The following is a 144179-nucleotide window of genomic DNA, read 5'->3' as shown; positions in this document are numbered from 1 at the left end:
CATCAAAGTCTGCACAGAGTTATCTTCAGGATCAGTGTTTGATAGCTTTTCTAATAATGTCAGTTCAACTCTGATCTTTTTTTTCACAAGGACTTGCTTTTTTCTTTATGCAAACATTGTCTCTCTATTGCTAGACTGGCAGCTTTTCCTCTCTTTAAAAAAGAGGAAATAGAATAGAATATTTCAGTTTAAAGGGACCTACAGTGATGATCTAGTCCCACTTCCTGATCAGTTCAAGGCTGACCAAAAGTTAAAGTATGGTAGTAAGGGCCTTGTCCAATTGTCTCTTAAACACTGACAGGCTTGGGCCATCCAGCACCTCTCTAGAAAGCCTGTTCCAGAGATTGTCTACTCTCTCAGTAAAGAAATGCTTCCTAATGTCCAGTTTAAATTATTCCCACACATCCTATAGATAGCAGGGACAAGAGATCCACTATGGGGAGAAGACAATAGCTTAGAACAAGAGAAGAAAAGCATTAGAAAGTGCAAGACGTACAGTAATCAACCATGGAGGAATAATATGATGTTTAGGTGTTTGGATCACATTCCTGCCCTCCTTTCCTGCCAAATGAAATTGAGGGAATAGAGCAGAGCTCCCCCAGCTGAACATTTTCACAGGTCCTGAGTCAGAGTTCATACTTAAAGAGAACAATACACAAAATAATTTCTATAGAAAAGCTGGAGAGTTAGTGTTAGCTTAATCTCATCATAAAGCAGGATGGATTGTTCAATATATTCTACAAAAGGGCCAAGAAAAAGAGGCCTTAGCCTAGTTTACCATTTAGTGAATATCTGAAGGAGCAAGTAAGAGGATCAGATCATTAGGGGAGGAATATGGACAGTTTCTATTGAACCACCCAAGGCTATTTAATTATTGATAATCTCCTTGATTACTTGTGAGAGAGGTCAAATCACTTTTGTAACATATGATTTTTTATGTCATTTTTCAGCTGGCAAGGTAAATGTTTATGGTTTTTTCCCTCTAGCTCCAGATGGGCCGTAGTTGTTAATGTCTGTTATGTTAATAGAGTATGCAATATTAAGGAATATAAGATATTTATAACAAGTTATAACAGAGCTATGACCCAAACAAATCAGATATAAAATTTTAATGAATTGGTCCCTCAGTCTATTAATTTAGTTGTAGGGTAGAAAGCTAGCAAATATATTTTCTCTCTCAGGAACTACAACTGGAGAAATATTAGCCTGGGTCAAACTCTTTTGTACACTACAACGGAAAAGAGCATGTTTGAAGGTGAGACAGAGTTTAAATTCAGGAAGACTTCTTAGCAACAACACTAATTAGAAACAAAAAGTAGAACTACTTTTTCCACAAGTTGTTTCTCTATGTCATACAACATTGAAAATACACATATATAAAACCCAAGATTTTAAAAACCTAGCAAAGATCCTTGTTGGATTTACCATTATTTGTAGTGCAGTAATGTTGTATGCACAATCAAAATTTTTCAGTTCATTCTGGAAACCAAAGAAAATCTTTTTGCATATGTGCATACATGCACATATAAACACACACTGGATTACTAATTCCGAGGAATATTGGGATACATTCTTCACAAATTCCTCCAGACTTTAAAAACTGCTTAGAAAGCATAGCATGTTTTTTCTAGAAAAATGCATTCAACTTTTGTAGAATTTTTCTACAGCATTTTTATAAAGGTCTTCTAGAAAATACCTAAAGAAATTAATAGTGATTAAAAAATATACAGATCATAATGTAAAGCCTTATCTATTTTCTGAATCAATAACTTCAGGGGAATTTTGTTTGAGGTTTTTTAAGAGTTGACTTGCAATCTTATGTCCAGGAATATGTAATAGTTACACACAAATTCAGTTAGCTAACAAATAGCAGTCCAACGACCTGGCTTGCAGTTACAGGTCTGTAACTGCAGATGTTTTATTTTGCTCCTTTCTCTCCATCTCCTTCACTTTTCTATTCAAATTTCCCATTTCATCTTTGCTTGACTCCATTGCCCTTGAGGATAATCTGTCCATACTTATCTATATACCCACTTAATTAATAACACTGCCATTGCATTATGACTCTCAGAGATGTTACACTGGAAAGTGTTGGAGATTATTTAATTACACAGCATTAACCATTCATTCCTGTGATAATTATATTCCTGTGCACCCCCATGCCCACATAAATAAACATAGATAATTTAATTGTTCTTTTCTCTGGCCCTTGATCACAAACATCAGTTTGCATAACTGAAAGGAGGCCTCCTTGAATCACACTGACCCTGATCTCTCCAGTTCATTTCAGCCACTGCAAGTGGTGTCATGACTGCATCACACCCAGGTCTGAGTGACTCATCTGCAGCAAGCTGGTGCTTCTGCCATCACAACAGCTTCAGGAACAGCTCTGCACGGCTGCCAGGGGACAACGTGTCTGGCACCCAGCTCTAAGGCCTCATGCAGACTCTACAGCAGTACAAAGTAAAAGCCATGCAAGCAAAAGCTTACACAGAGAGTTGTGGCTCAGTTTGCCTTGTTGATTTGGGTGCTTTTTCACAGAAACTATGTGCTTTGTGCAGGCAACACCGGCAGAATGTCACATCCAGACCAATATGGCTTTCACCTTTTCTTCATGATATTCTAGAAACACAGTACATTATATTTTACAGCCTAATATATTAGTTGTCCTTCGTGATTCTTGGCAGTCTCCAGGATTTTATTTTTTTTTAATGTTTCAATTGCCAAATAAACCATTAAAAGCTCCAATAAAAACGAATATTAATGTACTAATAATGCATACTCCTCTACACTACAGAATAACTTACTTTTACTACAGTTCTGCTTTGTGTAGGGTGCAATAAAAACAGCATCTCGGCATTTTATATTCACATTCTTTCAATTATTTTAATACCATTAATTAAGTTCTAAGTTTACAAGTTAAGTGTTGTTTACTTTTCTGCTTGCCAACATGCAAATACAGTATCGAATCAGAGAGTCAAGTTAAGTTGTCTTCTACCTCATGAACAACAGCCAACAGAAGCTGAATCTCTCAGCTCTTTACTTAATGTGATCTGTGGCAATCACAGAGCATTTCCCAGTTAGGCACACTATGCTAGAGACTTCTGTTTGGAGAAAACTAGAAAGGCAGGGGAAGACTCCTAACATCTACTTTTTTACTCAGTCAAAATTGTATTAAATAGATATACCATGCTTTACAAGATTCGGAAGCCTTGTAACTGCTTTCTGTGAAAGAATTGCTTATTGATATCTCTGTGCTCTGTCTCCCATTTCTCTTCAAGTACTTCCCCAAGCACACAAAGGATTGATCCCCAGTGGAATCAAGTTAAAATCATCTGAGAAATGCTTGGAAACAATCTCTCAGTCACTCAACATGGAGAATGTTATTTGGGGTAGGGGATAGATCTATTCTTGTTTGTACCTTATAATGACAATTTATGAAAATTTTTCACCATAATATTTGGGAAAATATGAGAACAAGGGGTATTTCCAGCAAACCATAAGTTAAGCTTGTTGTCTGGATACACTGCCTCTAACCAATACCTTGGTGGAAGTTTAATTCAGGATGCCAGGATCCAGACAGCTATGAAGAGATGAAAAGGGAAGGGAGAATCAGAAACTAAGGAAGATGGCAGGGCTCTGGTTCATGTTTTAAAAACTGCTACATAACAAAGAAGACACCTCTTTGCAGAAGCTTATGGCAGCAGCCACAACATAGAAGCATAACATGACCAGCAAGGAGTATATTCCCCTCTACTTAGCATGGTCCCTGTTCCGTGGCATACAGGACTAGGGTTGGAGCACTGTTGCAGTGGTTGAGTCTACCACAGGAGTGACCAAGGAGCAACTTGACTCCAAAAGAGTGGAGGTCCACTGGTGGGCAGGCTCAGAGGTCTAAGACCACCCCCTTTACCTCTTTTAAGTCTGTGTTCTAGATAGTTCTCCTTTCCTTGATACGCCACTGGTTCCTCGTTCCCTTGTTCCACCCTGTGCCTTCCCCACTGGTCACTGTCCTGTCACCCCACATCCTCTCCACCCCTTGGCTCCCAGATGATTGGTCTCTGATGTTCTGCCCTCCCCTGGTGCTGCCCCAGATAAAACCCCGGACCCCTCAGTGTTCTGTGTCCTTTGTCCCTGGATCCCTCTGAGCGGGGACCCCAATAAACCACTTGGAATTCCATACAAAGGACCCCTCCCTCCTCTTTGTCTCCGGCGGCGCTGCAGAAGCTGTCCAGCTGTGTGTGTGTGAGTGGTTGTGAGTATCCACCAACCCCAGTGTGTCTGAGTGTGTCCGAGTGTGCTTGCATGGCACCCCCCACGCTGCTCCGACAAGGGCTCTATCGGGATGGACGCGAGGCTCTTTCCACCCCCCTACTCACGCCGCGTCAGAGCACCACACTTACCACAGCTGTGCCACACAAAAAGGGAGTGGGAAGTCAAAAGTCACCCTTAAAATACTCAGGAAGAATGATGAAAATATGTTCCTCATGACAAAACTAGAGCACCTTGGCTCACATTGAAGCTAAATTGATAACATTACACACCCCATGTTACACATAGGAAATTTTAAAGTATCTTCTAAAATCAATTTCTCTCCAAAAAATACCATGGAATTCAAAACACTGTCTATATTTCATAAACAGTTTACTGCAAACGCAAATATTTTTTATCAGATTACACAGTTTACATTCTTTACCACTCTGAGGCAAGACATTTAGCAAGGAAAAAAATTAATTTTGTGAATGACGAAACAACAAAAACAACAACCAGTTACATTAAAAATCTCATTAAAAGTTTTATACTCTGATGAAGTAGCAGAAAGGGAAAACATCTGGATGACAATTTAATTTACCCACTGCTTTCTATCCATTAATCCCAGGGCCTTTGAAACCTACTACAAAGTTCATCCCCGGACAGTAAGTATTATAGCAGTCATTTTGCTGAGAGCTAAACTGAGATACAGAGATAATTTTTATGTCTCAAGTCTCTAAACAAACAAAGGAAAAAATATGTCAAGAAAAAAAAACAGAATGAAATCAACAGTTTCTGTCCTCTTAGCTAACCCACCACACTCCCTCAACTTTATCTGAACAAAACAAAAGGATATTTGAAATTGTCCTCATCAAGTTACAAAATGATACAAGTAGAGCTACTCCTGCCATACCTTGTTCTCTTCCGAGTCATACAAGTACTAGACCTGCCACCACCAAGTATATAAAGGCTGCACAATATGTACTGGTTTCAATGACCAGAAAAATCTTCCCACTCAGAAGATCCTTCCAAATTACAATAATGGGGTTTTTTTTAAGTACTACCAAAGAAAGCCAGTATACCTTCAGACCTACAACCACATCTGCATGACAGCACACACAAATACTTCTCGTATGTAAAAGCAACTACCCACATGCACAAAGGTAAGTCACACTACAAGATCTACATGAAGAAATAAATATTTTAGTTGTTATTATGTTAGTAAAACACTGAAGAACTTCAGGACTGTTTCTAATGTCTGAAGATTTATTTCTCAGGGAACACAAACAAAAATGGGCAACAGTTCTGTTTATATAAAATTTTCCATATATGCACACCAATACTTCCAACCTCTTTTTGATAAAATGCATCACATACCTAACAATTAAATGAAAAGTATCTAATAAAATTTTCCCACACTAGGCATGAAAACTTAGAAAAGCACATATGTACTCTTACAACCATTAACGGACCAAACACTAGTCACTGCTTCAGCAAGTGGAAAAAAAGGAAATTAAAGCACATGTACTAATCAGAAGATGGGAGCCAGAATGGGTGACCAGGAATGCCAAATCCTACAGCTGCTACTGCCTTTCCTTCACCATCCCAACCCAGGGATAAACCTGATCACTTGACCTGTAAACTTTCCCTCTCCATGACTGATGGGGTATGGAATACAAAGATAAAAATTTTAAAAAATTCTCTTTTTCTCCGCTCAGCACTGCCACTCACATAAGCATTACCTGCTAGACTTAGGTTTAATCCTAATTATGAACAAACAAACAGTCATAATCTCAAAAAGCAACTTTAATATATTAATGCCTATTAGCTCAACAGAGTCCATTCTCTTTTCTCAAAAAAAAAAGAAAATGAACTACGAATAAATAAGCCTAAAGTCTATGGGATTGCTCAACAGCTCTTTTTTCAAACTTCACAGGAGAAGAATGTAATGCTACAGAATATTTAGTTTTAAAAAGTTGTTTTGTGGAAAAATGGTAAATAAATTCTACATTTAATCAGCGGAGGAAAGGATTTAAAAGCTGTATGGCACCTGTTTCAAATAATCATCATTGCAGCAATACAACATATTTTTTATTTTACCTTGATAAAGTAATCCAAACCTTTATGAACTGCACACTGTTGAATTTTGGATAAAAGCATTACAGTTAGAACTTTTAGTTCAGATACATAGGAGATGGTGAGGCTCATTTTCAAATTTCCATGTTTCAGAAAGCTTTGTAGAATTAAATAGTGCTGGATAGAAATTCAGGCTGGAAGCAAGTCACAGAAATATGGCCTTGCTTATGTACAGTCTAGTACAGTGCATGTATACAGTGTGGCTTTTTGTATTTAGAGATCATCATTAAGTGTTTTATGAGCATGACAGACCTGTTAAAAAGCTGCTCTTTTTTCTTTAAGAAAAAGACACACATTTGCATTCTGAGCAGGTTGCTTTGCGCATTTTTTATACAGCTTTGCAGCCCACCATGAGGGTACTTCATGATTAAATACAAAGTGAAAGTTCTCATTTCTCTTGTTTACAGTGATGATGCCACATTTTAAAAAGCAGTTGACTTGGGCTTTACATCACTCTTTCATTAGGTCATCTTGCTCCTCTAGGTTATCTTAGCCATTCATCACCCTGAATTGCATGCTTTATTTAGACTATTTTATAGTCCTAAAGTCATCCGATTTTCTATCTTCTCATACTTGCCCAGCTTCCACCACAAAACATGGGAGGGTATTCTTTTAACTATTAAGGGGGCAGAAGGGGAGGGAAAACACAGGCTCAATTCTGGTTCTGTTTAAGTCTTTCACTTTTCTTAGCCTGCAAGGGAATCATCAAATATTTTAAGGTATTTGCTTCTTTACAAGTGGCTTGTATATGTATGTTAGAAAATTAACAAGTTAAGAATTATCTAAAGTGATAGATGTACTTCCATCTGAAACCTATTTCTGTGGCCTGTGTTAGCCGAGAAAGGGGTGGCCACTGGAGCCCTCCAAACCTCTCAACGGGGCAGCTGCCAGCAGAGTCACACTAGAGAGCCCAGCCTCACCTCTCAGGCAGCCACAGCCATGCCATCATCTTCCTCTCAGAACCTCCTAAATCAAACAAAACAAACCCTCTTGAAGCCCCTATCCATCTTAATAAACATTACTGAATGAAAAGCTGCTTCCAACAGCCCAGTCTGAGCCCTCTGAAAGCAGGTCATAAAATGATGCTACTGCCCACTGATGCCTTGCTCATCCCTTGCAGATGAGCTATTTGACACCTACCTGTTAACCTGCGTGACTTCACGTTCCTCCAAAGCTGGTTTTAGTTTTGAGATGCCCAGCCTTTTCCTCCTAAAGTCTGTCTTTACTAAAGGGGGGGTTTTATGTCTTTTGTGCCACAATTTATCTGTCTAAAGATAAAATATTTCAGGCAGCACCATGACTAACATTAAGAAAATACTGAGCATACACAGCCTGGATTCCAGTCAGGCTACCTTGCAAGAGACAGAACATGTTTGCAAAAATCAGCAATGTCTAACAGAAATAAAAATATCTTTTTCACCAGTGTTAATAAATGATGCATATTTCCTCTGTCAGCAAGCTGTATTTTCTCCTTTTAAACTTTTATAACATTCAAAAAGATATCTAAAACATAATTCAAGTTAGAATAAATGATGGGCCAAGGAAAGTAGTGACTCTAGGCAATATGGTGACTTGAAGCTCATCATGATGATGACTGCCTGAATGCAATATTTTAAAATTCAGGTGTTCTGTAACTGTTGAATATTTTTCACACTTTCAATGGCATACATTCTTAATATGTTTAGCAATTCTGTAGGAATCAGAAAAATATAATTGAAGGTTATGGGATAAGTTAATTTGCATCAAAGTTAACTACAGATTTCCATAGATTTTGCATTGCCAGGTTCTTTCCAACAACACTATTCCAAATTTTTGGTAACATTAGTGAAAACAAAACAACATACATAGGAGGGAATAAAGGATGGACCAGACTATCTCTTGCTGAGTTCATACAGCCTCTACAGATGCACTTACCAGCCATATAATGATCTTAATAGTGCCTACATTTGCTGAATTCTATTTCTCTTCCAAGGATATGCACTTTGAAATAAAAATATATTAAATGTGTTGCTTGAGTTTTCAGAGAGATATAATAGTTACATTAATACTGACCATATTTAGGGGAAAAAACACCAAAAAAGTTATTTTTATATGTTGCTCTTAAGGAAACTTGGAATCAAGATCAAAGGGCACTTTGATTTGTTTGAAAGTTGTAAATGATCCATTTCCAGATTTTATAAAGTTAGTGTGCAATCTGTGAGTACTTGTGCCATAATGGAGAAGGAAGGCTCTTCAGCTTTACATGTCAGTGCTGTAAACATGTAAATCTGGAAAATATTTTCCAAGCAGGCAACCATGTGTAAAATTTACAGAACCTGTCATGAAAGAACTGCAGCTGCAGAAGTGCAAACTTCTCACTGCATCTTGAAGAATCAAGATGGGGGGATGTGAGAGATTTTTTTTTCCACTGTGGAGGGTTCCAGCTGGATTGAGTTGTTGGTGCCATCAATTTTTAAAGCAACACTTCACCAAATAATGAAACACTGATTATCCAATCACAAACAACAGAACAGAGGAATCTCTTTAAAAACAAAATAGAAAAAAAATCTGAAGTTAATTACACCAGTATGTGAATGACTATGGGCTAATTTATGACCATTTTGCAACATGTCCAGATGTCACTGTGCTGAGACCACCAAAGTTACATTACATGAAAGCAAAACCAAAGAAAAAACGATTCAGAATTAAACAGCAATCCAGACATGCTATTGAAAAGCAAAAGTTATAAACCTGAGATTTGAACTACACAGAAATACTATATACTTATATTGTGTATGAGAACACATACAAATGAGTATGCATGAGAATATGTAGAATATTGTAGTGGGTTCAGTTTGTAAACCGGGCAGAAACACCAATTAAGTGTAGTGGTTTGGTTCAAAATATCCATTACTAACTCATTTTCCTTCTGTGAGATAAGAATTAGGAGAAAGCAAAGCAGGCACAAAACTTAATATAAAGAAGTTTATTAAAAGACCTAAAAGAAAGAAAAAAAAGTCAGACTAAACCTTCAGAACACTTCTCTTCCCCCCACCTTTCTCCCTTCTCCCACTGACAACGTAAAAAGACAACCCTTGAGATTTTTTCAGTCAGTTTACCACCTCTGTAACAATCGTTTTCAGTTCACTTAGGGAGAGGAGTCTCTTGCTCCTGCTATGGAGACACCACAAGAAACAGTTCTCTTATGGCTTCAATGTCACAGCGAGACAGCCACCAGGGATGGTTCTCTGCTCACATGTGGAAGTCCCTTCCCTCAACTTACAGCTTTCCCCACAGCTGCTTTTGAGGGTCCAATCTTGAGCTAATGGGGTACCATTTTAAGGATGAGCTGTTCATTAGCAAAGGTTCTCTTCACCTATCTCTGGGAACATCTTCATCTCTAGGAACAGAGGTCTTCTTCTTCCCTGGGAGCAAGGGTCTTCAACTTTCATCTCTCTCTGTTCAAGCTTCTCATCAAATCACAGCTACTTCAACATTTGCTTGTTTCAGCACAGGTACTTTTGCTCACCATTGCAGTTTGAATGTTCCACCCCCCATGCTTCATGAAATTACAACGGGTACTCTGATGTATCACAGTCCATCACCATAGCTTTACAACAGAATTTCGGCTTCTAGGCTTGAAGCATCTCCTCTTTCTCCTCTCTCGGGGTTTCAGCTCTTCCTTCTTCACTGACTTTGGTGTCTTTATGGTGTTTTCTTCACGTGCCTTCACCTTTCCTCTTTCTCTGACTCAGGAGCGGACTGATGTCTGCAGGCTTCATCTTTCTGGAGACTCTTACACCACTAAGAGAGTTAATATCAACCAGGCCTTGCAGCTGGAATTCGACTTTTGCTGTTGGTCACCTAATTTCTGCCGGGTGGCGGCCGGAGCTCATTTCGGTGCAGCATTTTATTTCAGCGGCGACACAGGGAGGGGCTGGCCGAGCCACGGGGCCGCCTGCACGGAGCAGGGCTGTGGATGGAACAGGGCTCCGAGGCTCCGGGGTGGCTGTGTCCCGGCCGGCCCGGCCCGCACTGAGGGGCTGCTCCGGGTGTCCAGCGAGCAGAAGCGGCTGAGATCTTCAGCCAAGCCGTGCTGTGGCCGACCCGGCCGGGCCGCACCGAGCAGGGCCCAGCCCGGCCCCGCTGGGCCGCGCCGCAGGCCCCAGTTGCCTGTCCAAAAGCCGGCAGCAAGAGAGCTTTCCTGGGCTTTGTTCGTTCTTAAATGTGGATCGCAGAGGCGTGTCAAGCTTCTTAAGTGGCTTTAAAAAGTTGCCAATATTCAAACCAGCCAGTTGATTGGTTCTATTGCGTCTAGAGGAAGCTGTAAGCACCTCTTTGCAAAGAATCACTTCTGTGGCTGATGGAGCCCTCTTTAACTAAAAACCCAAACTATGCTAAACCACGACAAATATATAACACACAAACCTACTCAACCTTTACAGGTCGTCTATGGAATCTTGGGTGGAATAAAACTTTGAGCACCTCTTAATCTAAGTGCTTTCATCATTGCAGAGAAATGGGAGAGTAAAGCCATGCGCCTCCCTTCCCAGCCATGGAGCCTCTGCCACCCCCAGCATGTTCGAGAGGACAACACCATCAGTTGCTCTGATTAGACACAAAGGAGAACAACTCTGGGAAGAGTGGAGAGGATTGATAAGCACACCCCACCCATTTTACTGCACACTAACTGCTCATCTTTTCCCATTCATTTTCTTTGAAGATGCCAGGAAATAGAGACCAATATGCAGCAAAAGCCTTTGTTGATGCTTATAGAATCATTGTACCATACTACCCAGCAAAGCTCAGTGCAGTAGGAAGAGTTATGAATTAAGAGTTAATTTCCAGTTGAGATAAGCTATCACCGCCACAACACTGTTTTACTTAAGTGAGAATGTACTTGAAAATACACTAAGCAGTCTTAAATAAAAATCACTATTAAACCACATACATAAAAAATACAATTGTCAAATTTAAATCCATGACCTCCCTATAACAATTCAGAAAAGGTTTGGTCTTTTGATTTAAGTTATCCCTTCATGCTGAAGCCAATTCTGGGAGATCATCTGTGCCAACCACCTTTTAAAATCTCCACAGAACTATGCAGTATTTGCTTTCTATTTATAGGTATATTAAAAACTTCTTAGAACATATTTAAAAATGACATGTATAAACTACCAGATGGCACAGAAAACAATGACAATTTGATGAATACAGAAATCAGTGCAACTATTTCTAACACCACCAGTATGTAATATTTGTGATATGCAATATTCTGGTATAATAATATACACTATTTCAAAATGAAATCTGCACTTAAATGCCAATATCCTCTCCTTCTGGCTTCTCACTTTATGACACTAACATAGGATCTCATTCACCAAGCCAATTGAAATTTTAATAAAAGAAAGCTGGAGTTTCTAATAAACTCCTGCAGCGAGCGGATAATACTAAACATCTTTAGCAGCATGGTGTTTTTTATTATTATTTTAGCTGTATATTAATATGCCAGTATTTGTAAACTCTCTAGTGTCACCAGATTTATTTCAAAAGGCTTCTCTGCTTTCTTCTTTTGTGAAAAGTGTATGTGACAATGAAATAATAATTTCAGTGAGTCTTTACTATACAGATGTATAAAATGAAGAAGAAAATACATCTTACCTTAGAAAGGACACTTTCAGTATTATTTATTTGCCATTTGGGAAGACAGTATATTGAATTTTCTTGTTGAGGGTAAAATTTTAACAGGAAGACTGGCAGAGTTCACTGTGTGAAGATTTATTAACGATTTGGGTACAGATAAACACACAGGCTTTGTCCTGCCTCAGTGCTGCATGCAGTCAGGTGCAATGTGCACAGAATTCTGTGTCCAAGCACTGGCCAGGAACCACAATTGCTCCCAGCCTGCAGCAGCCAGGTAGTTTGAGGAACAGTTGCTTTAAGCATTTTTTCAGATCTCATCAGCTTTACTTCCAGCCCTACAAATGCCTTCACCCACAGAGAGCACAGAAAAGCATCAGAACCCAGACCCGAGCTTTTGCTTTCCAGCCTGGCAACAAAGAGCTTTTTCCTATGGGATCCAGGCTACTGGTGTGCTCTGTCTTCTTTCCTGTCCCATAGGCTTCCAGGAGTTTAATGCCACTGACATTAGTGGTTGCAAGAGACCCACTAAAGCTTTTGAAATCGATCCCAAAATGGCTCTTTGTCCTCAGAGAATGCAGGGTAAGATATCTAGGAATCAAATTCTCTCCTCTTTTGAGCACAGAAGTCTGTCTTACAGTGCTTCATTCAAGCAGGTTGCCTCAAGCATTTGTGTGGCAAATCAATTAGCAGCACATTTAACAACATATACATAAAACCTTGTACTAATTTTCATAGATATTAAATTTAGCTTTCAGATGCTGAAAACACACATATGCAACTTTCTTATCTCATTTCAGGATAATAGCTGTGATTGTAAATGACAAAAAAAATTAGTTATTTGATTCCTAGACTGCCTGTACACTACCATTAATTCATTATCTCTTTCATTTTAGTAGTTATGTTCTCAAACTCTACAGTGCACAAACATTAATTTGAACAGTCACCTACCCTTAAAATGCCAAATTTTGTATTAATTTTGGCAACTTTAAAAAAAAATTGCATTCATTGGCTTGCAAATGAAATGTATTCATAGGAAAAAGTTCCTCCCATACGCTGAAGCAGCTCATCATTAACATTCAAGGAATGTGAACACAGGCTTCACAGAAAACCATTAAAATATAAGGCAGCTTTCAGCCTATTTTAAGAATTTCAGAGAAATTTTGCATTCTCTTTCCCATGATGCCATGGTGATGTCAGGCTGCATTTCAAATAAAATGACAATGAAATCATTTCAATTCCATGCAATGTGAAAAAAAAAAAAAAAAAAGTCAATTTTTCTCTTGGCAAACTGAAGTCTGAAGTAATTAAGCACTGCTGTGTGGGTGGCAGCTTCTTCTCTGAAGTCAGCCTGAGATAATTACCATGTTAAAGTCAAAACATCATGTGCTGTGCTGATAGATAGATGGATGGAGAGATTGGGCATCTATTAAATGATCCATTTTGTTATGCTCCCTGGGAAATGTGCCATTGATGCCAATTAAAAATATATATTCCAAGTGAGTATTTCTAAGTGACAAAACTCTATTCAGTAAATTGAATTTATTATTTACTGATCATGAAGTACCTAAAGACAAATCTGGACAGATAAAACCTCAGAGGAGAATTACCTACTTTATGAAGTCTACAAGCCCCTCATTACCTGATTGCAGCAGTCACAAAATGTGCTCTATAATACCACTTTCAACATAAAATCCCTAAATAAGGTGGAAATACAACAGATAAAACAAAAATCATCTAAGATTTCTAAATTCACATATATTCTATTGTATTAAAAAAGGCCTCTTTCAATATTAATAACAAACACTCTCTCAGCATATATTTATAATTAAATGTCTTCAAGTCTACATTTTTGGTGTCAGAAAAGTAAATGGACCAAAACTAAGGCATACCAGCAATGATTAATCGGTGCTATTTGTTGAGATGCCTCCCAGCAAGGCTTAGCATGATAAAAACACCAAAAGAATTCCATATGTAACTAGTTTTACACATGTATTACCAACACTGTCTTTAGTGCCTACTCCTGTCACTCCAACAGTGAAATGTTTCCAGTATTAGGATGTGAAGGAAATGCTCCCACTAAAATTTACAGGGGGCAGTTTTTAATGCATTGGACTTGAATTTCATTTGCAGTGACTTCAGAGCACATCCACCTGCACCAGTACTGATTTAGGGGCTATCAGAACACGTCTGTGTCATGCTTTAATAACAAAGGGCTAAAGACAAGGGTTTGCTACCAGAAGCATTACCAAAAGGATGGCTTTCCATTCTATCTACTCTGCAGTTTATGTTTGATCTCATTTAAATGCTTTGAATAAGATTTAGTCTTCACTGTTGCTATGATAAAGGTCACAGAATTGATACTGTGTCTTTTTTAAATTAAGGCTAAGAATTTCTGAGACTCAGAAGAAGGCTTTTTTTGTATTGACCAAACGTAAATGAATGTCATATGAAAAAAAACATGTGCCCGGATAGTAAAATGCTAATAAGTTTTCTCAGCAAGAAATCAAAACAATCAATATTTTATCTTTAATATTAGATTTAGATCTTGCTCTGAAGCACCTTGCTCAAGGTACTCATTCCAGAGAGGCCAGCATTTGAGTAAGCCCAGTATTTGTGTTACTGTTGACAGAAAACTCTGACAGACAATCTTAAGACCTTCCTGTTTAACAGATTTAAGCTAAAATCCTAGGCTGAGTGAAGCTTTAAAATTATCCTGAGAAAAGTTTAAGACTCTGTAAGGGCTCAGTCTCAGAGCAACTATAATCCAAATATATGATTTGCAACTGCAGAATTTATTCAGGGTTTGCATTGCATTTTCAACAGACAATTTTCAATACCAGCATAATTCTATTTTTAACGTGGGTATAAAACATGTAGCTTTCATCATACTAACATGTACATATCTTTGCTAGCTCTTATGAGATATTAAGCAAAATGGCATAGAGCTATGAGAATTAAAAAGAATCTACATGTTAAAAAAAAAAAGCGAAAAACGGTTCTGTAAAATAGTGTAAGGGGGGAACACCACGCCCAGCCTTATCAGACTTATCAAAATTTCTCTCTTATTCTCCGTACACAAAGCAGTCTTGACATCAGACCTCTGGAAAATAATCCTGTAACATACTATAAATGCAAGCACAGACATTATTCAGTTCTTTTCAAAGGAATGCTACCTCATCTCTAATCTCTAAAAGCTTGAACCCCAGTTTCACATCCCCTCTATCTGTCTCTCCCAACGGGGGCTACACAGGGACAGGGACGCTGGGAGACCAGGGAGTGCACAGACCACTCTGCAGCTCAGGTGTGCAGAACAGACCAGGAAGAAGCCAGGTTTGCAAAGCCTTCCCGGAGCAGTGTACAGTGAAGACAGAACTAGATAGTTGTAACTCAGAGAACTGCTTGCTCTCTTGAACAGGCTCATTTTCTTTTTCTTTATTTTTCTAATAAGCACAGCTATTCATCAGTTACTTGAGGTGCTATATTTGTATATAGTTTTAGAACAAATGTAATGTATATTTGCTAAATCCTCAGCATACCTTTGTTCCTACAGCATTCTGCCAGGGAAATGTCTTTTCTTAAATACAGCAACATTTTCAATTTATAGAGAAAGATACCAAGGCTCAAAGAAATAGGATAATTTGTCAACCACCGCAAAAGAAAAGTCAGTACGTGAAGCAGGCAGACAGCAGAAGTGTCCTAAATACCAATCTCCATGACCTCTTCCAACCTTAGGTCATGGTCCCTTCCCTTGTTTATCCACCTGACACCCCTCAACAGTCACACCAGCTAAGGGAACACCTCAGAGGATCCAAAGCTCTCTTTGTGAGTGTTGCAGAGCACGCAGACATGTAACTTCCTCAGCTGCCACAGGCACAATTTTACTTTATTCTGTCTTACAGTGCAACACCCTTTTGCAGAGGACATCTTCACAAAGCAGAGCATTCTCAAAAAACCCAGGGATTAATTTCAACCATGAGAGTGGAACTTCAGGACAAGTAACAGGTTACCAGGTACTCACTTGCCTCTAGCACATTATTAACCATTTCAATGTTGAACAACAGATGAGAAAAGTGAGGCAACAGATGTTACCTGTCTGGGCTGAAGACTGAGAAATTCTCCTGCAAACTTAAGTGGAAGACCAAGAGCATAATGTGCACAGCAAGAAAAATTGAGAACTTCAGCTGAATGTACTTTTACAATAACCAACACTGTGCATTAGTAGTTCTATTTATAATAGCAACACTACAGGTGCTCATGAGAGTGTTACTTTGTTATGTTACTTGCAATTATGTTTTGTTGTAACCCATAAATCTGTCAAAACAAAGAAAGCAATTAGGAGTTTCCACATGAACAGGCCAGGCTGCTCCTTCCCACACAAATGGCGCAAGTAAACACCTTAACCCATGTGCCTGGTGGGGATTAGGCACCGAAACCACCTCCTGCCTACTGCTGCCAAGTTTTGTGCTGCTCCATGTGTAACATTTTTATGCCAATTATCAAATGAATTGATTTGCAGTTACAAATAATCTGCATATTAACTAGCAACTTTAGTTTACAGACTAAGCAATAAGAGATGTACAAAAAAATTATTAAAAAAAACAGAAGGAAGGAACATATGCATATTACAGAAAATCTAAGGACAAGAGGTAGCTGGGAGGAAAATGTCTTGAGGGGAAGCTGAGGTACAGTCAAAGGTCTGTCCCCATCACCATCCCTCTCGTGGACAAAGCCCCTGTTTGTCCTTGGTGTCAGCAGCTGGTTCTTCTGCACTTGCAACTTTCGGGGGAGCAGCAAGAGGAAGAGCAGCGAGAAGTGGCCATATGGCTCCCAGCACATCAAGCATCAGTGAGCTCCCGATGGCAAGCAGCAGGGATGGCAAAGTGGCCAGCTCGTGGGTTCTCTGCCACAGAGACAAAATGCAATTTTCTGGAAGCCCAGCTGCAGGAACAGAAAAGTGATTATTTTGTTATTGACCAAAAAAAATACATGAAAACGAGTATAAATTTTAAAAACCTGGCAGCCTGGAAGGGGGGAAGGCAAGGGGCTTGAAAGCAGCAAGAGGCCAGGTACAGAGGAATAAACAGAAAAATGTTGTTTTGCATCCATTTTCCAGGTATTTTTGAAAATTGCAGTTATCAGATGGAAATACACAGCCAGTTAGAATGGGTAGTTTCATCCAAGTTTAGAAAGGTCCATATCAGTTCAGACAGCCAAATTTTTCATTTTAAAGTATTTTCATAGTTAAAAATAACTGGACTACATACAATTCTATTTCTTAGAATTAGCAGTTTAAAAATCTCAATTAAAAAAGCATTTCATTTTGATGACTATAATTTAGCTTTTCCCTTGCCATGAATAAGTGCTCAGAAATGTTTAGAAGTACTGTATCTTTTGTATAGTACAAGGCACAATGTTTATATTCTTGAAGACAGAGTGACATCTAAAGGGATTCTGAAATACTCAAATCTTGCACACAGAATCCAAACTGACAAAGTCAAGGGCATGTCATATTTCTGAAAACTGATGAGTTTTCAGGTTTGCTGTGGTTGATTGTCCCAAGTAACCATGAAAAGAGGATCAAATTCCAATTTTAATGACATGCCTCAGGGTGCCCTCAGGACAACTGCCATTTTTATCTTAGATTCTGCAGGTCCTCAGTGAACAAAAGAGGGAAATCAGCTTTGAATGGATTCCTTGCACTGTTGTCAAAAGTAATCCAACTGTTCCAAATATCTATATCCTAAAATATTTTCTTACAGTTCTTACTAACCTGAAGTATTAAGAGAGCAGAATATGTAAATGGCATTTTTAGCTTCCAATTCTCCAAGCAGATCTCATGTTCCCTAACCAATAGGTATTATAACTGGAGTCTTTCATAACTGGAACCCTCTCTCCAATACACACACATAAACAAAGAAAAATTAAAATACAGTATCTGTGTCTAGTTTTGGGAGCCAGGGTGGTATTTGCATGCATACAAATACTTCTACCACATGTTAGAAACATTCTTTAAATTATATCATTCCACATATATTCTGGAACATAAAAACCAATTTAGGATTAAAAAAATCAACATCAGTTTATAATATCAAAGACAACAGTGCAGCAGAAATGTACAGCCTACATGTGGTAATGATGAGTTAGGTACCTTTACAATGGGCCTTTATTTCATTCTCCCGTTTAAGTATCTTCCTGAACTCACTAACAGGGAAAAAAAAAATCCTACATTTAAACATATTTTCCCCTCTTGAGCTGAAATCGTAGCAAACTCTTGTGAATTTCTTTCTAGGAACTTGCCCCGATGATCACTTTAAATGTGGCTCAGCCCCAAAGTGCTGGCAAGCTGAGTTAACGTTTTCTGACTAAAAAGAATTTACCTCAGCTTTGAAGACACGTATTTACTAAAGGAGAAAAAAACACAAGTATTTCATCGGCAAAAATAAATGGTCATAGCAAACTTATGCTAAGACAACAGCATGAAAAGCAGCTCTGGAAACCTGTTCAAAACAATTTACTGTGCATCAGTTGTAGGAAAGAGGGGTCTTCTGCCTTAATCATACAATTACATAATTGTTTTAGTTTTCTGTTTTGTTGTTTGGGGTTTTTAAAATAAACTCAGTTATACTAAACTTTACTACAATTACAGAATTCCCTTTTCAAGTCAAAAGTTGGCAAGGCTAATGTAAAACAAAAAGTGGGACCTGGGGCACTCAGACAATACATAATGACAGATCCTTTCAGCAAGTCTTAATCAAGGAGATTAAAGCAACATGTAACTCTAGATGCATGTTAATAAAACAAGTGTTGAAAAATAATAAATGGAACATACAGAAAGATACCTATCTCTGTGCTTCAAATTAGTCTTTGTGAACACTGTCTTTTTTCTTCCTCACCCAGCACTTTCAAACATATTGTAACTGTCTTAATTTTTTGATGATTTTCAAAAGAAGAGTTCACATAAAGAAGAACATTTGAGTTTTTATTTGAAATAATTCTTTAATCCAGTACTTTTTTTTCTTTCTTTCTTTTTTTTTTTTTTCTTTTTTTTGGTAGGATATTTGAAATGGCCTGTGGCTTGTGCTGGTTTTGGGCCCCATTCAGATCCTGACCAACTTCCCAGGGTGATCCAGGTTCTCGCCCCATCTGCTACAATACTGATAAGAATTCCCAGACAGACAGACATAGCTGTAAAGCCTTGAAGAGAGAACAGAATTAGAATGGTCTTTATTAGACCATGGTCTATAGCTGCAAAGAAATTCATTTGCACTGTATCTACAATGCAGTTTGAACTTTTCCTTCGTTTGGCAAAGCACATCAAGTCTGATTTAACAATTCTCTTTGTGGCTTTGCTTTCTGTCTACAGCTTCATATATTTACAAAAGGATAGATGCATGAAGACTTCTGATAGAGTATAAAAAATAACTATCACTATACATGCTTGTATACAATTGAGAACCATCACCTTATGATGAAAACAGTATTAATAGAAAGAATAAGTTATAAACATCTCTCTGCATATTAAAGTCATGACAGTGTCAGCTGCTAGCATTTTATAACTCATGGTAATTTCTTGCACTAAGGAGAAATACAAACCTCATTTTGCATTAAGAAAGCAAGCATTTAGCCCTCCAACTAATATTGTGAGAGTAAAAGTTGGTATCCACAAAGCTGAATGAGAACTGTTATGCACCTACTGCACAATTCACCTGTTGTCAAAAGTGATATTACATTTCATTCCTGAAGTATTCCCAGTTAATAATATTCACAAGCAAAACAAAGTAGTTCAGTTTGGTCAGCAGCAGCAAACTGGAGCCTTGATAGAGAACTGGACTGCACTGGGAGAGGCCTTCTCCAGACCACCTCCTTTGAACAACTCAACGTGGAATCAGAAGAAGAAAGCAAGGAACGGAAAGCAGAACAACCCAGATTTGCTCCAGCTCAGTGGCAGGGAAGGGGTTCCTGGCTCCCCTGTGGGTTACACAGCTTCTTCCTGAGTCCACAAAAGCTAACACAGGGCTCATCTTATGGAGGAAAAGAAGCAGCCCTGCGGGCAATGCAAAATGCAAACCTATACAGACTGAGAATATTTTTTCCAATCCAGAACTTCAGTTCTGAAGGTTTGTATCTTAACCTTTTCGATAGTTCTTTCTCTATTAAAATTTAAAGGAATTAAGTTGCTATGGAGTAGATCAACTAGGGTTCCAGTTTTGATTTTTATGAGGATGTCTGCAAAGAAGTATCCACCACTAATTCCTTGCAATTACTGAATTCTGAAATGTAAAAACTTAGCCATGGAATTTTTTTATCAAACATTCTTTAACCAGATGTGGGGTTTGTTCATTTAATATATTATATATGCATATATTTATCAATGCTTTTGAAAAGGGTAAAGAGCCTAAGAAAATAATATATTCAGTTCACAGTAGAATGAGTCCCAGATGCAAAATCTCCAATATTCAGCTATTGTTGCTATAGCTTGTGAATGTATCAGTTTCAGAAGAAGAAAAAAAAGAACAAGTTCAAATAACAAAAAAATTGATCAGACAACAAAGGAACATGGAAAATGAGACAACAGCAAAACTTAATTAGGTAAATATACCTGAGAACATCTCTTGTGTGCATGGAAGCAGAAACAAACGTCACTTTTTCATGACTGTCCAATTATCTCCTCTGAGCATTCTGCTGCCACAATATCCCCTCCCCAATTTTTCTAGATAAATATTCACATTATAAATTACCTAGAGACAGGAGGAGCTACTCAGTTCCTCCCAGCTACACATCCCTGAGTCAGGATATGCAGAGAGAGTGGGCAACAAGGACAGGCATGCAAAATCATACTTAGAAATATTTGAAGAAATGAGACAGAAACAGACACTCTTGTTCAATCTCTCTCTATTTCTGCTTGATACGTGTTGTGTTGCTGGAGCATAAAGAGAGAAAAAGCAGAGACAAAGGGTACTCACACATTCAGTCCATGCTCCAAACAGCCACAGTACTCGTTCCCTTAGCACGCTCCTGCCCTGTCCTTTGGAAGGGCCACCCCTTCACTCAGAGCCAGGAGCAGGACACATAAGGACAATTCTCAGCTCTTTGCAGAGCCACAGATCCTCTTCCTAAATATCCAAGACATTTTTATCTCTCATCTTGGTGCATAATTAAATAAACATCTATCAGGAAGGACTGCGAGAAATCCATAACAGAACACCATATCACAAATGATAAATTATGGTCATCTTGGAAGGTTTCCAAGCCAGAAACATCCCAGTCAGAAAAAGAACTTCTCTAACACAGGTGAGAAAGGTGCCATGTTTCCCCCAACCCTGTGTGGAGCTCAGTTCAGTTAGTCATCCCACATCAGACACCAATGTAAATTTAAAATCAAGCTACACTCCAACAATTAATTTAAAAATAATGGGTTAAAAGGGTATAATAGAAAAATTAAAATTTACTAGTATCACTTTCTTGGAATTATATTAAATTTGAAGTAGAAGATAGATGCTTCTAACTTCTCAATTAAATAAAAGAAGTAGTGAATAAGTGATGACAGTAATTTACATAAGACCTTTTTTTTCCAGAATTTCATGCTGCTCTTTTTATAGCAGACTCAGTAACTCCTATGCTCACAGATCAAGAGAAAAGTTAACCAAAACCAGTTATTCAAATATTCCTAATCCTAAAGCTTGTTTTAAATTACATATGTATTTCAGTTCACATGCTCACTCATTGAAAACTGAGATCTCAACACATTATTCTGACATTTCATCCAATCCAAGAAAATGACATGAACACATCTCTTTAGGAATACCTCAATATAGGAAATACACTGGAAAGGACCTCCTAGATTATTCAGTGATTGCTGTAACACCATACAGATACATACATATACCACCAATGGCACATGATGGAAAGAACCTTTTCATTTCCAGTTTAATTGCAGGCCATTCATATCTGCTGGTATTTCAACACTGCCTTTCAAGTTCCATAACTTCTTTCTTTTGTCATAAAATTTGCTCTCCACTATCCTTAGCACTCCAGAAGAATTCTCTCACCCATCCTACACTGAATTTAGCATTCTTGAATAGGGCTGATCAACAATGTACAATAGTTTAATACTTATCTTTCCTACTGGAAATGCAACAATGCAATATCTGATGACTACTATGACCACAGTTATTGTTTACAATGTCAATATCCCCCAGCTACCCCTGCAACTGATTCACATATCTGTAGTTTTCTTTTCCTTTTTTTTCCTTTTTCTATTATCTCTTTATTTTGAAGCCCTTCAATATTAAAGCAAACAATCTGATGTCAAAAGAAGAGCATTTTATATCAGAATACTGAACTCTAGGCCAGGGCTCCTTTTCTTCTGTGAAGACAGGGTGGAGAGGTAAGGGAGGAAATCAATTACCAAATGAAAGAGGGTTTTAACGGGGGGGGGGGGGGGGGGGGAGGGGGCGGGAGGTGGAACACAAAACAAAACATTGTATAAGAAACTTTGGCACTACCTTAAAGAGGTTAGCTAAAAAATCTTTTGGAATCTCAGGTTTTCCAATGCACAGGTTTCACTATATATATTGAAGTGCTAGAATAACTGGGTTGCTTTGTCAATGTTTTTTTTCAGATGACAACTCAGATCTTCAGAAGTATGGTATCCTTCAGCCCAAATTCCTCATATTAACAACCTGCAAGTAAATAGAGCCTTTCTGTATTAATAAAGGGTACTTCTATTCACTGCCCACACCTACTTGCATGCATCATAACAGCAGTTTTTGTCTCTTCTGAAAAATATATCAATAGGAAAACTCCAAAGCTCACTCCCCATCCTCCAATCTCTTTCAAAGTGTAAGAATTGAGAAAACTACTTTATGTAAAACATCTGGAGTATTCAGTCTTGCTAAGAAAAACAAAACATAGATAAAAGTTCATCTGACATAAAAAATAAGGATGATCAAGACAAAGGTGCTTTGTGAACAGCAAGCCTCAGTGGCCCTCTGAATGGAGAATGGTCCTTGCCGAGGTTAGAAGGCATCTTTTTTCACTGTAGGTGATCCAGGATTAATCTCAAGCAAAGTAGTAATGATTACAAATTACAGACCAATTTCTATCTTGCCTGCTGTGACAAAGATTACTGAAAAATTGGTTCACTCACCAATGATGAGCTGTCCAACATTGTGCACACTAAAATTACACAGAAACACCATCCAGATTTTTGGCCCCTGATGGAATTCAAATGGCCCTAGAAACATGACCAGCAGTTTCTTCTGCACACAGATCAACAGTCACATTTCTGGCCCTGTGGTTATGAATTCACAAGCCTTGAGGATTTTTTTCTTTTTAGTTCTACTTTTTCCTCTACTTTTACCAGTACACTGTAGCAATGAAACTGGTTAGTTAATGTGCTCAAATTGTGGGACTAGTTCCTCCAAAGTGGAACCTCCAAATGGTGCCTCCATTTGCTTTTCCACAATGTTCAGGTGGGTCTGGGAGAAACAAAACAAAGAATGTTTCAATTCATGTTTAAATTCATTTCAGAGTGTAACTAATGGCAACTAGATATTCATAGAACCCCAAAATGGAACCATATTTTTTTCTGAAGGATATATCACTGCATTGAAAGAGATGAATAATATCTCCTCCAAGGAGAGGACAAGGTACTGAAAGGTTGCAAGGACGCTTTAATGGAATGTATGATAAGTTTAACAAGAAAAACACACAAAACACACCTCCTGAGGAACAGGTCTTCCTAGCCTGAAACAAGGTTCTGTCTCCTACAATGCTCCAATCTCTATTCTAACTGGTTTATATATTGTTACCCTTGAATGCTTGAAAGGTGTCTTACAAGCTCAAGGGCTTTTTGAGTCACAGAAAAATAAGCAAATTGTCCCACAGAAAAGAGTAAGAGAAGCCTCTCAGTCAGCTGGAGAGGAGGGAAGGCAGATGGTACAAACCAGAACAACTATTGAACACAACTCATAACCCTAGCACCAGCTGAATTTGGAAATGACATATTATAAAAAGCAGATCTTGACACAAATACTGAGGTAGCAGGTCAATGAGAGCTGAAACGTGAATTAGTAGTGGGATGGGGCAGCAGACTGGGGGTGAACACATCTTTGCCAAAAACAGCGTCTTCCAATTGTTAATTTTAAAGCATTTGAAGAAGAGCAATAAAGCATTATCCTCTCCAGTTTATGAATAAGGAAACTGAAGAAGGGTAAGGCAGATTACTCAATGTCACACAATAAGATTTAAAGAGGGCAGAAGCAGACTTCAGGTCTCTTGATCACAAAATCTCTCCATTTCATTTAATGAACTTGCGTCCCAGATGCAGAGAGATATTAAAGTGCCTTAGGGCAAATCCAGATTTTCACAACTAAGCAGAATGTGAATCAAAATGGATAAGGAATTGCATCCTAAGTAAAACTCTTACTTAGGATATAAAAATGCAAAAATGTTCTTTAAAACATCAAACAGTTTGGAAAAAAACCTCTTGCTTAACAAAGGAGAGGCATTTTCCTTCCTGCCTCACCATCTACAAACTCAGTATATACATTCAAGATGAGCTACTAATTTGGGTACTTGAAATATTATAAATTATGCAAGACGCAGGAAACTGGGAGCATGGGAAGTCTGGAGGGGTGAAGGATAAATAAATGGGCACTTTCAATATTTGTGCAACTAGAAACATCCTCAAGAATGGCACAGTGGGCTGGGCAGGTGAGCCCTAACATGGAAACACATGGGAGAAAGTAGGAAAAAAGTTGCAGGACAGTTCTCAACCCATGTTTCATGGGTAACTCACTACTTGCAAAAGGCATCAGTACTGTTAATAGTCAAGAGACATTGAGGCAAGAGTGAGCACAAGGGAGAGCAGAAGGCAAAGCATGATGCTGTCCACAGCACAGCACTTGTTCAGCACTGTCACCAGCAAACCTACAAAGACTGGAAAAATACTGCTCTAATTTCATTTGGCCCACTTAAAGATTTAAAGGAAACAGAAATACAACTTTATTTGTGTATGAGGAGATTGGGCAGCCATGCCAGTTTGTGTTCAACCTGCACGTTATGTTTATGTGAGCTTACATCTTTTTAATGCAGCATGGTTACACTTAACAGCAGTTTGCACCTTCCCCAGGAAACCATTGGGAATGGGACCTGTGCCCAATTTTTTTTATCCCAGTTAAGTAAATAAATGAAATATGCTACTTAGCACCCTATTAGTTCACACCAGGGAGTAATCCAGGGTACTTTTATTGGAAATTATTCTGTCATCCAGGAAGCCGCTCTATAACAGAATGCAAACTGGCCCAATATTCTCTTCGTACCAACAGTGGATGTCATCCAAATAATGGAGATGCCACTAAGCACAAGCTATAGGACATGGTGGAGTTGCATGAAACCTCCTCCCAGTCTCCCACAAGTCTGGCCTAGAGATATGCTGGCAAATCCCCCACTAAAGACACTGTCCGCATTTAGATTGAGGGGTTGTTTTGCCAAGCACACTTTTAAGCACATCGTTTATTTTCCTCCCTACAACTGGCATTTCAAATATTGCTCCAGAATACTTTCTGAACTTATCACAAATCCATATTAATGGTGACTTATTTTTTCTTATATGCCAGGAATACTGAGGCTGGGACACACCAGAGGTACATCTCCACAGAACATGAAAACGTGGCATAAAATAGTCATAAATTCCAAACTCAGTATTTTCATACTGTAAGGGGGAAAAAAAAAAAAAAAAAAGATGTTTTTACATAATTTATATTAAATATAGTTTAAGTGGATGTAATTATAGATATTTTACCTCTTTGCTAACAAACCAGGTTACCAGCTTGGTTAGTGCATATCTTTGAAATCAGCCTGGCAACAAGATAACATTGGAAGCAACACAGGCACCGAGAAAAAAAGCTTAATAAAAAAGCAGCATGTTTTCCAACCCAGTCTTTCAGAAACACCCATTTTCAAAGAGCCTTGCGGCTTCTGGGGATTAGACACTATGACACATCTGTCAGGTTGCCAGTAAGCATGTCAAAATCTCCATCATGGCTTGAGTTATGCAATGAAGCTTACTTATGTTATAGAGATACCAGTAGCACACCTTTCTTTTGTTATCAAATTTATATGAAAAGTTACAAGGATTACCTTGGATTTTCTGACTGCCATTTAAACCAGAGAGGGACTTCAGTTTTTATTCTGCTGAACAGAAAGGCAATTTTCAGTGAATTCTCTGTAAAACTTCTGGTCTTCCTTCTGAAAAAGTCTACATTCAAGAATTACTATATTCTGAGGCATAGATTTAAGGCCTCAAAACACTTTTTTTTTTTATATATATTAAAAATGTCACTATGACAAGCAATTTTGGTTTTATTTAAGCAGTTGAATCTTTCACTTGATGTAGGATCTAGTGTTGTTTTGGATGAAATTATAGTCTTAATTCATTAATAAAGTTGTCCTGCTCATGTTCACTATAGATCCTGCCACAGTTATTTAACCTTGATATCCATTTACACCATAATTGCAGCATTTATATACATGAGTGCTAGCCACTGGAACCAGTGTTTTGAATTTCAAAGGGTCAATTTTAAAGTTGGGAAATTCAAATTAAGTAAAGGAAAGCAACAAGACCTTGAGTAGCACACCACAGTCCTCTAGTGTTTCAAATCTACCCTAAGTACTCTTCCAAAAGGGAATTTTTTTAACATAAAGAGAGGACCAGACTATCAAGTGGATAATGTAATATGGGCCTGCAGCCTTCAGCTTAGCAGTGCCAGTTAGGTCACCCAAGGATCAGGTCTTGTTCATGGTCTCAGGAAAGATAGTTTTACTCTGTATGCTTGCAGTTCCTACACAGTGTGGCTCTGACTCTCAGGGATCCTCTACTTTAATATCTAATAATATTGTGTGTTGTGTATCCAGGACTGTTCAGAAACATGCCCAATGGGTTTGTTCAAGTTTATTTTTTATCCTTTACAACTGAGATGCCAGGGTCTTCACTGAAAACTAAAGAGGTAACATCACTAACTTGCAGCATGATGTGACTGGACTCAAAGGACTATTTATAGGTCTGTAGAGAATATATAACACACATATCATGTATCTCTCTTTTGGGAATGACACTTTCTATCATTAGAATATATGCTTTGCCTCGTGCAGAGTAAGACCCTGGGATTTTTCAATACAGAACAAAAGCTCAGAGCCCCTGCAATGTGACACACAAGAGGGTGGTATTTAGACAAATGGAGCAGTTATCTTAACTGCAGCCCTCAGACCCAGCACCACTCCTGCACACAGCTGCACAAATACCCAGGGAGTCAGCCACGACACAGAACCTGCTGGTGCAAAACCCGCCTGTGGAGTACCCTGTAAATACCCTCACTCCACATCTGAACTCGGAGCAGCTCTGAGCCCATCTGTTCCTTCACTAGTAGCAAATGTTCATCAAGGGAAGACTAAAAACCTACATGTGTCTCACCAGTAGCTGATATCATTGACTCAGCATCAGAGAATACCAGAACATCCCCGAAGAAGTCAGGAGGATGGAAACACTGCACTGCTGGCAAGGAGACACCACGGTCAGTTTAGCATTTATCTGCTCCAGTAACTGTGGAACAGTCTGCTACATACATTTATTTAACCTGTTGAAAAGTCATGCGGAGAGGAGAATGAGCTCTGAATGCTTTTACACATTTACAGTTGCTGGGAAAAACATTTTCTTTAAATCCACATGTTCAATATATCCATCTCACTTTGAGTCTGGCCTTCTGAAAGGAAAATTCACAGCCTGGCACTGGGGATGAAAAAAACTGAGAGAAAAATCCCTATTGACACATTAAATTAGACATGTTTGCAGGGTCGCCAGAGACAGCAATTACTCTGCTGCAGCTTCTGTGGACAGATTACAGCAGAAAACACTGACTGCTACCAAGTAATTCTACCTGCTAATTACTTGGGAAGACTCAGGTACTAAACTGACCTGAATGTTTTCACGGGTCCTGGGACCCATTAAAGGAAAGAACTTTAGAAAGCCACACAGTGATGCTGACAGGAACTCTGGAGCTGTTGAAAATCCATCAAAAATATTTTTGCAGTATAATGATTAGAGTTTCAGTCAGCCCCAATATGTGTAGGCATTCACACTGCTCAGCAGTTATAACAAAAAGAAGTACTTTAATATATTTTTTTAAATTTTTTTTTATTTTCTTTTTCCAATTCTGACTCTAAAAAGTGACCGCAGCGCTTGTCCCTGGTGCGTATGGGGCAGCGAGGCAGCGCCGGCTCAGTCGAGTGTGGCCGGGCGCTGTTCGGGCCCCGCACGGGGAACGTGCCTCGAGCCGGGACCGGGATAGGCCCCACAGGGGGACGGATCGGCCCCAAACCGGGACCGGGACGGACCGGCCCCAAACCGGGACCGGGACGGGCCCCGCACCGGGACGGACCGGCCCCAAACCGGGACCGGGGCCGGGACGGGCCCCGCACCGGGACGGACCGGCCCCAAACCGGGACCAGGACGGGCCCCGCACCGGGACGGACCGGCCCCAAACCGGGACCGGGGCCGGGCCCGGGCGCCTGGCGCCACCTGCCGGCAGCGGCCCCAGACCCGCCCGCCGCTCCCCCGCGCCGGGCGCCTCCCGGGAAACACCCGCTTTCCGGCCTGGAACTTCGCCTTCTCCAGCTAACGTCGCCATGCAGGAAGGGAAAACGGGGTCGCTCACTGGCAGCAGCACTGCAAGGTGCTCCAGCGAGGAGCTGGCAGGTCACAGGAAGCCGGGGACAGCAGCTTTCTCTGCCTGTCCTTCCCCCCCTCCTAAGCCCAAAGCGAGGGGCAGAAGCTCAAACCTGATGCTGAGCCCCTGATGCGTGTCCAAGACACGCAGCCCCCGAGCACAAACCAAGCCAGCGGGGGCCTAACAAAGGTGGCTTTGCTCCTGCAGAATGGCCCGGTTTGCCTTGCACCGGCAGGACGGCTCGGCCCTGTGACGGGATGGCCACAGGGGCACAGTGAGCTCTGGGACAACTTCTGAGCCGCCAGGATTTGGGCAGCACAGAAAGCAAGAGCTGGAGCTCCAGCACTGCTCTAAAGGGCTTGCTTGGGGATATAAAAGAGATTGTCACATCCAAACCATTAACTCTCCAAAGAGGTGATGACTTGCAATTTTTCTGGTGCCACACTGAGGCATTACCTGCAAAAGTCAGAATTGAGAGCCCAAGTTGCAAACAGCATTCTCCTGTGGCATTACGCTCCCTAACCATGCTACCAAAGAATGCTCTGGTCAGAAAATCTCCTTTCTTTGACAGCTATTTGGCAAAAGAACTCTTAACTGTAGAATATTCAAAAAGAAACCTCAGACCAAAGTGCAGACATCTTTCCATCTCAAAAAAGGCTCTGCATACAGTCACCAAGGCAGAAGAAACACACAGAAGGAATAAGGAAGTTTTGTGTAAATAAATCTGCATCTACCAGCACTTTCCAGCCAGCACACTTACCCAGCAGGGGACTGGAGTTCTCCAGTGTCACGTAATAAATCAGGCTGAGGTATCATGGTCAGGAGCACATAGCAAACATTAGAGACACACTGTTAAGTTCACATTTCTTAGCAGCATTTCTTTCAGTGTCTTCTACAGTACAAAGGTAAGTGGAAAAATTTGTCAGAGCTCCAATACACAGGCAAAGCTCAGATAATCCAGGACCCACAAAATCTGCATTTCACATCTAAAAATTCTAATCTTCTATGACAAAGACAACCTGCCATTTGCCATTCTGTAAGAATTTGGGTATAATTAAATACTGCTAGAGATGCAAGGAAAGATGTGTTATTTCCTGTGAGGAAAAAAAGGGTGACTTAGAGGTTTTTAATATTATAGTTATTGCTTTTCAGAAAATCTCCTCAGGAAACATCGAAAAATCCCTTCTCTCCAAAAAGACAAGCCTAAAATTACAGATTCATTAAATCAGTGTGTGGGTAAGAGGTTTCCTCATATAGTATCACTACGTTTAAAGGAGAAAAAACACAACCTCCTTTAATCTGCTGAGGCTGAGAAATCTGTAACAAAAAGAGAATATATAAACAAAGCTCACTGCTCCCCAGCACAGTCTTTGCTGTCAAAACTTGCTCCTGCCCAGGGTCTGTTTCCCAATCCTACCTACATTTAAACTACCACTATCCCAAACTGTTATTTCAGGGTTGCATTAAACACATCAGGATTTACTTATTTAGTGAGCGGTGATGCCACCAACCTTTCAGCTTGACGCCAAAAATATCTGATCAAGGCTCTGCTACAGAATTTAATCCACTAGGCAGCTGCATAACATGTGAAAATATTCCCTACACGGTGTGTCTTATGACACACTTCTGAACAAAAATATTCTCTTTACTATATCCAACAAAGAGTCCATTAATCTTTTTTTGAGATCATGGCATACATCAAATTATTAAGAACAGAGCAGCAGGGACATTAAATAAACAAGTTGAGAATTTTGAGATATAGATAGATGTATATATATAGTTTAGGTCAATCTGGTTATCTTCTAGTGAGTGTAACTGAACAAAATAAGCATGGAGTAAACACTTCCATAAATACTTTGAACTGTACTAATCTGTCTATTCCATCAGACTAATCTAATTTATCTGAGCCAGTAAACAACAAAAAGTGTGAGCTGCTCATGTTTTCCCACAAATAATATCCCCCCCACAAATCTTGGCCACATTTAACCAGATTTTGGTAAATATTACCATTAGAAACGATTTTTTTTTCCCCTCCAGACTTCTCTTCTGTAAAATGAGCAGCTATTGTCAACATGTGAGTTCTCCAGCTAGAAAGGGAACCAGGTGTCCAAATCAGGACTCGGTGGAAGCTGATAATTATGCATGTCTAGAGATTCTTTGGTTTAGTGGATCTGTGCTGCCTCCTGAGCCAACACACAACTCCTGATAACAAGGCACAGAGGTAGCAGCTGCCCTCTGGCTCTGCTGTGGAGATGCAAACCACTTGATGACAGCTTTGTTAAAGCTGGATTTTTAGTTCCTTGCGTATGACTACAGCTTGCTTCAACAAGGTGCTTAGATCTGTATGCTGTTTTAAACAGGACAACAGTCCCACCAGAAACAAAGATTGCGGGGCCTTGAAGTTAAATCTGCACTCAGGGCCTTGTTTGGTGGCTGCTGCTTCTCACAGTTCTCTGGATGACAGAGCGGCTCCTGCAGAGGTGCAGAGTGCTGCACATGCAGTGAGCTGGTGTCACACTGCAGGTATGCTGAGGAAACAGGATTGCCTTGATGCATCTGTGAGTGCAAGACAGGCAGATTTGTTTCCCTAAGAGTTGCACCAAGTTCCAGCAGTGATGTGTAAGAAAATTATTTTGTTTCTAGTCTCTGTTGCTGATACATAGTTAGCATATAATACTTGCATAACATTTCACCTACTCGTGGAATACTGCAAACATTAATATCCATAGAACACAATGAGCAGGGGACTGAGAAGACTTACTAATGCTACTTCAAGACCACCCCCAGTGGCTCATTAGCAGTTGACTTTACAGTTATACATGCAATTTTCCACATGGGCCACCTCCTAGGGAAAACAGATGGTGAGAAAGAGCCTTCCTTCCCCTTACCACCCTCCCTGCAAAGAAGTAACTTCTCTATTTTGACAGGTACTTTCCCACGATTAACATTTAACTTCACAAAAAGAAAAAGGCATTGGTGTGTCTTGGGCAAATAAACAACTATACCCAGAAGAAACTAACACATTCTAAACAAAAGGGATATTTCTATATTTTGAAAAATTGCATATCTATTCTTGCTCTTTTTTTTTGCTTTTTTTGCCCTTTCAGGAAGCTTGCAAATGTTAGAGACATATTTGGTCAGTGCTTCTGCTGGATGGTAACACATTTCTATACAGTAGATGACAAATCAAATTATCTTTTATATCTCTTGTTAGTTTACATATTTCTTAACTTTCTCAATTTTATTCTTGCAGATATACAGGATGCAAGAGAATTAAGATGCATAGCTGGTTCCAGCAGCACAATTCTGCCTCTGACACAGCTCAAATAAAACTGTGTCTTATCTAAATATTTTACTGAGTCCACGGATAACTTCTGTTCCACATCATGGTAGTGGTCCTAATATCAGGGAGGGAAAGTAAGGCTCGTGGTCCTCCTTTCACTATGCAATGATATTTATCTTTGAGGTAAAACCACATCTGAATCACTGAGCCCTACTTTCACCTGACACTGGTATGTAAAAATTTAGATTAAGTCACAAGACAAAGCTTCCTTCTTCAGCCTTGACACAAAATATTCCAAAAAGACATTAAAAGGAGGGACCATCTATTTCTGAAAAGTAGAAATGTTTTTCACAAGCCAAACATGTCTCTTTTTTTTTTTTTTGTGCTTGAATTGTAACTGATTTACAGGTATTTTTAAAAAGACAAAGATTTGGATATTTTATTTGCAAAAGCTATTGCAGTTTTTAGCAATTAACTGCTGATACTTTGAATGGAAAAGGATGCAAGAGGACCATCATAGGTCTGACACTAGAAACCCTCTGCCTCCAGCAGCAAAAGCACATACACTAATGAACTGGATGGCTCTTCAATAACAGCTGATTTATATAAACTACAATGGTTTCTACTGAGTTAAATGTATTTATAACACATTGCAAGATATAAATATGCAGCAGGAGGGGACCCCATGCTTTGCATGTCTTTTGATCAGGCACTGTGTTTATTGTCACTCATTTTAAAATCAGATGCCAAAGTAGAAGGGACTTCAATCACAGTAACCCTATCTCATGGTGGTTTCAGAGAGCACCCTCCAGCAAAATGCCTAATTAACAGCATTTTCTGAAGATTTGGGGCACCCAACTTGAGACAATTTGTGTCTGATTTCCAGAGATGCTGAACATTCATCGCTCATGTTGGATCAGAAACAGCACAAGGTTGCTCAGCCTGAAGGGCAGAGATGCTTCACAAGACCAGACATCACAAGACACAGGATGGGTGGTCACTTCAGTCTGAACACACACCCAGCAGCAACAGAAAACATTAGATGTTGCCTGATTCCATCAGCATAAAATTAAGCTTCTTTTTAAACAGACAAGCAAAATTTAAAAGCCGTGGTTTGTATTTGAATTGCTGTTTTGAAGGCTGTGACATCTGTTGTCAAGTTAAGCATAAGCAGCATCTAATATACAGACTCATTTATCTTGGTATGTAGTCTCTACATTTTAGGTTGTTCTTCATTTCTATTTCTTTCCCTAAGATTTTGTATAGAGTAGTGATTTTGCAAATATAAGGTATGTACAGGAACTATTTGAAAGTATTCCTTACAGCAAGAATGAAACTCAAGAAGTTTAGGTACATTTACCAAATACCTCAATAATACTAGAATTAAAAGGAGAGGGGAAGAGAATCTCCTAGTCTTAGAACATATGTTTCTCTAGTTTTTGGGTTTTTTGGGTTTTTTTCCTGACAAGGGGGAACTATTTGGGTTTTGAAAATCTAATGAATGATATTTTTGCTTTATAGCTTCTTTACAGCTGCTGGTTATGTATCTGATGTGACTGTCATTGATAGGAAGATACTGCACTAATTTTTATTAAGGGCAACAAGCATCCAAAGGCTGACTCAGACATTAATGTCATGTTTGCAAAGATCTGAATTCACATTTGAATTTAAATGCCTTCAATTACTGCACCACATTTTTACTTTTTGGCTACAAGGTAATGTAGGCACAGTGATAAAATAGACCCACTGAGGGGGGCTGCAGACACCAAACCCTATAATGGTGGTCTCCAACTGAGAACTATTTGAACTGTTTCAGATATGTGCTCATGGGAAAGTGAAGCAAGCCTCAAAATTCAGAGAACTCTTTCTAAAGCAATTGCTTATCTAGCAGAGTTATTGCTTTACAGACAGGCATTTCCAACCCATGGCAGGATGTGGACACTGAAATACCAGAAAGGATAGTTCTCAATTCCCTTGAGCATAAACTAGTCCAGTTGAAAATTTTGCACAGGGAAAATTTTAGCTCATTTGTGACTTACAGGTTTTGTTGCTACAGCAAGTAACTGGTAGCATGTTTATCTGCTCCACAAATAATTAATATCCTGTGTGCCCATTGCAATATGCTATTACCAGGTAAGCCCTTTTACTCCCTCTAGAAGGGTCTCAGGAAGGATAAGCAGCACTGCATTCTCCAATAAATAAATTTGGAAAAGAAAAAGCTGCCAGCACTCAGAGGCGTTAATCTCTTCCACTCAAGAATTATGAAGAGGAAAGTAATATAGACTGTAAATTCTGCAGGCAGCTCAGGAAGCTCACTTCAATGTCACTCCTTGTCACTGGTGTGGCCATGGTGTGACTTCTTCACAGTCTGTAGGAATCCTGGAGGGGAGGGTCAAGATGAGGGGGATGACTTGTCCATGGAATTCCCAGTCTAGAGGCATTTGGCAGCTTTTCATTCCTTATATTACACAGATACTTTATAAATGTGTCTACCCAACTACAAAGGGTTTTCTCATGAGTTTGTTTTAAGGTTGATTCTTGCTTAGAGAGCAAGAGTATAGAGAGGGCACCCATTCCACTGGGTTGCCTTAGCACAGTCACATAGATGTTGAAGTAAAACAGTCAAGGTCACATACAGAAAATAAGGATCTTCAACCAGGAATCTCAAACAGACAAAAACATTGAAAAATGTTTCCCTGTACTGTTACCCTACTAAAATGAGAGATATCCTGTTGCTGCACAATTTCAGAGGAGCAGTGTCTGACCTAGGGCAGAATCTTCAGGTTTAGAGTCAGTAAAAGTGCAGACTGTCAAATTCTGCTGCAACAGCGCCAGGACTTGCCTTGAGAACTGATCCAGAGAGGTACCTGGGCTCCACTAGAGAGGAAGCCCAAACCATGGGATGAACATGATACTTGCTGTTCAGTCTCATGAAGACTAAAGGCACAGGTCAATTTTATTTGGAAGGAGCAAGATATTTTTTATGATACTACTAGAATTCATAAAATGAGAGCTTAGATTTTGCATTAACTATGATCTGAAAGAAATCAAAGAATGTACAGTATCACCCTCCATACTGCACACATCCAGGAACTATGAAGAGGAGGAAAAATCCAGTCTGCATCGCTGGGAAAATTTATTAAAAATTCAGAAGTATTTAATAATTTACACAGTCAGACCACTGACCTTAAAAGTTGTGTTAAAAAATTAAGAACCTCAAAGAAAAGCTATGCAAAACTGCAGACTGCACTTAAACTAGATTATTAGTTCCCCAAAATTATTGAATATTAGTGAATTTAATAACAAATTACATATGAACACAATTACATGCATAAGTAAGTGTGATCAGATCTGAGAACTTCAGAGCACAGCTATGCAGCATCAAGCTGAGGCAGTGAGTGAGTGTGACACCTTTGGAAAAAGCCTCGCTGAGGCACTAACAATTGTCATCTGTGCTCAGCTGCTGCCTGGCACAATACTGAGGACATTTGCAGCCTGGCAAAATATTTATTGTGAAACTCATCTGAATTTAGATTTCACTGCAAATGAGACAACAATCCCTCTCTCTACCATACCTCATGTATGAAAAATTATCTGTAAATGTCAGATCCTTCCTTCCATCTTATTATACCTAATCTATTCATCACACAGGCCACAGTAAAACAACATTTGAACAATGATTTAAGAAACACAGCTATGATCTGAAATCTGGTACAAAAAAGGATGTGCTTTATTAAGTGTCACTAACATGGAATTCAGTGGAATAAGTCTTAACATCCTACCTGAATAAAATTCAAGACTCAATTAAGAATGAAGAACATATTCTTCACATCTCATTAAAACTATTGTACAGATTTATTGGTACAGAATATCAGTAATTTGGTTGGTTGGCCAGTGATTAATCCCTAGATATACACTCTGTAAAGCACTTCATGATTCAGTGTGAAGAAATAAGTACGCACTGCAAAAATAACAAGCTCTTCACTCGAGAGGAACTTTTTTGGGTTTCAGAAAAAAAAAAAGCCAACAAAACCAAAATAGTGTTAACTTTCATGCATGAGAAGTGCATCTTTGATTGCCAGGTGCTGAAATATCTTGCTTAATTTGCCTTGACTTAGGATGTGCTCTCTGATCTCAAAATTGTTGATGCAAAAAAAAAAAAAGCGCATTGTCTTAAAAGAGCAAAGCAGACAGTACTATAAAAATAATGAGCTGGGAAGACTCTTAAGCCTTTTACATAATAGAACCTCTCATTGCACTGAGGAAGATTCCCTCAAGGCCCAGTGTAGCTTTTTACTTTTATTTTGGTTTAAACAGGCAAACACCATCGCATCAATTAAAGAGGCCACTTATTTACTAAGCATTCAAAGTCTACAGCAGTTAAGAGGATTAATTGTCTTCATGCATATGAAATTTAAACATAGGAGATTAAAGACAAACCAACCTGGTCACACACAACTAACTTCAATTAACCTATCTGCACCCCCTAAGCGTTTTTGTTAATAAGCACAGACCACTGGTCCCAGTTCAGATCCTGATCTTATGACAAGTTTTCTCCATGTGAGCTGAGAGAGAAGCACTGTCAGGACACAGCTTCAGAAGGAAAAAGAACAGAAACAAAACTCTTGGAATAAACTGTAAAGCAGCAGCTGCAAGAATATGCCAGCTGAACCACAGTGGAAAACATATGTGGAGACCTCCATAGCCACCTTCAGAAACTACTGCATTTAAGCATCCAAACACTGGAAGCAACTTTAATGTAATCCAAAATTTGAAAACAACTCTGACTGCAATTGATGGGACAGGAAATGTTACAAGCTATAGCTGCTCCATTTATTTCAATGATGTTACAGTGCTGAAGTGATTTATGTCTATCACATTAAACATCTCCAAATGGGAACCACAGCCGTTTTATCCTTACATAATTAAATTAATAACAGTCAAACTTCAGCTCTGCCTGGTTACAAAGCAGTGTTCTTTCTGACCTTCACTACATAAGAGGCTGCCAGCAAAGAGTTGCAACAGTACTAAGTCTTGAATAGTACACACTTGTCAATATTGGTTTTGAGTATTAGAATCAAGTCCAGTTCTTCTTAGTGATGCCTTTTTCACAACAAAAACTATCTTGAAATCTTCTTGGGTTGTACTAATTGCAATCATTGCAATGGACCAATGGCTGGGAGGGTGGGGGGAGGGAGGAAGAGTTAAAAACTGTTGTTAAAGACTGTCAGTGTTGTAACCACAGGGTTTATTTACCTAGAAGGTACAGGACTTGTCCATAACAAATACAAGAAATTTCATTTAAGCATATGAACAACCTATTTATATCCTGTATGGGCAATTGAACACTGGAACACTTTGCCCAGACAGACTGCAGTGTTTCCATCCTTGAGGATGTTCAAAACCCAGCTGGACACAGCTTTGAGCAACCTGTTCCAGCTGACCCTGTTCTGAGCAGGAGGGTTGCACTCTGGGGTCTCCAGTCTACCCCAGTTGCTCTCTGATTCTGCAGCAACTGCTATAATAATGGTACCCAGTGCTTTTGGTTTCTGCGAACATGCCTCAGTCCCCCAGCAGAACAGCAGCAACAAACCCTCTCAACAAAGTCAGAAACCTCCGTAACTCATCCACAGTATGGACGTTTCCCTGCTATCTACCTTCTGATCTCTTCTAATTTCAAACCACAACACAACTTCGAGCAGCCCCACCCCCCCACCCCCGCTAAAGTATCATAATGCAAGTCCCACATTCAACACAAGATGTCACAAGATGTCATGGATTTTTCAATTTATCTGGGTTTTTTTAACAGTGGATACCACTGACAGCTATTACACCATGTGCCTTTCCAGTGAACAGCCGGCAAAGTACATGACAATTAGGTGACAAAGAAGAGTCACACAGCAAAACTGAGCCTAGGATCTCTAGTTTTCCTGATTGATAGCTCACTAGAAAGGGGTCTTGAGATAATGCCAGTTTTAACCAGCAGCTTCATTTGCAAGTGCCGATTCAGATGGATAATTTTCCTGCTAGCCCTTTGTAGGTAATCGCTTCCGCCAACTGCAAAGGACTCTGAATTTTACTTCTCCTTCTGAAGTGCCAGCAGAATTATTATCTAATTTCACTAATTTGCAACCCATTACACCTGCACAAGCCCATGGGCTCTTCATAGAAGCAAGCAATATCAGAATTTGGCCTGATCCGTCTTTACTGCTGTGATGGCACACAAAGAGCATCCCACAGAAATTACGCAGAATTGCCTATTCAGAAGGGAATACCTGGCTGTCACAGCTCCTCTCCCCTCGAGCCAGGCATTTCCTGCTGCACACCCTTCCTCCTAACTAGCTGCCTAACTCTAGGTACCTGGAGGAATCCACAGCTCTAGATTAGGAACACTACTGTTTTTTCATCCAGTTAGATTAACATATCTCTTTTAAATAAACAGTATTTAGAGCAGGACTATATCTCTTTCTCTTCTAGTTAGCTGCTCTAATGTCTGGTCTCAAGCATACCATTTTGGCCATAGTAACAATTAGATCATTTGTAAAAAAGTGAAGTGTTTCAGTGTAAGAAATTTTATGTATTCTCTCCTGCAACATTTCATGGCCAGACAGCTGACTTCATGATTTCTGGGCATCCAAATTTTGGATGTAGAAAGGTAACAGTGAATCTAATTGGTGACAGATCGACCATGGCACATTTCAACCATTTCTCAGTGACTGTAACCTTTCTGCTAATAAATAGATGCAGTAAACCTGTGAAAGTTCTTTAAAATAGAAATGGTAAAATACCCAGTGGAAAGCAGACTTGAGGCAGAGGAGACCTATGTACCTCTTGCCTGTAATTTCCCTTCGTGTTTAGGCAGGACCAGTGAGTTTCTTGCCCCATTTTTAAGGGAATAGGATGATAGATCCTCTGAAATCATCTTCAAGTCATTTAGTCTAGATTCCCTGGTTTATGTTTCCTTCTTGAAGGCTCCTTCACTAAAGCATTGTATTTGACAACATCTGGAAGTGCTGTAACATGATTCTAGAATCAGGAAACAGGTTTATTGTTTGGGGTTTCTTAAATGGGGAACTTCAACAATGTAGCAAACACTTTACAAAAGTATAAACAGTACTCATTTACAGTAACCCCTATTTGCAAGCAGAATACATTTGGTATAAATAACACTAGCAGAGTCAAAAAATCAGGAACCAGAATCTTAAAAAAATTTTTTTAAATCATGCCATGATTTTTTTTGCAAAATTGAAACTCAGTCATAGAGGTAAAGTCTTATGTGGTTCATAAACTGTATCAAAGTATATATCAAAATTAAGAGGACAGAATATTAGAAATTGTGTGTGTGGTAGCAACACAGGAAAAAATACAATTATTCATTTAGTAATATCTTTCCCTAGCAACTATGTATTTTAGACAGAAACAATCTGACATTGTACACAGTCATGTTTCATGAAACTCAGGCCAGTTGCAAAAGCTGGTTTTGAATAAAGATCCAAATAGAAACAGTAGATTAAACCAAAACTAGGTTATGGAGAAATCTGACACCTTAGTGCCCCCCTGTAGCTGCCTTAGCAAAGCCATTTCCCCCTTGGCTGAAATGCCTGCATAGACCCCCAGCACAAGGCAGTACACAAACACCTTCTGATCTTCCCCTGCCATGCTGCAGGCTGGGGATGCCCTCTGTTTTACAGGTGGAGAGGAGAGGTGCACAGAAATGAAAGGCTTGATCCACAAGAACAATTTGCACAGCTAACCCTGGGCTGTGCAACTCCAGGCACAGGCCCTCGGTGCAGCACCAGCACCTGTGGGAGGCTCCCAGCAGCCAGGGATGGGACACGGGGCCTGCGAGCTCAGCTGATTGATCCAGTCCACAGACAGCTGATAACCACCTGCTGGAAAGAGAGAGCTAAGTTCTATTTCTCCACCTGCAAAAGCCCACCACTGCTTAATTTAAAAAAAAAAAAAATTCCTAAACCAAAGAAATCTAAAACACCTCACACCCTTGAGTGAGCATTCAAACATCAAGGTGAAGCATGAACAAAAACCCCAGTCCATCAAAATATTGCTAAGTAGGAGGTGTTTCTTTCCTGTCAAATCTCCTCTGCTTGATGTAGGTACTATTCATAATGAGAAAAGACACTTCGTCTACAGTTCAGTATCTAGGGTATTATCCTAAGATACCAGAGACCCAAATTTTGATTTGTACTGTGAGGTAAAAAACAAAAATAAATTAAAATTAACAATTAAAAAAAAGGAAAACAATATTTTTTCCTCACTATTCTGGTCACATCTCAGCACACCACAGTTTCTCTGCTCTTGGTTTCAGTGGCTTTGTGCATGAGCAGCGTTCAGCTGCTGCCTGCTCAAGAAGTGCCTCTGCAATTCAACTTCGCTGATCTTGTTGCAGAGCTCTGGTTTCAAACAAATGATTGGCTATGGGGTATCAATGACAGGTTGAGGTAGCAAGGGCAGGATGATTTTAAAACGGTCATTGCCACTTAGGAAGATCAAATGCCTAACAGTTTACATAGCTGTTTAGTACATGTGAGATTCTGAGCTCAAATTATCATTCAGAAGTCACAAAGAACATCTGAGCCTCCAAAAATCAGAGCACTTTCATCACATATTCCATACACAAGCAGAAGGCAACAGAATTGAGCAGACCCCTCACCTTGTTATCCACTGCAAGAGTGAAGTCTACTGTGTTCCCTTAATTGGTTAACTGGTAGAGTGCTCCCAACAATAGAAAAACTATTACCCTTGGAGACACATCAACTAAGTCAAACTGACCAAAATAGCTGCCTAAGAACAGGCAGCAGTGGTTTTATAAGAGCTCAAGCTCTCAAGGCTGGCACTCTACTCCCCAGTAACACCTAGTTTGTTTCAGAGGGATTATGACAGTACCAAAAGGACAGGTATTACAGAAAAAACAACTAATTCTGGAATGAAATGGTTCCATGAAAAGGGAAATCCTTGCTTCTGAAAACCCTCACTATTCAACAGACAGTAAAATTAACATCAAACCAACCAACAGAGGTTGGTTCCTTCAGCTAGCTGGAAAGGAAGAGAATGCCTTTTCTCTTCTTTCATATTCCCCATTCTTTACAGACCTGAAGAGTCAAATCAAGCAATGTGCTGTCAGATTTGCCTAGACATTGATCCTGTATCACTGATTTCCCAAAGAGTGCCTGTCAGCGTTGAGACAAGGGTCTGAAATCCACTATCCAATCTCACCAGTACAGGAGAAATACACATGCTGTAGCACGCTGTAGATTAAGCCCAAATGTTGATGTTCATTTGAACCATCAAGATTTCCTCAGTATACACACAATAATTAAATACAAACAAGCAAACCATAGAGAGGTGATAACTTGACAAAGGTCAATTCTCTGCAAGAAAAGCAGAAGAAGCCTGACCCCAGAAGAAGGGATGTACAATGGCTGGAGGCCATCCTTAGACAGCGCTGTAATCTACATTAATGAAAACCTCTTGTCCATAATGCAATCTTGTACCGCTTAAATAATAAAGACCTCTTTTTTTAACCTTGTATTTCACATTTGCTAGACTGGCAGAACCACTTTAACCTGGAAGTCTTTGTGTATAATCTTCATTTCTTGTCTGTCCTCTTTTGTTTTTATCCTGCATTCTCTGTGTATACAGCTGGTATATAAAGAACCTTAGCCTGAACAAAACTAAAAATCACTCAGAAATTCCCACTGTAAAAAGAAATCACTGCATTATAAGATTAACCTGTTGAAAAACAGGGTTTTTTTAAGCTGCAAAAAATGTAGAAACTGGCCATGTGTAAAGTCAAGGTTAGCTGCTGAATTCATAAAAAAGGCAGACAAGTTCATGTCATCAAACAAGAGATGATTAGTTTCTCAGTCCTAGAGTGTCATTTCACAAATCTTTGATAACCTCATCAGGTGAGATAACTCAAGTCAGTTCAAATAATTGCCTCAGCAAAAGTAATGAGGATTATAAAAACCAGAAAACTGTGACTTTATCAAAACAAATATGAAAAATATTTTTGAACTAAATTCTAGGTGTTCTTATGTATTCTAAAGTATCGTTTTTTACCTATACATTTAAGACCACACTGCATTTTTTGCAGATGTCAAAATCTCAAAGAAGTCAGCTTTTCTTTCTAAACATTTGCTTCCTTTAAGTTTAGGTACAAGTTCAGATCCAACACTATGTAATAGTACCTAATATGATTTTTTGTAATTATGCAGAACACAAGTTTATGGCAAATGGTGCATTAGGCACACGTATTCTGATGTTGATTACCCAAACCTCAGTTCTCTAAAACTCCTAGTAGCTGAAACAAGGTTGTATGCTGCTGTACCTAACTATCAGGGGAACTTATTTAACATGATTAACTGAAACCCTGAACCTCTGAATTCATGTTCCCTCTGACATTTGGATTATTAAAGCTATAACTGCTCTGAAAAAGAAAAGGCTAAAGTGAGCTAAGAGGCAAAGCCTTTTCTAATGACTTTGTTATTTTAAAAAGAATGCCAGGTGCTTACCCAGGCAAGTAGAAGCCAGAGTCCCCCAGCTGGAACAGCCTGTGGTGCATTCGGACCCGATGCTGGAAGGCACAGCAAGGCCAAGACATGAGGTACAAGAGTTACAGTAATGTGATTACACGGCTGCATAGTTCAGGAATGGGAAAATCCTGATGGTTCAGTTGCAAGTCTGCTGGTCATTTTGTGTGTGTAATTATTATTGATTTACTTCTTGACAGAACCTCAGAGAAAGCATCAAAAAAAAAAAAATCCAGATGTAAATGTAGCTTTTAAATGGTATTTTCCCTTGGCATTAATTGTTTTAATGGTATTTTTAATTCTGCTTTCTAATATATAATTTTTTTTTCTCTTGACTTCAAGTTATCACATACTGTGCTTTAGCAAAATGAAGCGATCAAGTGTGGAATGGGCACTGAAGGCAAAGACTCAATAAAAGAGCAGCATGCTTTTCAATCTGGCCTTTTAAAACATCCACTATCAGAAGGCTTTGGAGGTTTAAGGGATTAGATACCATGACACATCTGTCAGATTATTATGTAAGAAAACTCTCCTGCTGTTTTCTGTGGGGAGAACGTCTGCTGTGGAATATTTTTTAAAAAATTAAAAACAAAAAGACACAAAAAAGGCAATATTTCATTTGCTTCAGAGTGTTTTTTCATATTAAAAAAAAAGATAACTTATTTTTCCTGGCCTAAAACCAAATTATATTTAGCACTCTGACTGCAGGGATCTATCTGAATATGGATTAGCAGAATACACATGCTTTTACTATTCACAACAGAGATTATGCAAAGATATCAGGATTTGTAGGTTGGCCTAACTTAGCCATAATTTACAGAGCCAGGAATCACTGACAGCATGCAAAGAATTGCAGTGAAATGTGAAATGATAATTCATGTTACATTCCAGTTACATGCTTAAAAGCATTTTAAATGACTGCTAAACTTAGGAAGCTTTTCTGTCTAAAACAAAAGCCAAAATCATTTTATGAAAAATACCCAATATGATCCTACTGCTCTCATGCTTTGTTTAGGTAACACAATTACATCTTGTCAGTAGTGTGGCAGCAGTGTCCACATCCTGCTGCTGAGGGCACTGCAGAGCAACAACCAATCTCCAAATTCACATCACACATGGCTGGAAAGCTGCAGCTTCATTAAAATTATTATGAGAAGCAGAAGTCTGAAGCCATCATCCACCACCACTTGGATACTACAGATTTAAACAACTATTGTAAGTTCTGTATTGGTCCATTCTGATCTTCAAGTTCTGCAATTCCCATGCCCCTGCTGAGCTCCTTTAGACCTCTCACCCTTACAGCAGGGGACCAGATGATGCAGGGCTGTTTAGGTGGTAAGAGCTACAGTACTGTGCTACACAAACAAGTCACAGAGACAAAAACAGCAAGAGCTGAATTGGATGTTTCTCCCATTCCAAAATTTTTCTCTCTCCTAGCACCTGAAATCTACCTTTGCCAAGAATTCTATTACCAACTGCACAAAGTATTTTAGATTCTGCTTTGCATAGACAGATGAACAGAAAATAGTTGTCAATAGATAGAAGCTAGGAAGAGGCAAACTAAAAATAATCAAATACCTGAAACACCACTACAGATTATGTTCAGGGGAAGAGATAGGGGGGTTTTTAAATAGACATATGCATATATCTAGATATGTTAAATTTCTCCCAAACTTGACCTTCACAGGAGCACAGCATGACCATGACAAGTAATCCCTGCTCAAGGATCAATCCTAACTGTTTTTTCATACTGACGTTATCACAATTTAGAGCTACAGGGTTCCAGTCTCACACACTAACCCATTACTCTCAAAGGGTGCAGGCCAAAGCAAGAAACTCCTGTGCAACTGCACAGAGTATATTAAGGCACTTCCTGAGCACCAGAAGCTCTCAGCACAGACACACTCATTTGCTTAACATTTCAAAACATCATCCCATTTACACAGTGGCCCTCGTTTCTTTTTGTTTTCCCTATACCTTCTGTGAGTTGGAACCTAAAGGAAGGGTGTTTTCAGCCACAAAAACTCATGTCACCAACACTTCCCCAAATTTATAGTCTAGGACTGGCAGTCTCATTGTTTTACTCTTGGCACTTCTGTAAACAGGAGCATCCTGAGCAGAAGGTTTGCATGGACCAAAGAGCAGAGCAGCAAGACCCATGAAAATACACATTTCACTCTAAATAAGAATGGTTCAATCACAGCATGACCAATTATATTGATGAATATATGACTTGTAAAGGATAAGCACCTTTTGTTCACAGAAATTGTACAAACTTAGTCTGGAAACATTGAGTTATATTTTGTCTCTGTGTGTACCACTGGCATTCATACTGAAGTCAGTTTAATTCACACTGGTAATTTAATACAGCTTAATACTTAAAATACTATTCATGGCTGATTATGCACAAACACAGACAACTACTACAGTGAGTAAAAAAAACCAGTAAGTTCATCAACATTTTTCACAAGGAAGTAGTTTCTAGGAAAATGTGTGTGAAAATGTAGATTCAGAAATCCATGAGGCTCTCTTGTTTAGATGTCTCTTGTGCAAATGCTCCTCCCTCAGCTGGGTTCACTAGCCTGACTTTATAACCCATGAAGAATCTCATTAATCTAGGAAGAGGAAATACTCTTTCCACATGTTGGAAGTCAGCATTAGGAAAGTGAGTTCAGTCTATAAAACCAAGTAATCCATAAGGTCACACAGCAGCCTTCCTGAATTCAGCTTTTTAAACTATGCCAACACCTCTCATTTGGACAGAATCACTTTACCCCCATTCTGTAGAAAACTAGCCAAAATTTTGTTGCAAGGTCCCATACCTTTGCAACAGGAGTTTCAAAAATGCTCTGTTTCAATCTGAGATATGAAACATCCAGAGTCCTAAGGCTTGAAAGCTTCATAAGCTCCAGAATTACTAGTCTGTGCTTCTTTCAAATCATTATTTAGTCTGAAAATATTTGGAAAAAGGATGATGTCTTGGCTGGTAGTCAGAAAAACTGTTTTTATTGAAAATCTAGTCTTCCAGAAATCTGGATCTAATTATTTTGAGTAAAATTCATGTGTATACATGCATGTAGATCCGTAGAGATATACACATTTTGTCTTATTTACATGCAGTCCTTACATTTAGACTTTGGGCAGCTCATGCAGACATGTCTTCTAGAGGGAGTGAAAAACAGGTTCAATCCCATGTTTCTAAGCAGCTGGCAAAGAGATGCGAGCATGGCTCTTCAGGGGCAGAGTCTGCCTGGCACACACAAGGTCACTCTCTGTGCACAGAGGTCTCAGATGAGGAGCTGCTTATTCCAAGAGATGCACCGCAACAAACAAACACGGGCTCAAAGCCTCCAGCACAGCCAAATCTTGCTGCATCTTTGCTCAGCTCTCCAGAGCCCAATATACTCTCACCCACACTGAGCATCTATCGGGGTTTCCCTTTTGTTCTTCACAGGTAACTTCCATAGAATACTGAAGTCTGAAATTAACTTTTTATTTATCTTTAAGCAAAAGTAAATAGGGGCACATATATTCAAAAATCCAGGTTATAGAAGACTTCAATTTCCTTTCCATTGACACCCACACCTAGCACTTCCTGGCTCCAGCAAGCCTTTCATGAAAGGTTTCTACTAAAAACACCATCATATGCTTTGCCTCTGGCCACATTTAAATTCAAACTCACTCTTATTTTACATACATCTCATATTTCATTTCTGTTACTATGCATCATCCACATTCATAATAACCAAGATGGGTTTTGTTACAGCAATTTTTCAGCATTTTCTTTTCCTGTTTTCCTGTACTCTGACTCACGCCATCCTTTAGTCCACAGGCCTGATGATGTCTGGACCCCCTTAAGTGAATCTTAGTAAAGCCTTTTGGACTAAAGGATCTGTTCAAGAGTCTCTGTGGAGTTCAGGGCTTGCCTGAGGCCATCAATGCTGTTGAGTCATGGGCAGCCACTGGCACAAGCTAAGCATTGGAACTCCAGCCCCAGGTCACAGAATGCCCTCCCAAACATGGGTCTACTGTGTGCAGCCAGTGTTACTGTACTGAAGAAATGTCTATTACTGGGACATTGGAAGTTACATTGGAAGTAACTGGAAAGTTTACAGATCTTAATTTCTAGAGGCTTAGCAGGAACGAGCTGAAACTAACTTGGATCTGTTTTAATTCAACCTCTGAACTAACAAGGAAAAAAGGAGTCAAACAATTCTTTCTTTCCAGCATACAAGAAAGAGGAAGGAGAAAATGTCCCTTCTCAGGCTGGTACAGGACAGACTTTGTTGCTCATCTCTCCCTTCCCCACTGCAGTAAGATCTCCCCTCGTTTCAGCCTATGAAGATCCCTGGATCTAGCGCTGCTCTAACAAGGGCATAAGACCATGCCCCAAACACCTTGATGCCAGCCAAGGGCCACAGGGTGCACTTACATATCAGACAATGTAAACAACCAACTTGCTAATAACCAACCCCAAATCCTAGTTATGAGAAATGACACAGGTAGGTTTTGGACACTGCAGGTAAATACTTCCAAAAACAACCTTGTGCGTTACAAATTTCTTGTTCTTTTATTTTGAGGACCATTTATCTTTAGTTTTGCTTTAAAAAAATTCACAGCTACTAACTCAGGATGGATACAATAGTTTAGGAAAGGGACTTCAAAGAACTTCCAAATGCTTACCTAAATAAGTATATCTGAGTGCATTTATTAGCTTTGGGGATAGAAGGATTATTCAGCAAAATGAATCTGAATATTAAATAAAATAGTCTACACACTCAGGATGGTGACAAATACTAATGCAAAAAGAAATGCTCATTTCTAGGCCTACAAGTGCTTTTTTCCCAAGTCAATCAAACACATAGCTGATCTCATGCTAAAGCATTTAATAAAACTAAAAATGTTAGGTACACTTTAATGACTTTAGCCAAAGAAAATTCATGAATACAAATTCTGCCATTGAAAAAGTTTCTAGCAGGAAAGAAAAGCAGCAGTGTTTCAGTAAACGTCTAAGCATGTATCCTAAATGCAATCATAATGAATGAGGAAACATATTGTACATAAACATCTGAAAGACAAAAATATGATCCATAAAACATACATCATCAATAACTATAAACCTAAATAATAATTGCAGCACATTCATCACATTCAGAGGGAGGTAAAATATAAACTCTAAAAGAGGACAGTATGTTCCTGGTTACAGTGTAAAATGGCCCCTTGCCTGAAGCACATACAGTGTGCCTATGTTGCTCTCTTTTGGTGAATATGCAGTACTGACACAAATTTCTCTGTCCAACAATTCCAGCCTTAAAAAAATATTTATTCAACTCTGATTCCAAAACTGATCTTACAAATAACCTTTAGCTTCTTATTTTAATCCTATTAAAATGATGATTCTTTTTTCATCAGTATTACATCTAAGAAAAGGCTAATGATGCAAAAAATTAGCTGCTCTTGTCCTAGCTCCTTCACCAGGCTTATATGCCATAGGCTACTTTACCAAAGTGGCTTAAATACTTTATCTACAATACCTTATCTACATGCACAAAAATATTATTCAAAAATATGGATGTTGAAAGGGAAGAATATTTTTGGAAAAAATATTATGGTGAATTGTTTTGGTTTTTTCATATGGCAATGGAGCTGTACTTTACTACTCTGGAGGTTAAGGAAGGAAAAGCAAAGGTCATCAAACAGTAAATTATTCACTGAAAAATTCGGTGTTTATGTGTAGTGGCAGAATAAACAGGATATGACAATTAAAGCAAACTGATTTTTTCATTTCATGCTTGTTGAGAGAACCCCATCACTGTTCACAGAGCAGAGACCTAACACAGCATCACAGTGCAGTCCTTCCCACTTTCTGTACTCTCCTGAATCTCACCCTCAGTGGGCCTTCCTACTCTTACCATCCTCCTGGTTTAAATACTTCCTTAGCCAACACCTTCTCACCACTGATATCTCTAGATCCCCATTTTCCTCAGCTGTTGTCCTATTTTGTCTCCTCTGTGTTAGCCTGTTTGCTTGTACATATGTTGTGCTATAAAAATGTTTAATAGTAATCCCTGTCCTTTACACCTGGGCTGCACAGAAGTGCAGTAATAATGTTTATAACCAATTCTGTGAGGTAGTTATACAGAGCCCAGTAACCTTCAGGCTATTTCTCATTCGGGACAAATAATCTAAATTAAAGAGATTAATCCTTAGGGTACACATGGACTTAAGGTACTAAAGGAGGCCAAATACTTTGCTCCATTTATTTTTGTGAACAAGTCTAATCAACAAAGGACAGTCTTCTTAATTTCAGCACCTAAAATAAAGCTTTCAAACCTAAATGCATAAAAATAGGTGAAAATCATTCCTCATTAACATGGGAGAACACTTATTGGTTCCCCTGGATTTCAATGGCACAAAAGAAAATGCTCAGCATCTTTAAATCCTCTTTATTTTACTGAGACGTTTTTACTGTGGTGACATATAATTTTAGCCACCATACTTTGAAAGCATTGTCCTCCTTCTGTGAACAAATAAAGAAACACATAGATTTTGCATAGGTATAAAAAAAGTAACTACTCTAGGACTTAGCGACATTTAGAAAAATCTTATCTTCTAACATACTCAAAAAGCTACTCATTCCACTTGATCCAGATGCACCCACCTAATCTATAAACCAAAGACTTCACACCTGGAATTGAGAGAGTTAAACCAATGAGAGTTTCTGAATGTGTTTAAAACTTCCCTAAAAATCTGTGAGTGAACCTGTAGTTAAATTGCTGCATCCATACACAGAACAGAGTCATAGCAGGAGAACTGTTGTGACCATGCCATTTGATTAGTATTCCCACTACAGCTGCTGCCCCAGGAGCAACTAGAAGTTATACTTAATGCAGATACCCTGATGAGTGAAATTTTAAACTAATTATTACATATAAATAGTGAAGAGAGAGATTAATGGAGCCATACTTCAGTCAAATGATTCTGCCAAAGTCATGAATGGTAAGAACATAAACTGAATAATTCATAAACAGCCACACACCTCTGGAGCAGAAATTGTAGTAGCTGCTTTAACTAATGGCCCAAACATGCATCTTTGCAACATACAACAGAATCAAAACAATGGTGTAATTCAGGGGACAGGATGTCAGATAAGATGTAATAATGGAAACTGATATCAAGAGAAACAGAATGATTGTAAAATCATAGAATCGTCAAGGCTTGGAAAGACCTCTATGATCAGGTCCAAGCACTGCCAAGTCCACCACTAAACCATGTCTCTAAGTGCCACATCTACAATTTTTTGAATACTTTCACGGATGATGATTCCACCACTTCCCTAAGCACCATGTCATAATGCTGGATCACTCTTTCAGTGAAGAAATTTTTCCTAATACGCATTCTAAATGTCCCCTGGTGCCATTTGAGGCTCTCTCCTCTTATCACCTGGGAGAAGAGACTGAGCTACTGCTCTCTCCAATTACCTGTCCTTTCAGGTAATTGCAGAGAGCAATAAGTTCCCTCCTGAGCCTCTTTTTCTCCAGGCTAAACAGCCCCAAAACAAGGAATGTGAAGAGTTATGGGAGAACCCTGAGAAGTTATCTGCTACAGCACTTCTCAGCCCCTTCAACCCTATTCAACCCTAGCATCAGACTGCTGCTGCCTCAGGGTACCTCAGGGCAAAAACCAAGGAGATACCTGGGCTCAGCACAAGGATGAACCTTGTGGATGAGTGTTTGATATCTACACTCCCTGGTCATGTGTTTTCCCAGGATGCTCTTGCAATTTGTTATACATCCATAATTCTTTGTTTCTGACTTGAACACTGCTTTCCTCGATGGGGGTTGTGCAATCACTTCAAGCTAGGCAAAACAGTGCTGTTCTAAAGAAAAAGTGTATGAATTCCCACAAACTAACTCAGAACAAATATTTTCTTTTGCTTTCTGCTGCCCTCAGATAGTGACACATCACTTGTGAGACCAACTCCAACACAAGGAAACACATTTTAAAACTGCACTCTGACGTGTGAGAACTCATTTTCAAACACTTGGCGCAAGTTTAGGTCTAATGCTTGCTAACATCTGCAGCTGTTGGGATGCAGCCTGTTACATCCATGACCCTGTACAGGTCAGACCAGTCATTTCACTGTTGCTGATCTGAATAACACATTAATTGAAATTATTTCAGTTAGAGTTGAGCCCAAACATGAACAGAAGGCAGAAATTTGGTGGCTACAGTCCCTCGACACAGCTGATATATCTGAGAGCAACTTTCTACCACTGAGACTTTATTGAGGGTCACACAGATTATTTTGCCTTTTAATTTACAGTTTACAGAATAAATGCAGGGTTAAACACCAAATCCCCATAACCCATAGTAAGTGGGGAAAAAATATCCTGAAATAGTGTGCTTTAAAAATTCAATTAAAAATATAAATAAATAAATAGCTGATCAGCTTTTTTGCAGTTATTCTAACTTTGATCTTTAAAATCTCCAAGTTGATTTATATCCTATTGCTACAGAAATCAAATCATTTCTACAGTTGATAAATACTCAAGTTTACTAGTTAATTAAATCCTTTTGGGATTTTTCCCCCCTTTTTCAGTTTTAATGGAGAAAAAGTTTAAGCTTTTAATAGCAAAGTGGAGCAGCATTATGTAATTCTTTTAGTTGATGTTCTTAATTGCAATTACTGGTTTAAACTAGAGAACTCCTTTGGGGGGCAGCTCAAGAGGGGTTTTTCTTCCTTAACTAGAGCAGTAATTAGAAAATACTTGGCTTTTCTATACCTCTGATAATCTACCTTTTCCTCTTCCAGACAAATGCAAGATTCCCATATCACTAAGATGACATGAACTAGGTTTGCAAGTTAATCCCCAGATTATATGTGACATACTTAGTTCATACAAGTCACACGTTAGTGACATTTCAGGCTCCTGAATAACACTAGTGTTTTATGCTGCATTATAAAAGATAGTAACAGTGCAATTTTCATGTGATGCCACACAACACAAAAAAAATAGGAAAAGCAAACTGCTTTTAAAAAGGAGAAAACTTAAGGAAAGCACCTTTGGTTTGTATTTTTGTAGGTATGTCTGACAACCTGTGATGGCACAAATGCTGCTGGCCCTCATATTCCACCTAATAACATAACACAAGATAATAATTTTAAAAAACCAAAACAAACACCAAACCACTTGACATTAATGTGTCAAAATCTGCTTCTATCTTAAGAATTGCTTCTCAGTTAGGTAAGGGTAGGGTCATTTTCATTATTTGATTAAAGAGCATTAACAGGAATTAAATCCTGCAGAAGAAAATTTTCCCAGAAACAATAATTATCAGTACAAAAAGGCCAGGGTAATTATTACTAGATTGCTCTCACACTTGGCCTTGGCAACAAGAAAAGTTTAAGTTGGGAAAAAGTCTTCTCCAATAATTTTTAAGAAAATAATTAAAATAATAACAATAATAATAATAAGTAAGAAAAATCATCATTGGTAGTGCTAAAGTAATTCCTTTACTGCCATTGGGCCACAAAACCTTAGTCCTGTGTCCTGAGGGGCCTGCAGCTGGAAATGGATTATTTCACCAATGTTTTGAACAAGCAAAACCTGCAAGCTGAGAGCCCTCCCTGCTCAGAGAGGAGGATTATTTTTTATAAGCTTGCTCATGCAGACTTACAGAGCTAAAACACAAACAAAGCCCAATGTTAGAGGAATGGGAGGAAGAGGACTTCTCTGCCTGACACAGAGCCTGCTCTCAGCAGCCCTGCTATTGGGAACGCTGGTTCCAGAGACACAGGTGACATCACTGACACCTGCTGAGGACGGGAGGAGAGGCAGAGCGCAGCACTGGCACCGGGAGATCGCAGCCTGCGGTGCCTCCGTGCTCTGTCATGGCTCCATTGCTGTCAGATTTCCACATAAAGAACTGGAAATAATCTCAACACTCAGTAGTTTAAGACCAACACGACCAAAATGGGAAACTCTTTCTCCCCACAGGATAGCAAACCTTGATACTGAATTTTGTAGGTGTACAGACACAAGAAAGGAGCACTGCTGGACTACAATTACTAGACAGAGGAGACTCACTAGTAGGTGTGCAATGAAAAGGAAAGTTGCATCTGAAAGACATGACATTTTATTTAAAAAGAATAAAACACAATAGCACTACACAGGAAAGTACAATTTATTGTTGATTAAATAATTAAAATGTTATACTTCCTTCTGAGGCTCTGCAAGCTAAGCTGCAACTCGGGTGAGGTACAAATTCCTAAATAACAAAAATGCTGACATGACAATATGCATATTAGAGTTACTGGATTGTGTTATTGTTGATACAAAAAAAAAAAATACAATTGTCCTCCTAGAATTGTAGAACAAGTTATATGGCTGCCAACTCACAGAAATGTGTATACCAACTTTATTTACTTGAATTGACTATAACAAGCAGTAAAGCTATCCTCACCGTGGGGTCCCAGCCTGCACAGGAGAAAAAAAAATTGCTGTGAAATTGATCTAATCACTGCAAAAGCTTGACTGAGAGCCAAGCCTCTTCACAACATAGGTGTTTCTCAAGTAAGAGTAGACATCCAATTACTTCAGCATTCTAATCCTAAGTAGGTTTTCTATTACCATTAATAATACTTGAATTGGTGTACTTGAAAGAAGATATACAACAGGCAGAGGTGTTGCAGAGTATAATAACGAGATACCCTTTGGGCAACTGAAACATGTTCTCTGTAAAAGAGTTGTATTCAAACATAGATAAGAACATATACTTGGATAGTTTGAACACAGTTTCACATCAGATGCTGATTTATATTTCTATTAAAGCTTTTTTCCTCAAACTCAGACTTGCTAGCATTTGGAAGTTGTAAGATATACAAAGCTTACTGTTTCCTCCACTTGAGTGGGCTAGGGGTGGAGGGAAGGAAGGGAAGAAAACCTGCAAAGTGTCCCAGCTTAGGAAGAACAGTATGAGTTAGCAACAACTTCCTCTACCACAGCGAACAGCCACCCTAGTCTGAAAGCTGCAACAACGTGTATGAGAAGACACCAACAGCCTGGAAGATGGCAAGTACAGAACTACTGCACTTAACCTGCTTTTCAGAAGAATTCTCTTGCTAGCTATGTTCCCGTTATTCACCAGCTGTGACCAGTACTGTCATACTCAGTGGCACACCTGTGGAGTGAAGCATTTGGCTTCTCAGTTGGTCAAAGGGCATGTCACTGCTGAAGGAAGTTAGGGATTCCTGTGTTTCAAAACAAAAGCAGAGGCCATGGAGACAGGAAAGGAACATACACACTGAATCCTCTGCAGACAGAAACAGAGGAAAGCACCAACTGTGTGTCTGGTGTGCCACATGGTCAAGTTTAGCGAGTATAACCCAACCACACAGCTTTAGGCAGTCATTCTGATTAATCTGGCAAACCATCTCACAGATTAACTGAATTAAACTTTGGAAAGATGCTGTCAGGTCCATTTTACCAACACTTGTACAAGCTATTTTAAGTGCCAAAGGAACATATTTTTCACCACGCCAGTAAGATTTCTCAGTTGCTACTGGCTGCATAACATACTAAACACCAAAGCAACCAACAGCGTGACTGAAGTTAAACTGCCCCACAGCACACTTCTCTACTACTGTGCCATTTTGATGAGCTACTTTGCTGAGTCTCTGAATCAGAATAAAAGAAATCAGATGGCTTGAATCCCACATGATTGTGATAAAGCAGCTCATGCCCATGAAGAGTACAAACCCAGCATGGGGAGGGAAGAGGCCTGACTCAGCAGAACACCTGCAATCACCTAAAAGGGCTGAACGGGAAAGGGTAGGTGGGGTGGAGGAAAGCCCAACTCTTCCAATGCTTATGCATCTCTGAGATTGCAATTGCCAACTATTTACCAACATGCTCAGTTTCAAAAAACATGTCTAGACTGCACAGTGCCCCCCAGCTCATTGGTTACCAGAAAGAGTCCAGATCTCTGCCCAGGAAAGTTTGTACTACTTCTCATTGTCTATCTCATTGCTTAGTTGTTTGACAAATTTAATGCCTTTGTAAGGGATACTGAACATCAGTTATTTTACCAAACAAACACTAGAACTAATGAAGCCTGTAGCTCTATGTCACCCACAAGTCCCTGGAAGAGCGAGCAATGTCAGAGCTGTGAGGAAGCAACTTCAGTTTTGAGCAAGACCACTCAGCAGAGAGGTGCTTGCACGCAAGGGCTGCTTGGAGCACAGGCGCATTCTCCTGGAAACACAGATTGAGTTCTCATATTTGTCTATTCTTGTGCCAGATGCACCTTTACTAAGTCCACTTGCATGTCACTCAGAGCTGTATTTCTCTTTGCAAAGTAAATTAATCCCATCCCTCTCATGAAAGGACAGCCAGAGTGATATTGTGATACCTAGGTCAGATCAAGAAATATGTGGACTACGTAGAAGTTTGAAATACAAATATTGAAGGCCTATTTTTTTAATCTTGAAATTGAAAGCTTCTATTTAGAAAATAAGGTCCTCTATGTCCTTCTGATAAGCTTCCAAAAGAGACAGTGGATTGTGGAGAATTTTGTCAGGAACAACTGACTGGGTATAATGATGTAGGATAGTCAGATGACCCTGTGACACTCGGCTAAAAATTATATATAGCATTAGGTGAAACAATCTGTTCTGCCACGGCAGAATTATTTGCCGTAACAGCAAATAATTTCCACAAAGATGGGCACAAGGAAAACTTTTAATATGAAACCTTCTCCAGGATAATGTTTTCTCTCACCAGATCCCCTTACTTCTTATACCCTTTTTGGGCTCCAATCTACTTTATGACTGCCACCCTCAGCCTTGAAAGGCAGTGCTTTGCATCAAGTGGGCTGCCCATGCTGACAGACATCACTCCCGTGGCACTCTGTGTGCTGGTGCTCAGCAGAGCTGCATGACAGGAGCTGGGAGCAGTGGTGTTGCAAGGGCACGGCGGGAAGGGCAGACAGGGGTCACTTCCCTACGCTCCCCTACCTTTCATAATGCTGCTGATAAGTCCTGACAGGGGCCAGTGCAGAGCAGACCGACTGCTGTGCAGCCACCTGAGCCAGCATGGCATGCTGAGGGGATTCTGGGCACCCGTGTCAGCCACCATTTCAGCCAGCCACGGGCTGCACTTCACTCTGTGGTGCTAAAAGCAGGCTGACCCACTTGGTGGGTACTTGGGGCCATGCATAGTAGTCTTAACTGCATTATTTTATAGCATAAGCTATAGCATCTGTGCTGAAAGAAGGGCATTACTCAGTTCAGTATTAGCAGTTTTCCTTTCTGCAAAAGTGTTGCTCTTTGTTTCAAAGAAGAAATGAGAATATGTTAAAAACATCAAGAATGCATCTGCCTTGATCCCCCACAAGCAGAGTCTTCTGTTCCATATACGTAAATGGTAAAATTACCCCCATTTCCTTAAGAGTCCTAAAGTGCTACAGGTATTTACACACTAACAAAAACTCTTCTATGTTAACAAGAGATTTCAATAATGTAGGGAACTGCACAGAGGTGGCTGGCAGAGAACAAAGAACACAGATGCAGAATAACAACTAACACATGGGAATTTTACCACATACAGAAAAAATTACAGATGTTTTTAGCAAATGCTGGAGTGAAAGATTTTCCAGTAAGAATGCCATTTAACAGCAAATTATTTCCTCCTGAAAATGGATTCTCATTGCAACAGCTTCAAGTTAACTGTTTTAACAATGCATGTTTAACAATGCAAATACTTGTATTTGCTAACACCTAAATTAGATGCTATCCCTGTCAATGCAGTTCAGTCTTTCCACAGAATCAGTTAGGCTGGAAAAGACCTCCGAGATCAAGTCCAACCTATGACCAAACACCACTAGGTCAACTAGACAGACCATGGTACCAAGTGCCTGTCCAGCCTTTTCTTAAGCACCTCCTGGGATGGTGACTCCACCTCCTCCCTGGGAGGTCCATTCCAATGTCTAATCACTCTTTCTGTCAAGAAATTCCTCTTCATATCTAACCTGAACCGTCCCTGGCACAGCTTGAGGCTATGTCCTCTTGCCCTGTCACCAGCTCCCTGGGAGACAAGCCTGACCCTATCTGGCTACACCCTCCTTTCAGGGAGCTGTAAAGAGAGATAAGGCCACCCCTGAGCCCTCCCCTCTCCAGGCTAAACATCCTCAGCTCCCTCAGCTGCTCCTAGGACTTACCCTCTAGACCCTTCACCAGCTCCACTGCCCTCCACTGGACACCCTGCAGCACCTCGGGGTCCTTCCTCCTCTGCAGGGCTGAGAGCTGGACACAGCACTCGAGGTGCCTCACCAGTGCCAAGCACCAGGGGACAATCCCTGTCCTAGTCCTGCCGGCCATGCTACTTCTCATAGAAGCCAGGATGCCACTGGCCTTCTTGGCCTATGCTGGCTCATATCCAGCAGCTGTTGACCAGCACCACCAGGTCCTTTTCTGCCAGGCACCTTCCCAGCCACTCTGCCCCAAGCCCATGCCACTGCAGAGGTTTGCTGTGACCCAAGGGCAGGACTCAGCACTTCTCTTTGCTGAACCCTGTACTCTTGGTCTCTGCCAATCGATCCAGCCTGTCCAGATCCCTCTGGGCATATTTTCAATGCTTTCACTTGAATATCCAGAGAAAGTCATAAACTGTAAACTTAAGGTTTTATATATAAAAGTGAATTTGTTCTAGAACTCCTAGACCAGATAAGGAACCATTCAGATGTAATTTTAAATGCTGATTAATTTGTTTACTTTTCTGTACAGAGAATCAGCAGGTAGAGACTAATTTCTCCATAATGAAGATAAGACATTCTAGACAGGACACTAACCCAAGGCCAAGGTCTAGGAACAGGTGTCCTTACGATGTGCTTCAGGCAACGTTTTCTCCATCATTTAAGCAATGGTTTCCAAAAGGTATTTTCCTTGCTGTGGACCTCAAATAAGGCGCGCAGTCTTTGTAATGTTTAATAATTGGCATTTCCGAGCCCATCCCTACGCTGGGGCTGTACGAGCGCCGGGGCACGGTTCGTGCTGCCGCCTGGGGCCGCTGCTCACCTGCGCTGCCTCCTCGCCGGCCCCTCCCGCCAGCTCCGGCCCCGCTCCCGACCCGCAAAGGGCAGTGCCGGCGCTGCCAGCCGCTCTCGACTAATGAACTGTAAAAACCGTGTCGCGGGAATTAAAAAAAAATTAAGGGCGATATTTTTGACTAACCGCCAGCGGGGCTTCCGGAGGTCCCGCTATTGATGAACCTTAACGAGGAAGTCAGCGCTGCCCGCTCCCCTCTCACCGCCGGGCGCGCCGGGGCTGCCGCCTCAGGTGCCGAGGGCCGGAGGCGCAGAGAGCGCGCTCCGGGTGCTGCGATACACCGCTACACAACACATTACCTTATGCCATTCGCGTCTTAACTGGGTAAAGATCGACCGCTGGGAACATTTATCAGTGTTCCTTTGCTTCGCATCACAGCTCCCACAGCACTTGAAAACCTGCCCGGGATCTCGTTACACTACAAAAGACATTGCGGGTGCTGCCCTCACCTCCACGCCTGATGAGCTTGCTGCTGCCCAAGCGAAGCCTGGATGGCGGGGCCAGGATGAGGGGTGGGCAGACCTGCTGCTCAAAAGCCTGCAGGTGCTGCCACAGCAGGGCTTGCAGGAGCTCAAGGCCACTAATTAAGACTTCCTAGGACCACTGGTCTGATCACAAAGCAAATTGCTGCTGTTTTGCAGAGGAAAGGGGTAAATGCTTCCGCCTACGGCACTACTTGGAGCTGGGCTACAGGTGCAGCCCATAATTCACCCGCAGAGCACACACGCTGGTTCTGAGGAGCTGCAGCAAAGTGTAGCATGACATTTATTGAAGGTATTGATTCACACATTATTAGGAACACATGACCACTTTAGGAAAGGTATCAGAAATACAAATATATTAAGTAATGTCAGACGTAAACCACCATCTGGTCCACTTTTGTACATGTTAAATGTATTCTTTTTCTAGATCTGTCCATAGTATGGTTAGTAGCCCTCTTTCTCTTGGCAGAGTATTCTGTACAGACTGACCTGGCCCAGCACTGCCATTCAAGAATAGAAATCGGTGAAGTTTAGGAAAAAAAAAAAAAAAAAAAAAAAAAAAAAAAGACGTAAACCTCCTATCCTAAAGCTCTGTTTGAGTCTGGCAAGCTTAGCTGGAAGCTCATCTTATCCTTATGGCCAAAAGTAAAATACAATGGAAGCATCCTTCGAGAAGAGAAAATTTACAGCTTTTATTAGGTGTTACAGATAACCAGAGTATGCTTTAATAGTCACTGTATGGACCAAAAGAGATATACAATTAATGTGAACATACTATATTACTGAACTAGTATTACCACAAAAATTAAAAATACTTCACCAGACCAAAAGACTGCTTTGATCTGGCAGTTCTCAAGAGAGTTTTTCAATTGTTTACAAACATTCTTGTTATATATTCTGCAGTTCTAGAGCTGAGGCACTACAGCACAGGCATCAAAAATCTCAACCAAATTCCTAGTTTTTATATATCCTATGACTAAAACTTTTAAAAAAGGATTTCCATGCGACTTCAATCTCAAATCTCTTAAGCCTCTTAAATTTGTCTTAAATTGCTGGATATCAAAAAACACTAACATACTTGCTCCTGAGGATAATTAGCCCCCAAATTATTTTTAAAGTATACCTGAAATGCATTGATAATTTACAAACACGTTTCAGGGTTAAATGATTGATAAGTACACAAGTCTTTGGTAAATAATAACTACTCTGTTCTTTACTCAGTTAAAAAACATAATTAATTTTTAAATCTAGATTAACTGATTTGTTTAATAATTATTTCTATAACGAATAAGGCTCACATGGCACAATGCTGGGTGGGATGAATGGCTGTATGTAGCAAAACCTGAATGATGTTTTCAGGCTACAAATCCTGTTAATACTAGATTCCTGCTCTGGCTCATTTTGGTTTTGTGCTGTTCAGCCAGCCCCAGGAATCTAGATCTGAATGAGAGCTTTCTAATGAATTACATTTCCAACATTTAAAGGTGTCAGCAATCTAGAAAATACTGTCTGTTGCAAAGATACATTCTACAGTAGGTACTGGATTGCATGCTAAAAACTACAACAAACCAATTAGTTTAAGTTTGAAATAATACATTACAACTGCAGTATTTCCTAAAAATGTCTGCTTTACCACTTACGCAGTGTAACAGAAAAACTATGCATGCGAGTGCGAGCTGAGGATGAGTGCTTGCTCCCAAAGGAAACCTAAAGGCACAGGATACAGGTAATGTGAATGAAAACCTGGAAACAAACATTGGCTTCCATTTTATTATGAGAATCCAATTAGGAAGTGAATGCCTAAACTGATATTTTACTGTTTGCATACTAGATGCCTTCACTTTGGCTAAAAGATACATCATGTCCTTTAAGAAAAATAGCAGCATTAAATAGATCTTGTCATTTCAGAGGAGAAATTAAAATATGTTTGCTTTAGGTTTGGCTTACAGAGTTTTGGGGTTTATTTTAAACAGGTTCAAGAACTGATCAGACTATTTTTGATAACTGTTACAGTTTTACTGTTCTACTAGATTTTTTAATTATCTGCTTTGTTAAAGGATAAATTACATTTGAGACAATAAATAATATAGTTTACAATAAATAATTTTAAAGTCAAAGTATTGTACTTACAAAATAATGTAATACTGTAATAGAATCTCCAAGAACAATTCCATTTTATATATTCTGCAGCAAAAATAACATTTCTAGTAGGAAGGAATTACTTATAAACCTAGTAAGATCTACACATTCACGTGTGTGTGTAAACAACTTAACAAGGTTCATTATGTTCCCAGGAAAGCTATGCTTTTACAGTAGGTTTTCAGCTAAATTTTATTATAATATGATGGTAGGAAATATTTAACAGTGCTTATGTTTAGCTCCACCACAAATTAAAAAAAAGAAATTGAGTGCTATTATTTACAAACAGCAATTTTCCTTTTACTTCACAAGTGACTGTATCTGTGTGTGAACAAAATGTTAGGGCGAGGCATTCCAGATGAACTGCAGCTAAGTTTGGATGAAGATGATTTCAGGATGAACAGTGAAGGTCTTGGCAATAAATACCTAGAAAGGATATGAAAAACACAGCAATGTTTACAGACAAAGCAACATTCAAGAGCAAAAGAATTCATTGTTAATGTGCCAGACTTTATAATAGTTGTATGCAGGAAACTCAGTACAGTAAATGCTATTTATGAAACACAGAGGGCAATAGGCACAAGCTAACTCAGAAAAGGAATCTAAAACTGTTTTATGAGGATCAAACATCTTTCTAGTCCTTTATGTTTCAAGCCATGAAATAAATAAACAATGGAATCCTATGTAAACAAGAGAATCCTGTTTAATTTAAACTCGGCAAAAACTGCAAATGAAATTAACCAGCTCATAAAAAGTTGGATTGTAAAAAAAAAACCTGATTAGAGACCAAAAGCAATTTTCAGCTTTGGTTTCCAGCTCTAATGGTCTAAGAAAAGATGTTATCATCACTACTGTAGTACAGGAAGAAATGATCCTACAACCTAGTAATTCACATCGGTGACTATTTACCTTTTAAATTCAGGCAACTTTTATTTCATCTAATAATACAAACAATAGTTTATCATATGCCTAATATTAATTCCTAAATATTTTCATGCTATAATTACCTAATAGTTAATTGTTGAAGTCAATTAAGTGTGCAAAAATAACATCCATACCAAATCAGAATTTCACAATGAATTATGTCAATGTTAGGATGGATTAACACAACACATTGTACAAATTATTGCTTAAAATTGTTGTGCAGTTCTAGTGAATCATATTGATACATGACAAACAAGTTAAAAGACTGGTCAGACTGATCTCATGGATAGAAACAGTGGCACAGGTCAAGGGGAGACAATCTATACAAGAAAGTGTACACATGTGCTTTGTTTAAGCTTGAGAAAATCTTTATCACCAATATATTTTTTAAACAATTTGTGAAAAAATAAAGTCTGACTTGGAATGGGTTGGTGGTGAGCTTGACAGTTGACTGTGTCACCAGACCAAGTCCTACTTTTGCTTGATGATACAGTAAATAACTCTAATACTTCCCAGAGAATATGCCATGTAATAGATAAGGGCATTTAGAAAACTGTAGGGACCTAGTGGTAGACTTTTTTTTTATTTTGTAACACAGGTTAACTTATTACTTTTTACACAGTTTGATTTTAGCTAATTTTTTTAAGAGACTTTGGTATAGTTTTTGAGCAGTCCTAATGTTTTATTTATTTAGTGGATTTGCAGTTAAGAGATAGAACTGAAAAAGAAAATTGAGAAGTTATTAAAAACTCTGTGGCAGTTTTCATTATCTTTTTATCTCTCCCTGTACAAATAAATTTTCCCAGCTAAAGAGGTATCTATTTGTAAACTGTGAAAGCTTTAGTTTCACAAACATTTGTTTCCTAAACAAAAACAAAATAAAAAATTGGTTTGTGCTCAGAAAAAACAAAGCTCTTCAAATTAGATTTTATAAAGTCTTGAAAAAATTGACTTCTCATACATTTATTAAATTACATTCTGATACCTTCTTGCTCCACACAATTTTATGGAGAGTCAGGAAAACTATTACTAGTAGTGGAGATTCATTAAAAACAGAAACCTAAGTGGAAAGTGAAATAGTGTTGTGGTTCTCCCATTTCTAGAAAAGTAGTTCCTTACCCTTACAATTGTGGGCAGTAACAGGCAAGAGCATTTATTTCCATACGTGTCTTTCATTTCACAGATTCAGAATATCATGGTTAACTGGCATATTGCTATATCCATGTATAGATGAAACATTTATGGAGACTAATATAAAAACTGTAATTTTGATCAGTCAGAGTTGTCCTGACACTCCATTCCTGATATTTAGGGTACAGAGGGCCTAGATTCCTCTGGCCTATGAAATTTATGAATAACTTCCAGTCAGCATCCAAAGGAATACAGCCACTGGAGACGAGAAAGTTCTCTTGGACCATCCCTTTCATTGCATTCCAAATGCAAGCCTGTTAGCTAAGTACATTAGAGTAATCTGATCAGTTTGAATAGTTTGTGGTTGGTCAGGATGTAAAATTTTCTGCAGTATTAACAGTAAAGGCAATAAAAACTTCAAGGTTTTCTAGTCTTAGCTAATCCAAATGACTTTACCATACTCCTGCTATAGCTCAGTAGATGTTAATATTGAATACGATTGGTTTGTGGCTAACATATTTCTACTTTTGCTGGGATCAAACAAATTCAGTTTCTGCTTGGCTTTAAATTATGTTAGAGTGTCTTAAGATCCACATGTCAATAACACATGGGTCCAGTGTATCAAATAACTAATCTGAGATATATCAAGTCAGCAATTAAATCATAAAATAAGTTTAACAGATAATATATCAAAAATTTGTTTTTCACATAATACTTAACTCACAAAGCCCTTCTATGTAATAATATATGTAAGATATTTTATATAAAGAAAGCATTTGTAACTTTATATACACAGTAATTAAAATGGAATAGAATTTGGATCCTAAGTAATTTAAAACTGACATTTAATTCTCCATCTATGACTGTTGAATTGCATGTTGTTGACTGCCACAGATGGAGCATTCTCAGTAATCCCTATACTGATAATATTATCACCCCTATTGTATCCAGTTGGGGAACTAAACCAGCCAATGGAGAATCAGGTAAGTGCCAAATAATTCTTTTACTATATGATGCTGTTTTGCAAGGTTTGAAAATATATTTATGCTCTGTAAGATGGAATAATAAAACTTTCATTCTATAGGTTTTGGAAATCAACTTTGCAAAACTGTGCAATACAGTAAATCAGATGGCACTTACCTGACCCTTGGCTGGAGCTGTGCCCCTATAGCATCCCACTGCGCATGTGAAGCCAGAAGTATCTGACATGTTAGGATACCTCTAGGAATGCAAATCTGGAAACAGAGACTTTGAGGGATCTGGGAAGGGGAAGAAAGGAAATTTTCAGTTCACTTTATGGAAAGCCTTTGCTGCAGCTATTTAGGCAGTAGGCAATCAAGAGTTTAATAAGGGTACTTTCACACAAGATGTGTATGTCAAGTTTTCTTTTGGTAGCACTTCATGACTGGGGTAGTGAATTAGAATGATTGAAAGTCATGAGCAAGGGAAATGTTGGGGAGTTTGCTGGGTTTTTTTCTTAAATACAGAGTGAACCAGACTTAAAAGTTTAGTGGTAGCAATATGGACTGAAACCTGTTCCAGTACTATCTTTTATACTTAGAATTTAGAAGGAAAATATTCAAATTTATACCTTGTATCGTCCCAGTGGTGGCTCATCCCAGTCGGGGATCCTCTTGAATCTGATGAATGTTTGTAAACTACCAGCAGGCAGTGTTTACAAAGCTGTACTATTCGTTGGCAACACTGGAGTTGCTCAGGAGTCACCACCTCTGAGCCTTTACTGAATATGGTTTCCCAAGAGCTCCTATTATGGAAAAAGAAACAAATTCATGTTCTCTGTCACAAATTGCAATCTAAGAGCTTTACTGCTTTATATCAGATTTAACAACCGAGGAACAAGAGAAAAAGCATGACCTTGCCTGTGTACAGGAAAGGTCTATACCATTTAACACAAATACTGGCAAATGCTGAGTCCAAAACACAAATTAAGAAGTTAATCTTTATATGGGAAATTCCACTGCCATTTTTCACTTGGTTTGTTCTCTAAAGTGTTTACAGAGCCATTACTTAGGTTTAGCATGTAAAGATTTACTGTCACAAAATTGGGTATTTGTCTTACAACAGGAATAACAAAAAACACTCACTCTTTTTAACAGGCTACTGCCTGAACGAAATTATGATATTAAAGGAATTAACAAATGTAATAAATTATTTCTAAATGTCCACATGGCATAATAATACCTTTATTTTAAGTACATGATACCAAGAAACAAATATGAAATTAATTTACAGGAGATTAGTACATGCTCTGCTTCCTTATCCAAAAAATCATATGACAAGAGTCTCTCAGTTTAGTTATTCAAATGCTACTTATTATTTCCTCTGGTCACATGGGGTTGGTTATCTACAATTAAGTGCAACTTGAAAAGTACATCTATAGAAAAATTTCTTATGTTCTCTTAAGATGCCATTTTTCTTTGCAAAAAAAAGTCACCAAACCCTAGCATACCAATATAAACCAGGTGTGTTTTAGCACAGAAGACTACAATAAATAGTTCTTTGCATACACTTCAACATTCTTGTCTGACCAAATTATAGATCATTCCATCTGTTTTAAAAGGCAACATGGTGCTTGTGAAGACTTTTCTTGGTCAAAATTATTATCCAGCAGCACAGATGGTTTGTAAGCTTGAGGTTTTTTGTTTGTGTATGAAAGAAGCACTTCACAGAGTGAGGAAAATTTCCTGCATCTGGCTTCAACATAGCATCCAGGATGATTTAGCCTTGCCCACAGAGAGCAGCAGTAGATTTCACAATGCCAGTGTATAAAGTTCATCCTTAAAACAAGATCAAAGAACCAGCAAGCTCACTCCTGCCTAGTGAGATTTTTTTAATTGGGCTGCATTTCACTGTGAGGGTGGTGAGACACTGGCACAGGTTGCCCAGGGACATTGTGGATGCCCCAACCCCAACAGTGTTCAAAGCCAGGCTGGATAAGGCCTTGAGCAACCTGGTCTGGTGGGAGGTGTCCGTGTCCATGGCTGGGGGATTGAGACTAGCTGATCTTTAAGGTCCATTCCAACCCCTTAACACTGTATGAGTTCATGATTCTATGATTAGGATGGAATTAAGACCATTAATGACTAAAAGATGAGCTGTATGTGCAGCCAACTGATTGGTCAGCCTGGCTCCTTTGTCTAGATGGTATGTTCCAGCTGAAAACATTCAGTCCTACAGAATTTTCATTACAAACATAATTTTCAATGATGCAAGCATTTCTCCTTAATTATTATTCATAGTTGTTTAAGAAGTATTGTTTGTATACATCGAAAGTGTTTAATTTCACAAACTTAATAATCACAGAATCTTTTAGGTTGGAAATGACCTCTTAAGATCATTGAGTCATACTACTACTTTTCCTTAATATATTTTTCTCAATTGTTTTCTGTCTGGGAACTGTCCACATGTACTTTTATATGAAAATTAATCTATTGTCTTTAGTCTTTCCTCATGCAGTCATGTGATGGTTGGCAGAAAGTAGCAAGATGAAGTTCTAAGTATTACATTCATTCAACAGATTCACATTGCTACACATAATTATATTATAAGTCAATCCATAAAACTCAGAAATCCTGTAGAAGAAACTTTCCTGATAAATTCCTTAGGTTCTGGGCTTTGAAGTCTGTGATAACTTTTCAACAGTTTAGAGGCATTTTTTCAGTGACAAAAATATATGGCCTGCTGCAACCACGGCTGACTATGACCTAGTGCTATACAGTTACCCTAATAACAAAAGCTGAGTTTTGGAAACATACACATGAATTTTAATGAGCTGTCATATAAATGTGCCTGTGCAACCTCCTCTGTGTATTAGACAGATTCAGTTTATTCTCCATTATACTGCAATCAACAGGGATCAAGAGTTCTGTTTCCTAAGTTTAATTGGTTATGCTGTAAATTTAGCTTCCATACATTAGTAAGAAATCACAGACTCCTCACCAGATACAAAAAAGAGCATTATACTTGATTGTGCAATACAGTCAATTATGTGTTACTCTTTTTATAAGCATCCAAAGTCAACTGGTTCTACTAGTTTTCTCCTATTAGTTTTAATTGTTTATTATACAGTAAAACAAATGTAGCATTATGAAACCCTCTGCATCACCTTTTTTTCACAGAGATTTTCTTTGTTCTTTCTTTTCACTAAAATAGCACATACCTAGCAGAGTTCTAACCAGCAAGAGGAAACCTTAAGGTCATCAGCTCCACTCTTCTCCCAAGATATGTATCTTATGAACAGTGAACATACTACACTCCTTAATAAATTTTCATATAGTAATGTTGTTTCTGAATCAGCACATTAATACCCCTTTCCCAACATGTTTCTCCAAATTCTACACATGTACTAAGTTTATTCCAATCTCTTCCTTAAAATGGCACAATGAACTCATAGGGAAGAGTGATGAGAAGCTGGCTTCTCTGCAACAGAGGTGCTGTCATGAGTTCCCAGTCGTGTTATATGGCAAAAAGGATGCTTGCAACTGAATAACCAACATATGGGCAAGGTGAAAACAGCCCTTTTGTTTTCTTCCATGAATTCTGTATTAAGTATATAACATGCAGAGTGATTGCTACACATACTGGATATTCATATATTACTTTTACAGTGTTTTTAGAATCTTTTACATAACAACTCCTCTTACAAGGAACTGAATCTTTGTCAAAGAATAGCTCCACTTATAATATTTTATGACAACAAAAGAATTGAGCTTATACTCAAGACTTCACACACCTCTGCTAGCATGAAGAAAAGAAAAAACTGTAAAGATTCCTAACAGCTTGCAAAACAACAACCCTTCAGCAATGAGAAGATGACGGGAAAAGACCTGTTGATCTTTTGGACCCCTCAGATACCTCTAATTATTATTATCCATTTTGTAGGGAAACAATTAACAAGGGTATTGTGTGAGTTCTTTACATATGACAAATGACTATATGTGAACAACCTATTGACTTGATTCCTTTGTACATACAATATCCAGCAGCACAATAATTGTTGTAGTTCATTTTCAATACATCTCTCAGAACACCTTATGTAAGCTAATGAAACCCCCTCCCATTCTTTATACATTTTATATACTAATAGAGAAAATGTCCTTTTTTGGTATGCAATATATTTCATATTTAAAAATTTGTATTCTTATTTCATGAATAAATTGGTGTGTGGGAGGAATTGTTTTATACCCCTGATATGATCCCCCAAATCTATATTTGTACCAATGCCTTCGATTTCAGGAATGTGGATTCTGAAATGCAGGTTATTGAACTTACTTATATGTCCAGATCTTTTCCTCCCCATAACAAACTTGTATTTGCTACCCAAACCAAAAACACCTGCTTACCTCTGGGTGGACATTTCATATTCCACATATACTTAACTTTCTACCAGTATGGGAAACAGTGAATGTAATCAGGAACAAACATTTGAACTGTTTATTTGTAAATCACAGAGGTGACATTGCATTTGGCGTGAGACGTCAGCTGCACTTATGACTGAACTCTTCCCTTCTGAGTCTGGAGCACAAATAGATAGGACAATGATTTCTGTTGATGGCAAATCCACACTTGACACAGTGGCCTTAAAATCATGCACCATCCAGTAAATGAGTTAAGGCTCAAATATTTTGAACATTTTTTTTCCTTATTTTTTTTCCTTAGATTATTTTATTTATAAATACATTACTAAATGTTTGATTCCCTTTCTAAAATGGTTGGCCTTTATTGCTAGATTTAATTCTACTATATATCTTAAGCTGCTTTTAAAACAAGTTCAATGTATTGCAGCATTCTAGTGAATGAAAATGAGCAACAAAGTATGCCAGCATTGATTGTAATTGTGAAGTTACGAAGAAGACTAAGAAAAGAAAAATCAGCTTACCCTGAATTACAGAAACAGTTCCATAGGCCTTGACCATGGCTCCAAAGTAAGCGATTAAATACACGGTTAAAAAGACGGTAGAGATGTAAATTTTCAATGTCTGGGGCTTTCCAGACATGCTGTAGAACTGCACGGACACTTGTCCTAACGATATCCAAAACCTAGGAAAGAGCATTCCAAGTAAATCAAAGACATGCTGCAAAACCAAAACCCAGCTGATGGTGGATGCCCTTGCACACACACAGACAGGTATACCTACACATATGACTGCATACCTATACATTCCTACAGATGTCTATGGTTCATTTCTGTGCATTCATCAGCTAACTTTTATTATATATTCTTTCTGTCAAGAACATTTTGTAAAGTCAAATAAAAAGATTTTCTTTTATTACAGAAAAGTTCATTTCTATTTTTTGAGTTCAATACTAGCTCATTCAAATGACTGAAAGAGTAAAAAGAAACAAAACGGACACAATTACAGACTAGAAGCAACTTAACTAACAACCCAAATATTGTATATCTCCTTTTCCCACCCCCTTGTAAAATACCAACTATTTTACAAGGAACTAAAATGTCCTGAAAAACTACAAACTGCCTTGGTTTGATGTGTGTTGAAGCTCAGCGTTACCCAGGGTCAAACCATATTAGTGTACCTGGCAGGAGACAGTGTAGTGAAATCAGTAGGTAAGAAAATTATCAGCAAGACGTCTAAAATTGGAACATTTACAGACACACCATGGATTTATTACATACAGACTACATTTAAATGCAAGAGCATAAAGGCTGAGCTGCATTCAATATAGTGCTAGACAGATGCACATCCAACTCATGTGCATCCTCATGGATACACCTGTGCACATCCCACTGAACTGGGGCATGGAAGGAAGGTGGGACTCATCATGCCTGCTTTTAAATATCTGGGCATTCTCTTAAGTCAGTCCTCTCTGTTCCCTTCATAATCACTGGAGAGAATCAGGCTCCAGAGTGTCTTGGATTCTGTCTATTTAGATACTACCAATAAGTCTGGGAATAGTTTTGCGACCAAAGTAGTATTTAGGCCCCATATTGGCCCTCTAAATAGAAAATCTGTAAAATCTGTCCTACAAAAAAACCTACGGTGTATGTAACCTATTAACAAAAAAGTCAGTTAAATCAATTAAATTTCCTTTGAAGGAAACACCCTCTCTGCCTCTTCTGCATAACAGCATCTTCCAAAAACCAATCAGACTCAAGTGGGTGGTAAACAGATGAAGGTACTTGCTGATTTGGTGTAAGATTTTCTAAATTAGAAGGTACAATTCTTCCCCTGGAAACTTTCAGGTATGTATGACAAACTGATTCACATGGTGAATCCTGGCTCTCAAAAGGTGGAAGACATTTAGTAGAACAGTAAAGAATGGAAGCACGGTGTGGAATTGCAATTTTTAGGTGCTGCATAACAAACTGATGTTTATAAATAGTCTGGCAGTGAAGGAAATAATGCTTAAATAAACAAAATGCTTGCAATAGCACAAGGAAGCTGTGTAGTATTCCTAATGGGCAGAAAATCTATAGATATCTAATAATGAGAGCCTTAATGAAATACATTTTTCCATATTATTTAAAATGTTATTTAATATGTTATTTCCACGTTATTTCCATCTTTTCGAAGACCTGGGATTAGTCTGCATGCACAGGTTTTGCACTAATTCCCTGCACATAATAACCCAAAGTAAATACAATACTGTCCTCTCTGTTGGGAATCTTTATGAATGCAGGTGTCTAACACACTAAAACCCACACCCATGGCCTCCTCCTCCCAAAGAGTGAGATAGAAAGAGTAAGATATTAAAACCTAAGGATGCTGATCTCTTTTAGCAGGAGCTAAACCCAGGTTTTGGACTGCCCCATGCCTGTAGAACAGGCCCAGACTTTCAGACACTTCCTTAGCAGCATTACCCTTTTGTCTTCATGCTTTGCAAGCACTTTTTCAAATGTCTCACTGTCCAAGGCTTTCCCACACACATGGCTAGTATCTGTGGTCATACACATCCATCTGAACCACCTCAGTCCCTCAATCACGTAAGGATCAGCCACACATTTCTCTGCAATGTTACACTGACTAATAGTCTCTCCCGGTGTGAAAAAGAACAGTTCCACCCTGTATAGACTCACTCGTCTGAAAGACATAAGCTAAGAACAACAATGCCAGTGTAGAGCTTTTTCTTTTACTGTAGTACCTGGAGTTGAAGAAAACTAAGAACTAAACATTTTAGAGCAAGCCACAGGCTGCCAGGTACTCTGGAAAAAACTTCTTTCCTGCTGTTTTTACTGTGATGATATTGCCAATATGCCAGAGCAGGAAATGTGCCAGTTAATTGTCCTTAATTTGCAAACATGGCAAAAAAAAATCATCCATTTAAGAAAAGAGACAAGGCATTGCACAAGTGCTGGAACTTCATGAAACCTAAATCTTCATTTTTCTAAGTTAATTTCCCTAGCTTGCCTTCATCTTTCTGTTTAATTTACATCATTTACTTTAACAAAACAAATTATCTAAGTGTAACAGAACAAGATGTTATGAAAGGGCATATTCAAAACACTCTGGTAACCATCAAAACTCTTTTAAAGAAATTATGTAAAGTGATGCAACATGAAGGAGTCCTAACTCCTCCCATACAAAAACCTCTTTTTCTTGAAAGTCTTCGAGGTTAAATTTCTTTTTAACATGAATTTATTTAATTGCTTTACTCTCAGCTTGCTTCTGAATGCCTCCTGTACTCATGCTGTAATGACAGAATATTACACACTAAGAATCTGAGTCTAAGTTTAATTTTTCTACATCATGTTGAATAATTGTTAAGCAAATACAGCTGTCAGGGATGAACACAGTGAAATCTAGTACATTGCCCAGGTATTTTCTTCTTGTCTGTTAGAATTTCCCAGTAAGTGAGTGAAGGGGACTGAGACTCTGTTTTGTATTTCACAAAGTTGCGAAAGGTACCTTTGAGACAGATTCCTTACTTGCATAAATATTCTCCACCTTGCTCACTTCTCCTTCACCCACCTCATTGGAATATAAAACATACTTCTTTCAAATCAACAAAAGACATTTGGCAGTCTTCAGCTGCAATGTCATTGTCAAAGTTAATCCGTTTTTATAAACTACCCTTCTAAGAATAACTATCTGATTGCTTGAAGGGATTGAGGTTAAAAGCAGTTTAAAAAAAGGCAAATCATTTCCAGTGCAAGCAAAGATGAAGGGCTCACCAGTGCTTCAGGAATTATAAGTCTCTTAAAGTCATAAAAGATGTCCTCACAAGAAGAGCAAAAAGTCCACACTTCTGATTGTGCAGTTTTTGCAAGTAACAACCTGGCACATCAATCCTTATCATCCTGACTTTGTACATGTGCCCTTGGTTTAACATGACTGCCAGTCAAATAAAGGGCAGAACCACCCTCTATTGGAGGCTTTCTGAAATAATGCTTCGAGGAGAAAATTCTTTGCTTGGTAGGCCCATTTTTTATTCAACATGATCTGTTCTAATACTGTGGGTTAAATACCCGAACATCCAAGTGCAGTATCACTACTTCTAATGGAGTTTTAATATGCCTGGTCTGAAACTGCTGACTGGTGTAGCCCTTACCAATCAAATCTGCTGAGTGAATACACTTCACAGAATGTTTGCTAAAACTTAGGTATTTAAACACTAGTCATTTATTTGTTTGCTTTTCTTTCAGCAGACTAATTTTTTGAGAAATTGACTTTTAAATTACAATCCAGAACAATCATGCTTCTCCAAACATAGAGCAACATAATTTCCTACAATAGAATTAATGCATATATATGTTAGTATCAATAGCCAGTATTTTGGCATCTCAAGTCACTTCGAGATACTGCTAAACACCAGGAGAAACACTGCTATGCATCTGCTTTCGATGACCTTACAAAAATGAAATATGTCACTTACTTTTCGTTGCTTTGCTGAATCCAGTTTTACCAACCAATAGGATGACACTTTTGTTTTATGATACTTCCAATTATCCATAATCTGTAGTCATTGTAAAACACAAGATAAAAAATACACATGAAAACAACTGAAAGCTGGTCTTTCATTCATGAGCACTCCTAATGCTTAAAGATGTGAGCATCTTAAAGACCGCCGTGAGAAGTTTTCTCTAAAATAGCTAAATATTTGCAAATGTATGTGGGGCAACATTTGCAAAGATCTATGTGATGCTTCAGTTCAATCCTACCCTCTTTTCTACCTGATTCTGACAATCATACACTACAAAGCAGTTAGAGAGTTGTCTTGACTGACTCAGCCCTGATTTCTTGAGAGTAGCAAGTTCAATAATGCCTAACTGCTGATCTATTTAAATAGTGAGGGGTTTTGCTGCATAAGGGACATTAGACATACCTGGAAATCATCCTTTCTATAAATAATCATATATGAACTGCAACACTCTCCTTTCACAAAATCTAAGTGCTACCAAAATAGCTCAAGCTGTGAACATACATTTTTATTCTCATTTTGTTATTTTATCATTCTATTCTACTCCAGACCTTCAACAAGTTCTGGCTCACCAGCAACCAATATACCAGGACTCATTTTCCTCCGTATGAATTATTTCCCATCAGGAACTGGCTGTGGCCGGACGAATTTTAAGAGTTCTGCCATAGGAAGGTGCATGTCCCACCAGGCTGGCGCCGTGTGAGGAAGCACCGCCAGATGGAGCACTCGCAGCCCCTCGCACAGAACTGCTCACGGGCACCAGAGACAACATTCAATGAAGCATTTTAGTGCTGCTTCTGAGATGTCCAGTCTGCTGGCTGTGAATGCTACCTTCCAGCATCACCCAAATCAACCATCATTACAGCAGAAATCCTTTCCACTCCAGTGTAACTGCAGAGATTACTAGAGACATAATCAACATTCTGAAAGCTCACAGAGCTCAGGACATTTCTGGCCAGATAATAAATCAGATAAATTTTAACACACCATGGACTGTGCTCACTACATCAGAACACAGGTGTTAATTTGAATCCTTTCATTTTTCTTCTAAACTGGTAAGAGAACTTCTGTCTTCATTTTCTTCTTTTCCATCCTGTTAGCTTCTTTGCATTAAATACTTACAAGGTATTCAGATACCATGTAATTTCTTCTTACATATATTAAGTATTGGGGTTTAATTGACCTTTAGTTGGGCATTGTTTCACATGTCTTTAATACCAAACTACAAGGCTCAGGACAATGCTGGATGTGAGAAAGGCTAACTTGGTAGACTACAGGAGCCAAAAAGCATGTGACTGGTGTTCTTTATGACCCTCAAAGCTCCATTCTGCCTGCAGCATATCAGTCTGAGTTCTGTAGTATGCCTGCTTGTGAGCAAGTTAAACAGGTCAGGATCTGTTTTAACAATATCAGATGAAATATGAATTGTAACATTCTTCTCAGCTTACTTGAAAGTTTGAACTTCCTCTACAATGAAAAACTGAATTTTCCTAACCCTCCTGCGTATTTCTCATATATTTTATAAGGACATAGGAATGTTTTCAGTGCTGCTCTTTTAAGGTCAGAAAGTATGCAAAGCTCCAAGCTTTCAAAATCTTTTGAGTTATCCTGAGTTCTGGAAGTTTTAGAGCCACAGGAGCTAATGAATCATAGATCAAGCTTTTTACTTTCCTTCATTTCAGTAGCCTAAACAGTGTCTAGACTGTTCTTCTTTCTTATTTATAGATACTTACATCTTCTATAATTAATTCAGATTCTTCATTTGTTTTTCCTGGGAACTTGATTCTCAAGTCATTGATAAGGAGAAGAGTCTCTTTTGTCAAAGCAATTTCTTGCTCTTTTGTTTTCTGTTGCAGCAAAGACTCACTCTAAAAGCCAACACGAAGCAGAGGAAAACATTTCAAGTGTGCCATTAAATCACTTTACAAAGATGTTTGCTTGACAAAAAAAATTCTAAGTAGAGTGACATAAAATATATTATTAAAGTGCATAGACATATTATCTAATACAGAACTAATATATATCACTTACGTTAATGCATCACCATTACTTAGTGTTGCCAAGAAATCCAAGAAAAACAGTTTAAATGTAAGTTTGTTTGAAATAGAATAAACAAACACATATTCCATATTTATGGTGCCCACAATTTAAAGAATAAATTTGAAACTGAGATCTCAGACTTTGACTTTAAACTCAACATAATGAAAAATATTATTAGTCATAAAAAAGCATCCTTTCAGTTACTCACTTCAACAATTTAACATAAACTGGCAACATATCACAGGGCCAAGATTTCAGGAAGCATTAAAAAGGACACTTTCCTTCTACTTTAGTCATTAAGGGGTCTGACAGTGTCTTCAGTTGTCCAGAGTTTTGTTTAAAATATCAGCGCTTTTTACACCAACACTAATCTGAACCCCTACAGTGCTTGCCGAAGAGCATCCCTGGAGGGTTTAGGGGGTCTTCCTTAAAACATGACACACTAGTTAGAAGTATTTCTGATCCTCTTTCTTTACTTTCACATACTTCTGTATTTTCACATTTGCAAGACCAAGTCAGCTTAATTTTAACGTTTTTCAAGAGTGAAATCCAAAATTTTTAGGCACTTCTAACCTTTGTATCTTGTAACAACTACAATACTTAAGGATATTTTTATTTAAGTGAGTGATAAATATTTTCAAGCACAAAAAAATACTTTGCTATTTGATACATGTTAATGTGGCTGAAATAATAAGATAGCAAATATTTTCAAACCCACTTTTGTTTATAATTCCTATAAGAATATGTCTGTAATTCCCAACTGTAAGTGATTTAAATTCTGTTTCCCTAGCTTTAAAACATTTGGATCTCAGCAGACTCCAAAAATGGCAGTGTACTGCTCTTTTCTTGCCCAAAGGATAGCTAAACTAACACTTTATCATGCACAAATGATTTCTTCTTAGTAAGTCACAGTTTATCAATTTTAATGTTATTCTAGCAGTAATATATATTACATTATTCTTAGTTGCAAAAATAATTATGAACAGAGTTCCATTCAGAATACAGTGCTAAATTATGAGTAGTTCTTATCCATTCTGTAAGTAATTTTATTCACATCATTTTTAGGAAGCATGACCTAAGCTCTATCACCCAATGTAATTGTTCTGCACATCAAGATCATTTCTGTGGTGGAGCTTTCTCAATGAAAAAGAGAGTATGCTTTCTTACTAATGTTAATTTAAGCCAGTAGCCCATTTTTAATGTCAGATGGTAAGAGACTGCTTTTAATCTTTCAGTAATTTGTATTTGATATAAAGTTAATGTGAATAGAAAAATCTATACTAGCATTGTCTCATTAAACTCTCATAGTACATCGTGATGATAAAAGGGTACTTTTTAAACTTGAGATAGCTAATGCGATAAAAAATACCTTTAACACGTTGTTGTGAAGACACAATCTTAATGTCTTTCCAATTCTATTAGCTGACTTTAAAGATGGAAAACCATGTTAAGGAGTATTTCACAAGATGTCAGCACACAATTTTAAAAGGATCCTTTTTCATCATTTAGACAAAGCCTCACAGGCAAAACAGACAATGAGCGTTCTACCGGATAAAAATGATGATTAGAGATAGCAAATACTATGAAGCAAGTTAATTAGCATTACAAAAGGATTTCTCACAACCAAAGCTCACCACAATACAGAGAGGATGCAAATATGGGTTAAAAGTACAATTTGTTTTGCCCCATCTCCACACAAATTATTTGGGTGATGAAATATATAGGTCAGGCATCAAAGCATGAATGGAAACACTCTGGCACCAGCACGCAGTGCAATCCTGAATGAGGCTGGGGATTGATCCCTGCAAACACTGCCTAGGGATAAGTACATATGGGGTCCATCATAGAAACACAAAAGAAGAAATGCCTGGTCTATGAAGGAGATACCAAAGAGGAAGACAATGTGCTAACAAAATGAAAAAATGTACATGGTTCAGAAGTACATTGTGAAAGTACAACTAATCACACAAATTCTAAACAATTAAAAGGGTTTAATCTGGTCTAGTAATTACTTGGGCTAGTTGCTTGCCTGTCTCAAGGAGAGAGTTCAAATGAAAGACACTTTATCTTCATTTAAAAAAAAAAGAAAATGGCTTCTGAGTCAGTTACTGCAGTGGCAAACTCTGAAGACCACAAGCACTGTATAAATTTTCAGCTGTTCACTTTGGAAGTAGAGCTCTACTGAAGCAATATAGCACAAGCAAAATAGTGCAATATAGGTTGAAAATTAATCTCACCTTCTTCTACAACGGACAGCCATACAAAGACTTACTAATGTTTTATTCTGGCACAATGCATTTACCCTTGGATTATACATTGGGTTTGAAATCTGGATGTATTTTTGTCACTGTAAAGATTTTGAAGGTAGGTACAACAGCCTTATTTCAGAACCAGCAGCCCCCAAATAAACCACAGGAAATTTTTAAGAGAGGTAGTGACCCTTTGTATCTTCAAAAGCCTATTTAGGAGTGAAGGTTTCCCCTTCACAAAAATTCTTAAGATTTCCATTTCCACAAAATGTCACATCTGTTCTGCTGCACCAGGAACACTGAAACATGACAGCTGGCACTCACCCCATGTCACATACAGGTCTAGAGATATTATACGCTCAAGTGTCTGTCAAAATAATCTTGACTACAGTACCTCAAGTTTTCCGATGTTGCAAAAATTACTAATGTATTTATTGAGTTTTAGAGAAAAATGGAACACATTTTGCATGCAACTGCTGTGTTAACTCACCCCTGAAGAGTTCATAGTTCCCAAGGTGGGTGTCTGAGAGACTCTGGCTGAAGATGGGCTACGACTTAAAGAGTGAGACCTGTTCACTGAGGATGTTCGCTGCATTTGGAGAGATGCTTTGGCTGAAACAGGGCGCTGCTCAGCTCCCTGGGACTGCATAGTGAGTATTGATATGGAACGAGGGCAGCTCACAGAACGCCTTATTGGACCTGTGGATGATGTGGGGGACGAATATGATGGAGACTTTACATTTTTATTTGAAGGTTTGCAGTTCATTCTACCTGCAGACAAATTAAATGAATGATGTTATTACTTACTATTCTCTTAACACCCATTTTTTAGTCTTTGTAACTAACAACACATATGATCAATGTGTGCACATATGCTGTATGTTGACTAACAACTATATATGTAGAGGTCAGTCGTGTCAGATCCCCTAAGAATACAGAATTTACATACTTATAGGAATATTTATTTCTTCCTCATATTCACCTTTATTCACACAGACTCCAATCCACTATAACATGCATGAGATTTATGAAAGGGCATGTGCTCTTTAGGTCAAAAAGTATGTGGCTTCTGTGTGCAGTTTCCTGACTACAATTCAGTTTTCAGCTAAGTAAATGCTGCTATGAAAAATAACATTTTAGAAGTAGCGCTACACGTGTGATTACATTATCAAATTCTTTGAGACAATACACCACTGAAACAAAAAATAACATTGTATCTATTAATTTAGAAAACATTTTAAAGAAACTGAAACAAGTAAACCAGTGCTTAACCCTGAGATACAAAGGTTGATAAATTCTGAAAGACTGAAGAATTTCATATGATTCATCGTCAGTGCCAGACTTGGAAAAGCGATCACTTCATTTACCTGATCGTTCCAAAGATTTGTATTTATTTTCTTCAAGATCATATGACACTTTTTTCTCTTTTTTTTCATTGTGATCTTCCTTTTCAGTTTCTTCTCCCGAATCTGACACACTGCTCCCACTATCACAGCTACTGTCACTGCTGTGGTTCTTAGGTTTCCTTAAGGAAGGTGCACTTTCTGGCATTGAACACAAGGGCTAAAGAAAAAAAAAAGCAAAAACACCCAAGAAATTGAATTGAATCCCAAAGAAACAGCCAGCTATCACACTAGATCCTTGATTCAGGCAGGTTCAGGCAGGATTTGCACAGCTATAAAGCCTCCCAAATTATATTGGAAGTTTGTCCTAAATTTTAGAATAATTGCTTAAATATTTCATTAAATTCACTCCACAGTAAGTCTAATCTTTCTCACATGAAGAGCAGCATAATATAGTAAGGGTGGGGGGGGGACGGGGGGAGTTGTTTTTTGTATGAATCACACTCCCAAAATACTGAATTATGGCTTGAAATCATAAATCAATTGATATAGAATACCATTTACAATTAGTTCAGGTTACTCATTGATATTTGCAATAACTGAAGCTACAGCTTAACAATGATCAACATGAAGTGGAAAAATACATCAGGGAACTTTGGCTGTTTTACTTGTAAAAAGAAAGTGATTAATCCTGCAGAGAGCAGAAACCAAAGAATACAGCAAGCTGTGCTGGGGGTTCTTGGTGCCTCATATGCACATGGGATTCAGTGTCATTAGCTAATTAATCCTGTGCTATTACCAAGGATACTGCAAGACAAAAACCAAAAAGGTGGAGACAGAGAAACTGATCCAAGAAGAGAAACTACAAATGAAAATTTTTCATCTTCCATCTACCATCAGTCAGACACAAAAAATGCAGTATCTTCCATTACATCTGTTCTCCTAAGTAGGCTTATGTGGTCACCTTTTTTTCCTACACACTTTGTTTCCAGTAACTCTCAGCTATAAGAAGCTATGCTGATGGCCTCATCTGCCTAATGGATTGCAATTAAAGCTCAGATTTAAAAAAAAAAAATTAATATTATCATTTCTGAACATACTTTAAGTCAAAGTGAAATAGAAGAACTCTCAGGAAGAATTTAAATTTTCCTAATGTCTTATCATAACGTAATACAGCTAGATTTACTATGAGGGTAACAGGAAAAAGCCCCAAAACCTCCTGTTGCCACAAGACACACTTCGTAACTAAATAGATGCTACCTGAAGTTCTGCTCCAGACAAGGAAGGGAAGGGATTTCTGCCACTAACTAGAAGTATGTTTGTGCAATCCCAAGCTGTTAGACCACATAAGGAGAAGTTAGAGGAGAATATTGCATTGAGGAGAGCCCTGATCATTGCTGTTACACAAAGAATATGTTGATACATATCTGCCTGCCAAAGGGATAAAAGTAAGGTGCCTCAACACATACCACTTTCTTAAAAATAGCTGTCCTAATCATGAAAGGCTGTGTGTGATGGAGACATATTGATCAGACATTCCTGAGGAGTTACACAAGCTGTAACAAATATTTTCAATCACAACCCACAGGGGCTTTAAGTAGATCTTATTCCACTTATTGTACACATGTTCCTCACACATCCTACAGTAAACAATATCAATTAAAGAAGAAGAATAAAAAGAAAGATCAAAGAAATTACAAAAAGCAATAATGACAAATAATAGCTAGATCTGGGTAAAACTGATGTCTTAAAGTAAGAGCTATCTGATTGCTTAGCAAGTCTAGTCACCATGACTTCCCCTTATGCTAACCGAATTTTTCTGTGATTAAACTCATCTGATCTTATACCAAAAGAACTAAAATTAAAATTAATTTCTCATTTTCTCTACCATATCTGTTATTTTAGTTCTGTAGTCCTGCACACACGGGTAACCCTGACAGTGTGTAGGTGTCAGGAGCCCTCTAGAGGCTACAAATAAACCGGACATTTCCAGAACGCGTTTCTCCATCTACACAAAACTCAGTGATATTTTAAGTGCAGGAAAAAATGCCTTCATTCTGTGCAATTCTTGATTTCTTTTTTTCCTACACTGAATTCCTGATCATGTTCAAATAAAAATAAGGCTGAGATTCCTAGCAAATATGGAATAGTTGTTACATGCAAAGCTTATTTATACACACACAGCCCTGTACCTCTCCTATGTATAGATATGTATGTGCAAATGTGTATGTTTATACATGTTTCTATGTATGGAGGAGGATGAGGAGAAAAACGTCTCTCTCTCCTAACTATTCCAGTTGTTTTCTGAGTCCTGACTGGCTTTTTTTTCCAAGGAAGAGTGCAACCCAAGGCAGTGCATCTGACCTCCTAAGAGTAGCTTCTGCCAGCAGGGCAGCCACTGAATTTTAAGAGGGGACAGATTTCATGATCTTCTCAAAAAACCTCTCATGTTGGGTTACATGACATGAAAAATACTAGTCATGTGGTTAATTTTTTTTCTTTTAGATCCTGCATATGTTACTACTTTAGTATGCAAATAGTTCTGTATTTGTAGCATTTTATGGTTACAAGATGGGGTTTACAGCTGGATTATTCTCCTACCTGACAGACTGACAGGCAGTCAGTAGTAAGTTCTACTGCCTGCCTCACTCACTGGATTTCTATATAGATATTAATTAAATTAATTAAATCCATATTATTGGTCATATCCACCTTAATCCTTACAGGAAAGAGGTGATGCTCTTTTGGTAAAAGATACAAGGACCACCTGCATGGGCACCTGTATTTCAATGGGAGCACACTGGACATTATGCAACCAGGAAAATCTCTGGTTACATGGCTTCACTGTAGGCAAGGTTTAAATGATTGAGAAATACATCAGGACCATAAAAAAGAGCAGGAATAGGAATCCTGCATAGCATGAAGTGTGCACAGTGCAAGGAAAAGAAATAGTCTCCCTAGATAAGCTAGTTTCACTGTTTTCTGGTTTGATTTCATCAATTTTAGGGGGGAAAAAATAGGAAATTTTGGTCATAAGCAATTTTTTCTTTCTGCTGTAAGTGCAGACAACATTGTACCATTAAGGAAGCTGTAAGCTACACAACCCATTTGCCTGCTACAAAAGAAGACCACGGCATATAGTCTCATTCATTAATTAATCAAAATTCCTCTTAAAACTAATTGAGAGAGGTTTCTAAACTTGGGCTTAGTACCCTATTAATGTTTAATTAAATGTTACAGCCTCCAGCCTGGGAATGCCTTCTGAGCAAGGAGTGTATAGGTAGAATAGATCAAGTCAGTGTGCATACAGGCAACGAGATAGATGCTCTCTGAGGGTTGCTGGGAAAAGACAGGCTTCTGGAAAAAGGGAAAAATGTGACTGAGATGTTAAACTTGAATTAACTGACCCCATTTTAAAGAACTGAAAACAAAACTTCAAGGAAAAGAATCTCTGTAAGAATGTGGACTAAGTGTACCGCTAGGGTGGACTGGGTTTTTTTTCTTGTTTAAATGAATCCACCACTGTTAAAGCACAAGCTCACAAAATCCCCATATTTGTAATGAGGTCCCTGCAAATCTATCTTAATACCAGATTTGGCATGTAGATCCTCTTTCCAGAATGCACGCCTGTAATAAGATGTAGCTCTTTGGATTCTTGCACATATCTAAAGTATCTCTTCAAGCTCAGAACAATTGTCAGCATTCATTTCGTACAGAAATCCACAGATTTGTACACCACGTCATCAGAAACATGAAATGCGTAAAAAAATTTACATGCATCCATAAACAAATCCATCAGGGCTCAGAACATAGATGCAGGCTCTCCTAAGCAGACTTGACCTAAAATGTTTACAGGATATAAAATACATACTTACTCTCGCCAAGCCCAAACTATTTATCTTTACTGGCTTAGAGATATGCAGTTTATTTAAGGCAAAGACTCACACAAACTATGCACACAAACAGAAAGCATTAAGCTAAAAATAATATACATTCACATTAAAAGCAGATTTTGGATACAAAACGGGTTTCAAGATATACTGTACAACCCTCTTAGAAAGGGAGTAAGCTACAGATATATCAAAATTATAATTAATTCTTTGACCTTCCATAGTGCCTTTTATCCCATGATCTCAAAAATCCTAATTTTGGCACTAATCAATTAAAGATGAAAGCACTCTGTTGAGATCCACTATTGATATAAAAACCCTTTCACACACTGAAATCAATCAATCTCTCATATAACAGTTGTTGCCATGCATGGCAATTCTTCAAAATGGTTTCGAGAGGGAAAGAAGGATCTCATATCTCCTTAAAAATTTAATGGGATTTAGTTGGACAAATGGTAGTGATGCTTCTACTCATACTTAAAAAAAAAAAAGTTAATGGCAGTCTGAGGAAGAAAACTTCCAGCAGGATCAGCTAACTAAATTCCCCACTTAAAATTCTCAGAATACCTGTCTACAGAGTGAAATAAAAAATTGGTATCTAAAAGTCAAATACCTTAGGTCCTCGCTGCCTGGTGCATTTTCCCATTAGCTTTTCATCATCTATTTCACACTGCTCCAGAAGATCCAAAATGTCCTCCTCCTAGAAATTGGAATTTCATTACTATTAATTCAAAGCAGGACATGCCCCGTCCTTCCAAAATTCAAGCAGAAAGTGGTAGAAATTTGAAATTACTCTGATTACTAATTCCTGAAATAAGACTATGAATTCCTCCACAGGAGGAAATAAAAATATTTCTTCTCATGCATGCATCTCTCCTTGCAAGCAACATCAAATTGAGAGTTAAAATCAAGCCTTAACATTTATTAAAAATAGAAATGTGAAGAAAGGATTGAACAAAGATTCCTGTAAAACTGCTGGATGATGCCAACTACAAAGATACAAAATTATTTCTCAGGTTTCCAATTACATCATGTTAGCTGGTTATTAATATAGCTGTTTTCCTACTGTCTCTGACTAAACAATCAATCAGGTAGAGTTTTTGGATGCCTTAAATCTTTAAACTAGTGGAGCCGGTTTTAGGATATCTCTTGGTCCAGTTCATACAAGTGGATGAATAGGCCGGGAACATTACTGGAGGAAGAAGGAGGCAATTACCAGCTCAAAAGCAGTTTCTGCCAACCTCTGGTTTGGCCAGGGGTAAGGCTGAGGATCAGGGATATGGCAAAGTAGCTTAAAGCCATCTAGCCTGTCTCCACCCTGGGTCCACTGCAGTTCATCCAGATTCAAGGATCTGGGCCATAAGCTGCACAAAGAATAATAATAAGATCATGGAACATTATCAAATGCTATTTATTAGCCATCAAACATGATTATAGTGAAACTAGTCCACAAGGTCATGAATTCAAAGATAAGTCACTCCTAAAACCAATACTTGGTGTACTTCAGTACCTTCATTCTTTTTAAAGGGTTATTCATTTCCCGCTGAAGTGAAGCAGCTCTTCCAGCAAGAAAGGTCTGGAAAGCAGTGGCTAACAAACTCTCATACTTTTCAAGTAATGTCTTATCATCAGGAGGGTAAATTCGCCTGAAATAGGAAAAAAAGAAGAGTTGAAGATAGAAGTTGAGCTATTCATCACACAAAAGTCACTAATACACAATCTCTTCTTTAACACATAGCCATCCCATCTATAATAATTATATAATATCATATCGTATAACATACACTCTGAATATTGCTCTCTAAATCTAATTTTAATTCAGTGAACACATTCATGCTTAAACCAGCAATTAGCCAGTCAAAAGAAATACCATGTAGGTCATTCCAGAGGTATACCAAAACCCAGTTTTCCAGTGCTCAGAAATTGATTGATTCATGAAATATTAACAAAACATTGTATGTCAAATTCAGAGCCATAAGATAATTTGTATTAGCAATAAAAGGACACAAAACAGTGAAAATCTGAACAATCGCTTTGATCTCATGGGCAGGATATGAATTAAAGATTGAGTATGTACTGCACCTGAATGCTAAATCCTCCAAAAAAAATAACAGGAAGAAATAGGTGCTACAATAAAGAAAAAAAATTCAGGTACATGGATATATAGGGTGACTGATTTTCCATTAGAGCAGCTATGCCATTATTCTCTAAAATCATAGGTAAGGAGATTATGACAATATCAGGAGCAGGACTTGGTGATTTATTCATGTTCATCAAGCAACAATGGGTTTTGAAGAAAACCACTTCAATCCATCTGTCATGAATGCCTGAAACATAGCCAGAAATTATGAAGATGGAAGACTAATTTCTAATGTATTGTAAGGAGTAATCCATAAGTTAATTTGTCTGCACTGTGCAAAGCATGGACACCATTTATACAGTGCATGACATTATGTGACTTTTATGTATTTGTGAGTCTTTTCTGAACTTTTTACAAGGTTCTTTTCTTTCTCGTTCTTCCTTTTCAGACTTTTTCTCCTTGAAAAGGTATCTATCATGACGATTTTGTTGCAATGAAAAAAAAGGATGATTTGATACCATTAGACTCAGGGCAGTTCTAGAACACAATGAAGATGGTTCCAGTTTGCGTTAAACACCTAAAGGAGATTTAGGTTCTAATTTAGTTTCAGTCAAGACCTTTTAATGGTGTTGATTCTACTGCAGAAAAAGTGCCACAGAAGAATGCTTTAAAGAAAGGGTAATATTCTTAATATATTTAGAAAGAGACTGCAGCTAAAGGCCATTTCAAAGCCATGTACATCCTTTGCAGTTCCTCATGATTCCACAAGAGCTCGGAAGTGTGGCTCCTACTCCAGCTGCCCCAAGACTCCTACTGGAGCCTGCTGTGTTTGCAGACAGACATGGACTAAGCCATTCGCTGAGCTGATATCCACAGACTAAATCCAAGCCTGCTGAGTTTGATTCAGGTTTCTCTGGATTTTTATTCAGAGTGCAATATTAATCCATTCAGCAATACTAGCATCCAGAATTTCCATGATTCTGTATCAATGCCTGACACGAGCTAGTCCTGCTCTATAGAGGAATATCACATGGAGAAAATACTGCATAACGTTCAGACAAAATCCCTCTTCTTCTCTAGCCAAAATTACTTTCCTTCTCAGGTTCTACTGATCCTTCAGCCTTTTCTCAAACACATGGTAATAAGAAAACACAAAGCTGTTCTGCCTTTTTACAAGTGCACATTCCTCATGAACTGACACTTTTTCCTGAGGAAAAAAAAATTTTTGTGTTTTTACTGATTTACATTAACCCAAAAGCTAAATAAAGAGAGGCTGTGGCTCATTTTCAGTCAAGAACTGAATAAGCAACTTAAAATGTGATCAGTCAATAAGCTAGAATTTTAAGTTAGTAAAAAGAAAAATGTGTTAAAGTATCATGGTGCTTCTCTTTCTTATAGCAGCATGAAAATAACCACTTTATCACTTCATTGTACATCTAGAGGTTTTTTTTACTTATTAGTTCAGCTCCACACTTCAAGAAAATATGTAATTAAAAGTTACAAAGAAAGACTCTTTGTAAGCAAAATGTTAAGTCATCAAAAATGAGAATTTCATAGAAACATCTATCTGTTTAAATGAGAATTTTACTGGGAATTATAGAACATCTGCTCAAAAAAAGGCAGCAATGAAGAACAGCAATAAAAGCATTCTGACCAGCTCACAATAAAATATGTGAACTCAGACCTCTCACATCCTGGATGAATGCTTTAAAGAGTGGGCAAATATTCCCATCATCTCTTCCTAGCCATACTCTGCTCTCTTTCACCAAATATTCCTATGCCATGCTTTCACTTCTCAATGAAGCAAATATCAAGAAATAATAATAATAAAAACAATCACAAAACAAAACTTTTGTTTTCTGGTCAATGCCTGCTCAATGCAAAGCTCTCTTTTGAACATATTTTACCAAGGAACCTGAAGGTTCTTACATTTCAGCCTAGCAAGATCCAAAATCAAAGTGCAAAAAATACAAATGAAGTATTTCAAGTGTCACTCTATTCAAAATTACGGAAGCACCAATAAGTTTCCAAATTTTTGGGAAGCCTCAGAGACGCAATTCAAATATGGTATTTTTACAGGGGATTAATCATATTGCACTCCCTGCCCCCAAGATAAGAATGATTACATGTGATTAGAGAACAGGTCCATCACGGCAGTCATGATTTTTGGTACACTGAATGTGAACAATCATGTCATTCAAGCAAATGTCTTGCACAAACAATAGGATGACTGATGTCACATAAATTCCAAAAAATTGGAATCAAGAAAAGAACTGTCTGAAAAAAAAATCCGATGTACATGTATATATTTTCTATAAATGCCTACACATTTTTGGCAGAAAATTATCACCTACCACAAATACTTGCTTCCACTGTTCCTAAAGAATACACTGAATACTTCCTACTAATACAGTCAAAAACATTCACCTGTAGTTCCCCATGTGTCTATTTTCATGCTCCTCTTTGGAAATCTGTTTACGTACTTGTGCAAGTCTTTCCTTCTACAAATCAAGAAAGTAAGACAATTAAAACAAAAGAGAGTATAAGCCATGAGCAAGAAACAGCCCTTTTTTCCCCTTCCTACCAGTTCTTGTTTTCTCCTTTCCAGTGTGTGGCGCTGCTTCTCCCAGTCTGAGGAACCTGGCAACAGTTTTTTCACTGTCCCTTGGCCATACAGTCTTTTTTGAGCCTCAGCCTTCTGTTGGGCTAAATTTTTCCTTTTATCACTTGTCCTGAAACACAGATGATATTAAGAAATGTCAATTCAATGCAGCTGAAATGAGATGCACTTTCATATCAAGTACATTATCTGTATTTTCCAGTCAGTAGTGTGTTTATCATACAAAATTAGAATAGAAACATTCATTACAATTTTTGTTTTAATACTAACTTTCATGGCTACTATATGTTCACACTTTAAGGGATACTGTATTTACTCTGGGCTATAATTTAACATACACACATGGTTGTATCTATTTTCCTGATGCATAGATTTTTTTCAACATATCTCAGCTACAAAGTTTTCCTGTAGAGGGGTATGACTTTTGAATGAATTTGACACTATCGCTCAAGCAAATTTCCTTTATGGCCACATACCCATGACTGCACACATATGCCAACTTCAAGATATGCTTGAAAAATTTAAAAGGAGAAGTACAAAAATTACTATTACCATTCATTTTTTGCAAGCACATATGCACGAAGGAAAATTAAATTTAGGTCAATTTCTATGGCAAAACTGACAGCAAGGGAAACATTTACATTTTGAAAATATGAAGGTGGAAAAAAGGTTTTCATTTTCTCTAAGTCCAATTCAAATTAAAAAAAAAAAAGAATCAAAGCAACAGAAATAGAAGTGGACTAAAGAAAAGAGGACAAGGTACCGTATGTTGAGAAGCTTTAATGCATTTAGCAGAACACCTTTTTTTACATCATAGTCTATTTTTTGATCCGTTCCAAAGCTTGGGGCACGATTAATCTGAAAAAAAAAATGAGACACAGAAGACTCAGGAATGTTCAGGTTCACTGGGAACACACCTATTGTAACAGGCTTTGTAGAAATGACTCTTTCAAATACAGCAGTGATTAAGAGAATACATGTTGAGAAGTTCTTTTCCTTTTTTTTTAAATAGATTATTGACTATCACAGGAAATGTAACCTTTCAGACACCACGTTATCCAGACATTTGCAGCGAACACCACTCCAGTCCTGGCACTGTGAATCCAGTCTAATCTACTCTTGGTTGCTGCCACCAGAAAATTTACCACACAAAGTGCTGTTAAACACGTTCTAACAGATGATGTGTCATGCTATGGTGGTCCAGCACAGAAAGAGTTAAACTCTTTCCTAGTTCCCAGTCTGAAAGCAACTTTAAATACTACTCTAAAAAGTAACAAATATACAAGGACAGAAAGAGGCTCTAATCCAAGGTCTTCTTAAGCATATTTAAATAACTTTTCAGATACACTTGACAGCAACACATAGAGATCTAAGAAATTAAATCAGTACATAGTGTGAAAACATAAGATAATTAACACTCTCGGCAATAAAAAGCTTATAAGCTAAGTACAAGATAAGAGATTAAAAATGGTACCATAAACATCGAGAAACAGGGAAAATGCAACTGGGAATCTCACAGTGAGACTAAATCACACAGTTAACAGTCAAGAGTCTAAATCAGCCATCCTATAACCCTTACAAGTTTTGGAGTCCCTGCAGAACCTCAGTCTTCAGGACGATTTGCGGAGGAATAATGATTTATTCTAGGAACTCTTTCCAGGCTGGTATAAAAATTTATACTAAAGCAATGGGTGCTAGTGACAAGCAGGAATCTTGCCTTGATAGTGCATGAGCAGTGCTGGTTACAGAAGGGACAGATAAAAAAGAGCTTCAGAAATGAAAACCTGTACCTTGTGTCCCACACAAATCAGAAGTGGATACAGTTTGCATGTCCAAAGCAGAGGGCAAAAGCAGTTAATTTTGTTTTAGCACTCTCAGTACATTAGAGCATCTTAGAGTCCCTACAGCTGTGGGACAGAACTGCTGTGGCTGGTGTGCCACCCAGAGCCCTACTGCTGAGTCCCAGCTGCCCCATCACTTATGCTCATAACTGACATGTGATTTTCGGCTTTGGGTATCAGCTCATTTGCTGCTTTTGCAGACAGACTGGCAAAGTGAGCAGTGATATCTGATGTTGAAAGAAAAATCATGAAAATTCAGCAGAAATAGTCAAAAGATTCATACATACTCTCTTCTGGAAGACTTTCATCCAAATATTTACCTGACAAACCCCTTTAGACTGACCTGTTCACCTACTATCATATCACGAAGAAGATGAGAAATATGGTTGCTGACTAATCTGTGAGACTGTGACATTATAATCTTGATAACATACTAGTGATATGCCACAATAGGTATTCATAATAACTGGTTACCAAACCATTGTCTGCGCATCTGTCAGCCAAGAGATGGTTATTTAGAGTTCAGTGACCCAAGAATCAGGACATGCACAACTGGGTTGTGTTAATATAACATCAGTAATTTTATCAGCAAGGCACATCTTGAAGATTGTTGACAAAAACAGGATTGTATCTGGGACCCCAAAAGTACAAGCAAATGATTGCAAAAGCCTTGAAAATCCAGACAATGATGGCAGTGGCCACATTGTGTTCACTGCAGGAATGCAACCTTGTAAACTAGATAATACTGGGTCTAGAGGTAACAGAGAGCACATGGCATGATTCCAGAAGATGTAAAAGACTTGTGGTAAAACTTGGAGACAGTGTGGAATTGCTGGCTAGTAAATGAACAGTCAGTAAGTGGATGGTGGCACCAAAAATAGAAGAATAACCCTACGTGAAACTAAGAGCAAAGAGGAAGAAAACTTCAACATTAACAGTGTGTTCTTCCTAGTGAAGAACATAAGACACTGAAAACTTGGTATAACCACCTACCCACCTCTTTTTGGAGAAGTAGATGTCTCCTACCCCAGGTTGGCCTTTGGATCTCCAGAGGTACAGACAGGGCAAGCACAACACAAGAGAAACAAGTAGATGCCAGAAAGTTTGTGTATGTGAACTTCAACTACCTCATTAATAGGAATTAGCAATAATTGCTTGGTTTAAGATGTTCACATTCATTTTACCTGGATTGATAACAAAGTTTTGAACAGATTTTGCTAGCTCAGTGACACTGATAAATTTCTGAATGTGTATGTAAGGTTTCTTTTGCCTTGTCCAACTAAATCACAAGGGAAGTTAGGTATCCTACACCTGAGGCAGTTATTAAAATGCATGTGATCTTTTTCTCCACTGATCATAACTTGTGATCCCAGCTGGATATAATGAGGGTGAACAAGGCTAAAGTCCATCCAAGAACTTCAACTGTATAATTTTTCCTTTTACGTAAAATAAACTAGCTTGGAAATTTTGGTCAGAAGAGTAAAACTGGATTTCCTGGGAATTGAAGGGAGAACTAGGTCGTTGTTGCTACTCAGGAGGCTGCACAGATCCTTGCCAGAAACATTTGGTGCCACAAGATGGCAATCACACATTTCCCACAGTCCTCACTAAGGTAGAAGGTTCCGGAAGTTCAGTAGCATCAGGGAGCAGGGGAGCTACAATGCATCAAGGCAATATAAACAAAAGTCAACTCAGGAAAGCAGTCATTAGAATACGTTGCACAATTTATTTCTTTTAATAGTTTATTAAGCTATCTTTATAACAGAAAAGCTACATGAGGCATGGAAACATGAAGCTAATCATCCTAATCCTATTTTGGCAATTTTCCCATAACACTGGGAACATTCAGGGCCTTGTGATTAGGACTTGTTACCACTGTTAGAAAGAATGATTCACTCCCCTGAGGGGGTTTTGGCAAGAGGAAAATGGTGGAAAGAGATAAGAGTGGAAATCTGTGGAAGAAGCCAGAAGTGTTTCAGAAAACAGGAATTATCTATATATGTGCATATATATACAGACAGAATATATATATTATGTATAGTCTATGTATTTACACTGCATATTTGACCTTTATTACACTAAAGACAGCATACATACAGTGTGCATACATATACATACTCTGTTGAAAGTGCTGCAAAAAAGCATGAACAAGCAATATAAAAAATAGTAAACGAGTATACAAAATGAGTAAGTTTCACAGTTTGAAATTTCTGTTAGTTTGGGTAAATGTCTGGCAAAATAAGTTGAAGGATACATGCATTACCAAAAGCAGTAAAAGAAATACTTTGACTTTTGCTTAAAAAAAAAAAAAAATAACCAGGTACAAATTCCAAGCCCCAAAGTATTCTCCAGCAACTCAAAATACCAGAGGAGCATTCACTACTTTATTCCCTCATGAACAAGGAGTCTGGGATAGTATGATTCTCCTCTGAGACCTAGAAGTGATGAATCAAGCCCCCCAAAATCTCCATACCTCATGGAAACATCAGAGACAGTGAGGTGTCCTTCAGAATGGACTCCCTATGCCGGCTGACTCACCACCTCTCACAGAACTGGTCTGTCAGCATTTGCTACAAGGCTGAATGAAATGTTACACAGACCAACTTCAGTCTGCACTTAAATAACTACACACAGTTATGTGCAAGCTACAGGCAACCTATAGATGATAATCTGGAAGTGCAGAGCTAAATCAAAGGGACAGCAAGCTTCACTGGGCAAAAACAGAGGATGTTGATGTAGTACAGACTAAGTTCATGTCATGCTGCTTTCGGCAAGAACATCAAAGCCACCAAATATGCTATGTCTGCATGGCAACAGTGGAGGAATTTTATTTTTCTAATTAAAATTATAATGAACCCCTGAGAGAAATAAGCACGACAAAATAACTGTTGACAGTATTAATGGCCTGGAAATGAGGTTATAATTCAGTAAATTAATTGTGTACGTTTTGTTCATCAGTAGCCAAATCGTATTCATGACTTGCTGTCAATAGACAGATTTTAAATACATTTTCTCCCCAAGCTGCACAGCCTCCCAAACAGTTAACAGAATGAAATAAGACAATCTGAAAAAAGACAAATGAACTTCATGTTAATAATAGGGCAATATAAGAGACACAACAGACAAACCTCAAAAATTCCTGGTTGAAAATGTGTGTGAGCACCACTTAAGCTTAACTGTACCACTAAAAAATATATCAGAAGAGAAACATTTCTTCCAGTCCCTTCATGATAATTGTTTGTAGCACTTCATGTATATCAAATTAGTTTCCTCTGTTTACAGGGGTGCTTTTAAAAAGCACAGGAGAAAAAAAACCACAAATCCCAAAAACAAGAAGATTAAGAGCACACATGCACAAAAGTTGCCAGAGCCATACTACATAGCCATACTCGTGAAGGAAATCTGTGTAGCACCCAGTTGCTATAATCAACTCCATTGTATCCTCCAGTTACAACACCACCTAAATTAACTTTACATTTCCTATTAAAACTGTCAAAAACATCTGAAATGCAACACTGGTCCAGAAAAAAATTACCTTCTTTTCAGTATCAAAAATCACTGCAAGGTGATTGCTGCACTTCTGTATGGATGCTGCAGAAAAGCACCATTTATGTACTCAACAACAGTGCACAGATTTTCTTTGCAAGTTTTCTTACATGGATATGGATTCAGCTGAGGCTTAGTCAACTTTACTCCTAAAAATTTATTTTACATCTGTATAAAGAGGTTTACCTCTAGGAGCCATGGTTTTAGTTTTCTGTCCAGCAGAATATCAAATCCCAGGACCTCAAAGCAGACACTGTCACTTCCTGGTGCTTGCCCCGGCCTGCACATGCGGTAAGCATGAAGAACATGTGGCTCTGCAACTATCAGAGTCTTCACCACCAGCTCCTGCAGGGATTTGTTTCAGAAAAATTCATCAGGAGACAAGAACCCAGCATAAACTGAACTACAGTGTTTCATGCTTTAATATTTTAATTTTCATTTACATATCTGCTAGAAAAAAAAGATTTAAAATCCCAAATAAATAGTCCATAATAAATAAATGATTCCTATGTAGTAACATATATAATTTTATATAGTTCTAGACTATATTCTTATACTTTCCATGGTACATACAAACTTTGAGACAGGCAGTAAGTTAATAAAGCAAATTGGTAACATATTATAGTATAGCCAATCTTCATCCATTTCATTTTGCAGTATAATTTTTGGTAAGTGTTCTCAGAATCATACAAACAGCTTTAAGCTCTAACAATCCTAACTAAACCTATTCCTCATCAAAAGACACCTGTAAACACAGGGACTTCAATGGTGCTTGTTTAGGTACATAGACTGACTACAATTTTGTAAATATTCACACATAAAATTCACTTTATAGAATAAAGTCTCCAAGAATTCAAATGGCATGATTCCTTTGTACCATATTACTTACATGAATAACTGTTTGAAAGGACTTTTGATCCTCAGAAAAATGTTAACATTAAATTTGTAATCACTCTGTGATTACAGTCTTTTAAAAAACATAACAATCATTTATAGTACATCTTTTGTGACATCCATTGCTGAGAATTTGGATTAATAAAATTTCAAAAATCATTCTGAATTGCACTAAAGCAGATGGCAGAAGCAATTAATTTTCTAAAAATACACAAAATAAAAAAAAGTGCTTTAATCTATCTTACTGAAATATCACTCCAGAATTTGGAGACATCAAGATTATTTGTTTCTAGAAACTCAGTAAACCATTTTATGGAGCGTTTGCTTCCCTTGTCTTCTGTTTCATCCCGTTCAAAGCGTTCATTATGTTTATTGACAGAGTAGTTAGTCAGATGCATATACAATTGACTCTAAAAGAAAGGAAGAAAAGACATTTAAAAACCTTAAGTACAATTCTAAAATAGTCAATTTAAAATCATGTAAAGAAAATTTACATTGAATCAATAATGACGTAATCAAACAGCTCGTATTTGCAAATACACTACGTGCAGATTTAGAGTTTCCAATTCTGGGAAATTTCATTACTGAATGTTCTGTATCCTTACAACAAAACCTGGGCTTCTACTTAAGCCAGTTGTTGTCAATTGATCTACCACTCCACATCTGGTTAGATAATATAATATAGCTGCCATTTTTATAGGTCTGTATGTAAACAACTAACTAAAAAAGTAAAGAGCAATTATCTTAACTTAGAGAATGATTACATTCCACAAGAAGCAAACAATAAAGATGGTATTTTGAAGTGCTACTTTAAAAGTGCTAAAATACACTCTGGCATCTGTTTCATAGACAATCCCACATTTCAGTTTTCACTGTAGCTTATTTATGAGAAGTGTTCTTATGATAGTGATACTTTAAAATATCTTTTACATATAAACTCATCTGCCACGCTGATATCTGCCAAAATTGCTCATTTTTAACTGGCTAGTAGCCATATATGAGAGGGAGGTAAACTTCAAGACATACATTACATAAATGACTGAGTGCTACAGTTCCTTTATGGAGCAAAATGTCACCAGCAATAGACTCATGTTATCAGCTGAATTCAGGGAAAGCATTCTCTTTCTAAGGCCAATTTATAAATCATGATCTGTACATTTACATTATCTCCCAGTACAGATATTAATTCAGCTTTTCACTTACACTTGTGTGATGCCTGTCCTCATCACAGTGACAGTTCTCTGTCATGTTTGAGAGTACATGATATTCTAAGGTGACCATAAGCCTTCTGTTCCAATTCATCTTTGATAGCTAACACAAGCCTTCTGCTGTCATTTACCTCACTACACTTCCTTATCTTTAAAAAACTTAATTAAATTACCAAAACCAATCAATTTAATTACAAGCTAGTTAACGGTATATTGTAGTAGCACTAGAAGCAATGAACTTCTCCCATGGCTTCATTACTCCTTTAAGAATCATTCTGAAATCTATTGGTTTGAGTCATCTTTCCATGAAATTCAAATTATTTCAGACAAAAGTAATTATTTTTTAGAGTACATAAAAAAAAGAAAAAGTAAAAGAAAGTGTTTGTGCATCTGAACTAATAGACTGAAGTTATTTGGAACAACGTCACAGTAGAAAAATGCCATCCAAAGAACAATGTCATTAGTAACAAGCAGGTTATTTCATACAATAGACAACGTCCAGCATGAGCAGTTGTGAGAACACAGAAACAACTGCCTGCTCTGTTTATCCGCTCAGAGCGTATTTCAGTGCTGCTAATGCCGAGATTAGCCTCAATACACAAATATTAAAAGCAAACTATTCCAAATGTAGTATGGGAACACTTCCAAATATAGCATTTGTACTGGGCTTCAAATCGTACCTGCATTTTTCAAAGGCACACCAAGAGATAGGCACAATTTTTAGTTTCACATAGGCAAAAAGGCTCTATGGTGTTTTCTGTTACATAATTACACTGAAGCTGCTGTAAAAGCAATGGAGTACAGAATGAGGTCTAACAAACCTAAATACTTATAGAGTGAGGTATAACAAACTTAAATACCTAAATACTAATACCCCCCAATGCTGCAAATCTACTTTTTTCTTAGACATCTGCATTTTGGTCTGAGCCAAGCGCAAAATCTTTAGCATGACCTTTACCATTTCTTGATTTTCTCTATGTTTATAGGCAGCCGTACTGAATCATCCTAAAGCTGCCAAGTACATACTCCTGTCCCTGCTGAAGCAGTCTCTGACAAACAGCAGCAGCAGCAGGATATTCCCTCGTGTTCAGGGACTGCAGTGAGCACTGGTCCCTTGTAGTGCTGGTTTTCTCCTTTCTGCCTAAGTTCCCAACACAATGGCTGAAACCAGGCAGGACCCTCAGCAAAGGCTCCAAACTTCATGCATGCTAAGCAATGATCAATCAGCAGATAAACCTTTACCACCTGCCACCCCAGCCTCAGTCTCAGATGAACATAAAAGCAATGTGACTGGTCTTGAAGTGATTTGATTTTCTTTATTTTTTGGGTTGATATCTTTTGCTTTCTTCTATAAAATATTAAAACTCTTTAGCATACATACATGCAAATTCATATAAAATTTATATATATATATATATGCAATAATATGGCTATACTTGTGATTTTGATAGAAAAGCGTGCGTTAAGTATCTTTCATGTAAAATTTTTTCTCTCCAATGAAAATGCAGAAGTTTATCTCATGTTTAAACTCATGTCCCAGTTTACTTAATTTTACTGCTTGCAAACACTACACAGGTTAAAGTCTACACCATGAGCAATAAATTGGAATGAACTCCAACTTACCAAATTTGAGTCACTGGGGGGGTGATACTTTTCCGTGCCCATTCTCACCAGTCCATCATGATACAAAAATACTTTTAATGGATCACAGGAGGTTACAAGAATATACACACGTAAATCAAACTTGTAGCCTTCCATGAGAAATGGTTTGTCAAGATATTCCTGAACAATTAAGTGATCCTGAGCTTGTAACTTTTCTCCGTTTCTTATTAAAGAGATCCTGGTAAAAACAAAAGTTATTTTAAAACTTGGACATAAAATAACAAAAGTTATTTTAAAACTTACTCTTTGACACAGATTATCATGGTCACCCAGCCAAGTAGTCAGGCTAAAGTCTACCTAGAGAAAGAGACTTACATATCTGATTTTTAGGGAAGAGAAGAAGTTCCATTCTCTTACAAGGCTTTTGGTTTCCTTTCCTTTATTGTGCTTCACTGGATGAAAAAAGGCAATGAGCCATTTCAAAGTAACTTTCTGCTTGCTTTGATTCAACAATTTGTAATAATGGATTTGCTCTACACTTAGAAATTGTTTGGCAGAATGACCAGCCGCCAGCTTCTGTGATTATTCCCCATGCAGCTCTAAAAATAGACTTCCAGTCTTTGTCACAACTTCTGCCCGAGTACAGGCTGCAAAGAACTTTCAGTGCTAACCTGACTCAGTTAGGTGATGATGTTTGCAAAGCAGGACACTGATCTGTATGACTAAAGATGGCATAGATTAACCCCAGTATTTCTGCATTTCCAGTTCCCCCACACCAGAATAAAAAAAGGTTTATATATGAACCATGCTGATGATGCCAGTCTCTAACTACATAGACTTTTAAATAACTGTAAAAGCTAATATTTTCAGTATACAATTATTAACCTAAAATTCCCAGAACCTTAATGCTACCTTAATCATATTCTCTGTTATTTATTATACATTTCAGAGGTTTGGTGCTGAATACCCCTAATAGACTGAAGTACTTTGCAGGAATTTCTCTGAACTATGTTGGTACCTTTCCCTTTAGCTTATCTTTGCCCTTAGCAAGAGGACTGAAAAATGAGGAAATGGAAGAGTTTGGGGGCCCTACTTTTACAGTAATTCTGACATATGCTGAGAAACTGAGAGGTTTACTATATTGTATAATTCAAATTGATATTAAAAGCAATAAAAGCTAAAACCGAAATATCTAAAAACAAGAACTAAAAATGCAATTGCAGTATTTATCTCATTGGATTTTTACTGTGCAGGCCTGTCAAAAACAAAACTTTCTCAACTTAACTGCAGGTTGCAGTCCCTTCAGAGATGTGCCCTGCTTCCAAGAGTGCACATCCAGCCACATCCCCAGCAGCATCTCCCCTGTCTCTCCTACACCTTGTGGCTGCTCTCAAACACATTTCTGCTTCTCTGACTGGCTGCAGTTTGGGAACACAATGGGGTGTTTGGGCTGGTCTTAAAGCTGTGAAAGATCCTGACCTCTCACACAACATCCCTGCAGCCTCCAGCCACCAAAACCCTGCCATTTATGCCCAATACAATCTCATCCTATAAGTTTAAGCACAACAGATAAATTCACAATAAAATAATTGTGTTCTTAAAAACTGAGTTTATTTAAGGCTTGTGAAGCCTTCACCCAATACACTGTCTTTCACACAACTTGAAATACAATCTTCTTACTAATACATAGCTTCTGTTAACATTGTAAGTAGCACTGGATTTCACCTTTAATGGGTAGGAAGACTGAAGTTAGCTCACAACTCACCCATGTCCCATTGCACCATTAGCTGGTTTGACTATGAAAGTTTTCTGTCTACGTTTCTTCTTCAATTCTTTCACATAGTTCTGAAACTGTGTGTATTCTGCAGGAAAGATCCATGTTCGAGGAATGAAACTGTACTCCTGAGGCTGACTCTTGATCATTCTGCAGAAAAAGTGTAATTGAGTTAAAATCTTTTGACTACTTTGATGTTTCAATCCTCAAGATTAAAAAGCACTTACGGTAATTTGACAAGGGAACTTTTTTAGAAAAACTCTGTAATATGAAAGCAAACTTTTGCATTTCTTTAAGAATAGTTAGAGCTCTATTACATATTCATATGAGTGTGAATATGTTATATTCAAAAGCAGACTATCTTGAGTATTTTTGCTTATGTGCTTATTATGTTGCTGGTATCCATCTCGTTTCTTGGCATCCATCTCACTTCTGTTACAACTTTTGGCCAGTGACTCAGATGACTTAATGCTATTCCTATTCTTAGAAATATTGAACTTATAATAAACCATGGATTTTTTTTCGGGGGGGAGGGGGGAGTGGTATTTGGGAAGCATTTTCATTTTCATATTGGTATGTGTCTGGGGAGGTATGAGGATCAACACACACAAAAAATTGGAATTGGGATATTTGGAGTTTCTTCCTGGGTACAAAAAGGACTGGAATTAAAATTAAAATGAAAGCAATTAAGGAAATTTTTTTCTTTTTGAAAAGAATCTTAAAAATAAGGAATCATAGTAAATAGATTTTTACACAGGCCAAGCAACTCATTCATTTCCTATATAGGACAAATCACACAAGCTTGGATTTGTGTTTGGTCCCAGCATACTGGGATTAAGATTCCAAGAGCACCTAATTCAATCAAAAGAAAGCAAAGACATTCAAAGCAAGACCAAGCAGGGAGGGAGTGGGGGTGAGGAGGTGGAACAGAAGAACTAAAATAAAAATAGGGAATCAAACTCTGAATCTGGGGAAAGGATGAAGCAAGGTCCTGGTCTCCCTGCTTTAATAGCTGTGGTAGCTGTGGTAGTGAGTGTATCTCATTTTTTACCTCTGTTGTCTGTGAAGAAAAATAGAAGAGGAAGAATGGTAAAGAACTCAGGTAGCAAAAGTTTCCATCACCCAAAGCTGTGTATGTGGCAGACAGGAAGATACACCCACACCACACTGACAACATGGCTTAGGTACATAGGGGTTGCTTTAATGCTGGTTAGCAGCCAAGTTACAGGAGCAATGGGGACTTGGTGGTACTATGCACACTGGTATCATAGTTCCCAGCAATAAATTTAGTCTTTGCTGACTTACATACTAGTACAGCTAGCTTGTTTTAGGTATCAGAGTATCTAAAAATTCCTTCATACAGAACCTCATATGGAATTAGTTCAGGTAACTCACAACTACTCCATAGCAGAGTGGACACATCTAAAATGCAAATATCCACAGAGCAACAGAAAGCAACTGGAAGTTTAAAAAGAAATTAACCGACGCAGGAAGTTACCCCACTTTGTTGTTTTTTGTTTTTTTTTTTTTAATGCCACTATGGCAGAGTTGGATACTTTTTAAAGAAATACAGATTTAGGTATATTTCTCCTTTTGTATTGAAAATTAGTATCATCAGCATAACTAATGTGTAAAAGAGGCAATATAATTTCCATTTTTCATTTCTACTATGAGCTTACATAACACTCCTGGGCAGATACTTTTTCTTTAAGTGGCTAAAAATACTAAAGGAAAAAAAAGAGCTGTCAGCCACATGTGTAGGGCTAGGACTGTAGCCAAGCCCTACTGGTATAATGGATATGCTGTCACCAAACTGTGTAGCCAACTACCCAACAAACAGGCTGCAGAAACCACAATAGCAACAGCAGTACTGCATTAGGTTCAGTGCTTCTGCAGCTTCATTTTAACTATTATTCTTACAAACCTAGTTTGATGAAAGCCACTAAAGACTCAGGAAAACTTTAAAAACATAAGTAGATATTAAAATTCCTGATTCATTCATATTGTTAAACTACTCTCCATCTGCTCTGTGTTTACAAATGTTATTACTTTGCCAACTGACTAGCTTATCTAGGCAGAAATTATCCTATTTTTAGGCAAAAAGCAATTTCTGTGTTAGTTTAAATCCCTCTACAGATTATTTATCATATGCATTCTGTTACAGGCTAGAGACCTGCCATTTAACTTACTCAAGGTTTCCATACATGCGCTCCCTACTCATTGAATTCCTGATATACTGATATTATTTTGTGACTGCAAGTATATCAGTTCTACATGCCTTTTCTTTATAATGCATAACTGGGTAGATTACAAACACTTAATAATATGAAGTGGAATACTTCAGCATTGTTTATAGGTTCTGGGGCTCACTAAAACTTTCAAAAAAGAATTCAGCTCTGTTCTTTCCCTGCAAGGCCCTATTCAGAAAGGGCTTAGGAACATCATCAAGTAGCCTGTGGAATCAAGGCCTATTCCATTACAATAGCCCTATTTTTCAGCACATGGGCTGTACACTACTGTGAGTAACCACTTTCTCACTGTGCTGCTCTATCCTTTAGCCTTTGCTGTCCTTATCAGGAAGTCTGAGAAATAAATAGCAAATTATTGTTCTTCTGAGAATTATTTTAGCTCACAGATGTGGTCAGACTGTGCTCTTGATCTCAGAGTGCTTTCTGTACAGAAGAATCAAAGGCGTTGAACAAAACATAGCTTACTAAAGGCACAACTCATCAGTCTAATAACACATATTCCACTGCCTACATTTCAAAATCCTCTGACTTTTCAAGTATGAAAAGTTAGTGGGTATGTATGAATGATAATGATTCTTGGCCCATGATCACTTCATGAACCTTTTAAATATAATCAACAAAGGTACTGGAAAAAATAAATCTCATAGATGGATCTGTGCCCCTTCCCATTTATCCTGTGCACCTTCTCCTCCACTTACTGAATTCATTTTGCAACCACACTTATCCTTCACATGAGGAGCTCTCATCTAAGAGACACTTCTCAACGGTCTCTTAAGATCCAGTTGGCCCTACAATGGCACTTCTATTGTTACTTTTTTTCTTTTCTGTGTTCTGATTACTATCCTTGAAAATGATGCTCATGCCTGCCTTTTTTTCTCAATTACATTCCACTTTTCATCTGTTCCATTATTCTGTGTTCCTACACTTTCTCTGCTGAGTTGTCTTCCTTCGTATTACACGTTACATATTACACTGCTCCCTTCCACCCTCCTGCATGTGAAAAGCATATTGCCCTGTGATCCAGAGTGCCTCGATATTGCCTGCAAAAAGAACTCCTGAAGTGCATTACCTCCTGAATAGTATTTTCCTCTCAAAGTAAGGTAGATTTGTTCTTTCTCTTCATTCCCAACAACTTGCATAAAATGGAAGGGTGAAATAAGTACAACAAACAAAGAAGTAAAAGATAAAAAAGTCTACTCTGTACCAGTTCTCAAGATAGTTTCATTATCTCTCAATGACAGTAATCAGCAGAGTCAGTAATGGGAATAGCAAAGATGGCATGCAGCAGTAAAGCAAGACAAGAGAATTAGTATTTCTGCACATTCAAATTTTAAGACAGAACAAGAGCTGTAGGAAACAAAATCCTGCATTCTACAGGCAAGAGCCTGCTCAACCACGTATCCCCACTGACTTACAATTTCACAAGCAGTCTCAAGGCATATCATGTTGATTTTTATGAAGTATGAATACTAAATATTGAGTTGTGAGGCCAGAATTGAGAGAAAAAACTGACTGATGAAGCCCTGCTATATCTACTAAGTGAAGTCACAACATAGATGTTTGACCCAGAGTTATAGTATAAGAGAAATTATTCCCATCTTATCTATATCTGCAATCTCAGCACTGAGTAACTTTAAACTGTGTTTCAAACTCAGAATTCAGTAGGTTGAGAGAGGTATAATCAGACTGTATTTGAAAGAATGTGTGTATGGTAACAAGAGCCTTTTGTCCATTTTCCATATTTTTAAAAAAAGAGCACAGAACTGTAGCAATACACATGGGTACCACTGTGTACCAAGCTGACTGACTGTTTCCAAGACCTCAGCTGTTTGCCTCCATGTGCTAGCTCTGTGTTTTTACTTTGAGTCTGACAGGGGCAGTGAGAAGTGCTTGTGCGGCACCACTGACACAGGCGAGCTCTGGTCCACATGTAGGACATGGACACCACAGCACACAATATTTGCATCATAATAGTTGCATACATTCTACATGTGTTCTAGTTACAAAACAGAAAAGGAAAGAGATTGAAATAGAGAGAGGGGGAGAGAGAGAGGAGATATCACATTAATTACATTCTTATGAAAACAAATTCTGTTCTGTTAGCAGTTAATGCAGTGTAAGTAAGGTTGGGGGCCAAAAGATTAACTCTATCAATAATTGCTCTACAAACTAATTTAGATTAGAAAAAAATATTGACATATATTTACCCTCAAACCTTTCCTTACTACCAGGATATCAGATTATTATTTAGTATTGTTTTCTTACAAGTCTTACTCACAGATTCTCAGCTAGGATAATTCCTCAGAACCCAGTTATTCCACTAGAGTGAGGAGAACTTGTAATTAGACAAATGAGCCTCACTGACTGATTTCTTATATAAACAGTAAGATGTTTCACATTTTTTAAATTTGATATACACAAAAGTATAGCCATTAATTATTTTAAAGAAATAATATCACAGAATTGGTCAGGTTGGAAGGGAGTTCAGTGGGTCATCTGGTCCAACCTCCCAGCTGAAGCAGGCTTATTCTAGAGCACATTGCACAGGATAGTCCAGATGCACTATCCAGCCACACACAGTTATTTTTTCTGTTCTACCATTATGGGATATATACCTGGGTGTATAATGTATTAGGTTTATTGTACAATAATTCAAGACTCACCTACGTTCTGCAATGTGTAGACAGAGAAGTGAACCTACATAATTTTCCACTGAAGTCGATTGGAGAAATAAAGTAGCCCACTCCAAATACTACAGATCCAGGACCAAAGCTAAAGTTATTACAGAACTTTGGAAATTACTCTTGGTCCTCTCATAGTTTCTTAGAAAAAATAAACAAGCCTCACAAGAAATAGTTCTGTATGTTACGGCATTAAATACCACAGCTGGAAAACCTCTTAATATTAAATGAAATATTACTTAGTCATGTTTCTTGCCAGAAAATCCTTTCTGCATATCTCTCCCATCCCTGGAAAATGGTTGATTCTCTGAGGAAGTAGAAAAAAAAATTAATTGAAACTTTTTCGTTTTTCTGGCATACCTAACACAATAATTTAAAACATTCAACTGCATGCTCAGGCAAACATACTTAGTGTTACATCTAAATTATTTAAGGTAATATCTTGCACTATACTACATATTCTTAGCAATACTAAAGATGCTGTAAGTTGTATTCTCTTCCATCAATATAAGTGCCCATTGATTTAATTTCATACATGAGACTATCATACTTTTATTCACAAAGCTATCAAACAGAAGGTAATGGTAAAAAACCAAAATATTTATTCACAGAACTGTGGAGAGCTCTGGTTGTTAACTTAATGCTTAAAAGCTTACAAGAAACTTATAAATGATGTTTTCCATCTTCTTTTAAACTGATTATTCACAATACTCAACTGGCAGAAAAAAGCATGAAAAAAAAGTCCCAAATATTTACACACCAGACTCCAAGTGGTATGAACAAATAACTCTGGAAAAGAGAACAGGATTTTAAGCTATGCCGTGGTACAGCCTTAATGCAGCCTGCTTGGTTGTTGTTTGTGTGGGGTTTTTTTCCCCTCCACATAAAAGGAAGAACTGAGCAGTTACTGACAATTACTGAGCATTTCAAAGTGAAGCAGTTTACTGAAACAAGTCAAAAATCTTAACCACCACTGTACCTGATAGTTTCTCAGTTCAGCAATCTTCTCTTGCTGCACAGCACAATCACTCCAGATAAGATTTGCTGTTTCATCCTCATCACGTGTTTTCACGAATCCCATTTCTTGTATTACTACACGTACTATGGAGAAACCACACATTTAGGGACTATTTTGAATCTCCTAAATAGATTAATTTTCAACATTTAAAAAATCAATTAAGATTCTAAACACTTCCGATATAGAATCCTTTGTCTGAGAACAATGTTAGCATGGCAAGCTATTTATCTTGCAATATTTCCATCAGTCTATTGCAAACCTGCCATTACAATGTTACAGCACCATACAGTGAGGCAGGAATCAGCACAACCACTGATGGGAACTGCAAAGAGCTTCAACATATTCCCCAAACATCCTGCAAAAATCCTCTTGTACAGCAGTTAGATTTAATCTAGGTTATGCCGTAAGTTAATTTTAAAACAGTGATGACTGTAAGTGTCACTGCAGATAGGGACAAAAATGCCTCCTTAGACAAGGTACAGTGTTGCAAAAGCAAATGCATGCATTATTTTAATTAAAAAAAAGACTGATTATGTGCCATGCATGACTGATTCTAGGAAAAAAAGATTTTAGTATCAAGCATGAAAATACAAAACATTAACAGATTTTCTTGAGAAGCCTCTGTATAATAACTGGAATATTGAATTTACACTGCTCATCTTTCAAGGCTTTAAGTAAACCTCCAAACACATACATAACACATATTTAGAAGGTTCTTCCACAGCCTTCTTGATTACTTAAGTTTTTACATTTCAAGGTAACAAACAGGGATTAATATGAGTAACATATGGGAATTAATGAGTAATAAGTGGGGGTTAATAGATGCACAGTATTCCAAGCTATGAATTCAGTGTTACAAGAAAACCCCAGATTTCTAACAAAATAAACTCCTTCAGAAATGCCTCAGTGTCAGCTTGATGCAAAGTCCATTAATTCACTCCATTAATCAGAAATTCTCTCACATCAAAGGCTATTAGGATGAAAACAAAATATGCAGCTTCCTACCAATTTCATATTTTGTGCCAGCAATATTTGCAGTGATGACTCCATTCTTCTTCTTCTTTCTGACTTTTCTTTTAATTGTGCTCTGATAGGGTAGTTCCGAACTCAAAGTCAGAGGAGCAGTTCCATGGTTATCTTTGAAAAATAATGTTGCAACTATCAACATTTTTATATCTCAAATAATAAAATACAAATAATATACAAATAATAATATACAAATAATATACAAATTAACTAAAAATACATACTTCATCACAACTTATATGTACAGGCATAATGAATAATTCATAGGGTATATAAAAATCCAAGACTAGCATACCTCCCTCATTAGGAAAGGATGGCATTATAATCTAGGATAGTGCAGAAATAGAATTCAAATTCTGTTCCAAGTTCTCAGTAAGTGGTGAAACTGTCAAAGCCAAATTACTTAAAACTCCAGTCATGCCATTTCAGTCTCTGGTTGTAGAAAATATTAGATCTGGAATGGGTAGATACCTGGGTTTAAAAAAATGTAAAGAGAGACTTTGTCATAGAGAAATCCTGAAAAAAAAAAGTAAACAGCAGGAAACTAAATATGAATACACTTTTAATAACATGTATAAAGAATTGCTTGTTTTAGAAGATTGATGAAGCTATTGTAAATACAAAACTTTATTCATTGCAGTTTGATTATTTTCTTTCTGGGCAACATCATTTTGCAGTGTTAATTTTCAAAAGTAAATTATATTACCTGTTTTTCTGATTTGGGCATGGGACATTTTGGACATGAAAATACTTCCAATCAATACTTCCACTTTCTATCTCCACAAAGCTCAAATAATTTATAGTCATTTTAAACCATGTTTTAAGTAAAAAATTAAAATCAGACACTCTGTATGACAGGTTTTCAGTACCAAATGGGAAATAACTGAAATCACACTAATAATCTGTTTCCTCTTTTTCACTTTTCAATGTTTTTTAAAGCAGTTGTCCAACAACCATGTGGTAACATGGCTGCAGTTTCATGACCACGTCATGACACAACAGATATAATCTGAAGACATTTTGGGTTGGCAAACACATCAATTTTCAGTTTTTAAAGTGAGCATTTATTTACATAAAAGGCTATTTTTTACATCTACACTCACACAAAATTCCTTTTTCTTTTTTTCCCTCATGCATACAGCACTACATGAAAAATCACACATATTAAAAAAGATTTTTAGGTCCAGCTTAAGCACATAAGAACAATGGATTAAAATATTAGGGAAAAAACCTCAGGAATAAATCACTTCTAAACACACTGCTACATGACTTCAGGCATGCAGCACTGTTATACCAAAGTCTGCAAGGAAACAAATGCTGTCTTTGGCAGGCTGCCTCAAATTTACAAGTTTTCAAAACATATATAATATGTTACTGACTTTTAAATGCTTTAACTTCTTTTCTGAAGTTATGTGTAGCTAAAGTTCCTCACACTAGCTTTAGATCAGTTTATATTGCTGCTTTTGGTGATTGCAAGACTAATTTAAAACAGCTTTATAGAGAGCTCAAGGAATTTCTTCTACTATAAATAGCAGAAAATTACAGCAAAGTCAAATTCAGCCATGACCTATGATGCGAAATATATTTGGCCATAAGACTGGACAAGATGTGCATTAACAAAACTACCAAAACATTACTTATAAATCCACATTTTTTCTTTGTCTGTGTGTGTACACACAAAAGAGGAGAAAGAGATGTACATATGTTCTGGGCAAGTAACCTGCCTTTTAAGAAAATATAAAAACAAATATTTTGTGCTGCAAGATCTAACTTCCTTTCAAGACAGATATTTACCCTTAACAGCCCAGTAATGCAAAAGGATAAAAAGAACAGATTATAGTTCTTTTATGACTGTCACAAATGTATTAGGAGCCAAAATCTGCTTTGTAACAAGACAACCAACTCTCCCTCGTGTTCATTTAGTGTCCCTGTGTATTTTTCCACAAAGAATAGGAGATGTTGCATACACAATGTCAGACAGCACAGCAGTAACACCCAGCCATTTTGAAGTTTGAATATTTTGGATGACATTATCTGAGAAGGTGGCCTGAAAGTCCTCAAGCCTGCTGGCATACTAAAATTAGAAACAGAGTTGGGAAAGCAAAGCATTCGCCCTCCTTAAAACCGCTGTGAAGGAAAAGCAGTGCTGGGCACAGTGACTCACTGGCTATTGCATGTTATCTGTTTCTCAGGCTAAGAACACCACCAGAGTACAAGACATGTTTAGTTCCTGGGAATAATACTGAAGTATGTCTGTTAGCCAGTTAAGGACTTCTGTGAATGTACAAAAATGCCTGGTAGTTATTTCTTTGCTGTACTGACTAAAAACTTTTAATAAATTTGGAAGAATGTTAAGAGGACTAACATTGCCCTGTGAGAAACGCCAGCCCTTTACTAATATAGCATGATTTACAAGCTATGATATGCTAATAAAAAGCAAGCAGCTCATAGAGCTTTCACTCATCTTACAATCACAGAAAATTATCTCCCCAAAGTTACTATAATACACTGTATTCTGAAGGTGGACCATAAAATTCCAAACTACACCACACTGCTGAATTACTGCTTTTTTTTAGACACTATTCTATTCTTCTCAAAAGAATACTCTTTAAGGTCTAAATATGAAGTACCAACACTCAAGGTCTGTGACCAGTCAACTTTTAAGCCCAAATACATGAGTTGATGGTAAAAATTTATGGCCACCTTAAGATTATTCTAAGGAAAATCAGTAGTTCAACGGTATGGAAAACAAAATAATGGGACTGTACTCTGTACTCAAACTTACTTTAGGATTTTAACTTCTCAAAAGCAACATCCCATAGCAATAAAGTTAAACTGTATTCTGACCTAAGCTAGTATGCAATGACTCAAAATTGTTTTACAACTGCCTCACTTCTCTTCAGTAGCCCATCTTCAACCAACCATTTCACTGAATACCAAAGCACCAGCAGTTCTAAACCATTAGTTTTCCAAAATATTTTACATAAGATGCAGGGCTGCTGCTGAGAGGAGGGAGCTGGAAGGAGAAGAGCACACTCTGACAGAGCACTGACAGGCAATGTGGCAGTGCACAGGCCCTGGCAACCACAAGCTCCTACACATCTTTTTTAATTCTATACAGCAGAAATCATCCCAAAATTACTTTGCTCTCTGACCCAGGTCCTTGCCAGGCACCTTCTTCTAGCTCACACCTCCTGATTTGTTATTATTGCCAAGCCCTACTCCCAGGTCAGAGCACAGCTGAAGGAAAAGACTTGCAGCACAGACTGCTCTGCAGGCAGCCTCTGCCACTTACAGAGCAAAGCTTATTGCAGGACTCACCCAGATCATGCACAATAACAGCAGCAGCACTGTCAGGTTGTGATTACATCAAATTCTGAGTCAGTTCTTATACCTGTGACAAGTTTTTACTTATAAAATAAGCATAACCTATAACCCGCATTCAGCTACAACAATGTAGAGGCATATCTCACTAGTAATCTACCTGAGAGACCTGTTTCTAAGAGATTGCTTTTAATAACATAGAAGAAAGCATTCTATTTTCAAACTGGGACTTTTGGAGCAAGTCAGCTGTCAGAAATCTCTGAATTCACACTCAAGCAGAAAAGGATTGCAGTTCCTGCTGCATATACCATTTCCCTCCTGAAATCCTGATACACATAAATTGGTGAAGGTCTGTTGCTCAACCGTACAGATTCAAGGGTAGCGGAACAAAAATGGTTAACATGTAAGTGGAGAAAGACTTGTGAAGAAGAAATCAATGCATCCTCATAAGGTTAGCACATTCTTATATAAACAAGCACTTTGACTAAAAGTGCTCTACAGGGGAAAAAAATGATGAGATGTTATCTTTACAGCTGCCTGGCAAAGGTGTGAGAGTGACAGTAGGAGAGATACATTGCACACAGTCCTGTCCTAGAAAGGCACAGAAGACCAAACAAAAAAGAAAAGAAAGAAGGATCTTTTTTTCCTCCAGGGACAGGAGAGGCAGGATACTCTTGCTGGAGAGGGAAGTGTTGCACACAGACAGAGAACACAGCAGATGCTCAAGTCCATTTAAAGGAACAGTCTGAGCAAGATATGAGAGGGCCTTGGTAAAGAGCAGGGAACAGTGGAAAGAAGTGGTTTACAGTTTAAAAGAATGATTCATTGCCAAGTTGTAATATATTCTACAAACTCAAAAATTAATAGTATTTCATGCTGTTACACAAATTAAGGGTATCATAGTAAGTTAGTAAACTGCCTGAAAAATATTCTCCTGATCTAGCTTATATGTACCTATTTTTACCAAATCCCTCTCTAATTTCCTGGGGTTTTTTATCCAAACTACTCACAAGTGACCTCTGCTTTTCATGAGCCTTCACTTTATGTCTTAGTGCAATCTGGGCCTGAAAATGTTATTTTTAATCTCTAAATAGCAATTTTATGTCATTAGACCCCACCCCCTTTTTTTTTCCTGAACAGTAAACATCCCAGAAAAAGGTTTAATTAATCAGATCAAAAAAGAGCAGGGAGAGTCAAATTCAAACTGAAAATAAAGTAGTGGAATTTGAGAATCGCATCCAAACAACTCAGGTCAATGAGATTCTTCAACCTGGTTTGGATCATACCAGTAACTATAAAACCACAACTATGCACCCTGAGAAAAGAGACTAGATTGCATATGCACATTTAAAATGGATTTAATCTGATGGATTTAATCACTAAGAATGGTAGAATCACCTGCTACAAAATACTCTGTGTTCCACACATCACTCAGTGTACTGTTTTTAATGTGAACTTCCTTCCTTCTAAGCAATTGTGACACTACTGGTGCCCAGGGTTATACAGGTGCTTAACTTTACATACATGAAGAGAAAACAGGACTTCAGATCTTAAGCCATGGTACATATTTCAAGACCTCTCAAAAACAACTAACATCTTACATACCAAGGTGAAATTGTACAAAAATGGATTGTCAGGGCAATTTCCTGAATTCTTTGGGTACAGATAAGTAATCACTCATCAACAGTGGAATATTTTAGAACAGATTTTCGAACTAGCAGACTGCTTTCCTCTGAGCCCATTAGTGCAATTTACTCAGTGCTGTCACAAGTGTCTGGAAATGCAGAGTAGCTGGAAAGAAACCCACAAAGCCCCTGACATAAGGAGCTTTCGCAGTGAATTGGAGACACACTGGAGATACAGTTACAGAACTTGGCAGGTGACCACAGGTATGGAAGAACATCATCACAGTGCTGCAATCCTCACTCTCCAATTAGCTGGAAAGCTAAAATAACAAAAATTTCACAGAAACAGGAAAAAGAAAGACGTGGACATAGTCTTCAGAGCATTGACCTAGCAAACATTTTGAGTTCTGCGTTTTCTCAATCTAACAATTAAGTCATTTACCCTTAGATCTTAGCATGTGGAAGCCTGGATACACTGTAGTGAGAGGTGTGCTATTTATTACAGTTATGCAAACCTATAATCTACTGTTGATCTGGAATTAAGATATAAAATGCAGATTCAAAATGAGATTAAGAAATCAACAGAAATTATAATAGAGAAAAATGCCTATTTCAGTACCACGCTCAGCAAGATAATAACAATTTTCAGTAATGAAATCACAGAACTAAAAGCCTCACACCCTTTCATGATTTTTTTAAAATATATGTCCTTATAAAATGTATGTTGAAGTGTTCCAGCTACAAGCAAGCATAGTGACCAGTTTTATTGTTACATGCTCAAAGAACAAGTCAGTGGTAAGTTCTCACTCTTACAGAGAAATTCTACATGCAAAAAGTAATCCTCATTTTGAGGCTTGATATGTCAAAGTGACAAGCTTGTTTTTAAAAGGCTATCTGTCAGCTGGCTTAAAATTGCATATAATTAGGGTTTGATTCAAAATATTCTGCAGTCAAATGAAGTCTATTAATTTAAACATCCCTCATTCCCACCATCAAAGACATGAGACGTTTATTCAGCAGTTCTTTTAGATAAAGTGAATGTACTGAGTTCTCAGGTGTTTGATTTGCTAAATGGACAGACACGAGCTACAAATACGATTTACTTTTTTTGAATCATGCAGTTCTGTAAAACAATTGTCTGAACTAGTTTATCCAAACGGGCAGCATTTCTGAAGCTTCTAACATTTCCCTAAGCCACCAAAACAAATGATCAAGCCAAGCTACAGCGTGTTATCTTAAATCGCTGGAGTCCAGCCAGGAGATGACCCTTCAGTGCCAGCTCCAAGGCTCACCAACACACAGTGGTAGAGAGCCCCGGGAGCTTTCCAGTGTTAGTTCATGGGAGATTTTACTTTGGTCTTCTCCTGACTTTGCACTTCACAGCTTTGGATTGAAATTTTTCATTGTTTAGTGTCACAAAACATCTGTGAAATGATAAGCATAGAGTCCCTGATTTCAGAAAACAGGAAATGTATTAGAAGCTGCTAAAATAGTGGAAGTTTCACATCAGTTTCACAGGCATTAATACTTTCCTACTCACAGAGATCACAACTGAGCAAAGAAGCAAATTTTTATTTTCAGTGGCATCTTGAAGTAATATTGCTTCTTTTTGCGTTCATCCATTTTCCAAAATGAAACTTCGAATCATTGGCCAAATTTAAATCTATGTCAAATCTTTCAAACCTGAAGATTGATTTTCTGTTTAAAAAATGACCTCCAAAGTGACTTTCATAGCAGAGCACACAATGTGACTATCTGTTTGCTCATTCTCACCCTTCAAAAGCCCTTTCTAATGTGATAACATATTTCAGACTGTTAGAAAATTGAATACTATAGAGTTTCGTAGTTATGGTTTGAATATTGAAAGAGGGCCAACAAAGAAAGTGAGACCAAATTAGAAAACTACAGTAAAAGGTCAAGGCTTGAATCTCTTAACTTGTTCAACAAAACATAGACAATATATTAATTGACAAGACAAGAGAAAAGAATCTGCATGACTTACAAATCAGTAATTCAAAAATAAAATTATGTGAACTTTAAATAAATATTATTTAGCATTCGTAATGGCAAGGAAAAATATTGACAAAATTACTCAAACAAGCAAGTCTAACAGTGCTTTTATACAGTGAAATCTAAATTTCAGAAAATACAAATCTCTGTCACTTACTGCTAAAAAAAAATCAGATTTCACATTCTACTATCTGCCAGCAAAAAGCAGAGACAATGCATAGTTCTTGTATTACTGTTCACCACTTCAGTAAGTGTCAATAACACCATAAATCTGACAGCAGGACAACATTTCACTAACTCTGGAACATAAAAGTATTCCTAGCCCCTGATCTCAGGGAGTTCCACTGAACACTGCTGAATGGAAGCCAATCTCTAATTATTATAGAACCATTATATGCAACCATTGTTTAATATTTATATATATATATATATATCATTATATACAACCGTTTTTTAATGTGTATATATATGTATTTAAGAAATGGTTGTATATAAATATATTATATACAACCATTTCACCTTCATTTAGAACAGTGTGCTGTAGGCATTTTCAGCCTAGAAACACCCACACCATTTGAGCCTATCAGCCACATCAGCTCTGCAAGCAACAGCTGTGTGGCCAATACCCATGGCCATAGTAGGGCTGGACCCCTGTCACCTCACATGAAGCATTCCTTTGAACCAAACAGCACAAGGACATTGTTTGCTTTGTCTTGAGGACTGAGTGCAAGAAGCCACACTCACTGATGGACTGACACACACTAAGGGCCACCACTCTGTGGCGGGACAGCCACGGCCTCTAATGAATCAAACAGAGATGATAATGTGCCATAATGATACTGGTGTTATAGTAATATTGAGGTCTGACATCAATATTTTGGGTTTGGTAGGGGGAAAGGTAAACAAGAAAGACTTAGAAGAGGAATTTGAGTTGGGGCACCTTTGGGAGCATCTCTGCTCTGCTTTTGACTTCACAGTGCGCCATCCCTTCTTTTCATTACAGCACCTCAACACACACCAACAGCTATCACAGGGTGCTCGAAATTGTGTACACCACATACTAACCACCGCTGGAATTATACTACTCCTTTCTTTTTCTATCATTTACTTCTCAAAAGATTTATTTCTCTAGTAAGAGCTAGAGGCCTTAGGGATCTACAAGATAGGACAATTTAACATTTTACATATATCAGCAGAGCTGTCTTAGTATAAAAAGCACTAATCTTTAATGAAGCTGATATGTTTGCAGTGATTCATTATATTATAAATAGACCTTGGGGAGAGATTTGCTAAGGATCTTGGGGAAGAAAAAAAAAAGAGAAAAAGATATCTTTAGACGGTTCCCCCTCACACGTCAAATTCTCTCTCCCTTGCTTCAAGCTGGCAGCATTGGCTTAGTGTGAAAACAACCTCAAGCTCAGGAACACAAGAACACAAATATAGTTAAATTAATTTCTACAGAGTTCTGTGTATCACAAGAGCCACGCCTCAGCCCCATGTTGGTCTGCCTCATTTCATCTCATATTTTATAGGCCTGCAATTCATAGATTCATATCAGCATCACTAGACATGGGCTGCAATCCTCACACCCAGCCCACAACAACTCTGATTGAAGATTACATCATCCTAATTCACATGCTGCCACATAACAATGTTTTCTAGTTTAGCAACAAGGGTGACACTCTCACAGCAGTCTGAAATTTAAACTGGCAGACATTAGCCTGTAGTTTCAGCACCTGATGTGCAAATGTTAAGACAATAATCAGATCTTGAATAAATCACCAAAAACAAGTTTCTTGCAATCACAAGAAACATTTATTCAAAGACTTCTTGACCATGAAAGTACAAGAAAGGTGCTCTAACATAATCACCAAATTCTTGATCACATGATCCTGACATTTCCAACTGTGAAATCATTTGCTCAGCTCCACTGGCAATACTTGTATGCTTGTATGAGTGTTGGTAGACCTCTGACATTTTAATGACTGTCATATACTTCTATTCTGTAAACAACAAGTGACAGTCAGAAATATTCACAGTTGGCCTACAATATCACTGAGACTACTGCAGCCAACACTCAGTGCTTGCAACAGTTTGCAAACAGCTGATAAATAACCAGAAACTCCAGCAGCCACAAAACATTTCACAAAAACACGTTTTCCTCCCCACAGCTTAGTCCTTGGGCCTCAGTGGGGTACCACTGATTTGGAAATATTTTTGCAAATCAAAACAGGAAAACATCAAGCAGTTTCAAAAGGATGTGGGCCCTCAGAAGCTTCTTTAAATGAATTGACCTGATTTATAGAAATTCCCTTAAAGGCTGGATTGGCTCCAAACCCTCTGCGTCACACAATTTTAACCATTGTAAGGGATCTCAATAGTCACTATCCTCATCAGTAATGAGATGAGACTCCATTATCCTACTATAGAAATATTTTGTGTAAATACTGCTCACCTGTAAAGAAATACAGCATGTAGTCACAAAGCCTAGAAAAATAATATCTTAAATATTGATTCTAAATTGAATATTTTGAATACCCAAAACAAAAGGGAAAAGTGAAGTGCCCCAGACTTCATACACACTATCTTTAATTTTTGCTTAAAACATGAGAATAGCCTACCAAAAAATAGTTTTCTGGGATTTGCTTGAACTCATAGGATCAGGATAATGTATTTTCTGAATGCTAAGTACAGCATTACTGAGGTACCCCTGTAGTATTCAACAGTTTATTTATTGAGCAATCACACATTGCCTCTAAGCTGCAGAGCCCATACTGACAATAGCACCAGAGCTTTTAATGTAGTTTAAAATAATTCCAAAATCTGAGGAGATAACGGCCCTAAGCATGACTATTGCCTCCATTGCTTTAAACACAGCAGAAGCAGTGTTCCAGGTTTGGAACAGTATCACAGTTAGTCCTGTCCTCATCCATCTTGGTCAAGTCCCAAAAAGCCACACTTAAAAGTAAGTGGTTCTGGTGTGTGTCTTACTTTTTTTTCTTACTTTTTTTTTTTTTTAATTAAAAAAAAAAAAAAAGTGTTGGTTAAGATTAAGAGCTAAGAGTTACACTTGAAAAGTATTCTGAAATAAAAGTCTTCAACCAGAGGCTAGAGCAGTGGGATATTCAATTCATTTAGCAAGGACCAATTTTATTTTTTATTGCTTTAATCTTAAATTTTTTAAAGGGGCATTCTTAATGAAAAAGAAATGCACAAACTTACATAGTCAAATGCATGCTGGCTGCAAAGCTAACTGCTTTTCAAATATTCTAAAGAAACAAATACATTAATTTCTTACTATGTTATAGCATACATATTTTGTACTTCTGACTGTCTCAGGCATATCATACCCTTCACACTATAGAAGAATATTTGTAGCCAGAGAGCAGTATATTTGCCTCATAACCACAGATGAGGAAAAAAGAAATACACTGAACTGAGTCAAAGGCATTTTTAAATCCAAAGGTATGGAAAAGTTACAACACACCTAATAACCAGAACAATAAATCTTTCAGAAAAAGTTTTATGCAAAGTGTTAGTACAAATGTGAATGGAGAAGATCACAACTGACATACAAACAGAAAATAAAGGAGAATAAACTGGCATTCATAGTTGGCTATTGATGAAGTACTCTCAATTACTTCACAAACATGAAATTTCTTCCCAATTTTTATGCTCCTTTGCTCAAAGGAAGAAAAAGCTTTCTTCAGGAAATTTCCCAGTTCCATCATTCTGAAGATACATACAGAAATTAAAATTTTTTTTCAAGTCTATAGTTTTGATGAGATCAACCATACAGGATTTTCTCTGCAACCTAGTGAAGTAAATACAGATATTTCTATTGACTTTTGTGGACTTTATATCATGATGTTTCTGTTCCAGGACAGACCTGCTGATGACACAATTCAGAACTATAATTAAGACACAGACTCTGGTCTCATTCATGTCAAAACTAGGGTCCATTTAAATCAAACTTTCACCACAGTAGAAATTACAGATCAAACTAACTGAGTTGACGCCAAATTTCTCTCTTTCTTGTCAAAGATTACAAGCTTCAAGTATCACTTTCAGAATTGCTTGGCTGTCCAGAGGCAGGACTTCATATTTCACAGCTCATGCAGGATTCACATGTTTAGGAACAAGAATTACCATGCAGGTGATATATAGATATACTGCCACAGAAAATGCTTCATGCTGCTCTCCACAAGCATATTTTTTCTAACTAACGGTTCACAGTTTACTGCATTCAGTAGATGCTCCTGAATCTAGTTCTCTGTTATAAGGAAAGATAAACTGCAAGCTCAAGGATGGATGAGAAAAAGCGTAAAAATATTAAAAAGGAACAAGAATCCCAGAAAAAGAACTCATTGCAAAATATATGTGGTGGACAGAATGCATGAGCATTCAAACTGAAAGCAGTGGATTTCAATTAACATAGTCTGTAAGAGAGGATCATAGTGAAAAAAAATATACAAACAAAAAATCAGAAACAAACAAGCAAAACCTTTGCAGCAACACGTGGCAGGATGATATATCAAATTCTTTTGCATACAATTCCTGATAAAAGTGCAAAATCTTTATTTATCATGGATTTAGCTGACAAGATTACATACTGCAGAGCACACAGTCATACCAGAACCTCCCACTGATATAGAAACAGATGTAAAATAATTCTGCAGTAGAAGTAACAAAATGAAATCACTTACCATTAGTGTTGCATCTGAAGAATCAGCCCTCCAGAAACAGGTTTTTCTATCAATAATTGACAGCTGATACAGTTTCAGGCAGTAAAACACCAGGGAAAGACCGGCTGCAGCAGCAGCTCCTTCCCATTTAGCCTATCTCTAGCACTTTTTAGATCTCTTTCTTAACCCTTTCTAGGTATTTTCTCCCTGTGTTTTGGGTGGCAAGACAAAGACATGATATATGCTTTAAGAAAAGAATGCATTATTTCCCACTTTACTTAGTGACAAGAGTCGTGGGAAGAAAGTCAGTAGGATTTAGTCATAACAATAAGCTAACAAGAAGTAAAATCTAAAAACAGAAAATGACTCAGTGACTGGAAAGAGATATAACAGGGATATGAGCTACTGTAACCAGGACAATGGTTTCTCCAAATGTAGAATTAAGAGGTCAAGATCACAACACAAGACACTAGCATAGAAGAGGGCTAAAGAAGTTAATAATTTGCAATAAGAAAAAAGATTCTCATTCTCTTCCAGCCTTGGACCAATGAGATTTGAGCTTTAAAATCAAACCTTTTTGCTTTTGGTGAGGCCAGCATTACAATCTTATAGATCAATTTTTAAACCAAATAAAATATTAAGTGAAATGACGGAAAGAGAAAAGGTACTTCCTTTACTGGAACAGCTTTTTCTGTAGTATTCTGAAATCATTCATATTCCTTAAATGAGGTTGTTTTCTTTTACAATGTCAATTTATATCAATTAGAAATTATTTTCTAACATCACTTCCCAAGATGACTTTTCTTTGTCATATTATTATTTTAGATTAAGAAAAGATTGCTCTGATTTGACAGCGCAGTACATGTATATGGACTGTGGACCCTAAAGGATATCTGACAATAAAAGGTTTGGAAAGTTCTGTTGTTCAAATGGATTACTCTCCCCCCACAGAAAAGAATGAACAAACAAAAGCCACCAAAAAAGAACAACCATGGAAGAAAACTGGAGACACCAAGTCCACTCATTCTTTCGCATTAGTTTTATAGGAGTCAGGCCCATCAGATGTGCCAGACAAGACTGACTGCACCACTGCTGCCACACTTATCCTACAAGGATGAAGTATTATGGATAGAGTCTAGTTAGATGGGGAAGGATATATTCACATAAACCGTTGGTAGTGCTACTAACCCGAACACCAGCCTTTGGAAATCCAATGCAGTTAGAATGCTGCTGGGAGCAAAATGTATGAAGGCTACAATGTATGTAAAAGACATTTCCCCTTACTTCCTACCCCCTTAGTTTGCAAATGGTAAGAGCAGATACTCTTTCTGGACCACAGAGAATGTCTCTCTTGCTTGCCCATTCAAGTGAAATAGAAAAACAAACAAATGCCCAGGTTTGTACCCTAAGTACAAAGAAATAAGGCTGAAAATTCAGTAGCTCTAACAGTTTGTTGCAATTTTCCCCAGTTCATAAGTACAGTTCTCCATTTCACACACACAAACAAACAAAAAAAACACAAAAAAACCCCAAACACCAAGAACTAAGGCCTCTACTTCGTGATGATTAGCCAGATGGAAGATAGTACATCTTCCAAAATTGAAGAAATTACTTCAAGGACTTTGAAACACTAGGAAATTATAGGAGGAAACTCAGTGCAACCAACAGAGATGCAAGTTCCTGTGGAAGAACAGAACTGGTAGTGAAATCTGGGCATCTCTTCCCGCAGATGACTTTTCCTCATGGGTCCTTGTACTGTTCTGGTTCCAGGTGTCTTAGATCCAGCTTTTGCAGAGACTCAGCTTCAACTGTGCCATTAATCTATTATCTTCAAACAGCTGGAACTGTATTATGTATGTATGTCCCATGACTGAGAGGTATTTCTCTATCAATGAAACTGAATGGTGAGTTGACTATCTGCACCAGACCTTCCCAAACACAAGTTCACAAGAATATATCTTCTTTTTTGTTTTCATTTCTCATAAATTTTATTTCATTTTCTCATAAGATATCAAAGACTTGCTTCCTATATGTGTTTGTATTCCTGAGTGTTGCTTTTGGCAAAAAGGTCACAATGTCCTTTCATTTTCTCTTTATACCTAGAGGCAATAGAACGAATATATAGGCTTTTTTAATTGACTGCTCAGGGTCATTAACTGCATAATTTCTCAACTGGTGTCCAGAATTTCAAATCTAACTCGGTATTGTTCCCTTACTTGTTTTCCGTTTCTGCACTTGTGGATGCTGCTCTGGGTCAATGTCTGTCACGGTCTAAGCTGAGTTGCCAACTAAGCACCATGAAGCCACTCGCTCCCTTCCCCACCAGCTCAGTCTCCCAGGATGGGTGAGAGAATCAGGATTAAAGCAGGAAAAGTCGTGGGTTGAGATAAAGACAGTTTAACAGGGAAAGCAAGAGCTGCATGCACAAGAAAAGCAAAACAAGGAATTCATTAACCACTTCCCAAGGGCAGGCAGATGTTAAACAATGCTCAGGAAACCAGGGCACCATCAGGAGTAACCAGTTATTTGGGAAGACAAGACATCACTCCATACATCCCCCCCTTCCTCCTTCTTCACCCCTCTTTATAGGCTGAACATGATGTCATATGGTAAGGGATATCCCTTTGGTGGGTTGGGATCTGCTGTCCCAGCTGTGTCCCCTCCCAATTTCCCAGGCATCCCCAGTCTCCTTGCCAGCGCGGCAAGAAGCAGAAAAGGCCTTGGCTCTGTATTAGCCCTGCTCAGCAATAACAAAAACATCTTTATTATCAACACTGTTTTGAGCACAAATGCAAAATGTAGCCCCAAACTATGTACTGTGGAGAAAATTAACACTACCCCAGCCAAAACCAGCATGATATCCTACAAGATTCCCAACTCTATGAATTTGCAACAGTTTTGGCTTGAAACAGCACTGATTCCTGTATCTTTATGCTTTATTTTACTCACTGGTTATCTCCTTTCCATCCTCAGAAACATTCTTTTCAGTAAATGCTTCCATTTTTTAAGTGGCACAAAATGAACCAAATTTGTGTTCTCAGATCATTCTTGCTCATTTTTAAGTAAGAAAACCCCCTTTTTATTCAAATTAATGCCTAATTGTTAATGTTCACTAGTAGTTTATAGTCTTTCAAAGACTTCAGGTTGACATAAAAAGTTAGGGTAATATTATAACCCTCTAAAAAGCCCAATGAAATAAAATGTAATTCAAAGGGTAGTTTTCCTGGGTGAATAAATTGCACATCTTTGAGATTTCTTTCACCAATAATTCATATGAAGCATTTTTGCATGTTTCTCCCACCTTCCACACCACCAAGATAAGCTTGAAAGGATAAAACACTATTACAAATTCACAGAATTTCATGTTCAATGAACACTAAACACTTGACAGCCACCCACAAAAGCATAGAAAGCCCAGTCTTCTATCACATAGCTCTATTCTGTATTTTTCAAGAAAATTTCATTCTGAGCAAGCAGATAAGAGTGATTTCCCCACCAAATCTCACAATATTCTGTACTGTCTGTCCACTTGGTTTTTTTTGGTCATAATCAGTATCAAGATCTTTGCCTCTTCACCTGCAACAATTCAGTATTAAGCATCTGATTTCATTTTCTCGTGCTATATTCCAGTGCTTCCACCGCACCCTATAGGGATGTAACTCTGTTGGTTTTCAAGTGCTAAAAATAAAACAAACACATGTCAACCCAAGGACAAAGTTGAAAGGAAACATACCTTAATGTAACCAAAGAAGAATATATTTAGCATTTTGCTACTAAGCAAGGATGAAAATAAACATGTCAACACATCGCTGTGTCTAACTGCGAAACCCACACCCTACTCAATTCCTTCTGCTGCATTTATTATATATGAAAAGTGGATTTAGTCTTCATTTCTTTCTTCTGAAGAGTGACTGTTAGTACTCTGTTACTACTGCTGGCCACAAAGGGTTCCTGAACTGCAGTGTAAAGCACTTCCATCCTTTTAGGCAGTCCGTTTTTCTATCCATTAACAGTAATGCAGCCATTTAAGGTGCGTTTGAACAGTGGTGCGTATTAAACTTCAATCTGGAACCCTTCCAAAATCAAATACAAGCTTAAGTGGGAGTTGGCATGACACTCACTCCACTCCAGAAAGTGAAAAGTGATCCCTAAACCAGAATGGGGTTTTTTGTCTTTCTTTCATTATTATTGTTAATTTGGGCTCTCTGTAAAGCAGTACTGTTCCTCTGTCCCCAGAAATGAATGCTCATAAAAACCCCATGTGAATATATTTTTAAATATTGCCTTTGAAACAATGTGGATCTATATTTTAACATTTTTAACTACCTGAACTTTAATTTTTAACATTGGGAAAAAAAATAGTGCAATTGTATACAGTGGTCTTCATTTTGGAGATGCTGTATTCGGATTAAAGCTGATATTGAAAGCAAGAACCATTATGTCTGCTTTATTTAACCTTCTAAAACACAAAGCCAAAAATTTATTCTAATATATTAGAACTTGTTTCCTGTCATATGGAATTCAAGGCAGAGCAAAAATGTTGGTAAATTAGTATAAATTAATGTGGTAGAATTGTGAAACTATATTGTCCAGCTGTATGAACATTTAAGAGAGAAGGCAAGGAGGAAAATAGGGAAGTGCTCTTAGCACAAAGCTATTACTTGAAGCCCTACAGACCCTGTAGGTTCTTGCCTTCACTGCCACGAACAGGAGTATTCAATAGACTAAGGCACTACGGAAACTCCTGGCATGAAAGATTCTGGCTCCAAGGGGTTGCGACCCTGGAACAGGAAGATTTGCTCTAATGCCCACCAGGTTCAAAGGCTCCTTCAGAATGTCACCTTTTGTCTCACATATCCATTCAATTGCAAATGATTCTTTTACCCATCATCATAGTAGACATCAACAAATTCCATTCTAAATTTAAAAATACATTAGTATTTTAAATATTAATGTTAAAAAGCTTCACTGCTTCTGGTAAACATTCCAGGAAGCTTGTAATGTCTGCAAAAGGAGTAGTTGCAAAGTATCATTCTGGCAGGACTTTAGGTAAGCATTAATGGAGCTCTAAAAAGCTCCTTGTGCTTAATAAGGGCCATTTGACTTCCATCAGTAGGATTCAAATGGCCCAAATTAACTTCTAGGTACATAGAAAATAAAAATTAATCGAGGGCTAAGTATTCTAAAGTTCACAAGGGAAAAACAAAACCCAGCTAATACGCTCCAATATGTATGCTGTGGTACTTGCAGTGAAAATTTCTTAGCTTTGACAGTTTGCATGCACCTTTCCAAATAAAATGAACTCCCTCTTTTAGGAAAATCCAAACCATTCCTTTCCCACTCAGATCATTGTAGAGTCAGCGTGTCAACTATGGATGATGGAAATACCTCATCAAAAAGACTGGCAAGCACTCATCTTTTTTGTCAGGGACTGATACAAGGCCTATCAAAAAAAAATCAGTGTCTTCATGGCTTAGGATTGCCCCAAAAGCCACAACACTTCAAGGCAGTAATAACACTTGGAATTTTCTGAAGATTTGTGGAAACACATAGAAGTGAGAAATTACCACTGTTGGTTTCTACAAGATATCTTCGCACTGATAAAATCACAGCACAAGATTAAAAAAGCATTAGTAACTCATAGAAAAAAATTATCTTGCAACATGCTGCCATGTGCATTTTTTAAGACAGAAGCTTTGCAAAAGTAGATGCAGGGTAGCTTGGAAGATGTTATCCATTTCTCTCTTTCAGACACTAAGATTTCATTTCAATTTCTTGTTTCATAAGGATTTACATACTTAGATTAATGTGTTCTCAATAAGTATGAGACATCTGCAAGCATCTAGTAAACGCAAAAATATTCCTTAATACAACATTAAAATATAGGCAAGAAGAAAAAAAATAAAAAAAAAGGCACAGAACATTAGAAAATGTGGATCTTCAAGAAATTTGCCACATGTATCCTAGAGACTTTTAAAATTTATAACAAATATCCACAGATGGAGATTCAAATCAAGAAATCATACTTCAGTCATTCTTGATGCTGACAGTTCAGAGCAAGCACATTCCGCAGTCAGCATCAGTCTGCCACATTTCACCTTCAAAATTCTATTTATGGCTCTCATTACCAACACATGGCATTAGAAACATCCTAGAAAAAATCGTAACTATACAAAAAACTGCAAGATGGCTCTGTCTAACTGCTTCTTGATCAATTCATCTCCCAGTTCTTCAGACCTGTCCACAACTAAATCTATGTTGCCAATTTACCACTGTCAGCTTTGACAGAACGTGGGAACAAATTTTATTTTGACTGCAAACCTGAGCCTCGGATTACTAAAATGACTGTTAGATTACTGGAATAATTACCTAATAACTGCTGACAGGCTCGATCTCCTGGCCGCTTCTAACACTCCCAAATTCCTGGGTAGATGGGTAGATCCCCTTGGAAATATGTGGAATGTATCCAAACCTTCTGAAATCTAGAATGGGGGCATTTTTCTAAAAACAACAACAAAAAAAAAATTGACAACTACTTCTGCAGGCTTTCTTGCATGATATAGCAAATACCTGCAGGTAAAAACATATTTTGTCATTATGAGAGATATCACATATTCTGTATCAAATAACTCATGTAGTTTTCTGAAGCTTTGTAACATTTTTCTCCAGAGAATCTTGCTTCAGAAGTAATAGTTCCATATGTCATCACAGACACTGTATTTACTCATCGCATAGGAAAACCCCTGGCACACCTGCTTCTTTAATTTTTTTTTTTCAAAGTAGCATTGACTTATTTCTTATATGTCTTATTTCTACTAAAACCCCCATCGCCCCACTTTAAACAGGGGCAAAATCTTCAACAGATGCCAAGTCACTGTATATTTTGAAATACTCTGCAGTATTTGGGGGACAACCAATTCCCACAGAGAAAAGTACTTCTAATCCTTCATGTGTGGAAAGAACCAGCAGGATTTCTCTGAATATTATTTAGATAGGTACTAACACTCTGGTTAATTAATGAGGGATTTAGACAGAAAAGTATGCTGAACTAGGGGTGGGTGGGTGGGATGTGTTTGTTTGGTTTAGAGGGGGTGTCAGTAGGAATAAAATCTCTTTTTGGTACTCAAACTGCAAATACATAAGAAAGGCACAAAAACGATCAATATTGAGACCTTAAGTCAGTCTCACAGAGTTCAGCAGCACGTTCAAATTCCAGCATCAATTGCTTTTCCCTTTTGTTTACAATTATGAGTGGTTTCAGCAGCAGAAATTCAAAAAGATCCCACAGATTATGGGTTTCCAGCTAAGCACAGAAAGCACAGGAAGATATTTGACTTGTATCTCCAGAGATTTAACTTGTTCTACATTTCAGCCTCCGGTGGGTACCACTGCCAAAAGACGATCCCATTTTAACCTTAACTGGCTCTGAAGAGACCCGGCCGTACATGCGATACGACCCGCACAGATGATGGGCTTCGCATGCAAAATTTGGGGGGAGGGGGGCGAGACGAGCAAATTAATACCTTTAATCCTGAAACGCCTCCTGGTTCCCTATTCCTCACACTGCGACACGCGCAGTCATCCTCCCTCCCTGCGCGAGGGCTGCCCGCTGCATTCAGGAAACTTCCCGAGGGGCCGCTGCCCGCGTTTCCGCCGCACCTGCCCGCGGCCCCGGGCGGACAGCGCTGCTCTGTGTGCCCCGGGGCACCGCGGAAGCGGCGGGATCCCGGCACTTCCCCGCGCTCCCGCCCCGGAGCATCGCCCGGAGCCGGCGACAGATCCCGCACCGGCACCCCCCGGTCGCCCAGCACCCCCGCAGCCCCCCGGCCAGATACGGCTGCCCTTCCCCGCCGGCGATGCTGAATCACGGCGGGCGGCCGCTCCGCCGTCTCTCCCCGGGGGTGGCAGCCTGTCCCCCGCCGCCGGAGGAGGAGGTGTCGCGCCCCGCCGGTCCCCCACCCTGACCTCACCTGCCGGGGCGCGGGCGGGCAGTCCTGGAGCGCTCCGGTGCTCGCCGGCGGCGCGTGCTGCGCCTCACGGGCGGCGCGATCCCGGGTGGGGCGATCCCGGGCGGCAGCATCCGCGCCGGGCACGGGCGGGAGGAGGAGCGGGAGGTTACGGCGGGGAGCCGGGACAAACCATTCCCTACGAGGGGGCACCGCCAGCGGCCGGGCGGGGCGGGGGAGCACGGGCCCTCCCACACAGGTACGTGCGAGGATTGCGCCCGAAGGGCGGCGGGCGGCGTCCGCGGAGCGGGGCGGGCGGCGCTACGGGTGGGAGCAGCCCCACGGGTGGGAGCAGCGCCGCCGGTCCGCCGGTGGCCCCCCTCCGCTCGCGGTGGAGCGGCCCGCGCTGTCTCTCTGCCCGAGGACGCGAGCGGACCCGGCGGCCGCGCGGGCAGCGCCCGGGCCGGCCCGGGGCCGCCGGGAGGAGCGGGGTGCGCCGCCCTCAGGGCCGGCTGCGGCCGCCTCCCTTCGGCCCCTCCGAGCCGCGGGAGCCGGGGCCGGCTCCGGCTGCCGGGAAGTGCCTCGGGAACCCTGCGGAGCGCTCCCCGGCCGAGGATGCCCGGGGACGCCCCGAGCGCGCCCTGCCGTGAGGCGCGGGGAGCCTCCCCGAGCGCCCGCGGGGCCCGGCGACGCGCGGGGCCGGGGCGGGTGGAGGCGCCCGCGGGCCCGGAGCAGCCGGCGCTTCCCTGCGCACAGCCCGGCACCTGCCCGACCCCCAGATCCGTGCCCCCTGCACGCCGCTCCAAACAGGTTTTTTCCCTCTTCCCCTTTGGCCCCGTAACCAAGTGTTTTCCCGCCGTGTGCAAAACCGCTGTTTGCCACTCTTTAAAAGAGCCATTTCGGCCTTTTCCTGAAATATTTTGCATCCTCACGTAAGGGCACGTGACCTAATCAGATAAATGCAATCAAAATTGAAAAAATAGATAAACGTTTGTCAATTATTCTTTTTTTATAAATTTATCAGAAGAATAAAAGCTTTCACAAAAATAGTATTTAAAGAATAAATAATAATACCCCAACTGAAATTTAGTCAATTATCTCAATAGATTATGTAGTATCCTCTGTGTTTATCAAGGTTAGGAGCCCAATTCACAAGCAGTGGAAGTCACCGTGGCATTTGATTCCGGCTGAATTATGTTTGCCATGGAACTAGCTCTAATCTTTAATTGACTTCTGGTTTATAAATTAATTATCTTTGTTCATACTATTACATTCTTACATCACACATTCCTCACTACTATATACCTTTAAAATCAGTTCCAGTCTAACCTTTTCTACACAATGGCTTGGTTAAAATAAGGCCTTCCGTTAGAATGTCTACAACTACCTTTTTAAGGCAGTTAGAAATAAAGATATTCAGTAGGCTTAGTTTCAAGTTTTCTTTTTCTTGGTCAGAAAGAACTGAAACAAAGTTGACAGTGTTAAATGAAAATGAAAATTTAATTGCAACTTGATCAGCATTAAGTTTTCTGCTCTATTTTAACATCTTTTGAGGTAAGCTGATACTTTAATAGGAACAGATTGTGTGCTTCTTGTAAATGCTAAAATGATTGTTATGGACAGAAAACCACAGGAAAAATCCTTCAGGAAATCCTAGAGACATATCAGACTGTTTTCTCATGTGTGGTATCAGTTTGTAGCTTGTAAAGTTGAAGAATTTACTTTTTACAGACATGGTATTTTTCATTGGGTTTTATGATAGATTACATTGTGGTTTTTACTAATATGCAGAAATTATCTTTCATTTGCCACTCAAACCTTTGCTGGGTTTGTCAAAAAAAAAAAAAAGAAAAAAAGCAGGGATATAATTTCTGGCCACAAGCATGTAATCTGATAGAAGCTCCCATGTTTATTTGTGTAGGTAAGTGTTTGTACTAAGAGGTCTGTATTTTAGTGATAGAAATCCCATGCAAAAGCAATGGGATCTAAGTTTTTCCCCATGTAAACAGTCATTATTCTCACAGCTGTGCAAAAGCTGTGTTCCAGGATGCTCCTAAGGAAAGGTTTGATTCTCTTTCTGTTAGTCATTTGGAATGCTGCCACTGACTGCAGATGAAACCATTTACAAGATTGACATGCACTGCATGTTTTCTCTGGGTCAAAGCTTGGGTTGGGCCTACATCAGACTCTGCATGCTTTGTTTCAGCGGTGTGTCCACATTCCATACCCCAAACCAGGCCTCTCTACCCCAAGCAATGTGCACACCTCTGCTGAGCAAAGTACATTATATATTGGGAAGAGCAGCAAACCACAAGCGGGAGTTTGTGATGAGATTGCACCCAGCTGTTGCTTTATAATTAACAGGCAAACCTGAAGTTTGAGAATACAGTTGTGGCCTGCTCTGCTCCTGGGAAGTTTTTAGGAAAAGCCTCCCCTCCCAGGTGCAGCTAATGGTTCCTCTTCCCAGAGGGCTGGTACCAATGAGTGCTGTTCTCAGCTGGGAAAGCACAACCCGTGACACATCCTCCTGCAAAGGCCAGAGCCTCACAGCAGAAACGCTTTTTCTCCTCTCCATTCCTGGGAGGCAGGAGGCATTAATCTCTTCCTGAACATGCTTTTAGTTGTTGTTTCCCAGAAGCAGATCAGATTTACTTTTTTTAATGCGATCTGCATTCTGAATCACTCTGAGAGTAAATGGTACTTGCTACCTCCATGTTGAAATATTAGAGCTAACAAAATATAGCAAGGAACCAAAGTAGGGGATAAAATTCACAGATGCTTAATTAGGATCATTAAATAGAGTTATATTTTTAATATTGAGCTAGTTTAAATATTGATTATTGATGCACTTGAGAACAGATGTGCCTAGATAATAATTGTAAATAGAACTAGTAATAAAAATACCTTTTCTTATGGCATGAAGATTATCTTATGAATTTCATAAATGAACAAACAGGGAAGACAGAAAACCAGAGATCAGGAAGAAAGTGCTTTCTCAGAAATCTACATATTTCTAAGGATTTTCTTAGGTTTTTCCTAGTTTTCCATACAGAAATTCTGGATTTCTCTATGAATTTTAATTGTTACAGTTGAATAATGGTGAAGGCAATCAGATCATTTCTGTCTTTGAGGGAAAGATGGATGATTTATTTGAACACAGTTCTATTTCACCTTTCCTGTTACTATGAACATATTCCCTGAATAATTATGAGCACTGTGATGCTGTGTTTGTAATCCATCTCCAAGTCAGTATATACAATTTACAAAGAGGATAATTAAATTCTCTAAAGAACACTGGTGTTTGAACAAAGTCACAAAACAGACTTTGAAATGCAGACCTAATTCTCCTGTTCACTCAACCACCAGCTTACAGAGCTGCAGTAGGATGCACAGTCTGATGTAGTCCAGAAAACTTGAAATTGCAGTTTACATTTGCTGTTGCAACGGGCTGTATCCTTGTGTAACTGTTAGTACTGGCACATGCCAAAAAGAGCTTCAAAACATTAAATGTGACAATCATGAAGTTCAAAAGCTTTGAAACAGAATCAGCATATAGATTTATATTAGGAATAATAGCTATTCCCAGTGTGTTTTCTTCTGTTTGCACAACACTCATCTTAGAATATATTTACTAAGTAGATAATTACACTTTTCTAAACAGGTGCATTTTCCCACTTGCTGTAAAGCTATGTCCAAACATAGTCTGTGCTGTCATAAACCACCCATTTCCTAGTGTCAGCCTAGAAAACATTACCAATGAAGAAACAAGGTTCAGCTCAACTTCCCTCCCTATACTTTATTTTCCCTTAGGATTCTTGCTACAATACTTCTCAGCCCATACATAATTTTTGCTTCAAAAAGCAACACCCATTTCTTTTATAAGCCATCTGCTCAGTGTGTTAGCAAAATCCATGCAACAGCTTCCCAGCAGCACCAACACCTGCTAACAGGGGATGGTGTTTCAGGCAGATACTGCCAGCCTGTCACAGCTTCTTATCTCCTCTCTCTCTAATCTTCAGAGTACTGTTTGGGATTATCTCCTGGAAATCAAATGCCTAGCAAGATGGCTTGTTACTTTTTTATGTATCAGCAAACATGAACTTGATTGAGTTCATTAGTGCTGTAAACATCTTTTATTATACAGATCAATGTGAATTTACAAGCTATAACAGTAGGATATTGACATAATGTAGCATTTCATATACAATAACTTTTTATAGGCCTCATCGCTCCAAACACACTCTGGTTGCAACTCAGTACTGATGTAAGCAGATACTGTAACACCAAGGCTATCCACAGACTACAGTCAATTGTCCTCAAGCTTAATGATGTTCCTTTGGTTCAGGCATGTTTTTGAACAACTTTAAGATAGGAACACTTCTATTTTTAACCTCACAAAATATCATTTTGGAGCATCTGTATCTGTTTAGTAATCGAAGCTTGGAGGTTCTTCTTCAATTATCTTCCAGTTTCCATCTGCTGTCTGCCTCTGTTAAAGAAAGGAAGAGTCCCAGAATTTTGGCAGTTTGAAGAGACGTTTCCTTTGGTTGAGCAGCCATGAAGAAAAAAATTATTCTACTGTATGAAAGTTGTAAGATCAAATGAGGCATAAGTTAAAGGAAAGTGGAAACTTATATCTGCTGGTCAACTAAGTTAATATGGTCATTCAGTAAATAAAACCAGTTTTCATAAATATTCACAAACTGGGGCAAGTTCATACAATCCTACTAAATACTTACGCTGTTGCTGGCATGCAGGCCTAAGTAGAAAGAGGAGTGTGAGCTGCTCCTCCTTTGCAGTTGGACATAGCAATGAAATTATTTTAAGCAATACGGTCAAATATGAGAAAAATGGGCATGAGACTTCCACCCCAGCAAAGTTGTGCTTTTCCCCATGCAGGTAGTATGTCCTTTGACAGTGTAAAAGTTCTCAGTATCTGTTCAACCCATACCTTACCAGGTGTAAGTGGAAATTAATCCATACAGGTTTGTTGAAATAAGTCTGAAGTGATTGGCTCATTACTTTGACGTATTGTAATGCGACAACTCTCGGGTATTATATTAATATCACCATAGCCATTTTTAAGCTAGATAATTGGTGTCTAAACTTTATGGCCTAAAGAAGCTCTCAATCTTTTGAAGATGTTGATTCAGTTGATAGAAAAGTCTCATTTATTTTCATTATTATGGTCTCCTGATGCTTTTTTAAATTTGAATTTCACCTGAGAGGAAAAGAAATCATTCTGCATAAGATACTAGAATTTGTTTGGATAGGGTAATACACCTCAAACAAAACTTTTATTCACACCATATAAAAGAGTTACTCTCCCTATGTTCCTATCAGGTAAAAATGATGCATTTCTCTTAAAGCAATGGATACAGATTCAAATGTATTCCAAGGCCACTGGTTCAACGTCGTATCAGGCAATGAATTTGTGCCTATCAGATGAGTATATTGTCAAAAAACACACAGGAGATAGTGATCTGAAATATGTACAAGGCTAAGAAAAATCTATTGTCAACATTTATCTAATTTACTTCACACTTTGTGTACTGCTTGTAATATGATCTCTGGAGTCCCTGGCTGAATGAAGTGCCCAAGTCCTCCCAGGTCCCATTCACATGCTCAATAGATTAGATGTCACGGTGTTATAAGATTTAGCATATTTAATATTTATTAATGTATGCCTTTCAATATTTCTTAATATGAAGTAGGATTTTTAAACAGTACCTTCAGAATTTGTGTTCTGCAGAGCATTCCTACAGTAGAGATAACAAGTAAAACCATTTACAAAGTATTTGTTCTAAACACAAGTACATTACAGTAGCTAAACTACAAAAAACATCATATCACAGAAACACAATACTTTTCATATGAAAAGAACTATTGAAGAGTTGATTTTTGCTTAAATAGAATAAAACCTGTGTACATATTAATATGAAGTTTAGATTACATTAGTATGCACTATTAAAACACTGAAATACTTCCGTTCCTTAATATTTCTACACACAAATTTCTCAAAAATACCCCTAGGTTAGATGACAACCTCCTTGTTTGGGTTACTGTTGTACCTCAAGGCAGTTTCCAAATGTGTGGGTAACAATTTTTAGCTTGCTGGGGAAAGCATATTTCTTTTATACAACTCTAAGTTAATTTTGCAATGGTGACAGACACTTTTTAATGACAACGATGGAACTAGAGAATCCTTTTAGATTTTTTTTAAGTAGAATACTTAGCCTTCTTTACAAGGGGATTGATAGAGGTATCTGTATCACGTGATACACTGAAGAAGGGATAAAATATTTTCATATTCATAAACATTTCATTACTAGGTAGGTGTTTGAGACACCCCAACATAGTAGGATGACATTAGAATCCATACTGACTTCTCTAGGTCAGTGAGACAAAGAAATCTCATTAAACAGAAGAAAAATCTTCCTAATACCAATACTACAGGATACACTGGGCTGCAAAATGCCAAGATATCTTACTACATGTACTGAATTCTGATCTATCAGGGCTTAAGTAGTTGTACACAATGTCAGATGCTCAGGTGCCTCTACAATGCAATTCTATTTCCTGGAGTGCCCCTTAGCCAGGCAAGGTGAGCAGCTTGAAGGGAGCACACGTTGTTTCTTACCCACTCAAGCCAAGATGTCACAGATTAATAGAAGCAGTAAGATACTTCTGCAGAGAGAAGATAGAAATCACTGTGTGGGGATAAAGACTGTCTAGCCATATGCATTTATTGGAATAGTTAAGTCTAAAATTACAGTATCCTCTTTTGCAACATGTAATAAATCCTACCAAATCTGAGTTTGTGCAACATGGCACAAAGTATAGCAGGATCAGAAGCTACTGAGATGGGTTAGCTCTCTACACAAGAAATACAGAACATAAGAAGACACAGACAGAAGGTACTCACTGAATCTGGGATATGTGCAGCAGTCTCAGTCTTCCGCAAATTAGATAAACTTTTAAGGATTCAGATTTATATTATAAAGATGCAACATATCAGGAGGCAGTAAGAGCAGGGTTCCTTGCTAAGAGAACATGAGCCAAGAGAGCTCCCACAACCAAGAGCAGCCCCAGCCCCAAACAAGGCAGACCCGGAGAAGTGGACAGACCCAACCAAGAATCATATCCTGAGGCAGTATCACAGTGACAAGGCAGATCCAAGGTCAGGCCAGGAAGTCAGTCAATAGACAAGGATAAGGTCCAGCAGTTACCCAGCAGATCCTTTACAAAACCAGGAGTGAATCCAAGCTGAGGAGCTCCCTGAGCCATAGCCATGTTCTGACTGTACAGGTGACCAGCACTCCTCCAGTGTAGCTACAGCAGTAACTGTGAACTCAAGGCTGACCTTAAATAGAGCTCCTGAGCCCATAGCTGGGGGAGGTCCCAGCTGAGGTTTCTCAGCACCTTTAACACATATTAGTGCCCTCAGTGCCCTGACACAGCAGGATTTAGAGGAACCTGGAATTTTATTTATTTATTTTATTTGAAATTCTGTAGTAGAGATTGTAGGACTTTTCCTTTTGTGTTATCTTTCCCAAGGAACTTTTGTACAGTATATCTCATATAAACCACTATTTGTCTGAATAGGCATATGAAGTCTAGAATTTCCCTGTTCAGCAATAGAGTTCTGTTTGCCCTTTCAATCAAATCTTGCTTGCTATTTGCAAATGGAATTTCTGGTTCTAGAAAAGGTAAACAACATAAGGGTTAACTTGCAGGACAACTAAGAATACCCTGATACAGGTAACATTTTCTACAGACTGAATAATATCTATTTGCTCTTGTTCTGTAATATTTAGAGACTGAAATTTTGTCTCTATTGTGTAGCATTCACCAACAGGAACTATTAACAAAGATTATAAAATAAACTGAAATGTGTGGAGTGAGGATTTGTGGAAGCACACTATGAACTGATCTCAATGGAGAATGCAAATTTCCATGCACAAAATAACTCATGTCTCGAAACCTGTTTTATCCCTCCTTAAGATAATGAGTAGGATGCAAATGTAGAAGAGATAGCCTGATATTAACCTTCATGTCTTTAAAGCACGGTGCTTCTGTTAAAAATAAGAATTTTGCCACCAGTGATCCAGAGCAGACAGTGGCAGATTATGGGTTTGCTACAATCCAAGTCCTATCCTACTCCTGTGTCAGACTAAAAGTCTACTGCAATACAGTGAGTAGAAGAGAAGAGAAATAATATGTCACATTTTATAAAAAGTGCAGTGGAATCAGCAGCTCCATGAAGATTTGATAAGATTCTACCATTCAAAGGTCCAGCCACGGTAACAGAGGATTAAAATTGTCATTCAATTTAATTATTCTGCATTTTACCCTGTTTTGATTCAGGTATATTTTCTGGTTACTTTGTTCTTATTTTAAAGACTATGTCAGACTTAAGATTGTATTAATTTGGATTACATAAACAATAATTGCTTTATATTCCTTTTCCTCCCTCAGAAAAATGAAGGCAAGGATGACTTTCACAGGATTCAACCTGTCATATATGAAATGGAGTGTTGGCCTTTGCATATTAAGTGTTTCAACTTTTAATTGTTAATTGTTTAATTATTGCTTATTCAAATTACCCATCACCCCAGTTGAGAGTTATTAAGTTCCAAAGTTATTCCCCTGATTAATTGATTAAAGAGTGTTTTACGTAATTCCTCATTAAAAATCCCTTGTTAATAAAGTTCCACAAGTTTGTTCCCCTCTTTAGTCCCTAAAAAGTGTAAAAACCCACAAGGTCTTAATTCCTGTATGTGTCCAAGTTAATTACCCGTTTTTAAGAGTTCTCTGAAATACTTACAGCCCAGTTTTAGACCTTTTACCAAGTGTTCTTAACCTTTGTAAGTTTTGAGTGAGTTTTGAGCTTTACCAAAAAGCAGACCACCTAACTGACAGGGAGCTATCTTTAGAACCGGGCCCTTGGCCTGCAACTCAGCACCACGGCAACCTGGGATGTTAATGAGGGCTTCTCCCGCCCTTGGAGCCGATGACATTTTTCCCCGAGACAGCAGCGAGCCATTGGCAGCCTGAGATTACCTCACCTCAAGACACCACCAATCGTCCAGGACCATGGGGGCTGGACAGTGGGCGGTCATGGGCGGGACCCAGACTCTATAAAAGTGCTTGACACCCGCTCAGAGGTGCCATTTTGGCCTCACGTTAGCTGGTGGGCAAGGTTGGTGCTGGGAGCACAGGCCTCTGCCTTGGGACTTCTGAGCCGGTTCGGCCAACAAGGTCTCTAATCACTGCAGACCTTTACAATTTGGCTTTACAATTCTTGTGTACTTGCAATTTTTTTTTGCTGATTGTTCTTAATTATTTTAATTAAGAACCAAGAGTTGTCTCATTCCTCACAAACCAAAAGTTCTAAATAATATTAATTTTTGAGATTCAGTTAGCGTAATAAAGCTACAACTTCTGACTTTTTTCATCATCTAATCACAAACCCAAAGATTTTACATATGAAATTATATAAGTTTTTCATAGCTAAAGTTTAAGAGGTGTATTTTTATATCGAGTATAAGTTACAGAGCTATCATGTCAACACAAACCAAATGGAGATTTTCATCTTAAACATTAGGGATAAAAAATGGAGTTCAAAGTAAGTTGTTTATCTATGACCAAGTTCACCTGTCTAGATATCTCCCACAGACAGCAATGATTTTATAGACAACATGAAGGATATCTAGGAATAAATAATATTTTAAATCTGGAAAACCAGTAATGTAATAACTTTCTATAATCACTTTTAACAATAACATACAACAATAATACTAATAATTTTCTGAAGCAACTAGTTGTATTGAAACACTGTCAGGAGAGGAGACATTTTAAAACATTAGCTGGGGAAAAAAACCAGTTCTGAATTATCAGGGACACAGAACTGCCAGATTGTTTTCTTGGTTTGATTTTTTTTTGTTTGTTTTTATTTCTTAAGAAATCTGTGTAAGATAGAACCTGCTGTCTCATAAAAAGCTTTGAAATATTTATCAGCTAACAAATATTTAACCCCTCTATTTATCATATCTAATGGAAACTCATATTCCAAATGATAACTTTTTCACCATTATTTGAATTTCCCTGGTACTTTTAATTAGCTTTCTTATAGGCTTTTCACCTTTCTAAAGCCATCACCTCAAAAGGTACAAAAAAATACTATCAAAAAAAAGGGTAAGTTGAGTTGTAACTTTTGTATAGTCAAAGTATTCTTTCTCATATTCTTCCTTCATTACATATAAATATTTAATCAGTGTATATTTATGTTGCAACAGAAAGCAATAAAGAAAACAAGAAAAAAGCTGCTGCCAGGAAACATGCTTATTTTTTCCTTATATCACAAATTAAAACAGACTATAAGAGCGTGAAGCATTCAAAAAGAAATGTGCAAAACAAGTCTGTGAAAAAATGTGTGTCTGCTCATATAGGCAAGGCTACACTGGATCTATCTGTCCCCAAATGACCTCATTTTTTCTCAAGGTCCCCAGCTTTTCAAGACCACACTGATGTTTACAGGGGTTGTCTAGGCAACCAGATAAAACAGAGATTTAAAGGGGCCTGCCCTGTCTGTGCTGTGGACTCCAAACTCACCTCAAGGAAAGGAGTCCTACCTGTGGAGAAATACAGCCTGGGGCAGGAGAATCCTCCAAATTTTAGCAAATCCTTTGCTACAACTGTTTGTTGTAGCAAAGAAACAAAAGACTACAATTATGCTTTAGATAGACATGGTGAGTTTTGATTCAGACTATGGATTGTAATTTTTTTGACTGTAAATTTACATTTCTTTATGACCTCATGGGATTTTTATGTCCAAGAAGTGACAGTGACAACATTATTGAGTGACTATGATGAATTATTTCAATTATTGTAGAAAACAGAGACCCCATTCAAAATTAGGTCTCCATTGTGATGCAGCTGTACAAACATATATTAAAAGCCTGTGTCTGGACCAGAAGTCTGCAAATTACTCCACTCAGAGTCATCAGGAAAAAGACAGCAGCACACATGGAGCACACACAGGCAGGGATGAACCTGGACAGTGTGTGTATTGCCAAGATTTTAACAAACTCAAAGTTTCTCCTAATCATAAGCAACACTTTTTCTCTCCAAATGACATAGGTTAGCATCTCCTCCTATTTTCTTTCTTAAAAGGCCATAGTGCATATTTTCCTGTTGCATGAGGCAAGTTCTACAATTCTTCCACAATTATTTTATCTTTTCTCCTTTCTTCTCTCATGAATGTGCTCCAATTCTCCTGGCTTCCTTTTCTTCTCTCTACCATTTTCAAATGTTCTCTTCTGTCCTGCAGTATTTCATTCCTTCACCATGCTCTCCATGGCAGGGTGAAGCTTCCCCTCGCCAAGGGATCCTGCTGCTCTGCTTGTACTTCCTCCAGCCTTTCTCCTCCCTCCTTCTTTGAAATCCCAGCTGCCATGGAAATCCTTCTCTCCAACACTACTGAACTTTCAGAAGCCTTTTACTTCTAACTGTCCAACTGTAAAGCTTGTGGATGAAAAAGCACTCTATAAATGGTAAGTATTGGTATTGATTGTGTTATTAATATTTGCATGTTAAAGGGTCAATATACAAACCATTTAGCTTCCCCTTCAAACAGACAATTAATTGAAAAAGAATATTCCTCCCCTGTCATCCAGAGAGAAAGTGAACTTTAAACTGAAGCAGAGCAATTGCAACCTGGATTTAGCATTTCTAAGAAATTACAGGCATCAGTTATTTACCCAAAACCCATTTCTAACATGTCTTTTGTGCCTATTCAATATACTATCCTATGCTAACTTTGAGGAATGGATATGGCCAGTTATACTCTTGTCTCTTCAATAAATGTATGCAATGTTATTGCAGGAATGAAAAAGAAGATGCAAGAGACATGCTTTGAGATAGTTTGTGAGGAGTAACAGGCACAAAGCTAGAAAACACACCCAGGTCCAGTGTTGCAAGTAAAATCCTGATGTCACTGATGGTAAAACTTCATTTGAGTATGAAGAACTCAAGATTGCATTTAAGACTTCAGAAGAAATAGTTTCTCATCAGCAATGGCTTTTATGGCCTTTGTCCCTGCTTGTGTGTGCTCAGGGGATCAGAAATCTGGTTTGTCTTTTCAGTAATGATGAGGAAAGGCCCTGACTGATTTAGACGTGCCTTCATTTCTGTTCAACACTATAAGTGAAAATTAAGACCTAATATACCAAATATTTGAAGGAGGCAAGGGATGCCAAACACCAGCAAACTGTGCTGCTGAATTCCATTAGTTTTGTGAACTCTTACGAAATAACAATTCTGGTAGTAAATCTGCAGTCCAGTGAATGGAAAGAGCAAGTAAATGGAATAGGGTGGCAGAGAGAATGAACGTAGGCTAAAAGGGATAGAAAAGAGGGAAAAGCAGAGTGTGAAACTGAAGGCATATAAAGCCTTTGGAGTATAGAAATAACATTTTTTGGGGAAGGAATGGAAATACTTCTTTTTATCAATATTAAAGAAGTAAAACTAGGAGGAACAAAAAACCACCTGATTAAATCACAGGATAACTTTTACTGTGATAAAGTAGATGGAAGGGAAGATTTCTGAGGAGAGATATCAAAGGACAAGCTTTGATATCTAGCTGCTTCAAGTGATCAACACATATAATGCCATCACCTCTGAGTTAAAATGTTGTATCTGAGCATAACAAATAAATGCAGATGTTATCCCCAAAATGGTCAGATTTCTATGCATCCTCTGTTAGAGACCTTGATTGATTCATTTTACCTTGAAAGGAATTTGAAAGGAATTACAGCATCGGAAATGAGAAATGCTTGAGGATAATTTTTATACATAGACATTCCTTGGCTAAAAAATTACTTGGGAATGCATCTGCTCTTTGCACAAAAAGGAATGGAGTTCTTTCTTGTAAATGTAATGGTTAAAGTCATAATACTTAATAGAAATTTGAAAGCCCTGTCTTTCACATTCAGGTGCAAAACCTGTATTTCACATGGTTACCATCTTTTTAAATGGATTTAAAAAATAAAAGCTTCACTGGAAGCACTACATTTATTTCAGCTATTATTAGAGAATTACCTCTATATTTCAGATGTGAAACTGAGTTTAGAGAAAACCAGCTTGGACTAAATGCAAATAGAAGTCAAAGTTCTCTGTTTCATGAGATTAAAACAATGCTTGAAAACACTCAACTTCTCTTTCTTGGTGAATCAGCCATACATCTATCAAATATACAGAACATCTACTAATATCAAAGCTTTGTCTGACAATGGCTTCTCAGGCTCTGGAGTTGAGAGGAAAAGACTTTTACATTGACATTTGCATTACAACCACTTGAAATAACCACTTCTTCTTTGTACTAATGAGAATTAATAAGTTCTTCTTGGCTTGCACCATAGATATTTCTCCTTTTAGCTTTGTGAGTCAAAGACAAACCAAAAGAAATCCAAAAATAGTAAATAAACTTTATAAGCTGGTTTTTTTTGGTTGCTTTTTTTCATATGCAAAGTGGCTTTTACTCTTTGTTTCTTGCATGGATTTTTTTTTTCAATAGATTCACACCTATGAATATGACACCATAATTGTTTTTTCTTATTATTTCTCCTAATGAAAGGCTACTGGTCTAAATGTTCTTTTAGAGATTTAGCTTTCTGGCTTGTAAGTGTGAAGAAAAGGCACTGCAGACATATGATTGAAGAACATCTACTGAAACCCTCTGAGCCTGGAATGACTCCTCATTCATGGCACTAGCAAAAAAAAAAAAAAGAAAAAAAAATACCCTGAGAAGAAATTGAAGCATTTAAAGACTCACACTCTGGAAATACCAGAAACTACTGGAAAAGAAGGCAAGAACACTCAGTGTACATCTGGAAGCAGTAAGTGTTATTTAAAAGCAAGTCTATCAGAAGGAGGTTTTCCTTCTGAAAATAGCAAGTGCTGATGCACTTGGCATATTTAACACTTCTCGGCAATCCAAGAAAAGGAGGATATTCATAGAGCTGTTACAAAAAAAAATGAGGCGTATTGCATTCTAAATAAAAATGAAGCATATTGACGTTATATGCTTTGGTCCTGAATGTTTAAAAGTATTTTTTACTGTATAAGATTGGGGTGACAATTTTATCTGCTAGAGGTGTACAATAAAGCATGGCATTAGCCTGCCATAGGTAAGATCAATTGAAGATTCGTAGATTTAAAAAAAAATTTAAAAACCCTTCCAACTTAAAAAAGCCACTGGTTTTTAACAGAAAGTGGAGCAAATAATACAGAAATAGACTCCTGGGAGAAGCAGACTCCAGATGAGACAATTTAGAATCTGCCAAGAAACTAGTACTTGAGTAAGTGTTGGACTGGACAGTGCCTTGGAACCTTAGATATTACCAAGAGCTGAAAATACTGTAAGACAAAGATATTAGAGGCAGAAAAACACACAGGGCTTGAATTCCTGAGCAAGAAATAACAACACAAATAAAGCAGATGGAAGAAGCTGAACATTAAGCAAAAGCTTGTATTAATTTATCTTCAAGTGCCAGGGAACCATGAACAAACTGCATGTTGCTGCCTTGGATGATTGGGTTTTTTTAGAAAAAAACAGAGCAAAAGATGGCATGTGCAGAAGAAATAATAAACATAAGAGCAAATGGGATGTATTACCTTCAGTTAGGCGTATATGTACAGCTCCCAGTGTTTCTAGGAACTGTGCTGTAACTCTGAGATAAAAACAGCAGGCTGTAGAAGGATAAAGAGGTAAAATTACAGGTTTATGAAAGTGATTTTTTTTTTCTGTTTAAAAAATGTGCTTCTAGAAATAAATCATAAACCAGGAAAACCATCTTAGACCGTTTTCCTATTTTTAGATGGCACTACTAAAGATAATATAGCAGGCCAGCTGATTATGCATTAAGAACCTTTTTAGCTAGACTTCTTTAACCAATACAGTGATATGTGACTGTGGGACACAATTTACAGGACATACATTTGAGCAGAATACAGTGAAGCCTAGATTTAGATGTGAGACTACTAGTTCCTCGACAATCCTCACTTATTGCATGCAGAATGTGTACAAAAGCCTGCTGAACTCTTTGAACTTTCCTAGCTAGAATTAAAATGACCTTCAGTTAACCTGACATATTTCACTTCCAGAGTTAGGCTAAACTGAGTTAAGGTCATTTTTAATTCTGAAGAAAAATAGATACTGAAGCATTTAATATAGCTTAGTCTACTTTAAATTAACAGTTGTAATTAACTTGGAGATCTCTGTAGAAAAGACCTAAAAAGATAAATTAAAAACACCACTATTTTTGTTTTTTGTTTTTAATCTTCTTAATTCTGTAGAAGGTGATTCAGAGTCTTAATATACAGTAAGAACAAACATCAGTACAATATTGATTACCTCTCAATTATGGTAAACATGCAAATAATTGTCAACTACCTATACAGTTTTTTAAAGAGCTATGCATTTTTAAATAACTTTGACTAAAGTACTACTTCTATAATCTGTGGGCGTAAACTAGAATCAAGTGTCAGACAAGTATACCATCAACTTTGTGTTTCATTCCTTCTATAGTTCATGTGCAGCAATACAAATATGTTGCTAAACTATTAAAAATACAAGAAAAAAAGTGTGATTTTTTTTTGTTTGTTTTCATCTACACAATATGTACAAAATCAACTTTTCAGAAGTGCAGCAAATCAAGATAATATAAAATATCTTACAAGGAGTTTTTTCAAATGAGCTGATGGCAGCCAGATACCCACAAAAGATCACAAAGCCAGTTACAGAGACAAGTCAGTATGAATTTTCCATAACAGTAATTAGCAATTTCTTCTGAATCACAAATTTACAGGAGTATCTTCTACAAATACAGAATGATCTGCAGAACAATTATAAGCAACTGAAAAAAGTAGTGCTTGGCTGATAGCAAGAGACTACACCCACTCTGCCAAATGATTGTAGGAGATAAAGGCCAAGAACTGAGTAGCTGGACTTGCCCATTAAGGCAGTCTGTAGCTTATCTCTGAGAAAAACATGTCTATTCTGCAGGACATTGACCTCAAAACAGCACTTGTCACCTCCTGTGAAATAGTATGTAGCCACTATCCACAGAAAATTTGATCAAATGCACTTTTGTCAGGGGCAATACTGACAGCAAAGGCATAGAACCTGTTTTGTTAAATTAGGTCTGAAACATCTGAAAAAAACCCCACCTTGCAACTGTATGGCTCTTGAGATGCTTATGGTGTACCGTAGTTAAAAATCAATAAGGGAATATATAAACTCTTCGCTTTTATGTTTACATGGGTGTTTTGTGATTAGTGGTTCTCTTGGGAAATATTTAGGAAACATCTACTGCCAAGAAGGGTGGCAGTGGTGAAGTGTTGGCTGCTGATGTAAACTTCCTTTGCAGCTTTTTGCTTTAAGTCTACCTAGTCACACTGAAGGAAGCCCAAATTGGCCTTAATTAAGACTCCCTCCAAACTAAAATGACTAAAATGTCCCTCAAAATTGTAACATCCATGGTGTGCCAAACACTTTCCTGAGGTTCCAGATTTCTTTTGGATTCACAATTGAAGGGCATCAGAGAACACTTTTCAGGAGATCTGACAGAGTAAGTTCTTGGCCAAGTTTCATTGTGGATTCAGGGGCTGGCAATCTGAGATATTGTAGAAACATGATGTAAGTCCTTTCACTCCTCTCTGAGTGGGTGGGTCCTCAACTGGAATGAATTTGGTATCAGTGGATTAAGCCTTCCCTGCAGAAGGATGTAGTTTACTGCTGTCTGTATAGCTCGTACAGGGAGCAGGGGAAATTGCTGTACTCCTGCTTTCATCCTTTCCCTTAGCACATCTACATGACATAATTGATATATTCTTGGCAGGTCTGAAATTATGCTGCAGTGATGAATACTCCTGTTTCTGGGTCAGAAGCTGTAAAATTTGGAAAATATCTTCTGTATTCACAAAGAAATACATATGCTTCTTGGCACGTTAGCCACCTGCTAGAAAAGCAGCCCACACTGGCAGAACAGGGGTTAGCTGAGAGCGGGAAATGTGCCAGTAGCCTGGAACAACCCAAAAGGAAAACAAAGAGTTAAATGCCAAATATATCAGTCTGTTTAGGAGTAGAGAAGGAGGCTGCCAGGGGTATTCAAAGATGCAGGAATGTGGGATTTTGGGAAGAGCAGTCTAATTTGGTATTCAAACCCTGCAGTTTACAGGCACTGCTGCAATGGTAAGGCAGGCTGGCCACAGAAAGAGAATCCTGACTAAGGCAGGTACATATTCATAACCTGAGCACAGCCTACACCCTCGGGGTAAGGATGATCAGTACAGATGGGCTAAACCATCAATCCATATATTCCAACCCCTTGTAATGCAGGCACACCTCAAATGCAAGAGAAGAAAATGAAGACGAGTAATGATTTAAATTTAGTGACTTGTTTCAAATGTGTATTGAAAACAACTGCTGTAGTTGCTACAGAAATGCTGCTATCTCATCTAGAAATCAGAATGATTATGGAGTGAAATTGTAAGTGACTCCAGAAATAATTACCATATAAACAGGTGATTTCTACTAAAAGGACCCGAGAGTCATTAATCTAGCAGAAATGTATCTTTTTTGTCCTGAAATGACCCTCTCGTTTTTAGTTCTAAGTCTATGTAAGGTAAAATAGGAGAGTTTCATGAGGGAAATATACATCTGACACAGAGCTTTAGGCTTTTTATCAGAGTAAAGGATTGGTCTTGCTAGGATATTCCTAATTGATAGTTCCCAACAAATATGTAAAAAAATGGATGAAAACCTGCTGAGAGTAATTGAAACAATATCATCAAATCCATACAGTTCTAAAACTGCTGAGTTGACTTTCTTGGAGTACATTTTTTAAAATCTTGTATAGATCAGAAAAACAAATGAAATTTGAACTTTTAGATTGGGCCTTTAGTGAAATATTTTAACGTAACCAAACAGAACATTTTTCATATTTGCATGACACGATTTTTTAACCAATTGTGTTGAAAGAATGAAGACAAACTACTTGTACATAAGCAGTGATATGAGTCATTTCAGCATAAAAGGATTTTATATAAAAATATAGGCAACTAAAGATTAGGGCTGGAATAAGAGTTGACAGTCTGAATGCTAAGTAATTGTATACACACAACATCTATAATCATTGGTATGTTTTGGAATTAATCAATGAATATTAACTTGTTAATGTAGCATAAGACGTGTGAGTAGTGCGAATGTGAATACAAACATCCAGCCCTAACTCCTTATTTCTGTTATCTTTGCCTAGACATGTAATGCTAGGACCATGGATATGGTTCATTTAATGTTTCACAGCACTGTTGAATTGTATTTGTTACATTTCTGATAAAGAAAGTGTTTGGGTAAAAATATTTATGCAAATCCATCAGTGCTGCATGTGCATTCAGAGCATGTGGTTATTTGAGAACCAGTGTCATTGCATTGCTGTACACACACACACACACATATATATATATGGTGCTGCACATGTATATGTAGGATTTTGTTGGAGTACATGCAATGACCAGCTGATCCTTGTCCACCAAGACCTAAAGGGCAGTAATGTCTATTGGACCTTGGTGGATCCCCATATATGCAGCCTTTGCAGCAGAATTTGCTAGCAAAGGGATGAGCTGTAATGCCGGGAATATGCTAAAGATGCTGCAGCATATCTCATTTGTTAGCGATGCCACTGCTGTCTTCTCAAGGATATCAAAATGCCTGTCAGCACCTGGATGAAAATCAGCTGACTCAGACTCAATCTGGCCAAAATGAAAATTATGATGGCTGGAGCGGGAAAACGTTTAAAACTGGGATAAGATCTTTACCTATCTGAGACAGCATCTTCAGATATTTATTTAAATACTACAGCACCTCAGAGTTCTATTTTTTGTTGTTGTATGAGTGATCAAGATGGCAGATGACAAAAGTCTCCTTTCCCCATGCTTAACTTCTCCTCCTGGTGCAGATCTGGCCATTGCAATCTACATGCCCTTCCTTGGCAGAGTGAATTACTGGTAACTCACTGAACCTCTTTTTAAGTGTGTAAAGAATGCACAGATTCCAGCTTTGGCAAAATGAGACAGCCCTCTTCAATAATAGCAGCTTCACTGTCCCCAATGATTTGCAGGCTATTTCCTCACTATGTCTTAAGTCTTGTTTCTGATCTTCAAAGCAGTAGAGGCATGGCTTCTTCAGAGACCACTTCTTTAATCATAGAAACACAGGTACTCCCCTGAAGCAAGCAGTATCACACTGATCAGGATAATGCAAGTGAAAAGGTGAAGGAAGTTAGAAGAAAGTCCCTCAAACTGAAAAGTTCATTGATGAAACCTCAACCTACAAAACATCAAGATAATTCAGGTAAGTGTTCCCAAAACTTCACAGCCATATAATCCAGGCAGCTTGTACAACTGTCAAGGAAGAGCACACACTGGCTAGATCTGCCCAGTGTTCCCATGCAATGTACTCCACTGCACAGGCTCAGGAAACTGGAAATTTCCTAGAAATATCTACGTTAGTGTGTATGTGTATAAAATCCTGTCTTAGAGTAAGGTAATTCAGTATCAGGCTGTGACAGCGTGTGCTTCACCAGCAGGCAGCCCACGGTGCTGGGAGAGGATTTTGATAGCCCCTGTGAAGGACGGTAGCCAGAACAATTCCAGCAGCCTTGGCGAAAGAATGCTGCCAGAAGAGGCTGGGTATCACAAACATTGTCCTGGCAGAATATATAGAGTTTATGATCCATAAGATTAGCACTTTTGCTCTCCACTTTCCCCACTTTAAAGCACATAAAATAGAGCCTTTTTTTGATAAGCATTTCCTTCCAGAGCTAAAACACTCAGAGCGTTTCACATGATAAATATATAAAGAGAGCTATCATCAACTTGAAAGTCACAATACCGCTTGAAAATGTGTAGCTGTAGCTATTTATGATGGGAGGCAGCAAAAGGGGGGAGGAAAAAAAAAAATCTTTCCTGGCAGCCCGCTTACTTTCTACGGTTTTTTTCTATAGTCTGGTGAGCCGTGTAAAAACAGTCACTGAACAGGCGGCAAGTGCGAGTTTCCTCCCGTCCGCCGCCGGAGTGCAGGCCGGGGCGGGTGTCCTCGGGGATGCTCGGGGCCACGGGGCGGGCGCAGCCGCAGGGCCGCCGCCAACGCGGCCTCCCAGGGTCACCTTGGGCACAGCGGCCTCGCCCCCAATTCGGCCGCTGCCCCACGGGCGGGCC

General features: G+C 38.2%; 1 protein-coding gene and 1 long non-coding RNA gene across 9 annotated transcripts; one reads left to right on the top strand and one right to left on the bottom strand.

Moving 5' to 3' along the window:
• Positions 1 to 58462: 58462 nt before the first annotated feature.
• TTLL7 (tubulin tyrosine ligase like 7) lies at positions 58463 to 124062 on the bottom strand. Of its 7 annotated transcripts, none has more exons than XR_014226660.1 (22): positions 123924 to 124061; positions 104605 to 104780; positions 104289 to 104420; positions 103245 to 103366; positions 102505 to 102572; positions 97327 to 97485; positions 95583 to 95799; positions 92997 to 93161; positions 92044 to 92202; positions 87234 to 87328; positions 86435 to 86582; positions 86278 to 86351; positions 83281 to 83416; positions 82384 to 82470; positions 77905 to 78100; positions 77028 to 77308; positions 73982 to 74116; positions 72204 to 72284; positions 68251 to 68411; positions 63943 to 64116; positions 63492 to 63610; positions 58463 to 60722 (listed from the first exon to the last, which is right to left on the bottom strand). XR_014226660.1 is itself a non-coding variant. In XM_082287302.1 (22 exons), the coding sequence occupies exons 2-22, from the start codon at positions 104627 to 104629 to the stop codon at positions 60666 to 60668; spliced, it is 2712 nt and encodes a 903-aa protein (XP_082143428.1). In that variant the 5' UTR covers positions 104630 to 104780; positions 123924 to 124062; the 3' UTR covers positions 58464 to 60665. The 7 variants fall into 7 exon arrangements, 6 of the variants coding, with proteins under 6 accessions (XP_082143428.1, XP_082143425.1, XP_082143426.1 ...); XM_082287302.1 differs by having other exon boundaries at positions 58464 to 60722; positions 63571 to 63610; positions 123924 to 124062; XM_082287299.1 differs by lacking the exon at positions 63492 to 63610 and adding an exon at positions 122323 to 122454 and having other exon boundaries at positions 58466 to 60722; positions 123924 to 124037.
• A 33-nt stretch (positions 124063 to 124095) lies between these two features.
• Positions 124096 to 139143, top strand: LOC309576192. 2 transcript variants are annotated; one of them, XR_014226661.1, is made up of 3 exons: positions 124096 to 124158; positions 135232 to 135454; positions 137561 to 139143. It is a non-coding gene; the product is annotated as an uncharacterized lncRNA (long non-coding RNA). The 2 variants fall into 2 exon arrangements; XR_014226662.1 differs by having other exon boundaries at positions 124112 to 124158; positions 135265 to 135454.
• Positions 139144 to 144179: the final 5036 nt, after the last annotated feature.

This window comes from Coloeus monedula (assembly GCF_965178545.1).
Source record: "Coloeus monedula genome assembly, chromosome: 9".
Classification (NCBI taxonomy): Eukaryota; Metazoa; Chordata; class Aves; order Passeriformes; family Corvidae; genus Coloeus; species Coloeus monedula.
Note: the sequence above shows the minus strand (reverse complement) of the source record. Positions and strands in the feature narration are given on the sequence as shown.

Bases quoted from the DNA above. Each gene is read 5' to 3' on its own strand.
- TTLL7 (XM_082287298.1), bottom strand. From the start codon at position 104,629: ATGCCATCCTTTCCTAATGAGGGAG. The intron at 87,329-92,043 runs GTAAACCTCTTT...TTTTTTTTTCAG, and splicing joins TAAAACCATGGCTCCTAGAG to ATTAATCGTGCCCCAAGCTT. The intron at 78,101-82,383 runs GTATTTGACTTT...TTTTTTCTTTAG, and splicing joins CCAGGCAGCGAGGACCTAAG to CCCTTGTGTTCAATGCCAGA.